A 143,277-nucleotide genomic window follows, 5' to 3' on the forward strand; every position below is an offset into this window, starting at 1 on the left:
CTTTGTAATTATTATGTTGGTAAGACAATTTAATTTATGAAATTAGCAGTTCAGTAATTCTTCTTTATTACAGATGTTTAGACTATTAAGCTTTGCTGCTGTGCCTGGCATAATTTTTCCGATGTTCGATTATAGAAACGAGTTTGAAAATTTTCAAGTAGGTCTTCTATTTGTTATCGCGTATGCTGTTTGGAATTTTGGGTCTACTATAACGCTGATTATTGCATTGAGAGGACTGTATAAGGTAAACTTCTTGAATTGCGCAAAATATGTTTAAAGGTGGTACCTACCCTACGCTGAACCAGCAATATATCTTCAAGGTACTAATCATCGCTGTTTCTACTAGATAGATGTAAAAAAATGGTGGCCGTCGCGTACAATAGTACAATAGTAATTCAAATTGTCATACTTTATATTACAAATTCAAAAAACCACTCATTCTTTTTTGCTGTTTAATTCTAAGCGATTTCTATTCCAGAATGATGCAGGTCTGCTGTTTCCAAATTTGGTTGTGATGCCAATGGAGATCATTCTAACCGTTGTGTCTGGCATCGTTCTTCCTCTTGGCGCAGGGATACCACTCTTTGCTTTGTATTTGTTGGTTTCATGTAAGTATGTAGCATTTTGAAAGTATGACTAAGAGTTCTATGTTTCAGTTGTCCACATTTATCATTTCATGTGTGTTTACAGTTTGTATAAAAAATTTAAACGTGAAGAAACTGTTACTCCAGCTAATGCACGGAATTTAATTAATTCTGTGTAGGATCTTCTTCACGAATTCATTTATTTGTGTTTCAGGATTGTTTTGACTAACTCACTTTCATTTTTAATGTAATGAATTTTTTTGTGTTCTAGAGTTATTCTTAAGTTTATGTATACGTTGTCATTCTATCCTGGTATTTAAAGCTAATCGTTATGTATAAATTGTACATTATTATGTTGTGTATGTTACAAACATTGCGACCGATGTATAGTTGTTGTTTCACTTCACTTCATCATGACATTTGTAGTACTTTTTAAAGTAAATAGTTTTTCACGAAACTGGAAAAATCCAAAATCCCTACCATGATCACACTTTCACACAGAACATGCGGAAGAGTTCGTTCGCTCAACTCATGCAAAGCCGTAATAGTAAAAACTCGACCTCATCGATGATCGCTGTTGGAGGGAAGATTTTTTGCTTGCGCAGACAGGCAGATGAAGAAAAATGAAAATAAGCGCTAACTACTTTAATAGGTTGTTCAAAAATTTCCAATGTTTAAATAAATATCAAGTGAAGTATTTGCCCAATAGGTACGTTGGCTGGAGATCGCTGATGCGGTTGAAAAATGTGTTCGACATAACGGTGTATACTATAACCTGGAACTTAATTAGAAAAGGATAGATATCTATATGGGTTTGAAAGTTTCAAAATATATACCAATGAAAATCTTTGTTCCGGTAGAAAAGGGGGCTATACCTATAAATTTTCATTTTCAAAGAAAGGCAGACCTTTATAAATATTTTTACTTGTTCTAAAGCACTCTTTGTGAATATCGAGGTAGGTGTAGGGTGTACGGCTATAGGATAAAAAATCACATTTCGTTAAAGAAACTACAATACGCGTTGAAGCATCGGAACTAATTTTTTTTCTCCCGTCTGTCTTTTTGGTAAGTTTGAAAGGGTACGAGTAACATCTTTATTCATTCGTTAATTTCGCCGGCGCTGTGGAACGAAATGTTCGGGCCATAGTTTTTTTTGTTAAGATGGTAGAGTAAAGAGTAAAATCTTCATATTACCAATTTCAGCGAGAAATCAGCAATACACTTTGCTTTGGTGTACAGGAACTAAAGTCAATCCAATCTCGGTACGCTTTTTGGCCAGGTGCATTACAATTTCTAACGAATTGGATTTGTTTCCAATTTGTTTTCTGTTGGTATTGATACCAGATCCACGAATAGCAAGCAGTGGGTGGTTGTATTAGTCCATTAGCAGTTTTTCGTTTTTTTTCTCGCCATGTATTTGTGAAAATCAAAATTGGTTGCTCCTTTATTTCTTTGATAAGCGGATATTCCCGATACTTATCTAATCATATTGTAAAAATAGCATAACACTTGCCACTCTTTGTTGCTACTTAGTGGTGGAAATAAAAAGATTATCTTTGTTCTTTAGGTTTAATTTTTGTAATGCTACTTTTGCATTCATGCGAGTTGGGACTTCTGAAATCTTTAAAATGATATTTGCTACATAAGTCGAAAGTTGTATGAACGGAGAATTGTGAAAAATAATATTAGAATGATAAAATTTTAATTCTGCGAAAAGTCTCAGAATATTCGGAAGGTTGTGGGTTCGAATCCCGCTGCCAACTGCTCCGCCTGGTGTTTTGTCAAAGGGTTTTTACATTCCCCTTCGCCTCCGGTATCCCTTGGGGTGTCGGAGGAAACACGTTGGCCTTTTTCCTTTTTTAACCAGCACCTATTTATACTGCAGCTTTTAATTGTGCATTAGCTACTTGCCCCATTTGGAAATAGGTAAGATCATTTTCTGTGTGATTATCGACGCACGGCCTCTTTTGTAGAACAGACTGTATACTTACAATAACAATAAACTGTACCCAATATAGACAACGCGCGACAAAGTCACTTTCGGTCGACGAATATTGATTAAAATTTAATCAATTAGTCCCTTGACCATTGTCTACCTATTGCTAAAAACAGAATTGGAAAATTCGAAACCGCTAGTGAGTTATCGTGTCCACAGACGGACGGGCAGAAAGTACAAAATCATAAACTCGTTTTTGTCGCTCGCCGCCGTATAATTGAATAATTATTAACTGGGAATATTATTTCTCAGTTGAATATTATTTACAATTCTAAAGTTGTTTTTCAGAATCCTCAAATTTAAATTTTTTGCATTTGACGCCGTCGTAGATAAGAAACGGCTTTACATTTAAATTTAAACTACGCGCGTAACGTCATTGTCATGACAGCACAGTTGGCTAAACTGTATTGGTTGCTTCGAGAGACGAACTTCCCTTCCTTATTGTTACATATTTCGCGGTAATGTGTTGACGTTCGTCGTTCTTTGCCATTTTGTGTCAACTGTAGCCGTATAGTTATAAAATTACGTATTCGGGTATTCCTCTTTTCTAGCTGCATATCTCGACACTGAACTCTTCAGAAAAGCGGTAAGACATTTTAATTTAACGTTACATTTTTCAAATTTGAATGACAAGTAGGTTTACTTGTAAAGTGGAAATACCAAACAGACACAAACATAATATTCAAATTTGTAACCCAAGTATAATTATTTCGTGCCGTAAATGAAAGGCCCAGTTTCTAATAATGTTATCAGTTTTTATACTACTCTCTCGCAACTGCAATGCAAGCGGTTCTCTTATGAAACGTGAGATACATCACATTGTGCAAGACGATCGCAAGATGACAATGTAAACAAATCCATTAAAACGAGAAGAAATTAAAAGCTGTAAAAGAATCGCACATTGTAAGTCACAATATTAGAATCCCCAGACCAGGTACCCCTTCACATTTTTTACAAGTGTTCTAGATAGCAAGGGATGTTTTGTGGTTTGTTTTCGTGACATCAATGAAACAATTTTTGCCTGTTTTGTCCTTATCAAACTTTAATGTTTTACCTAGTGCTTTTACAGGGTGAGTTTCTTTTCGAGTTCAATTTCATTTGCTCATATTTGAAGCATAGCTAACTGGAGAGATTTTAGAAAACATCCCTAAGTTATGTGCTTAAACGGTGCGCAAGTGAATTTTTCGCGTAGGTTTAGTGCTGGAATTCACATTAACGTTTTTTTGTAATGAAAATCATAGTTAACTATGAAATATAACGGGCGATCAAAAATGAGTGGCGGTCGAGTCGCCTTTGGAAGTTCAAGTTAAATTTTCCATGTAAACAAACATTCCAAAGGTGACTCGACAGCAATTCCTTTTGATCGCTTACTATAAGTAATGGTTACTATTCCAGCAAAAAAAATCCTTCATTATAAACGGTAATCCGAAATTCAGACCGGAACTCCACAATTCCACCAAAAAATCATTCTCACAAACCCTTTTTATATTCCAAGATTTAAATTAGGAAGTTGATTTGTCATTTGAAATTATATTCATCTACCAAAATTGTTTTTGTCGCGGATAATTCTTGAGCAATCGTCAACATAGCGTTTTGCCACTATAGATGGTTTCCTAACTTCGTGCTGTTAATAGTTAATAAGTCGGTCTCCTCCTTGGCTAGCAAATTGGCGAAAGTGTAAGTGCGTCAAAGGCAGCGCTCTGTATAAAATGTTTGTAGAAAGTGTTGATGGCAATAATAATAATTTTAATAAAACTATAGGCAATTGCACTGAAAAATTACTATAAACGCATTTGTAACCTTCGTGATTGGATATGTATTTGGTATTTTCGGTAGAATTTCAATTATCTGTATCAAGTGTTGGACTCGGATGGCTCTTCAATGACACCTGCTCCACCATAAGTCGTTTTTTGTGACAAACACTAGATTCGCTCCCACAGTTGGTACGTCTTTTAGTACTTCTGAATGTTCGTAGCGTGTCCGAATCCGTTGGAGCACCGAGCACAAAACGAATACGCAATAACGCGTTCGTGCTCGTTCTGTCAAAAGTAAACGAGCATTATTACATTACACGTTCGGTTCGGATAATGTATATACCTACGCAGCTTTACACAAGTTATACAACTATTAATTGTAATATTTTGCTGGAAAATGTATTATCTACAGTCAATATTTACAGCTTTATTTTAGAACATGTACCTATATTTTGTTTTCTTTTATTTTGCAAATAAACCGAAATGGTCTAAATAAAGTGGTTCACTTGGTACGGTCAAGGCCTACTTCTGACGTTTTAAATAGGTTAAGTAAATAGGTAAGTAAACAATGGCAAGTGCGCTTGATTCTGTTGATATGCGGGCGGGATAGAATAACAAAGGAGCGTCTTTGTCTTACATCGGTAAGAAAAGTGAGATAAAAGATATATAATATTCTTTGTCTAAAAATGTACCTCGAAATGTAGGTACCTTGTAAAAAGCTCACCTTTGTTCATGTTATGTATTATTAAAGGTTTGTAACATAGATCACTTCTAAAATCAGTTATTGTGTCTGTCACACACTCATAGAACAGGATGGTCTACTGACGTTGCCTAAATCGTAACCTACTCGAATTTTAAGAATACACAAGTCTACGAAGCACAAGATATAGTAAATAAAATATGTATGTTTTCTTATTTTGTTTCAGTATTACACAATTCTTTAAAAATGGCATTATCTAAGTTTTGTGAGTATTTCGACCTAAAGGAAGGATTTAAGGCCTTTGCGATTATTCTGTTGGTAAGACATTCGACTCAATTAGCAGTTTAGTAATTCTCCTTTATTACAGATGTTAAGACTGTTAAGCTTTATTGCTGTGCCTGGCATATTTTTTTCGATTCTCGTTTCCAGAGAACTTTATTCAGTATGTGTTGGATTTGTTACCGTATATTGCATCTGGAATTTGGGGTCGACTATAACGCTTATATTTGCATTGAGAGGACTCTACAGGGTAAACTTTTATATTGCGCAAAATATGTTTAAGGGTGGTACTTATCTCCTAACCCTAAATCAGCAAACCTTATATAAGTGACCCGTTCTTTCGATGTGGTAGACGTAAAAAATGCTGGCTGTCATGGCAAGTTGTGAAAAATGTTTCCCATGATTCATTTTGCGTCGATGATTTCTGATTACACTTCAGCGATCTTTTATCCAACGAAAACTATTTAAGTACAAAAATAATTCAAATTGCCACATTTTATTTGATAAAATTCATAATACCACATTCTTTTTATTATACCTGAATCACAATCCGTTTTAAACACTCAAATTCGTGCGAAAAAATGCCTGTAAAACACACGTACTTTAAAGGCGGCTCCACACGCAACGGAAAAACCGAAGGAATGCCTCGAGGCGCAAGACCTCAAGGAAAATCTCTATGTGTGTATGGAGAATTCTGTTGAGGTTTTCCTGCGCATCTGACGCCTGGAGGCCGGAAATTTCAATACAAAATCTCATTCGATTTGCCTCTTCTTTTATAGCGCCCCAAGGCCGATCGTATTGTGTGGATGGGTGGGAGGTAGGCCTTGAGGCGATTCCGTTATACCCTATACGTATACCGTGTGTCAACCACCAAACCTGGCCATAGACACATTTAAAATTACACAATTTTTAAGAAGAAATATGAGTCCATATGAAATATATATTTTGTTTAATGTCATATTGACACACAGTGTAGTTTTGTGTGAAAAGAGGTCCGTTGCATCAAGTTTTCATATAGTCATGGCCTGTGCAAAGCAAAAAGAAGAGGAATTTATAGCCAGAAATCGTAATGTGGCATTCAATCTTTCATGAGGTGTAATTGCGGTCCTCATTATGGTGTCCTTTTTGTAAATGATCGACGTGACCAATGATAAGAGCCTTAAATATGTGTCCTCATCCATCCGCAAATAATTGTGCCAATCTTTCGGTTTGAACCTCAGGTATTTTAATAAATTTACATGGAAGTAACATTTCCTTTTCTGTAACCAGTCTTTAGTCCAGAACTTTCGCTTCACTCTTTTTTTATTACTTTCGACAGCTAACAATAATCCAACAACAGGAAGAACGTTATCTGTCGACGTCATTTTTGCGCGAAACTGGCGTGCCTTAAGGCTGGCCTTCGTATATTCCGTAGTGTGTGGAGACCCCCTATAATTTAGGTTCGCCTCAAGGCCCGTCACCCCGAGGCATGCCTTCGGTTTTTCCGTTGCGTGTGGAGCCGCCTTAAAGAAAACGTCAAGTGACATTTCCATGGCAATCGTGAAATTCCGAAAACCCCGCCCACTTAATTTTAAGCATATATTCGAGTATATCAATATGATCTCATTGTATTTCCTATTTTTAAATTGTACTGCAGGTATAATAAAAAAATACTATAAGATACACGTGTATAATTGGTCTTTAAAGCACTTGCAACGTTAAACTCGTTGCGCGTGCTTTAAAGACTTGATTATACACTTGTATCTTAATATACTATTTTTGCAGTTTAATTCTTAACGGTTTTATTCTAGAATGATGCAGGTCAATTGTTCCCAAATATGGTTGTGATGCCAATGGAGATAATTCTAACGACTGTGTTTGGCATCGTACTTCCTCTTCTTGCAGGGGAACCACTCTTCGCTTTGTACTTGTTAGTTTTGTGTAAGTATGTAACATTTTGAAGGCATCACTAAGAGTTCTATATTTCAGTTATTCACATCTATCACTTCATATGTGTTTACAGTTTGTATAAAAAATTTAAACGTGAAGAAACTGTTACTCCAGCTAATGCACAGAATTTAATTAACCCTATATAAGGCTCGTCTCTATCAATTGATATATTTTTGTTTTAGTATTGTTTTGTATAACTTAATGCCATGTTTATAGTTTGACGAATTTCGTTTTGTATTGTAGAGTTATTCTTAAGTTTATGTATACTTTGCCATTCTATTTAGGTATTTAAAGCGAGACTAGGAAATGTGTCCCTTACTTATGCTAACAGTGATACATTATAAAGTTGTAGAACGTAAGAACTATTAATAATCCTATTCCTATTATCGTAATAAGCTTAATTTAACATAAGCTTTTAATATACCTACAGTTCGAATTTTGTAGTACTACCTCGTTTGTAATCTATCCGTTTTTTAACCTAACCTACCAATTACAATAAAAGAATGAAAATAATTAAAACATAAAGGGTACGCCAACATCTTTTACAGAAAGTTGGATTTTTGAAATACTAACATATTTATTTCGCAATCGAGACTAGTAGTCGTTTTTAAAAAAAGTTTTTGACGAAAGTAGAAAAATTCAAAATCCCTATCATGGTCATACAAATCTTGCGAAAGTGTTAGTTCACCTAACTCGAGCAAAGCCGTAATAATAAAAACTATAGGGCGTCGATAGATCCATCTGTTTGAGGGAGAAGTTTTACCTTGCACAGACAGACAAATGAAAAAAAATGAACTACTTTAATAGGTTGTGCAAAAAACAGGTTAGGTAATGCAGAGAAAGGTCGAAACGCTCTAAATAGATGTTCAAGGTGTCAATCTTATGTTTTATGTAACAAAGCGAATTCGAATTCTCACAAAAGGGCATCAAATTGTGGTGTGTTTATGTTTATTAAATGTGTCTAATTTCATGGTTTTTGTTGAGCACAGGGTATCAAACTGACTAAAACTGTATGAATGCCTATAAAACGTTACCCCTAAGTGTGGTGTCACACTATGCGTTTTTACCGCTCCCGCTAAAACGGATGCGTTTGACAGGATGATTATATCACACGTTATTAAATGGTATCAGTCACATATATGCGTTTTCGCCGCACAACCGGATGCAACCGCATCCTGCTGCCGCAGCGCAGGATGACATGACAACCACAATGACATGAAAGCACGTGGTTGTCATCCAATTTGTCATCAGTTGTCACACTGAGCGTTGCAACCTGGTGTTTTCTTGTGTTTACAATGTTTGATGTCAGCTTATTCATCGAGTGCGTGCATGCAAAAACTGCACTGTGGGAGAAACAATGTAAAGAGTATGGAGATAAAAACTGTAGGGAGAAAGCATGGGTAGAAATTGGAGAAACAGTGTATAAGAATTGGATGGAGCTTGATTCAATGGAGAGAGATGAGAAAGGTAGGTCATAACGAATTTTTCTGTTTACTTTCAGTATTATTTTATTTTAAAATAATAAAAAAATTTGTAATTACAAAAAGGCAAAAAATGTGGAATTTAGTACATGTAACTTCTTTGGAAATGTACTGCTCCAGCTCCCATAAAATACTGTGCAAAGTAGTCTCTAACATCCAACCCTCGGTTACGTTGGCCTTCTCCCAAATTACGCACATCGTCAAACGGATGGCTTTCAGTATCTGCATAGCTGTTACCATCTCTCTTACGAACAAAATTGTGGAGGATGCAACAAGCTTGCACTATTTTATCCACGAAACTAGGTTGCACAAGAATGGGAGTATGAAAAATCCTCCACTTGTTTGCCAGAACTCCAAAGGCGCACTCCACATTGCGTCTGCACCTTGATAGTCTGTAATTGAACACTCTTTTTGTAGCATTCATGTTGCGGGATGGATACGGTTTCAAGAGGTTCGTATGAAGTTTGAATGCCTCATCCCCAACCATTACGAAGGGTTGGGGAATTTCCTCGGGCTGGGTGTTCGGTAAACAACGAGGCGGTGGCAGATTCAAACTGCCAGAGTACAGTTTCTTGCCTAATGGACTGTCCCGAAATACAGTCGAGTCTCCTTCTTTTCCGTATGCACCAACATCAATTGCGACAAAACGGAGATTTGCATCTACAACTGCCATTAGCACAATAGAAAAGAACTTCTTATAATTGAAGAAATTTGATCCTCCTCTTCGGGGATTCATGCATCTTATTAGTAGAGTGCTCGTTGCAAAGAAAGTCGTCTAGAAATGACTTCCGTGGGGGTTTTGGTGTCACAAGCTGAAATTCACAAAAAATGAAAGGTCATCATATACTGATTCTAAATGTCAAGGCCGTCCAAAATCGGTCCATGCATTAGGGCACAAAACGCGAAAAACGAGTTAAGCACATGTACGGAAAGACGAAAAAATAACGAATTTTTTGGTATATAAATCAAAATTTTCTTTGTACAGTGAAAGCAATAATAAATTATCAAACGTTTCCAATTACATTGGGTCTTACGGAAGAATTAAACTTCAAACGCGATTATCTCAGTTCGATATCCCTAAAAATTTGACAAATTTTGAGCAACTTTTGCGTTTACATCGTATTATTTAATAAACGGAAGCCTATATCAAAAAGTTTTACTCTTAAAAAAAGTTTCGCTCATCGTTTATCTTTACATTGCACTGAGAATTATAATTTTATGTGCAATAGTAACCAAAATATGTAATTAAAAGTAAAACAACGAACTTTTTACTCACTTACAAACGAAGCGCTTTCGCTCCGGTGAATACAATCCATCTCTACATTTCCCGTAGCTCCATTTCGCTCTTACTCATAGGTACGTTCTCGACACGGGTCGGGTATACCAAAGCTTTGCCAATATAATTGATACAGATAATATTATTAATTACATAAATCAATGAATGTGAAACTCAAAAAGAGACCAAACCATAATTTTAAGAAACATAAAAAAAATTGTAGATACAGAACATCGCCTTATACTTACAACCCCAGGTAACTTTTTAAATGTGTCATACTAAATGATATGCACTTAATAACAAAACAATAATACCCTAAACTAACACGTAGCAGTAATGTGATTTCTTTTCCTAGGTAAGTGCATTAAAAGAATGACAAATAGAAAAAAATTTGATTCCATTTATTTACAACCTTTTCGTCAACTGAGCATTCAGAATCGCCGTGCTCTTAGATGTGATGTCAGTAGAATTTTGCACGATCTTTGGACCATGCTGGGGCATAACTTACCCTTTATACATTCAGTGAGAATTTAGAACAGTTAAATTGTTAGGAATTGGCCGCAATGTGATGAAAATGGGCAAAAGTTCGCTTTTTCTACTAATATAAGTACTATTCATTGTGGGGGGCAATTTTGGACAGGGTGCCATATTTTGATTTAAAAACACACCCTTAAACAGTGAGTATTCTGTTGGTGGCAACTTTTGCCCATTTTCATCACATTGCGGCCAATTCCTAACAATTTAACTGTTCTAAATTCTCACTGAATGTATAAAGGGAAAGTTATGCCCCAGCATGGTCCAAAGATCGTGCAAAATTCTACTGACATCACATCTAAGAGCACGGCGATTCTGAATGCTCAGTTGACGAAAAGGTTGTAAATAAATGGAATCAAATTTTTTCTATTTGTCATTCTTTTAATGCACTTACCTAGGAAAAGAAATCACATTACTGCTACGTGTTAGTTTAGGGTATTATTGTTTTGTTATTAAGTGCATATCATTTAGTATGACACATTTAAAAAGTTCCTGGGGTTGTAAGTATAAGGCGATGTTCTGTATCTACAATTTTTTTTATGTTTCTTAAAATTATGGTTTGGTCTCTTTTTGAGTTTCACATTCATTGATTTATGTAATTAATAATTATCTGTATCAATTATATTGGCAAAGCTTTGGTATACCCGTGTCGAGAACGTACCTATGAGTAAGAGCGAAATGGAGCTACGGGAAATGTAGAGATGGATTGTATTCACCGGAGCGAAAGCGCTTCGTTTGTAAGTGAGTAAAAAGTTCGTTGTTTTACTTTTAATTACATATTTTGGTTACTATTGCACATAAAATTATAATTCTGCAATGTAAAGATAAACGATAAGCGAAACTTTTTTTAAGAGTAAAACTTTTTGATATAGGCTTCCGTTTATTAAATAATACGATGTAAACGCAAAAGTTGCTCAAAATTTGTCAAATTTTTAGGGATATCGAACTGAGATAATCGCGTTTGAAGTTTAATTCTTCCGTAAAACCCAATGTAATTGGAAACGTTTGATAATTTATTATTACTTTCACTGTACAAAGAAAATTTTGATTTATATACAAAAAAATTCGTTATTTTTTCTTCTTTCCGTACATGTGCTTAACTCGTTTTTTGCGTTTTGTGACCTAATGCATGGTCCGATTTTGGACGGCCTTGACATTTAGAATCAGTATATGATGACCTTTCATTTTTTGTGAATTTCAGCTTGTGACACCAAAACCCCCACGGAAGTCATAATTTCTGCCACGGAGCACTCTACTATATATGCTTTCCATCTATCGTGCCTACACAGTTAGGAAAGTTTGTTTTTAAATAAAATTGATCTGCGATGCCCAACCACACCTCTTCAGTGGGTTCCGGCATTTCTTGCTCTTTCAAAGTACTCCAAATCGCTTCACAGGTTTCTCGGATTATTGTTCCAATTGTAGATCTTGCAATTTGGAATTCGTACCCAAGGCTTGAGAAGGTCATTCCAGTAGACAAATACCTGCAAACAAGAATTTTAATAATATTTAAAATTATTTAAGTGAAAATCTCAAAAATTAAATACTGTGTAGTAGAACTCGGACGCATGAACCTTAGTACAATATTAATACTCGTATATGTATATAATTTACAAATTTATTGTCTTCCGTTGTTACAGTAAAGGAAATGAAGAATAAATGGCGACATGTTAGAGATAATTACTATAAGTTTATGAACCAAGGCAAGAGTGGTGATGCTGCTCCCAATAAGAAAAAAAAATACATATATGCGGACTCTCTCACGTTTCTGCAAATCACAATGAAGAAACGAAACACGTCCGGAAATATCCCTAAAAACCTTGGAGCTGAAGAGAATGAGGAAGATGAAGAAGGTGTAAATACGGAGGACAGCCAAGAACCGGATGAGGTGGAAGATGCAGCAGGTGTTGCTAACGAAATCCGACGTCCAAAAGCTACTTCAATTAGGGAACGACAACGTAGAGTACACAACCTTACGCCTTTTCAAAATCAGCTACTAAAGAGATTAGATAATAGCTGCAGCAAACACATAGAAGATGATGCAGACAAGTCATTTTTAATGTCTCTTCTTCCTGATTACAAACAGTTGAACGCTGAAGAGAAATTAGATTTTAAATTTATGACTCTACAGTTTTTTCGAGACCTTCAACAAATGAAAAATAATTCAACTCCGCTTGCTTCAATGAATGCTACTTATCAGTTCTCAAAACATTTTCTTGACCATTCACAATATCATCTACCGCCTCAAGTTGCCCAAACTTTTAATCAATCAACTCATACTCAACCACGTCCATCATTTGTTCATACTCCTCTCATATCCCCACAGAACTCTCAACAGTCAAGTGAGTCATGTATGTCTCACAGATCAATGTACGAGTTGTAATATGACTATGTGTATGTACTTATTAAAATAAATATATAATTGATGTACTTACCTAAGTGTTACCGTTAATCTTTCTTCTGGACTTATAGCGTTCCTAAAGTTTGTATTCTTTTTGGTGATTTGTGGTCGCAATACCCCAAGTAGTTCGTCGAATGAATTTTTGGACATTCGGTAATATACAAAAAATTTTTTCTTGTTCGTTCGAATTTTTTCATAAAACTTCGCAAACCTATTATTAGATTCTCGCCCTGAATTAAAAGGATCAATCCAATATTGACGATATATCTGCTTTCGCAATAACCCCTCCGCCTCAAGCGCACAAACCATCTCTAACAATTGAGACATGACACTATACAGACTGCCAAAATATAGATAGCAAAAACGCATCCCGTTAGACCGGAATAGTGTGACAAGTAGATCTCATCCTGTCAAACCGCATCCGTTTTAGCGGGAGCGGTAAAAACGCATAGTGTGACACCACACTAAGGAATGGTACTATACAGGTGGGATAACTGCAGTTTACGGCGCTTCATTGTAAGCAGTCTTGAAACGTTTTCTGAAGTTCCACTTAACACTTTAAAGTGTCAGAGAGCTTTCAACTTGGTGAAATAAGATGCCCCCAAACAATTTAAATCCTTTATAAATTTTCTAATTACTTTTTTATTATCTACTTCATGTTTTTTCGAAACTTTGTAACGCAGGAATAACTTGTGAACGCTCATCTGTGCAACTGCAAATGACACGTTGTGTTATGAAACGCCTCTTAACGAAATGATACCCCTAACACTCAGTAGTTACGGATTGTTACAATACTGATGGTTGACTGTGTTATTCTTCTATCCTTTTCTTTTTCAGCGTCGTGATTAAGTATTTTCCGAACATTACCTTAATTATTACGTTTTATTTTTCACTTTACTGTAATTCAATGGTAACTCCTTGGATACGGGATACGTAAACAAGTCCATAACAACCAGGGCGTAATGAGAGGGCGTAATGAATTCATTACGCCCTCAAAATAGGTTAATTATATTCGTTCAATTTTTTTTATTAAGTCAAACTAAATACTTGTAATACAAAAGAAAGCACAATTACCCGCCAATATGAAAATTACAATTTTCAAACTTTCCCGAAAATGTAATATTTTTGTTAGAAAGGCCAGGGACGTTTATATTTTTATCTGATATGGATGACGACAGTTCCAAGTGATCATCTGAATATAATGTAACATTATTCGCGGTTTCGCCTCCAGATGAACCCACCGCGCTTGCAATAATGCTAGATATCCGATTTTTGGAAATTAGGCTATCTTCTACGTAACTCTGCGCAACCGTGTTACTCTTCCACTTGCCGTGCATTTTCAGGGTTTCAAAACTTGCTCCTGCTTCAACCAAAAGAGTGGCTGACGTTCGTCTCAAGCAGTGACCGGTAAATTGATGAGGGTTATCTAACTTTAAGTATTTGGCAATTATATTTAGGACACTTCCTATGGTGTTTTTTTCCGACAGGTTGCACTATGCAACAACCTTTCCTATATGTGAGGAAAAATCGGCGTTCTTTCGTATGCTTTGGTCTTAGTGCTAGGTATTGTCGAACTAACTTAAGAGCATTTATTTCTTCTTCCTCCACGATTGTAAAACCTTTAGACGTACCTGTTTTAATCTCTGGCACGTTTACAATTACAACAGATCCTTTATCGGTGATATCGTCAATACACATTTTGACCATTTCATCCCTTCGTAATCCACCAAAAACACCCATCACCAAAACTACTTTATGCAAAAGCTAAATATCGTTAGGGGCACGTTTGATAAACTCAAAAACTTGATCTCCTGTTAAAACCTGTGATTTTTTTGGTTTATATCCCTTCGATTTGACTTTTAAAAAGTAAATTAGTTGATTATAATTTGAAATGTCAGTTTTCTTTTTAACTATGAAAGTTGATTTCAAAAGAGAGTATTTGGTCCATAGCGACGTAGGAGTGTATTTCTCAGACTAAAACAAAATGTATTATCAATAATTTTGCACATTTAGGTAGGTATATGTAAAACTTACCAGTTCCTGAAAGTACGACAATAGCACGGTCTCATTTATAGTAAATATTTTATGTTTTGATTGCCAAGCTGTAAATGTTTCGAATTCTTTTTCGTACTTCTCCTTTGATTTAAGGGGTAGCAAAGTTTCTGTTGCCTTTTGCGCATTTTCTTGAACAAATTTTGGTAGCGTATTCATCTTTATTGCAATTGGAAAGCAAACTTGACGTTTCTAAGTAAACAGTTTATTTTGTTTCATAGACTACCATATTATTGTATTGGTATTTACGGAAAGAACGCGTTTGCCTCAGCAAAAGCAAGTAACTAATTCTGGATTGTTTTTTAAGAATAAAGTGAAAAATAAAATCTTGTATGCACCACGGCGACGTTACCAGATGATTACGCCCATCGTTCTCCGGGCGTAATCATCCTAGTAACGCCCTTGGTGCATAAATAGCTATTACTTCCAACTAGCTCAGGTACTTAAATAAATGGGTTAATAATAGGGGATAATTTAGTTAATTTCGTTTTTACAGGTATTTCGTTAATGTCAACAACTTGTAATCAAAATTTAAACCAAAAACTTTGGTCGTTGGTGGTAGTTCGTGAAATTTAATAAAGGCGCATCACTCTGATTGCTTCTTCGGAATTTTCCACACCGCGGTATACTTGGGAAACGATGATTCTCTCACGCTTAACGACAAGTTTATTGGGCACTATAATACGACTTCGAACACTCACTTTACTCCACACTTTTTACTGTTATATTACTACCCTAAAACTAACAATGGGCTTAAGGCGCATTCAATTTATTTCGCACCGTTAAAAATGAGGCGCTATGTGTATTCTATCCTGTCTCAAAGCGAATCCAACCTCATGTGCTAATCATACACTTATACATTATATACAGCTAATTACAGGGCCAGGCTAAAAAGCATTATGTGTATAATTGAAAATATTTACTTCACGGTGATTCTTTGTAAATTTTCTCTCTTATATAAGATTATCTTATTAATTTATTATTATAAGATATTTTAATATAATTAGAGAAAAAATTTAAAATAGAAACACTGCCCTAGTCATTGGCAGTACCTATAATAAGTTTGAAAAAAAAATCAGCTTCATTCATCCAACTGTAACCTAGTTATATCCGTAGAAAGTTCGTAAAAAGAAACCTACTAAAAATTGTTTTTACGGAGTTATCAAATGCAATTTTTTTAAGAGCTTTTTTTTCATTTGGTGTATAACTTATTTTTTCAAAAAACAACCACTGGTACCGCAAGAAGGTTAAAATTTTGATCACTCTTGTTCAGTGGATTTCGAGCTCCCCTACACCTGGGGCCTGTAACACAAGCCGTACAAGTCCTACAATTGTTAGAAAATATTTTTTGTAGTTACAGTTACACTTACAGGCAGATTACTTGTAACTTGTGTCCCTGGTAGTGGCTAAAAGGCGTGAGGCGCCTATGGAATCGATTACCATTGTTGTACTTTTTGACAATACTGTCTTGAATCGATCGAATTGAAAATTCCGGTACATTTATTCATAACCCTTATTTAAAATAAATTCGAATAGTTTTTCCAAATGGTGGGAGGGCTGCAAGATTTGTTTTGTTTGTTTATTTATTTAAAAAATAAAAAATGAAATCAGTTCTTCTGTCAACTTGGAAGCGAACCTAATGAATTCAGATGACTGGACCTTGTATCAATTCCCAGGATCGCTCGGTAAATTACCTACCTGAAACGAGGTCAACAACACATACCCCAATATTCAAAAATTAGTAGTTGAATCACCCAAGGCTCATCCTATCTTTTTGTATCCTGTTAAGAAAGTATAGCTTTTGTTTACTTTTAGGTGCTATTTATAGTTATTTAAGGTATCAGGGCGTTATGAACTAAATAACGCCCCAGGTCAACAGTGTAGAACCCGAGGGCCTTCGGCCCGAGGGTTAACGTTGACCGTGGGCGTTGTGTTCATAACGCCCGTGGTGCCTTCAACGTTTTATGTCATACTTGATGATTTTCAAGAATTAGCGGTGCCCGATGATTAAAAGAGAAGATAATGAGAATCATCAAAATTAAGTTATCCATGGTCGTAACCGAGGTCGTAACTATGGAGATAGATATATTTGTCAAAGTCAAACATTCTAAAAACTGTCTGAAAAATGGCAGACGAAGCGTCTCATTTACTGGCACACGTTCTTGCGCGAGCCGCAAAAGCGAATGAAGCCGTGCCACAAAAATCGAAATCCTCTTATGAAAAAGAGTAGTAGGTACGCTATTTTTGCAAAATGGATGGTGAGTACCTAATTCTGTGGAGACAATAAACGAAACCGTTATATTGGGTTACTTCCAAGAGTCGGTAGTTTAAGTCTATGGTTTAAGTAATTTTATTAGTCATTAAACGGAGAGGTAATTTACACTCAGAGTCATTTTCTCCCAATTCGCTTTGGACGAAATGGTCAATGCTATACCTAAAGAGTTAATGGTAATGAAGAAGATTAAGAGTTTCGAAAAATTTGTGCATCTAAAAGGGTATTTAAAACAAGTTCAGGAAAGCTATCGTCCAAAAAAATCAAAAATCCTTACTTGCGAACAGATAGTCGCCTTCCTTACAGAAGCACCTGATCCGCAGTATCTGATCTACAAAGAGGAAAGAAAATGTATGGGTCTGGGCCAAGCTGGTGCGGTGTTCTCTGGACAGTCCCAGAATTGTTCTTTTTTACTTCAAAATAACAGTAGGATAATGCGACATCAACACAGTTCGTTTTATTCAGTTGTTGAAAATAAAAAGTGTGTACAGATTCATTATTCCATATTTATAGGATTTACAGAAATAACGCCCTTGGGCGTTATAGAAATAACGCCCGTTGCTACGCATAATTGGGGTTGTCATGGTGGAGTGCATTATTTGTCATTTAATGTATCTTGATTTAGGATTATTATAACTGAATAATAATCAAGTATGACATAAAAAAACAAAAAATCGTGTATTTAAACAATAGTGTAAATATAAAAAATAATTGATCCGAATTATAAACGTAATGTTATCGAACTGCGCATTCAAATAGTGTTGCAGTTTCATAATAAGGACACATCAAACAGTTTTAAATGGAATTGCCTCTACTTCGTGTAGTCCTTTCTCTTGTGCCTTAATGCTTTTATAAAAACTGATGGTACAGATGAACGCATATCCATGAGTACCTGTAACCGAAATTTTAATAAAACACGTCACGACCTACATTAAAGCCTTACCGCAAGAAATAAGAGCTTGAAAAATGTACCATGGTGTTTGTAGTGCACTCATTAAAATTCCAGACACTACTAGGAGAACGAATTCTAGGATAAGCAAAAACATGTAGGGGTACACTAACATTGACCGTCTCTGTAAAATGTTGCAATTTTTCCCAAAGGTTTGGTCACATAATCAAATACCTCTGCTATTCCTTTTAAGGCGACTACTAAAATTAGGACAGACCAAACCAACCATCCAAATATGGCTCCCAATATTGTACTCATCACTGCGCTGAGTACTTTTTCGCGTCCCGTGTCAGCAATAGTATCTGGTATCCAATACAAGCCACACATTATTCCTAATCTAAGAATCTGAAAAAAGAGGAAAAATATATGTAAAAAAGCGTTTTTAATCTCATTGTTAATGTAAACTCATAACAAATCTATTCCGTTTTGTTTGGCATTTACCCGTGTAGGGGCGGGGAAGAATAACCCTACTGCAGAGACACTGCATGTCGTAAGAGGCGACTAACCAACAGTGGGTCAACTGTTACCTAGGTTGTTGGTCAGGGGTGACTAAGAAGGAGATGATACTGATAGTGACTATTTTCTTATTAGTCGATTTTGATTTATTCGGTGAGGAGACGACTCATCTACAGGTCACAGCTATGGAACCGTGTTGTTGCCGTATATAAGCTGTTTTGATTTCACTTTTTTTTTAGGTATAAAAGCAATGTTTTCATTTTAGGTCCGAATGGAAAGATTTGTTGGTTCCAGGGGCACATGATGCACTAAACATAAGCTACTTAAGCAGATTGCAAAACTTCTTTAGGAGTCGAAACGTTATTTGTCCAATGGTTCGGGGCCCGGTATCTCTCAATCATCTTAAATATTGGCTTTAGTGAACCGTTTGTTCTTATGAATCTTTTCTTCTTCAAAAAGTGGTTGATTCCCTAGTTGTTTGTAGAGGTAGGTGGTATTAAATTAAGTCCAAGGAGTTTCCGCGTAAATAACATGAAATCAGCAGCTTCGTTATGCATCGATTCCGTATCAGATCTCCATTCGGTTATTACGCAGGTTTGGAGGATATAGATGGAGTTGTTAAAAGAGTTCTGTGTCAAAAGTCGGCTCCGTGACGTACCAGCATAGGATTTGGAAAGGTGGGGAATATCAGTACTAACATTGATTATATTCATGGTGTGTATAATCAATGGTACTAATAAGTACAATGTTTTTTTCTTTTTCTTCTACCAGGAGATATCTAAGTGGTATAAGAAATGCGTACATAAGTATAATACCTAAACTACGTAAAAAGAGAGGTATTTATCTTACCAACTGAATAACTGTCCAACTGTAAACTCCATATTTTAAACTCCAACAAAAGAAACATTTCTGTACTATCATTTTGTTGATAACTATCTAGTGCCTGACACAAGAATCTAAAAAAAACAACAATGGAACAAAATAATTACAGGTAGGTACCATACAAGGTAGAGAAATGTCATATTACATTATAAACTTGTACATAGTGAAAACCCCCAATAAAGTTTGCTGTATAAATGAAGTTTTTGATACTTGTAATATTAGAGTAGTAGGTTGAGAAGGTACCTAAATTTGAAAGTTATTTTGAAGTGACGTCTTAATGAGAAACAATTAAAAAATTGTTTAACCAACTCACCTGTTTACTAATCGTCGTCTCAATCGCATCGTGATTGTTGTGTAATTGTAACAACCACAGCACTTTCTTCTCGATCTTGATCTTTCTCCGGGGATTTCATTTTAGCATTATCCAACATGGAACTTCCTTTTTCCCAGCTGACAAGGGATTATGTATATGGAAATGCTTGGTTCAACTAGAGTTTGCTCCATATTTGATAGACAAAGTGATTATGGCGCTAAAGACACTTTGCAATTTCATACGCCATATTTAGGTGGCTGAATATGAATGCCAGAATATGAATATAATTATAGTCCAGTCAAATTAGTTCCAAAAGTAGTCTAAACTGTATGTTGTTATTCAGTCCAGCTCAACGAAACCAAGCGTATATTCTATGTAAAAAACATACGCTGAATCCGAAAATAATAGTCCCCCTGGCCGTAACCTCCTGTTATAAACAAAAAAACGAAGGAAAAGTGGGAAAATGTCGTTTTTGTTTGCATTTGACTTCAACTACCTTGACTACTGCTCTAAGGGAAAAAATGAAGAGAAATGAATTTGTTTAGAATCGAATTTTCTAAAATGATCAAAGTCCTCGTGTGAGATCGAAGGGACTTCAGCGCATTTTTGTGTGGCAGATCAGTGTTTTATTAGCCAATATTGACTCCACCATCAATAAGATCTTGCCGAAAGCTACCACGTTCACTTTGTCGGTACCATTTTCTCACTTACCGTGCACTCGCAATTCGCGTTTGAAGTTTTGACTCCACCAACATTAAAATCTTTTGGGGGTTACCATATTCCCTTTGTCGACACCCACTTCTGATCACCCGCAACAATTCGGATTTGAAGTTTCGACTCCACCATCAGTAAGATCTCGTCGGGGGTTACCACATTCCCTTTGTCGATACACAGTTCCGACGTCCCGTTCATTCGTAATTCACATTTTGGTAGATTTCGCTAAAATCCCGGCATAAAATCGTATTCAACTTTTGGGTACTTCACATAGCTCGACCTTCTATTAGTGACACGAGAAAGAGAGACCGCGATTCGCGCTGTAAGAAACTTTTGGGCGCCCAAAGTCGACTACCCCTCGAAGCGCGCCGCGCAAAAGATGGTTTATTTCGCCCCTAGGAAAAAAAAACGCAGGAGTTGTGCGCGTTGACAAGATCTTCCCGACGACACCAATTTGAAAACAATCGGAGAAAAACTGTAGAAGAAGATAGATAAAAACTGAAAAATCTCCAGGTTAGTATAATACGCTCGGGGATGGCGTCCAGATGTCGTCGACTCCAAATCTTGTAGCCCCATCCCTAACGTTCTTAATTACACGGCCCCGATAGTTACATGTACACTCCTTGTCTTTTTACAAGCGTTTTTCTACGGGCGCGCATTTACTGCCAGCCAGCCAGCCAGCCAAAGTGAGATTAAAAGCTACTTTTTACAAAAAAAATTTTTTGCAAAAATGCGCTAATAAGATGGAGTTGGCAAGGAACGTTCATTTTCAAATCTTATTGTTTTTTATGGAAAAATGTAGAAAAGTAATCCCGAAAATTAACAATTGGTTATTACTAAGTCAAATTCATTCCATCTTTTTGAAAATCCGTATTCGATCACTTCTTTTGATATCAAAACAATATTACAAACATGATCACCGTAGGTTGTAGTCATCGAGTAATTCAATAAACAAATTTTAAAAATGATGCTTTGTTTTTCAAACTAGATGACCCCCAGAGCGTCCTCAATTTTTTTTTAGGTGGTGGTACTCTAAAATGCTCCTTTCCAAAAATTGTCCGGATGATTCTTGCAAATCGACGGACTTTTTTTCAAAATCCGTAGAATTTTCTGTTATCAAATGGAATGTAATTTTACTAAAAGGGACGCATAAATATTTTTATCAGGTCCAAGGGCTGTTACGCATAACACAGCAAGATCTTTGTTATTTTTTAATATTTTCAAAAGGTGAAATGCACGTGGAAGAAATAAGAAGGTTTGTTTTGTATATATTCGAGTTATTATATAGTCATTCTTATCTTTGCAGACGATTACCTAATTTTGGACACAAAAAATTGAATCTAAATTAACCACTTTCTATGAATCCATTGCTGCCTGAACTGATTGATTCCAGAAGAACTCCGCAATTAGACATTGAAGAGGTATATTTACCATAAAATCGAAAAAGAGAAGAAACGGGAAGCTTCCTCAAGAACACCTTGTTTTTATGTATTATTTATTTTTGTGCATTATTTTCCTACACTTAGAATGTTAATAACTAAATAATGCACGCGTATTAAAATGTAACACCTAAATTTTGGTTCTGTTCACTTTATTAATTGCCAACAGATACTACTAATTTTACCAAATTTAAATAGGTTATAGTTTAAAAGATAACCTCAACATAGTTGGGATCGCTTAGCGTATCTCAAATTTTATTAAAGTCGGAAGAATAGTTTAGAAGTTTACTTACACATGTTATACGTAGGTACACTAAATTGTATATACTTATTAATTGCGTAGCAACTAATACAAATTATAAAAGGAAATGAATAAGACCTAACATTTAAATAATAAAACAATGACTGTTCACCTTCGTTTGTTAATTGATTACAAAAACCACAACATTTATAAACTGGCATTTATTTGGGTAATACCTTAGTGTAAAATACCTATCTTAGATTAAATGTAACAAAATTGTTGACGATAACCAATTAAACATTTTTAGGCGAAACGTCTTCCATTTGCACTTTGCTTTTGTGATCACGCTTAATAAGTCTATATAAACTTATAAACCATATGAGGGTGAACATATTGATGACTGAAAAAAAGTTAATTAAAAAAAATTAGGCAGTATGAATAGAATCTTACTCAGTATACAGAAAAATTCAATAATATGCCAAGTTGTGCTGCTTATGGATAAAACCACCGAAAGAAGCAGTATTAGTCCAATTTCTAAAATCAGCACAACGATATAGGGGTAAAATAGCATATGGCGTTTCTGAAAAAAAACTATCAAATGGAGGCGTTCAAGTAGGAATGGTACCTCGACAATTCCTTTCAGAGCGACTATCAAAAATAGTGAAGCTATGATTTCCCACCCAAATACGCTTCCAAACAAAGCAGCTAACAATTCAGGCCATTTATCATAATAAGTGAGGGCCGGCGAGAAATGGGCAGCAAATGCGATTATGAATCTAAACAGCTGAAACAAATGGAAATTTGAATAGGTCGTGATGTATCTATCTTGTCATTAGGACGATATATCTCAACAATGCACATATGTATGTACAAAATTGTCTGATAGTTATAATAAAGAAGTAGGTATATACAAATATATACATAGGTATACCTTTGTGGTTTAATTTATAGGTATAATTATGTTAAACAAAATGGAGCGGTTCAGGGATTGCAACTAAATTGTTTCGTTTGGGATCGTGCCCCCAGAAGAAACGAGCTTTAAAAATACTTTTTTGTATTCTTACATCAAACAGATAAAAAATTGCGTTTATCATTATTCTATTATTTCGCAAATTCCTAATCAAAGATGATTTTGACGAAATTTGGTGTGGGATTTTTGAATATGAAAATAAAAAAAATCCATATTTACTGTTTAGGCAAGCAAAGCAAGCTGTCAATCATTTCAGTCGAATTCTTTTTGGAATTTTTCATTTTGTATTTTTTATTTTCTGACAACAAATTTCGCCGAGATTGTTACGATGGTAGCGATTTTACGGATCCAAAATCTAGCTCCATTTTGCTATGATCGCCGAGAAAAAAAGGAAGATTTCTTTAACAATGCATTCAGACAAGAGACAACCCATTATGTGACTATTGAGTTAAACCTTGCATTGTGCATTTATCTAAACATTAAGAGCTCTTACCAAAGTAATAATCCCCCAAGTGTAAACGCCATATTTTAAACTACAACAACAGCAACACTTGTTTAAAAACATTTTATTGGAGAAATTCGTGTACTTGTAGATTCTGAAAAGATACCTATTGAGATAACCCATTGTCTATAATATTCGCGTACACACTGAGAAGATACCCAAATTTCGCAGTTTTTCGAGACGTCAATAACTTCTTCTGGATGCCTATGCCAAATGTTTCTGCAAGCGATTGGTAAAAACGCAATTCTTTATTTAACAACGGCAGATAAACTATTATCGACTAAAGAATAGGTGACTAATAATGACCGACTGAAGTTTCAGTTTCGGCGAGTTTCGGTCAAATTTGCTGGTTTCGATATCATTCGAGACCTTTTCCCGTATCTATACCTATAGGTACAATATTACAAAATGCTTTACGTATAAAAAAGTGTTTACTGATCGAAAACCAATTTCCTTGATCCAAATTTTGGCAGGTCATTCTTTAGCCTACCACATTGGCAATCTAATGACTCCTGTCATCACTGACACATTGATATTAATGAAACATTCTTATGATAATGCTACATTAAAAAGTAAAACGTAATACAACATCGCCAGTAAAGTGATACTACCTGAATCGGAAATTAATGTACTCGGCCCCAAAGGGACCTCGTACTTAAATATTTCCTAACTTATATGTAAATAACCGAAGCAAATAGTTTCAAAATCTATTGCCACAAGACCTTGCTAGAAGTGCAAGTAGGTACAAGAAATATCTTGCAGTGAGTGTTTCTTGTCTTGTCTTGCAAAGGTTCTCCTTGTCTTGTCTTGCTATGCCATGCAAGAAGAAAAATCACTTCTTGTCTGGCGCAAGACAAGACAAAAAGCAAGAATTCTTGCTTCTCGTGAAAATCACTATTCAACATTATGGAGCTTATGCTCAAAAATCATGGGGGGTGGAAATCATCTTCAGTGGCCGAAGAGGCTATTTAGAACAATCTCTTATGAAAAAGGAAAAGATATCCAAAAAGGTTTTTTCTTGCCTGAATTCACAAAACATGGCCCATAAACGCTTATCTCCGCGTATTTCCGCCTCGGTCTTGTACACTTGTGTAGGTACTATTGTATATTTATCCATCCCGGATTTAGGCTGTGTTCGAATTGTTGATAATACAATTAGTTTTCTAATAATGGAATCTAATCAAGATATTTTTTAAAATTTGATTATTTTAAATTTACATTTGAATGATATTGTTAAGAACATTAAGTAATTCCGACTCATTTTTTGGATTTTAGACCGTTAGAGATCGAAAAGACGTTCCATGTTCATGCATCAAATAATTAATTTTCTTCAAAAATATACATTAAGGTAATTGATTTTGTATTTTTGTTGTGTGTACAGACACTGAAAAAAGTGGTTTGTTTGTAAAATGCGAATTGTGTTGTTTCGCAAAACACCAATCGAGAACCACCCAAATAAACCAGAATTAACACAAAATAACAAAAATTAATACAAAACCTTCCCTAGAAATATCCTAAAATAACTCACTAAGTGTCGTAGGAGTGCGAAATTGGTCGCAAATGCCTTGATTTAAAAAACCCTCCCGGTGATGGTGCGTAACTACCCAATTTGGAGTTAATTATTAACAACAATTAATTTAGGATTACAATTAACTGTTAGATCTACACTTTTTTAATTTATAGTAGGGTGGAACTCTATTTTGAAAGTTATCTAGTTCTGGAACATTTTTTTCGAACACAAAATAATTATACCTTTATATTTCGACTAGGTGTGATTTGTGAATTCCGATTTCCTTACTGTATTACCGAATAACCTTTAACTAAGTGATTAACAAACAGTATTGGAAAGCAACAAATTATATTATGCTGAAAGTAGCGTTACAAAGGTAGGTATATTATAAAAACCATTTTGTAACATTGATGTTAGCTGTATTTCATACAGCATTAATTGGAACCGCTTCGACTTGTCGGCTTTTCTGCTCTTGTTTAATTACACGGTATAAACTTATAACGCAGAGAGCTGTGTAACCATTCACCACTGCAAAAAACGTGAGAACTAAAAAAACATACAAATAACAACCTTACCCAGAACAAACAAAAATTCAAACATATGCAGCGGTGACATCTTTATGGATAGGTACACCAACATTCCTAGTACTATCACAATTTCTGCAATAAGCACAACTATGTAGGGGTAGATTAGTATATGCCGCTTCTGTAAGTCAAGTCCATTACAATGGCTAAGCGGCTATGGTGGAGTCTTTTTACCTCCACAATTCCTTTCAAAGCGACAATCAAAACTAAAATTGTTCCTATTAACAATCCGATTGCAGAGCCCGCTACAAAAACTACGTCTGCTGTGACAGTCTCCCCACGGCCAGTTTCAACTGCGGTCTTTAGTAAGAAATATAGAATGGATACGAGCACGAATCTAAGGATCTAAAATAAATACAAAATGTGTACCTACAACTTTGATCAATGTAAATTCCGTTGTATGTATAACTAAACTGCACATTTTAATCATTTAACTTTTTTTTAGAAGTATACCAGCGAACTCTATGGACCAATCTAAATGAATTAATATCCAGAAAATTATTATAACAGGCATACGATCATTAAAACCTGCTAAAGCATGTAGAAAGAAGAGTTGTAGAAGCAGTAACCCTTCAAATGTGGAAAAATTCAATTAAACATAAGTACATGATTGATTGTAAGATCTTTAAAAGAGACTCGATATAGCAAACGTTGCTCCTTTAGGCGAATGTAATAGTAGTAACAATTTTAGTTATTGGGAAGAAATGGGCATCTGTATTAAAATTATGCACCTTTAATAAACAAAACATGGAAAATTGTTTCATTTCCCTGACTTAGATCAGTTTTTGTTCTAGGTAACCTACGAACTTCAAAAAAGTGTCGTTTGATTGGCGGAGATGACAGTAATGCCATCATATACATTAATGGTCTGTATGTAACGGAATTTATATTGAACAAGGTAGTAAGGTATTAATCACAAGTGCGCTTGTACTCAAGGTACTTTCTGCCACTGAGTCGAGGTATCAGTCTTAACGTTATACGGCTATATCGGATTTTTGAGGTATAGGGTGTATTGATAAATTCAAGATCAGCAAATCAAAGAATTGAAATCGTTCACTAGTTCGTGTATTGTCGTGCGTATTACAGTCGTAAACAAAATGTAACAATGCATGTTATTTGATTCATTTAAAAGCTTACCAACTGAATTATAGACCAAGTGTAAACGCCATATTTTAAGCTACAGCAGAAGCAACATTTGCGTACGATCATTTTCTTAGAGATTCTGGCGCACTCACAGGTTCTGAAAAGCATTGTGTCCATTGAAAGCGAACTTCGATGGTTATGATGAGATTAAACTGAGAAGATACCTAAATTCCATATTTTCACTACTAAAACTCAAGATTACGACAACCTAATTTCACAGTCAGACCTGTCGATCTATTCAGGGTAAGCAAAACGTCCCGAAACCCTCGAGTCTACAAATCAATCTTGTGTGTACTGTACTGTAAAAAAAAATGAATTTATTGACAATTTCTTATTACATACTTTCGGTTTAACAGCAAAATGCATCTGCTATTTTTTTTATGGAACGTCTTGTATATTTTTTTTTATTTTTAACTGGGATTTAGGAATAACGAGACGGCATTTTCGATAATTTGTTAAAAGATTCATCATTTTTGTATTCGAGTATTTTAATTTTTGCCTGAATATATGTGACATTACGATCTATCCGATCGCATATTGAAACTTCCGGTTTAACCGGAAATCGACGCAACTTTTCTTTTTTAAATGTACCTAATGTGTATGTTTTTTTAAGATCTTTGAAAAGAGCAATCAATTTGCTGTACGACAACATAAAATATGCATGATATACAAGAAAATGGAGAAATTCCTGATTTAATATTTAGAAAATTTATGAAATCTAGCATGCCGTGTGCCCGGTGCCTGTTGCACGAGATATCCTATCGTTCAAAAGTAAATCTACAAAACGATAAACAAGTTATTGTAGGTCTTTTTTGTGTGATATAGCGGGTCTAAGGATTGAACCTTGCGAACAACCACTATTTGACTTCTTAGTATCACAGTTTTATTTCTTGAATTCATATCATACGAATCAAATGCTGCTTTAATGTTTATATAATGTATGGTATAGGCATTGTCAAAGCACACTTTTTTACTAGAACTTTCAATATAATTTAACAAATTCATTATTGGATCTTTAGTACTTCAAATTCCTAAAGCCAAGTCCCAAAATTGCGTAACATGAATGGTCAGTCTGCCTCAGTTTCATCACCACTTTTTTTTAATGTTACTATTTCTATTTATTTCCATTTTTTGGAGACCATGCATTGTACAGTGTGAGCAACAATGATTGAAGCGTGCGTCATCACCGCTTGTTCCTATTAATATCAAAACTACCTTCTTTGTATGGAGTTGTATACGAAAATGACGTTCAGCGCTGTCACAGTGACGTGCGTCTATTCGTATTTCGTATCTTGTATCAAATCAGCATATGCTATGAGCGGCACATTGCCAATTTAGCTGAAGCGGCACGCTTCAATCTTTGTTGCTCACTCTGTATAAAATTGATTGCTTTATATAATGTGAGTTTTTATTATTTATTTAATTATTAATTTTGTTGTTTTTTACTGCGATTGACTGTACATTATGCATGACTGCTGTAATTTGCATGATGCTTTCCATTTTTTTAATTTTTTGTAAATCTGTGGTATCATAAAAGTATTTTTCAGGTATTTAATGTTCTACCGCCATCCATCGCGCTTGCCATCCATAATCTAGTCATTTTTTATCCCACACTGTGCAGGGTAGTACAATAAAGGTTGTCCTTTTTTGTGACTAAAGAATCGCATTTGAAATTTTTTAAAAATATATCACCGAAAAACTGAAAATGTCAACTTTCGTTTTCATATTATCTATACCTTAAACGGTCGGAAATGAACGATTTCCGTTAGCACCTGAGCACTTCTTGACGAAGAATATGAATCTGATATCACAATTTCGATAACACTAGAAGATGTAGAAGAATTTATTAAAAAAGAGTGAAAACAAGGTCGGCATTCATTATAATGATAATTAAGTAATAACAAAAATTCATGTATGAGTCGTGGAAGTGTAGGTTTTTCTGCATAAAGAGACTTATCGGCATCTTTCAATTTAAATATTGTAAACACTTCTATATGCGAATACTGATTAGGTTGGTTCCTGTAAAATTCGCCTCCCCTCCCCTTCCCAAATGTTTTCTCGTGAGTCGGGGGACTGGTAGTCCTCGAGAAGTTTCAAGAAAAGCCGTTCCCAAGGAAAATTCGCCTTTCGCCTAGGGCGACTTGTCTTAGGATCGAGTTTTTCTGGACGTTAATTGTCCTTGCGGTTGAGGGTCATGACACGGGCAGCAAATGCTCAATATTTCTACAGGGACTGTTTGTGTTATTAGATACGACCGAACCGCCAAAGTTTAATAGAATGCTCCAACTATTATTATAGCAGTTTATGTAAACACTGAAAATCTCCGAAATACCACTTGAGTACCTTCTTAACATGGCAGATCAGTCGATTTCAGACGAAGCCATACAAGAATAGCTGGATAGTACGAATCTAATGTTGAAAACCCGAAAGTTCTACGATGTGTCGATCAAACGAATGGCCATATGTACCAATAGAGGGGCTGAAAGTGCTGAATTGATGAATTGATGAATGGTGCTACTAAAAGTCGCTTAAAATGATTCTATATCATCTGTGTCTACGAAGATATCACCATTCTTCGTTAAAACTACGCGCACTAGTTATCTACGAATGAATGGCGAATCTGTTTTTATAGGGTAATCTCTATGGTACCTATACGAAAACAATGGAACATTTTTATTAGTACCTAATCTAAATTTTGATTTCCAATCTGTGCGGAAGTTATTTTACAATACTATCAACAGTGTTAATAATAATAGTTTTAGTCATTGTTGCTGTTGCTAACCTTCAATTCTTTCCATTATTTTCGTTATCTGGGACATTACGTCCGTTGTGATAAACATATCAGATTTGTTTTTTTTTCAATAATTAATGCTCGTGGCGTGTAGAATTAAACAAACCAAAAGGGAATTGGCGCCACTAAAATATTGAATAACAAAACATTTTCTTGAATGGCTACACTGCTTAAATCTTGAAGATATCGATATGATTATGTATTCTCTGTTACAAATCTACCAAACCTCAGGGAATAGGGAAATACGCAATGTGTGGTCAACAAATCACTAACTTTACACACAGAATTTTGATGGATAGGTATCTATGCAAAATACTGTTGTCTAATAATAGTACTTCAAATTGTCTACCTACTTGCCATCCAGATTCAAAGTTCAAAACCAAAACGAGCAAGCGAACGAGGAGAAACCAGGCATAAACCAGCAAAAAGTTATGGGAGGAATCAATCCGAGTGGGCCGCTTGTCGCGAAATAAAACCAGTCATTTTCCCAATCCAGAAATAAAAATTATATGGTCATTGAATTATATGGTTAACATCTAGGTTAGCATTTTGTTTATTTAAAAAGTGCTGAGTAAATTTACAACTACTGAAGTGAAAGTGATACTCGAACAGGGGCTTAGCACATCTAGCAACTTAAAGTAAATGCTCGAAATGACGACCTTCCTGTTAGGTATCATACCAGGTATCATAATTACAACGCGGACTCGATGCTTTTCATTGAAAATTGTGTAGTTTCAGCTATCCAGAGCTATCATTTGTTTAGGTGGGGGGGGGGGGGGGGGGGGGATTAAAAAATATAATATTTTGAAAAGGTTAATCAAGATTTATTTTTCCGATAAAGAACATAAAATAGTTATGTGAAACTGAAAGAGGTCTTAGCCTGTGTTTCAATTAAAAACTTAATCGCTGGGGCCATTTAGTTTTTTTTTAAATAAACACGAAAAACGGTCAAATTTTGAGGAAAAAGATTAGAGCAGCACCATAGTTAAGGTTAAGGATATACTAAGTTACATATAAAATCAGAAACCTTTAATTACTTTCCAATTCTTCAATAAAATATGGGGTGTTGCATTAGGAACGTACGTTTGATAAGCCACTGGAATACAGTACGCCCTTATAATTTAATAATTTATTTATATTGAAATATTTTTTCCCCTAATTATTATACAGCAAAGTTGTAAATCAATTTTTTGTAGATTGAAAAATTCTGCGTCTATTCATATACTGATTGTACCCGTTTGTAATTTTTTGTTGTGGGAAATCGGAGAAATTAAGGAAATTATAAATTATAATTATAATTTTGTTTCAATAATTTCACGGCATGATTTTACTCTTGCCGCGAAATTATTGAAACGAAAATTCGATTTTTACGCAAATACTAAATTCTAATGTACGAGTATTTATTTTTTCCGCTTTCTCGAATTCAAAAATAATAAATTTGGACATGAGCAGACGCAGAATTTTCCAAGCTACAAGAAACCCATTTACCACTTTGCTCTAAATTAATTAGGGGAGAAAATATTTCGATATAAAAAAGTAGCCTTGAAATCCATATGGTTCGTAAACCTTTTCTACACCCTGCATAACATTTGCCGTTGCGCACCCTGTCTGTACGTCATAAAGCAAAGTTAAACGAAAAAGACAAAATAATCGAGTCATTAGAGAGGAGACAAAATGTAGTATAGTAATACAAAGGGTTGGGATGGTGAAAATGAAAAAGAAAGGAGGTACAAACTTAACAAAGGGCAAAGTAATAGCAAATAAGATGGGAGTGTATCGACCCCAATATACCTACAAGTGGACTTGGGATATACAGAAACGAGACTGCATGGATACTATTAAAATTAACACACATCTGTACATAGTGTATGTACATCCTGTATAGTTTAATAAAGCTAATTAACTACTTATGATAATTTGTACATGTTTGTTTACATTTTGGCGACCGACACCGATATCAAAATATTTCTAAATTTAAGTGGATATCCAGAATGACTAAGTTTGAGAAAACATGATAACAATACGCACCATTTAAGTGGTTTTGATGCTAAAAGAGGCCAGTTTTCTATAAATAAAATGCGTGTGAATATGTAAAAACATCAATCCACGCTCTAGCTCCTCTTTTTTGTTAGGTCAAGCGTCAAGCCTTTAATATTAATTCATTCAACAAATTTAGGTACCTTCTTCAGCATGTAATCAACATTCTCTATAGTTTTACGTACCTGGTGCTGAAAACTTAAAAGGTCTGCAGTTCCACGTGAAGCTTGTCAACACGGAAGTTTTTTTGTTTGAACTCAATTTTAAAGTAATTCCTGAAGGGCGCACAAAGCCGCACAGTAACCACTCCAACGCTTCGAGTTACTGCGATTACTATTTAAGTATTTACTAATCGCGATACGAGTTTATGTGGCGCCTCAAAATGGAGGGGATACGGTACGGTATTATGTCACTTTCTCTATATACGGTTTTCGCTATAAATAGCGTTGCACGTCATCAACAGAAGAAAATGGCATGCCAATTTAAATCAAGATTTGGCGGATTTATATTCATTATTATTTAGTTACTTTTTGGGAGAATAAGTTGGCAGATTCGGAATTTTACGCAAATACTAAATTCTAATGTACGAGTATTTATTTTTTCCGCTTTCCCGAATTCAAAAATAATAAATTTGGACATGAGCAGACGCAGAAATTTCCAAGCTACAAGAAACCCATTTACCACTTTGCTCTAAATTAATTAGGGGAGAAAATATTTCGATATAAAAAAGTAGCCTTGAAATCCATATGGTGCGTAAACCTTTTCTACACCCTGCATAACATTTGCCGTTGCGCACCCTGTCTGTACGTCATAAAGCAAAGTTAAACGAAAAAGACAAAATAATCGAGTCATTAGAGAGGAGACAAAATGTAGTATAGTAATACAAAGGGTTGGGATGGTGAAAATGAAAAAGAAAGGAGGTACAAACTTACAAAGGGCAACGTAATAGCAAATAAGATGGGAGTGTATCGACCCCAATATACCTACAAGTGGACTTGGGATATACAGAAACGAGACTGCATGGATACTATTAAAATTAACACACATCTGTACATAGTGTACATCCTGTATAGTTTAATAAAGCTAATTAACTACTTATGATAATTTGTACATGTTTGTTTCCATTTTGGCGACCGACACCGATATCAAAATATTTCTAAATTTAAGTGGATATCCAGAATGACTAAGTTTGAGAAAACATGATAACAACACGCACCATTTAAGTGGTTTTGATGCTAAAAGAGGCCAGTTTTCTATAAATAAAATGCGTGTGAATATGTAAAAACATCAATCCACGCTCTAGCTCCTCTTTTTTGTTAGGTCAAGCGTCAAGCCTTTAATTTCTTTCATTCATTCAACAAATTTAGGTACCTTCTTCAGCATGTAATCAACATTCTCTATAGTTTTACGTACCTGGTGCTGAAAACTTAAAAGGTCTGCAGTTCCACGTGAAGCTTGTCAACACGGAAGTTTTTTTTTGTTTGAACTCAATTTTAAAGTAATTCCTGAAAGGCGCACATCGCCGCACAGTAACCACTCCAACGCTTCGAGTTACTGCGATTACTATTTAAGTATTTACTAATCGCGACACGAGTTTATGTGGCGCCTCAAAATGGAGGGGATACGGTACGGTATTATGTCACTTTCTCTATATACGGTTTTCGCTATAAATAGCATTGCACGTCATCAACAGAAGAAAATGGCATGCCAATTTAAATCAAGATTTGGCGGATTTATATTCATTATTATTTAGTTACTTTTTGGGAGAATAAGTTGGCAGATTCGGAATTTTTTTTACAATGTTGTCAAACGTTATTTGTAATATTTGTTGACATTTGACACTTTTGTTCGGTTTTTGCGTGTGAAAGTTTTCGGATATTCTTGTGGTTGTTGTCAGGGGCGGACTGGCCCGGGGGGGCGGATGGCGATTGCCACCTGGCCTGTAGATCATAATGGCCCGTTGGAAATTTATAAGTATGTGCTGTATTTAGTTTCTTGCACTATTAATAAATTATTAACACGTTTCTCTAGTTGGGGTTGATGTTAGGTTGTTAAAAAATTCTGTTTTAATTGAAGTGTTTTACAATGAATTTATCATTTTTTGTCGTAGCATGAATGTGCTGAAATACAATGATAGGCGACGCACCTCGTGTGGATTGTATATTTTGTTACTTTTAATTATCAGCTGCAATTAAAAAAAAACCGTATGGTAATTGATTTTCGAGAAAGGAGTAGGTACTTTAAAATGTTTTTGTGGTGCACCTCAGAGCTAACCTCTTTCACGGTAATCACTGGCACGTCAGGCGAAGGTTCTAAAATCAGTGAAGAGGAAAGTGACGGATGATACTGTTTAATTAGTTTTAAATACACACTGCTTTGTCATTAGTAGTACTTAGGTAAATTTTGTTATTTTGGGTTGTAATTATTGTACTAAATTTCTTTCTCCAGTTTTCAAACGTAGCTGCATTAAAAAAATGACAAAATAGAACAAGTTTAAATTTCCCGCCAAACACTATTGACACAGACTGTACTTCTAAAATACAGCGACACCAAACAATCGCCTTCTTGACGGACTTGTTTGCTTGGCTTGACTGTACACTATACTATTACTATGTTACTGTTTTTTTATAAATGTGTCGTTTCTCTTCAGTTTTTTAGGCCATTTGCTTCATTTTCATTTGATTTGCCCACCCGTCTTTACCGTAGGAGTACTGGAGTAGGACGTGCTACATTCGAATTTTTATACTGTGAGGAAGTAAGCCTCACTTTTACGAGCCCGTACTGCTCTTAGAAACGTCTCCGAGGTGCCTGAAAAAGGGACAGAAATAGAAAATTGGACTACTGCTTCAGTGTTCAAAATATTGAATTTGGCCGTTTTACGATAAAGAATTATTTATTTATTTAACAATTAAAGCAAGTGATGAAACTGTAGTCTGTCGCACTCACGCGGGGCACTTTAAGACTACTTTTTACACGTTCTTAATGGGATAGAAAACAGAAAATCCAAATGGGCTTTCACGTGAACTTGTAAAACAGGAACTTGAAATAGGGCTGTCCTAATTCATATAAGGGGTTTGAAATTTCCCTTAGTTTATTCAAAACTTCTTGAGATTTCTTAACTAAGATTATATAAAATAAATTGAATTATTGTTTGCCATCGACTAGCACAAATCTTTCCAAAAATGTTTACTTCTTTTAGGTGAATTCTTAAAGCATAACCTCTCCTGCGACCTATAATGTCACTACAAAATTCTTTGATTTTTTGGGGTTTGTCAAATAAATAAACACTGAATGGGCAATTGAGCATGTAACGTTCCCTCCTTATAATTCCCTTTTTGATTGCCCTGTATATCACGCAACGATAAAATTTCCCAAACCTTTTATGAATCATGTGCCTCTGGTCATTCTAATATTTACTTGTCCGTAAATTTGTACTATTTTTATGATGATTCTGAATTGAGAATAGCCAATAGGGCCCCAGATTACTCACTTCAGTCGTATTTAATACTATCATACCACTATCTAGTAAGATGTTTAGATTTCGTGCTGCTATCGTCTACTTCGAAGTGATTGCTGAGCGATTAAATTAAAAAAAAATAACGCCAAATTCCAGGATATAAAGGGTGTATATTGAAAATCTTAAGACAACACATTTAAAAGTGTTGTCGTCGCATTACATCCTTCACTTACGAACTTTCCAACCAAAACAGAATACAAATATACATACATGCGTCCAATGAACCTACCCCTAAACCTAACTAAATTTGCTTTCCACAAACTGTTGAATAATTAAACTACACCATATGAGCAGTATCCGGGTATTCAGCTTTTTCCCCCAGATACTCCTGTAGCAACTGCCTGATGTAGGTACCAACTTACTTACTTAACACAACAAATCATACTTCCAACCACTAGTAGGTAATTACCTATCGTTAACGTCAATAAAATATGGCAGCATTCTCAAAAGTTCTTCCTGTTAACTTTGCTTTTCCGTATTATACTGGACAAACTTTTTCTAAAAACTTACAGTACAAAAAAATAAACTTTTAAGTACCTTAAAGTGGTTTTTCCACCGCTTCTCCTTTTCGGTCGTAGGTAAAAGATACAGCTATGACCAAATGACACTGACAGTTCCATTGAAAATGTATCAAGAAGATGTCCACAGGAATTTTGCGTTGAACCAAGGCCTACGATACTTGTAGGCCTCGGTTGAACTGATGCTAATAAATGTGCAACACGAAAATCAAACCATTGTTTAAATGTTGGTGTTTTTACCCTGAAGGACTCTCGCTCGCGGTCTTTAAACGTTTTATTTATTTGTTCTCAGGAAGTAACGTACGAGTATATGACTTCGACAATTTTGCAAATGTCCCCTTTAAGTTCGCTTTTTACTAATGACTTTTGCGTCAAACTGTTTTATGCTACATTCCTTGAGGTAAATTCGCGTTCACCGCAAAAACGAAACTTTCTCGCTAAGAAAGTCCGAGTTCTACCAGGGGTTCGCTTTCGATCGCGGCTTCTGTGATATTCTCTTTCTCCTATTTCAAACTATCCCCCTACCACCTTTTTTCCATACACGCGTTCAAAATGCCTAATCAGATTTAAATCCTTAGAGCTGAAATCGCCACTATTGGTTAAATCAAAAATATCCGCGACCGTGATAGAAAAAATTAAACCATTAACACCCATCTGATTGTAATGGTCTGTCCATAATCTACAATTTATTATTGGGTTTACTGTATCTGGGGTTAAGCTTAGGCACAGCACCATATTGCAGAGTTGCAAAAGTAACTAAAAAAAGGTAATCTGAAACTAAATCCAGACATTGGGGCGACCAGCAGTGATTAAAACAAAGACTGTTAAGTACTATATTTTGTCAACCATTTTTGTTGCCTTTTGTTTACCTTATTTATAAGTTTATTAATACCCCATCTCTCATTCTCATTGTAGAAAACTAAATTAGGAACATTTTGGGACCTCTTCAAGCTGAATGATTGTTAAGATTTTCATTACCTATGCTTGGTTATAAATGTATCTAAAGTTAAAATTGTCAAGAATTCTGAAAGTAGAACGACCTAGGTCAAATTCTAGTCCTGATCTGATTGCAATAGGGTTGGCACTCTTGTTCAGAATATACATTCATACTGACTGCCTTGTGTCTAGCTTGGGTTGTGAACAGGTCCGGCGATCAAGGGCTCCAGGTTTGAACTTTTTCGGAACTTCCTTTTAGTAAGGTATGTAGGTAAGAAATATGAACGATTCTGCAATTTGCCGGAAGTGCGACTTTCCAAATTGTTGTCCTTATAAATTACCACATCTATACCTACGGGACTTCACCTGCCCTTGTCTCTCGCCGTCCTGGTTGTGAGAGTGATCTTCCTATTATGATCTTCTTTTTTCCTTGTAAATCCCCCGTGTAGGGTCGGGAGGATAATAAGAATAACCCTACCGCAGAGACACTGCGTGTCGTAAGAGGCGACTGATCAACAGACTATGAGCGCATTTGCATAATTTTTCTTACAAAGTTACAAACTTGTGTACACTGTACAACTTTTTGAGTTTAGCGCTGCACTACTGATGCGGTAATGTTGTTATAATTATAAATCATAACTACCGTACCGATTTTTATCAATAATAATAGTTCTATTTCTGTTAAATCAATTAAAATCTAAAAGAACGTTACGGGGAATTAGGTGTATCAGGGAGGCTGTTGTAAAGATCTGTTCATACTTACCTGATCATATCTTACATTTGTAGGAATTGCACTTACTCGACTAAGGAATGAAAGGGTTAGAATGTTCTTTCTCTACGGATGTTTGACGTTTGTTTTTTGAAAGTATTCCATAAATCAGAACCGTTTGTGAAATCTTTCAAAAATTTGAAAGGATTGAGGATTACGAATTACCTACTTAAGGGACAGGTACTCAAAATGGTGACCTTAAAACAGGGAGAGCTGTATGCATGTGTTTCTTTGTTCTTTTTAAAAGTTTTAAAAATTGTCGGGATTTTAGAAGTAAAATTGCTGCTAAACGAGGTTTAGTAACATTGATGATGCGAGTGAATTATAGACACACGTATTTTGTTCTACGGTTATTTATTCGTTCAACATTAATATTAGAATTATTTGATCTTAATCTGCACCTTTCATTTAAAACAAAAAGAGCAAACAACATTAAATTCGAAACACTAATTAAAGCCAGTACTTATTGATATCCTTAAATTAATACAATATCCTAATTTAATAAATCATGTACATTGAAGCTAATTAATTAGCAATTTAGGCATATGATGCTAATTTCTTTGGTACCACTGGCAATTAACGTTCAACAATGACCACTTTTAATATAGATATAAAAGTAAAAAAAATATATATAAATATTTACTAACGTGTAATAAATTAACAGTAATATTACTGAGGCTTTCTGAGCCGCCATTATTTATAAAGCGTCTTTATACAATACATAAAGTTGTATCTTTACAAACTGAGATTTGTGCTTCCTGCAGTATTCTCAACCGCGGTCCTAAAGGAACGCCCATCTTCTGTAATCTTTCTTCACTCAAATATGGCAATTCAACCATACCAACTCGTTCGTTCTCAAAGACGTTGGCATATTTCTACAAAGCGAATTTGTTTACGTGGGAACAAGGCAAAGGCAACCTACCTCGTATCCTAGCTTTCTAAGGAAGAGTCTTAACAATGGCGGCTCATCTCCAAAAAACTTAGTCAGTTTTTTGACACGTGTGGGGTTAGTGAGGTTGGGGAGATCCTTGGAACCGTTGGCCGCACGCGTCGCCGACTGGGATCTTACGTTTAGCATATTCGTTTGTGTTCGCAAGGCGGAAATCTCTCCTCGTATTGTCTCCATTTCCTGAATCATCAGGTGCTGCGTTCTCATTTCTGAAGACAGATGGGCAACGGACCGAGCCAAGGTCACTACGTGTGATTCAAGCCGTTGGAAGCGCTTATTAATTCCGCGTATATCTTTCACCTTCTTCCTGTCTTCGTTGGCCCGTCGTTTGTCTCGTATTGGCCTACTACTCACAGAGCTGGAAGGCAAAGAGGACATGCTGCCGTAACGTCTCTTACTAAACCTAGGGTCCGACGGCTGGTACCGCCCCATGTGCTTCTTCACTCCCAAAATTTTTAACACCTCAGAATACATCCCTTCGAGACTTTCCAGTTGTTTGCGTATGGCTCTGGCGTCCGTCGTGCTAATATCGCCCTCCGAATCACTCTGGTTGTCGAGCATCGATTCCAAATCTAAAGATCGGGTTGTAGTCGACGCAATATCAGTGTTATCAAACCCAAAAGCTAAAAAAACGATTAGTTCTAGATTTGGTCAGCCTAAATCTCACCTTGCTTTGCTCTAAAAGCCGCATTGTGATCTATCTTCTTATTTCGTTGTTTCTGTGGTGTCGCATTCGACCAACGACCCGTTCCCACCGCGTGCCCTTTGTGTAACTTATTGTACGTTTCATGACCATAATCCGGCTTACTTCCATACGGAAGGCTGTTGGCATTAATTAAAACTAGGTTATTCAAGTTGAGATTGATTACCTGCTATGTTTCTTAAACTTGGCGGAATTTCGTGGTGTTAAATTCGGCGAGGATTGTTCACCGGGTGATAGAGGTGGTAACGGTGGGGTCATCGATGATATACTTTCGCTTAAGGTCGAATTTGAGATGCCTACGCTATTTCCTTGTAAGGAGAGCTCGTGCAATTTTGGTTCAAGGATGGTACGCAGCTCGTTTTCGACAACGTCCACCCATTCAGAATCTTGACCTAATGAAAGATTGCTTTAGCACAAGAAAATTAACAAAGTGATAATTACTTGAGTGGTAGAGGTCCTTGAAGTTGGTTTTGTTACGATGTAACTCGGGGGATTCTTGTATTCCTTTGGTGCCGGGTCGCCTCCCACTACTGTAAGCGGCGCTTCCTCGCCCAGAATCGGCATTTGATGAACTTTGGCCTGGTTTATCGTAATCGGAACTCGCCCCTGATTCTCCCGTCATTTTCTTGTCGGTTTTGGGTTTAATGGGTTTTTGGCCGATGTTGTAGACGCCTTCTATTCTGCCAATCTCGCCTTCGAGTCGCTTTCTGGGCGAACCCATCAGAGCATCTGAAATTTTCGAATCGTTATATCCACTACTTTCTTGCGTGTCAGTTGTGTTTGGTCCCGTGCTGGTATCGGGGATTTGTAGGTCGGATCCTTCCTTTTCTTGTCTGTCAGTGGTGCGCTTTAGGAAACCACCGTCGTCGCTGTCTTTTTCATTCTCATTAGCGGCGCCTATAGTTTCAATTAGATTCCCGTGCGAGCCTCTTCGTGCGTGAGCTGATACTAGGTGCGGGTAAGGGTGATTGGTGGTGGTCTCGGCTGTAACTTCGTCATCACACGCGAGTTGTGGCTGGGATGCAGTCCTACGGGTCTCAAAGCTTCTTTGCCTCAGATTATCCCTTTCCAATTGTTGCGCGCTTCTTTTTTCCACATTCGGCCGGCGATCATCAAGAAACCTCTCGTTCTGCATTTCACGCTCGTCCAACTGGGAGTGGTGCATTAAAATATAATTCTGTTCCGAACCTTGCGACATGCCGTAACGTTGCATAGGCCGTTGAGCTGCGGAACCGTACGGACTTTGGTAATAAATTTGTTCAGGAGTGCACGGGGCTAAAATTTCTTGAGATCTTGCTTGGGTGAGCTGATGATTGGGGTAGAAATTTTGTCCTTGACCTTTCAGCTGTTGTGCCAGCTGGTACTGTTGAGCAGTTTGACGCGATTGCGGGGCTGGCTGTGAGAGTAGGTGCTGTTGCATCATCTGTTGATTGTAATGGTGTTGTTGTTGCATGTTTAAATTTGGCTCCGTTCTTGGTTTACCATAAATACCCTGATCACCGACTGTCTTTTTAAAATTGTTAGTGAGTTCGTCCGAATATTCGTCACCCAGGCGGTCTATGCTTCTTGCACTTTTTCTCAGTTCATCTGTAACATTATTTAAGCCAGGTTCGTCCATTTTCTCATCTGAGTTTTCCTTTCCGCTCCGAAACCGATTGGAGATCAAGTCTTTGATTGTATGATAAGTCTTGGTTACTGACTTAGAACTCTTGGGTGTCTCTTTTTGATTGTTGTCTTTTGCAGTTTCTATAGATATTGCTACATTGGGAGAATTCGTTTGATTGTCATCACTTTGTGGGTATTGGCGTGGAGCAGGCGAAGGTCTAACTTCTCCGCCTTGCCACGTAGAACGGGGAACCGCGCCAGTATTTTGGCCATTGTAAAAATCTGACACGGACAGGTATGGTGATCTGTATAGACCCGTCTGGTCTACACCATTGTGCAAATTATTTTGTTGGGTCTGATGGATATGCGCTGGATGAATCTAAACAACAAAAAATAGTACAAATTATTACGACCTAACAATTGCCATCAATGCCAAGGCGAAAGAATACGTTCGCAGTTTCTAAATTAGTTCTAAGTATTCATAGAAGAGGTACGACCGTTTGTTTAGGAAGGTGTGGTTTATGCATTACTTGCAAATACGGTATTGCAAAAGATCGATCGTTACAAGGCGGGAGATGAGTTAAACATTTTAATAACTCTGCTTTCATATCGATTATCATTAACCTATTTATGAGAAATCGTTCTAGGTCGAAACGATATTTATTGGTATCGGCTTCAAATGTCTTTTGTGTGCTATATGGGGCCTTTAATAATGAAATAAAAGTGCAAAGTGGTCACATTGGGTACCTACTGGATTTCTCAAAAAATGTCTAAATTTCATTCTAAATAAAACAATACCTAGGGGAACACCAAACGTTCATCCAAGCTTATCCGCACATTTAACAGTTCGTAAAGCTTGAAGGTGATTAACCGGATATGAATAATCAGAGGAGCGTGTGCCATTAGTTCACAAAAAATATGCAAGTTAGACTTACAGATTCGGAGCTTAAGGCGAATTCGACCATTTCGTACACAAACAACAATCACCTGGCAACCAACAACGTAAACGCGCGTAACAATAGTGAGGACGTCTACATTTCCTGAGGGTACTACCGTCTTCATAGAATATAAACAATTCCCGCCGATAATATCTTTGAGTGAAAATATAGTTGCACAGCCAATAAAATGGCATTAAAAATGTTGAAGGAAATAAAGAAGACAGGTATACTTATTTGCACGACACGCTATCACCGTAGCTACTTAAGATGCGGCATGTACTTACAAAATATGAACGTATTGTCCATTTTAAGCGTTAAGGTTATTTTATTTTTACATTCTTATGCACACGTAATAGGAATTTCTAGGTACCGAATAAACATTTTGTAATTTTTTTAGTTTATTTATACGGGAATACCGTTCGTTGTACTTGGCAACTAATTACGTTGTAGTTCATTGTTCTTCACCTGTAACAATTTGCATAACGAAGTGATGCTAATAGTTTATGAATGTATTGTTTCTGAAATAATCAAAAATCTTTCCCTTGCTCAAGATCTTAATTGCAGGTCAATTCAACTCAAGTTCATTGCTGCTGATTATGTCTCTGACAAAAGTGTAGGTACGTTTGATACAATATGAAATATGGTCCCGTTATCCCGTATGTTGTTACAGTTACAAATTCGCTGGATTAAACACGGATCTTTCAAGACGTCCTAATAGTTCCACCTAATCAAGGAATTGGACGACCAATTGGACGATAAGGGCGAATGGCTATAGGGAATTCGTACCAGTAATGTACCTACCTAATTTTGGATGAAATAGATAGCGAGCCCTACAAAAAGCTTGACACGTATTTCCCTAACCGCGAAATAATTCACACATTCGACCCTCTCTTCACAAATCATTTTTTTTCGTTCGCAGAGTTATGCGCATCTAATGGAAAATACATTTTTGTACTCATTGAATGGAAAGATAATGTTTCCAAGCATCCTGGATGCACGGGAAAACGACTTTCCCGCATCGCGGTGTTTTTTAGTTTCCGCTGGAGAGAAGGGGTTATGTGCGTTCTTCGGTTGGTAGTACTTATTGAAGTCAACGAGCGTCATGTCATGGTTAACTGTCATCTGCTGTAAAATCAATTAAACCGTTGGTTGAGGGTATTTAGTGCGATTAATCGGAAACAGACGTACACTAAGTTTTACGTAAATATATAAACAAGAACTTATAACGCAATCAAATTATTTTTCAGAATTGGAACTCAAGAAAAAGTAAAATTTATTGTTAAAACGTCTTAAAATGTGACCAGTGATATTCTGCAACTATTCGCATATGCAGTTTAAGAAAGCACATATTAACACACACAAAGCTTCCAAGGATTTTAAATGTAACGAGTGTATTTACGCAACTCAAGATATTCAGTGCAAACGATGCAATTCCGTGACCAGTAGTAGCACTCATTGCAAAGGCAAAATATGTATTAACCAAAGATGTGGAAGTTTTAAATGTGACCAGTGCATTATTAAAAGTGGGTAGTTACAAAATTATGTTACCAACCAAACATATGATTGTGTTACCAACTCATGATTAAAAAAAAGCTAATTTACAAAACTTTATTAATTTTGACCTTTTTTTACGCAATTCGTTACAAAAAATATTGTACCTAACTCTTTCGGAAAGAATTTTCCCGCATTCGCACTAAATGCAGCACTCCCTACGGTCGTGCTGCAAACAAAGTGCTCATGCGGGAAAATTAACTTACCGAACTTGTTAGGTAAATAACTATTTCAAATGCCCCCCTTCCCGAACCTATTTTGGTTGCCACAATCCGTGCACGCTATGATAATCAATTTAATAGACTAATGGTTCTGACACAACTCTTTACAGTCACAACTGAAACAAATCCAGACGTTAATCCATACCTTCATATTAAAATCGTTCTGCATGAAATGCACAAAGTATCAGAAATCGCCTTCAATAAACAGTTATCGTGATGTTCAATGAACTTAATTTATACAAAGGTATTAATTAAATAATTACTCTAACGTAACACTACGTTCGGGAATGGTGAAATTACATTACAGTAAATTGTGGAACTGTTAACCTGATAGCGCCATAAACAGCTTTAAATTGCATATTGGAATATTTATTTATTCTGTTGACACAGTAACGGCTATTAGCCATCGTAAACCATCACTTAATTTATCATGCTTGTTATGTGCGGACTGCAACCCTTACCTGATCAGGATTCAAAACCTGGGACTGCAGTGTCATTTGTCTTTGAGCTTGTGTCCAGGCGGCCATTTGTTTGGGAGGTATGTCAGGTGCGATGGCAGACTTTGATCTTTTTTTGTACTCTTGTAGTATTGGAATTTTGGAGTTTTTATCCGCACTGGATAAAATCACCTCTCGTTCAATCTGTAATGACGTAAAGGCTTAGTCATAGCAGTAAAATATACAAAGAGCAAGTATTTTCGACAGTAATTTGACACTTATCATTAGAACCAGAGAAGTACTAAGGGCCACACAGAAAGGCGCTTGTTGCAGGTACACAGGGCGTTCAGTTACCAGCTGAGCTAATCATTATATGGGAGACTATAATAGAATTCTGCGAAGTAATGGGTCAGTTTCAGCTAAATTATTTTCTATTTTGTCTCATTGCAGTTATAATGGATTTGGGTCACGCTTCGTTATTTTAAATTGTTTTATTCATTTTGATTAATAATCCTTATAGTGTCTTACAGTGAAAAAGTCAATTGAAAGACTAGTATAGGTACTTGAATCCATGTCTTGTGTATTATTACTAAAAGTTATTAGAAAAATAATTTACATTATAGTGTTTTTATTCAATGGTTGAAGTCTAATTTCTTACACTTCAAAATAATTTAATCATATAAATTAAGAATGAGTTAAGTGATAGATGACAGTGAAATTACGAAAGCTTTTTAAATCTTGCAATATTTGAAGCAAATATAGAGAATTCGGTTGAATAACTAACGAAAATTAAGATCTTCCTTATTTTTTAGTCCACATTGCCAATTCGCGTATTCCGATCTCCACCTGCAAAATTGCATCGTAATCGAAATCGGTCCATTCATTTTCGAGATATCGTGGTAACGGACAGACGAACGGCCATCGCAAAATTATGAACTCGCTAGAAGCGCGTTAACAAAATAGATTATTCTCAGGATTTGCTCAGCTTAGGATTTGGTGATAAATTTCGGTTTCTAGAATGCGAAAAATTTTTTAACAGGAAGCCCCTTTTTGTGTCTTCACCTGTCACCTGTGCTGACAAGGATCGTTTGTAATTAAATCTGTATGTAACGTTATTGTTTCGGGTTCAAATACGGTTCTTTAAAGTAACTAGCACAGAAAAAATAGAGATAGATAGATGAACTATTCCACAACCAAATGATTACGTATAGGTATCAATACACAGAACATATACTACTTCCTGAAGCTTCCGCCTCTCCTTCATATGCGAAACCGGCATTTCGGAATCGCAAATACATAAAAGAAAGAAAAGTTGCCTCATTCAAGTAATGGTATCATTATAGCACATTTTAACATGATAGTAAAGCAGTCTTTTAAAACCTTTTGCTGGTTTCATTATAAGTTCCTACAACTTTTGGTAACGCACAAAGGTAATCTCTCGAAACTCTGCCAGTCAATTTTCCCAAACTCTTCGCCACCTCTTCGTTCTGTAAAATTCCTTCGTAAAATTATTACCTTATTGCAAACTACGCAATGCCGACATTAAAAAAGACGAATATCACTTATTTTAAAAATGTTTCCAAATTCCACGTCCTGAATAGAAAACTAATTTGTTTTCTCAATTATGTACGACTCCATTTTTACTTAAAGTTTAGAGGTTCTTTAATCCAAAGAATATCATTTAAATATATTAAAAATAAAGGTGAGTGTACACTTGAGACTCATACAGCAATGCACAAAAGAAACAATGAAGTTACAATACCGCAGTGAGGGCGTGGAAGAATGCGAAACGTACACGCATAAAGTAAGAAAAAGAAACCCATTATTATTACAACTTAAAAACCGTTCATTCTTCTCGTACTATGCGTCTGAATTTAACACGCAGGTGAGGTAATGGTTAAATAATTGTCAAAAAATTGAGTTAAGTGAATGTTTTAAGCGCGGTAGAAGCGGCTTGATGCACTTGCGAGAATCCCGTCGGTGGACATATCTGATTAATTAAGGCCATTTGTAAAATGTAAATTGGGTACTAATTTCGGTTTTACACCTACCCGTGCAGTAACATTATGTGACAACATATGTTGTACCACCGACGCGAACAATAAATTAATTTTATTTCAAACGGCAATTAATTACTTACCGGGAATTTGCTTGAATGCGTTTGTAATCCCTGCGAGTTGCTTAAATTTCCAGACGATTCCAAACCGGTAGCTCCTGGAATACTTGGCTCGTTGAACAGGGGGTACGGTGGCATTCTGTAGGGCGGAGGTGGTGCACTACTGGAGTTTTGCTGTGGTAGAGGTTTAGGTGGCGGCACAGGTTTATAAGGCCCATACCCATCAACCTCAACTGAAACAAAATAAAAAACCTCCGTAAATAATTGTTGTTAATTAGTTATTCTCTCAAAATACCTTTGTAATTATAGTCACACTCACCTAACGTTTCGCACGTAAAGGGTAATTTACAATTTCCAACTAAAGATTTATCAGGAGTTGAAATCGGCGGTATTAAGGAATTTTGAGATCTTCTTAAACGTTCGCCATGCTTTACCTGTCGAACGGTACGACACGAAGCCATTACATGGCGGCATTCTTTGAAGAGTCCGTTTCAAATGTTTATTTTGGCAGGTGCCGTTTTAATTGTCGGTCATCCATCTGTCATTAGGTGAGAATTTTTTGGAATTATGCAATATTTAGGATTACAGATACCATCTTTTAATTTTTGAACGACTTGTGCAAATCTCTGTGCACATGCATTCGTGCCATCACAATCGATTGGAATGCGTCAACCAATGCCAAATAGAAACAATTAACTATTAAATTGCTACCAGAAAAAAGGATGATAAAAAATACACTTGCTAATAAAAAGTAGTTTCGAAAATAGACGGTTTTACTCAAAATACGATAAAAAGCAAGAATTGAAAAATTTGCTCTTGAAGCATTATTATCATTGATTTGAGGAATGATAAAGATATTAGAGCAGACAGGAAAGGTTCAGACTGGGCTACATATATCATGATTCGAATAACTATTAGGACAACTAGAATTACCATACACAGTTTTAAAAGTTCAATAAACTACACCTAATTAATACGTAATCCGTAATGGAATGCAAATTAATTGATTTTTAATAAACAACGCATCAGATTACTGTCGCAACATCTTAATCTTTAATGAGAAAGTTCCGATTTAAATTTCTAATTAGGTTATATTGACCGTTAGTTGATTAGAACCGATTGTCAGTCATCCGCAAAGGTAACAATATACCATATGAATTATAGCTTCCCACCGAGATCATTAAACAACAATTGATAACGATACTAACAGCGCGTTTCACTTCCTCGTCTTCTTACATAATGCACATTAGAAGTACGGTTAGTTTATTAATTTTTGTAATTATCATTAAGGAATTATTCCGTTTTAAACACCAACTGTGTTTAGGTGGTTTATTCTATGTGGATGAATAGGACTTTTTCTTACTTATTTATAAAGGAAGTTAATTAACATTAATATTCTACTACTAGTTCTACGCATAGCGTCTCTAAATAGGTCAGGTATAAGATTCAAGTAGCACTCCCCTGGGTCTTTTATGATGCTTTCTGCTTTTTTCTGTTTTAGTGTTAATGCTTCGCCTCGTAGCAGTGGTCGTATGAGTATCTTGTTACCTACTTAAAGAGAATTTTTATCCGAATTCCGACTGTAGTATGCACAAATGTTTCCCAAAGGACCCCGTAGACACGATAAATCGGGTGTATATTCCAGAAATGCAAGGAGTAGGAAAATTAGGAATGGTAAAATAGATTTTCCAGAGGTACAAAAGAAATGAAAGACATTTTTGAAGTAGGCGTAGAAGAGCGCGAAGTGATAATAAATGATTTCCAAATAAATTGAAATGCAATGAAATGAAGATCATTTCGAAAAAGAAGGAACTGAGGGAATATTATAAAAATGATGGAATAGAAACCCAATGAAAAGGATGAAGAAATTAATTCCAGTAGGAAAATTTAGGAAATGAACGGAATTTCTAAATAATGAAACGATAATCATACATGAGTAGGACGAAGAGACATATGAACATATTATGGACATGTTTAAAACAGCATGGTGAAAGGTCTAAATTTTGTTGGTTTGGAAGTTTGAAACATGATTTCTTCTTGTATAAAACTACTTTGAATGCATTATATATATAGTTCGATAGTCATGGTGTCAAATGGATCATTAATTAATCTTTCATTATTATAGACGGCAGGGCAGAACAGAGGAAGTGGAGATTTGAGTTTCAATTGAGTTGTGAAAGAGATGCTTATTAAGCTGGAGAGTAGATGAATAAACTAGAAGAGAAAATTGACAAAAAATTTGAAGAGTTGTTTTCAACATCGCCTAGGTATGGTCAAAGTGTAAATTGTATTGCTTTAGTTTCTATCGGTTAAATTATGGCGAATACTTTCCAGTGTAGAAATCAGGAGGTTTCCATTTGAAAAGGTTAAATTTTCTCATTCTTAAGTGAGCACCGTGTATAAGTTTTTGAAATCAATAGAATGAATGGGATCCAGTTTGTCGTTGGATATTCTGCATCTATAATTGTTTATAAACCATATCTACTGATTAAACATGCACCACTGGAGAAGAATAGCAAGTGAGCCTTCGGCGGTGGTAAAAAAACAAAGCCTATGTTATCATATATGTACTTAGTTCTAATTTGATTCTGTATTTTTTGTGCCCACCACACAGTATAAGTCAAGCTGAGTAGGACCTCTCTGGAGGATAGCCAGGGAGACGTGTGCGACGGTGGTAAAAATCAAGGTATATTTTTCTCATTATTGTAATTTTTTTTGTGCTTTTTCTCCTGCAATTCTCATTTCAGATGTGACATTTATCCTCACAGAGTCAATCAAAACTTGGCAGAACGCCTCTGGTGAAGGATAGTTCTCATTGCTTTAATTCGATTATGTAATTTTTGTACTTTTTCTCCTGGAAGAATTGTAGTTTTCTTTTTCATTTCAGACTGGACGTTTAGACGCATTGCGGAAATCAAGACTTTGTGAACGTCACTGGAGAAGAATCCACGGGGACTTCAACTTGTTTCGGCGGTCGTAAGAAACAAAACATGTTTTTCCCATTGTTCTACGTATTTGTTTGTGCTTTCTTTCCTGCAATAATTGTAATTCTTTTGTCATTTCAGATACGACATTTTCGAGAGTTTTGCGGTATTCTTAACCTTTTCTCAGTTATAGTCAGTTTTTGTTAGAAATTGATGTATACACAAATATGTCATCAATTCAGTCCCAATTTCAACGCCGAAGTAATAAATAGTTGGCGCTGTTATAAACCAATTCATTTCAAGACTGTTATAAATATATTGTTAATTAGTTGTAGATAAATAAACCGCGTAATTGAATTTACGTTTCAGTATTAAATTTTTTATTACGACTATAGCCTCAATCCCTTTCTTTCCTAACCCAATTAAATTTGTGAGCCGTTATGATAAACCCGACTCTTAGCGTCGGTTTTTCTTGTCTCACTTAAATTTACTGATAGGTAACCTCCTGTGTGAACACATTTTTTGACAAATTCCGAAGCACGAAGTACTAGATTTAAGATTTTTAAATTTTGTAAATTGTTTATTTAAATTTATATATTTAATTGTAAAACGCGAAACTTCGTCTTAAAATGTAGGCACATCTGGTCGTTTGCGATGAGGGGTTTTTATCGGACCATATTTAATTAACGCACGTGTTCTTATCTCCGTTACGAGATAAGGTAATTCGAAGAATTTCGTGTTATTTTTGGCGTAAGTAGGGGCGCGTTCTTTTGAAGCTGGCGTCATCAAGTCCGTTGAGATTGACGAGTTATTTGAAATTAAGGAAGGAGTTTATTTGATGGTGGTGTTTCTCTAAATATTGGGGTCAACGTAAAAACTGTCAATTATCGCGACGGTAAAAAGAGCGTGTATTTATGTTTACGCTAATTTCTCGGTCAGTTTACCCCATTTGTTTAATTGAAGACGCAGTTCGCCACTTTCGAAATAAAGTGTGTAGAAGTTAAGCAATCTTCATAAATGATTGAAGTTATCGTCAAGATAAGTAGTAAAAGTTTGTGGAAAGTTTTAAAAACGATTTGTCCGTATTCATAAAAGATTAGCTCGAATGTGAGTAAATAATACATAAAGCAGTTGTCTGCTTAGTGAAAGTTAAAAGTTTCTACCGTCCGACCGGCCACCGATTCTTTATTGTTGTTAAACGCGCCTGAATATCGAAAATCTTGTACAGCCAGAATATTCGGAAGAGAGCATGGTGGGTGTACAGACAAAACGTGAAAACGTGATGTAGAAACTGGGAATGTTTATTTTATAATACAGATCTGTTGTTTATTTTCGTTACTGTCAGCGCAATTTACGTAAAGCCGCTCTTACTTTTTAACAAAAATGTAGCATCATTACAAAAGCACATTCGCCACCTCTTAATCCGTGGCACTCTGAAAATCAATAGCTGAAGATTTGTCAAGTTTTAAGCCTATTTTTGAAGTAATTTCGAATTCTTCTCGCGCAAAGTGAAAGTGGATGGGCCTAATTTTTTGTTTCTCTAACCTTTGATATCGAGCATTTAACCCCCCCAAATCTATTTGATGTTTGTGCTTTAAAAGAAGAGCAAAGCACTTTAACGTATTTATTTCAAGCCACAGCTACTGCCGTGCAGCGAAATTTAAGATTAACGTAACGTGTATTTTTCAAAATTAGATCCTTTTTATGCTGCAGGAGTGGGTAATTGTTTTCGTTCCAGTTAATAAATGCTTTGTAACTTTCTTTAAGAAAACCTAATTTGTATCTATCCCTTAAAATTTTATATTAACCCGGAAAAAGCTGATTAAATACAAGGTTCATGTTTAAATAAGTAAAACTGGGTGGTTATTATTTTATTTTTCGAGTAAAGTCGACTGTATAGGTGTTTCAGATGATTTGTTCGTACTTAATTATTATAATAGCATAATTTGGGACGAGGAGGAGGGGGTAAATGAAATTCTAAAGACGCCTCGTTTAATTTCATTATACAAAATGGTATAATTTCCACTGCTTTTTTTTACTAAGAAATTTGTTCGTTGTTCCTCATTGTGCCATTTATTATGACAAAAGCATAAAGTAGGTAAACCAAAAATCATTACTCCGTGAATTATTAGGGAAAACATTGCATAGAGATTTTAAGAAGAAGTCTTAAGGAGAAGATTATTAGAAGACTCTGTGAATATTCTAGGAAGATTTTCCCAGACTTTATTTAATAATGCACAAATAAACCGTAAACATTTCAGCCCCATAAGAAAATTGAGTTAAGTTAGCAGTGCGTACAAAAGAATAATGAACAGACGAGAGAATTTTTCTATGCAGGTATACCACCAATGTTAACAAAATTCTTACCTCAGGATGATAGACACCTGTTCTGGGGGTAAAAAAGGAGGGAATTATAAACATGATATGGATTAATTCTGCAATCTTGAAAAAAAATCCATTTAAAATGATTCTAAGGGGGTGTGAGAGTTCAAATGGGATTCAAACGAGATTATAAGAAAATTGTAAGTAGGAGATTTATATAAGATTAGCTTAATATAATGATTGTAATGATGCACCAAAAACTCTGACACCCGCAGGAGTTTCCACGTTTACGCGATGATTACAGACCAACCTTCAGAAGATTCTAAAATCCTAAGATAATTCTAAGAAGACGTTAGCGCTCTGAGAACATTCTACGATTCAGACAAGATTCCAATACCAATTGTAAGAATGTTCGCCGACGATTATAAGGATTGTAATCGCTTTGAGGATTCTAAAGTTTCAATGATACTAGATTGAAAGTAGATTCTAAGAAGATTAAGAGATAATCCTAAAAGTTTTAATGATTTTATAGAGGTTCAAGTTTCTACATGTAGAAATACATGCAGAGAGCGCTTATTAGGTATGTTTTTTATATCTAGACTAAAACATGTGTAACATAAATTTAATTACTTGATTTATTTATTTGCAATGAATTACTAATGATTGATTTATAACAGATAATTAATATTTATCACTCGCTTGTAGTGAAATTTATAACACGTAAATGTATCACACACGATCGCGAAATCACGATGAACTTCGATTAAACGCACTTCAATTCGCTAATATAGCAACAAACGGAAAGTTTCTAGAAAGAAAATACGTAATATTCTCGAACAAGAAATAATGCTTTCATTCCTGATCGCCGGTGGCTAGCTTTTATCAACTTGCTGGTGCCCCGATGTCTAGGCTACTACCTACCTACACAAGTTCCGAAAAAATCTGAAGATGATTTACAGCACAATAAAAAAGATTTATTCGGATTTGTGGAGACAACATGTAAAAATTTAATAGGTAATGTCCCACCTAGCGTAAACTTTGCAAATTCACATAAACCTTCAAAATTTTTGCAAAACTTAAAAGCTGAACTATGCGTCTAAAATTTAACACAAAATATAGCATGTTTTGGTCTAGTATGATAGACGCTGAATACATGTAAAATTAGAAACGTAAAACTAGAAATTTGATCGTCTCAAACGGAGGTTCTCAGAAGATTCTAACCTAGTAGGAAAAGTTATTTGAGATTTTGAAGAAATTGACATAATACATTCTTTGTGCCTCATATGTGACCTTATGGCACCTCGTGCTGCCAGACGGAAGCAGTCAATCGCAAAATTATTCTTCATGAGCCTTTGGGTACAGTTCAGCATAATAGGTAAGCTTTTCCGTACGTGGTATTGCAGAGACTCTTTAAATCTTCTATGCTGTTATTTCACAGAATTTCTCGCTTCACAAACTACGAACATAGAATGGAAGGGATAGAAAAATCACTGCATGGCGGAAGTATGAAAAAGCTTGATCAGTATATCAGCTTGGAGGGGCTTTTAAGTCCAGAGTGTGTAATAGACATGATATCGAGTATAGGTCCATATCTTTTTAAATCATCCAAGGATCCTGTCTTTTTAAATCCTTATGATTTCACACTCATTTTCCAGTTTTTCACTAAACACCACACGTATTACATAATATAAAGTTAATGTTCTGATTAAATTTATTTAATGGGACTGCAATTAATATTGTGCTTAAACATTAAAATAACCAATCAAAGATTTGTTAAACGAATAAATGTGTATTTTACGACAATAATTTTATGCCTTGCTTCCTGAACTCCACAGCATTCTAGATATCAAGATCTAAACGGCATTCTTCTCCTAACTCGAGACGATTTTTTGGAGTTAATTGTTATTACAAGCTGAAAAACCTCCACATCCTGAACATATAAAATTTGAATCTAATGAGCACGCGATCACTTACTACGCATTAACATAAAGAAATTAAAAGTATAAGAGTGGAAAGAAATCGTTATTTTATGCTTGACGTTACTCATTCCGTGTACGATTGCGGAACCATGCTTGAAATATTAAGACGATATGGTATATTGCACAAAATCAGTCATAAATTAAAATTGGATTCTCAGATCTTAGGGGACTGTCTCATAGGCTAATTTTCGTATGGCTATAGTACCCTTCTCATATCCTTCGCACCGTTGTTGCAATTAATCATGGTCCACCACCGGCACTTTAACTTTAGTTCACGCACCGTCAAAAAACACACGAAATCCCACAGTAACGATTAAAACAATGTTATCTCATTTACAAGAAAAATCGTACTAAACAAGCGCCAGCAGTACCTTGCTGAAGATTAATTTTTTTTTCGAAGAAGGGGAAGATTATATCTGTATTAACATAAAAAGCGGAAAGCACGTTGTTACTTATGTGAATTAAGAACGTTATTGTTGCGGAGTTTAACTATGCTAACTAACGCAATGTACCATTGTTATTAGTTCCATTTGAGAATTAGCATTCGTAATATTTTCTATTTATATTTCATCATTTACAAACATTTTAGCGAACGTTCTAATTAAAAACACATTTCTCATAATATACCTCAACTCAAATTCCCACACATGTATTGCATCTATTTCAATTTTTCCCCTTTGTTTTTCAATAATGGATAATTTCCAGTACAGTTACTGTTGAAACTACGATTGATGAACGAGGCATTGTTGTTGTAGTCCGTTCTATCTACGTCGATAATAATTGGTGCTCAAAATTGGAACTATGTCTACCGGGCGTAAATGCAACCAGACCGTAGAATTAATTGGCGTAATTTAATAATAACCCACTACCTGCGCGAGCCTTCACGTTTCGAAGAAACTTAAGCATATCTGACAATGGAATGAAATAACGTATTACTCATTCTAAAGAAAACTGGAACACACTACCAGTCAATAATGTCAGTTCATATTTTATTAATTTGTACAGGATTCATAATTACGTGTCATACCACAATATTCAATCAGATTAGTATTAATACAAAGAAAGAAAATCCATCTGCTCCAAAAAAAATATTATTGGGCCAGTAATTGGGACTTGGTTGGAGTTCCAATTCCCGCAATTTCACTGTTTATATTTAATTCCTCAGTTCAAGTACATAATGGAATTTTAACAATTATGTGATATTCATTACGACTACTTTCTGTTTCGTGAAATTCGTGAAAACGCGGCCTTGTAAAATCTAAGACTACGACATCATAGTTTTCATGCACGGAGAAAAATGTATGTTAAAGGTAATTAAAAATATAATAATAGCTATCAAAAAATATAATACGTATAGGGATAGCTATGAAGAATTATCAAATTTATCATATACATATTGTTGCAAGTGTATAGCTAGTTTTACTATATATTGTTTTAACTCATACAAAAAAACTGTATGTAACGGCAACCATCTCATATGCACGCTTTTGTAATAAGGGAGTAGTTGAATTAACATCTCCGCTTTGTATTAATAAGTAACTTAGATTATTGCAACTAATATACACACCCTGCTGTTTGAAATTATGGATTCTACAGGCCACATTCTATAAGAAAATTTTTCTTCCGGGTCGATCTGAGACAATTTTTTTTTGTCCGAAAAAAAAGGCAGTGTATAACCTTCCTTTTTTACCAAAAATTGACTGCACCAAAATTTCTCGGGAAAACACTTTTTCTTATTAATTTTGGTGCGTAGAATCCAAAACAAATCGTACTTTTTCGATCAGACTTCTCAATCAAAAGTTATAGACTAGAACCAATTTCGAAAGAAAATTCAAAGGGCTGTAACTTTTGAACTAGTAGCCCAATCTTGGAACTGTTTGAAATAATGGATTCTACAGGCCACATTCTATAAGAAAATTTTTTTTCCGGGTCGATCTGAGACAATTTTTTTTTCGGGGCTCAAAAAAAGNCAAAATTTCTCGGGAAAACACTTTTTCTTATTAATTTTGGTGCGTAGAATCCAAAACAATTCGTACTTTTTCGATCAGACTTCTCAATCAAAAGTTATAGACTAGAAAGCAATTTCGAAAGAAAATTGAAAGGGCTGTAACTTTTGAACTAGTAGCCCAATCTTGGAGCTGTTTGAAATTATGGATTCTAGAGGCCACATTCTATAAGAAAATTTTTTTCCGGTCGATCTGAGACAAATTTTTTTTGGAGCCTCAAAAAAAGGCAGTGTACAACCTTCCTTTTTTACCAAAAATCGACTACACCAAAATTTCTCGGGAAAACACTTTTTCTTATTAATTTTTGTGCGTAGAATCCAAAACAATTCGTACTTTTTCGATCAGACTTCTCAATCAAAAGTTATAGACTAGAAACCAATTTCGAAAGAAAATTCTAAGGGCTGTAACTTTTGAACTAGTAGCCCAATCTTGGAACTGTTTGAAATTATGGATTCTACAGGCCACATTCTATAAGAAAATTTTTTTTCCCGGTCGATCTGAGACAATTTTTTTTTCGGGGCTCAAAAAAAGGCAGTGTATAACCTTCCTTTTTTACCAAAAATCGATTACACCAAAATTTCTCGGGAAAACACTTTTTCTTATTAATTTTGGTGCGTAGAATCCAAAACAATTCGTACTTTTTCGATCAGACTTCTCAATCAAAAGTTATAGACTAGAAACCAATTTCGAAAGAAAATTCAAAGGGCTGTAACTTTTGAACTAGTAGCCCAATCTTGGAACTGTTTGAAATTATGGATTCTACAGGCCACATTCTACAGGATGTCTCTAAAAGGTCTGTACAACGCGCTACCAGGGGTTCTTGGTATCAAAATAGGACGATTTAACCCTACTTACCTCTATCCAAAAGTGCTTCGGTAAGGCGCTATCTATCGCCAAAGATTCAAAAAACAAATCGTTATTTTTATTTTATCGGAAAATGGTTTTGCCGATTAAAATGAAAGTCGGGATGTGAATGTCTAATGTAAAAAGGGTCTTTGTGATATCATCGTTTTGATTGTAGTTGCTATGTAGGTGGTAAAATACTGACCATCCACATCTGAAGAGGTCTAAAACTTTTTAACTACTATTTTGACGGTTCTGAATTTTTAGACACTGATAGACAGTTTACTTGCAAGCATTTGTGTCTCTTGATGAATATCGCTATCTGTGATGGTTTACGAAAAAAAAAAAATTTAGGCATAATGAATGGCATGCACCATACATGCGATCGCGAATTTCAACCGGATTTGCTAGAACCGAATACGTTCATTTGGCGTAAACGTAGTCACTTTCTTACAGCTTATGCCTCATCAGTCTCTGTAGCCGCTCCACGATACACCACAACATAACCTCGTTTGTTGTTTGTATCTTTAGAAAGTCGGGAGATAACAAAAACTTTAATTTGGTAGGTAATTTGTTGTATTTACATAAGTTGGTCTCTTATATCGCGGTGAATTGTAGAACCATCTGAAAAATGGTTTTGTGATACTATTTAACTAAAAAAAACAGGGCAGTAATAAATTATAGATTCTCAAGCAAAAGGCGGGAAAAAGTGAACAAGCTCCTCCACCTCCATGTCTCAAAAAAGTATTACGTGAGTTAATTCAATGCATTAATGTCGTTTACTACCTTCAATTCAATTTTCAAGTTCTTTCTTTGCTCCAACCCAAAAGAATTCGGATAAAAGTGGTACAAAACCACAAAACAACGAAGGCGGGTATGTAATTTTGTAAGTCTAGATGAAATGTCTCCCTTTTATAAGCTCATAAACCGTACGACCATTTTCACACCAAATAAAAATTTTCAACATGCACTTTTAAATTTTTATGTGTCGCGGAATAGAAACAATCCGAGTCGAACAAAAGTCCTCACGGATCAGACACTTCGAAAGAAAACAATCGCAGCTTACGAACTAATGCATCTCGTAGATCTGGTTTCATTAATCGAACAATTTGAACCGTATTGCAAATGTGTAATGTTTATAGCAAAACTGGTGCTCACCGGCAGCAGAGGTTTAAAGCCGGAAATTGCCAAAATTATGCAAGAGAGGCGCGAAAAGCAGTCTTTGTCATCTGACAATTTTTTTGTCTGAAAAAAAAGGCCTTCCTTTTTTACCAAAATGATTGAATAATAGCTTCTCGTAATGATTGCAATATAATTTTTACTGTATGATTTTAACAATCCATTTTTCTCCGTGTGATATCGACGTTCCAAAAATGGAATGTCATTGCAGGAATAATCCTCCAGAAGACCCTCTTAGAAACTGTTAGCGACTCTTAAAACCCCTAAAGACTTTTAAAGACACTTAAATTCACTTTGAGTCTCAAGGTTCGTAGGACCTTCATGATTCGGGTATTAAACGTTATAGGCTTATTAAGCACCTTCTTAATGTCTGATAGAGGCTCTAAAGGCCTCCAGGAGACTGTGGAAACAATTAGACGAGAGAAAAAACTAATGATTACTCATAACGATTTCTAAGGGCTTTTAGGACTCATAAACTCACGTGAGATTTGTTGGCGATTCTTGAAACCTCTTGAAGACTTTGAAAAACTAAAAGCGTCTAGAAGTAGGTACCTTGGAGACACTTTGACGGCCCTTAAAACATTTGAAGGCTTTAGAAGAGTTTTGAATACTGTTAAACCATAATAGGTGTATGTACCTATCTCCGTAAAATCCCGTAGAATGTTCTTAGAGGCTCTTGGAGACTATAGTAAATTCTTGAAGAGCCTCACTTCTAAAGATCACGAACATTAAATATAGGTACCAAATGCACAAGTTCACAAGCACGAAACATTATTTAAACATATGAAATACGTGCATTAATAAAAAGTAGTCGAGGTGGTTTGGACTACTTTATGACCATAAGTAAATTCAATATTTGTAACATTTCTTTTCAAATAATATACTAATCAGCACCAAAATGTCAAGGTATGTCAATTATTTTTAATTAAGCGGTATACACCCGTAGCGTACAACCCAATCTGTGTAATAAATAAAGTCTAGTAAAGGAACAGTATAGCTGATCATTAATTTTAATTTATATTTTTATAGTTGTTAGGCAACATTTTCGGTGTATAATTTACTTTGTATCACGCTATGTAATTAGGTCACTTCTAACTACCACAACAAAATAAAATATCTCAAATGTATATTTGTATGTTATCGCATTCAGTTAAGGGTGTCATCGAAAATCAAACTCCACTCTCTTCAGAAGATTGCGACATCGGTTATTTCCAATTTTTAAATGAAAATCCTAATTCTACTAGATATAATAATTGAAAGAAAATGCAACGGTTTGTTAAATCCTATAGTCGGTGATCTCCAAAATAACAGAGACACTTAATTATAAATATCGAACATAACACTGAAATTCTCGTAAGTTGCTACTATCTTTAAAATTCGAATACATCTTGAATTTTTAAAATCAAAAGTGTGGGTAAGAAAATTGGCTCTGAATGTTTACGATGGAATTATATGGGTTTATATACCAGGTGAGGCAGAGAAACTTGCTTATATGCAACGCCAACATTTCCCTACATTTTTGTATGACTCAGCCTGGCGACATCTAATAATTCAAAACCTTTACCGCGTTGGCTTCAAAGGAAATATTCGACACTTGATCTAAAAATTTTTAAGAATTCGGGTCAAAATGGCACCCTGTCAAACCCAATGACTCAAGAAAATCCTTTCAAGAGAATGTTCGCCTGATATACATAAGAAGTTTTGTATTGGGCTTGTATGAAAAGCTCCAATGATTGTCTAATGGTCACTCATTGGAGCTTTTCATACAAGCCCAATACAAAGCTTACTATGCGAATCAGGCGAGCATTCTCTTGAAAGGAGAAGAGAGTACTTGACCGTAGGCTATTTTTTGGAGAAAATCGTTCGTGGCCCTAAAACCTCGCAAACAGAGTTTCGGGATCATTTTGATTTTTTAAGTAACATTATATGGTTGCTGAATCGATAGTTCAATTGAGGTCATTGCAAAATAAGTTTTTCATCAAATTTGTCTTCCTGGAACATAAAGTTGACGTGTTTGAGAGGTATTCGGAAACCACTACTTTAACTGTCTGAAAATAACTATGATTGCTTTTCAACGAACCACCCTGTGCAAGGAATCTATATAGAAGTAAAAATTCACATTTTTGTGCGGTTTCTTTATGGCTTTGTATTGTGGTCCGTCCGTTTGCCGCTTTGATCAAGTTTGTACACATACACGTTCATTACAGTTCAATAAAGATGATTTAAAAAATATATCCACATTTCAAATTGTATGACTTTCGTTGAGAATGTTATTCTTTTTCATAAACCCTCCTTCGTCTCCAGTCACTTTGAAATTTTCAAATAAGCCAATAATAGCACATGAACGTGTACCTACTTATATCGAGACTATTGAGGTTGTAGTCGCAAGATGCGCACCAATTACTTAGCCCACTTTCTCGCCTTTTGTTGCACGATCTTTCATTGCCCAAATTTAATTGAGTGGAACTACCAAGTTGAAGCACGTAAGTGTTATGTCATCGTCTACATGACTTTTGCTAGAAACCGCTACTTTAACAAAGAACGTGCAAATCTTGACTGATATATAAATCTAGACAAACTGGGTGGCATGTTTCTGTTATTACCTACCTACTAGTACAGAACTGTTGGTACTACATCACGATCTCTACGCTTTATCCGTTTACAATCAGATAATCGAAAACAGTCTGGTAGCAAAATTGAGCTGTACGTATATTTGCAGAAATAAAGTTGAATTTATGCAAATGACACTTCTTCGGTCGAGTTCGCTAATACTTGCTCTGTGTTTATGAAGAAATAAAGAAATGAAATGTAAATTACACATACAGCGACATACCACAACTGGTTCTATCCGTACCTAATTGCTTAAACTTGTAGTCTACGTATTGAAGATATTTTTATTCGAATAATGAATGGTTTAAAATGACAGACGTGCATTTCTCGTACCAGAACAGAAATTACCCAAAACAATTATATTTTGCCTTCTTTGTACTGTCCTAACTTGTGGAATATTAATAAATTCTAATATGCTTCGAGGCACTTTATCTGCTGTCTATAGGTAACTGTACCTCCCACTATCAGATTTATGGTGCCTTGCTTGCGTTTTTATGCTTTATTTGTAACTATCCAAAATTGGAAAATTAAATGTACGTGGTTATGCAAATTTGAAGCAAAGGTCAACCTTGTGCACCACATTAACTCGATATTTATATTATTTTGCTCCCTGGAAGGTTTGCCATTTTATAATGAAGTGCTCTCATATGGAGGTAGGTAGAGCATGAAGAATAAATGTATAAATATAATTTAAATTAGACATATTTTATTTAATTTTACTTTCGGTTTATTCAAATTGGTGCCGTGGCAAGGCTGTCCTTATTAGTTCTCCAGTGGGTGGTAGTACTGCCAAATATAAACCAAGTCTTCCTTTAGGAAAGTCCACAGTATATTTGTCCAACGATCGCACTTCAAATTTTTTTACCAAAATACTGTGTAACTACCGAAACTACTTAAAATTTCAACAAGGGCCTGTAGAAACCGCTCCTCGTACTATACAGGACGTGGCCTAATGATAGTAATAAACTATGGGACAAAAATGGTTGGTCAGGGAATAAGGGGCACATTGGGCCACTAAGAAAAATGTTCTCCTTTTCTCTTAAGGATTTCTGAACCATAGTTTATTAATCAAACAATCATTAAGTTTTTATGCGCAATTAGGTACCTCCTCAAAGCAACAATATTCAAAGTAATTAGGCTCCCTTCAGAGGTTTTGTCATTTAAAAGTACCTACACATAGAGAAAAACAATAGGCACACGTAAATCCCTATCTCCCCAGAATCGTCAATTTTTCTGAAAATCTGAAGGCATCTCCTTTAAACAGGAATGGTGGTCATAAAGCACCGTTCTTGATTAAGTTTGTGTTAGATTCATTGTGTCCTATTGTACGGTACTTTTAAACGAGTGGAATCATGAAAGTCATTAAATTTAAAACAAATTCTTTAGAAGCAAAACATTGATTATTCGCATAAAACAACTACCTTGCCTCTTATCTGTTCCAATTTGGATTTCCCGCTATGGTAAAAGCTAATTTGCTATTCTTCAAATAATTTCGGTACATAAACAAAATTGTAAAGACTTGACAGCCGTCTCTTTCGCATTTCTCCGTTTGCTAAGTATAGTTTATTACACATTAAGGTTAGCCTGCTCTCGAACAAGTCAAGGGATTCAAAAAATGACTCACATGCATTGGGCTAACGTTTTGATTCCCCAAATGATTTTCAAAAATTGACCTACCAGGTACGCTACTTTTAGTAATCAGAAGCCTAATTGCTCAATCGCTGCTATAAAAATTCAAGACATAAGGTTGGTCGTGAAGCGTTTGTGAATCACTTGAAATAAAGAGTAAAAATATGAAGTTGGGTACCTAACCCAATGAGAACGAAAGTAACAAGTTAAAAAAGTATTCGTAAACGATTTACAAAAAGCGAATTTCCACATTAACGGTCTTTGTTCGAAAAAATTAGCTACTTTATGGCACGTGATTTCAATGTGTTTTTTTATAAGAATAAGTTAAAGTTTGGCCCACGAATAAAAATTTGAATTTGAACATGCGCAATTTATTTTTTATATATGCGGTCAATTTAGATCTATAAGTACGACCTTCCGTTAAAATTTTCGAAAAATTCGTCTATAAATAAACAAGTTGTAAATCAGAATATGCATGACGAAAACGCATTTTTGGTAATACAGATCACTATTTTATTAGCAAAGTTTAAAATGATCGATCTCACGAGTAATCTCAAAATAGACTAGAACCTGCACATTTACCCTATAGCAGATATTTTGTGAGATCTTATCCGGACAGCCAGCCGGCAGGCTAGCCAGCCAGACGGCCAGCGATGACGAATATAATAGCGTTTTTTTTTTTCAAAAATGCGCTAAACAGTTGACTCTGCGCGATACCACCGTGACTCTGCGTAACCGCGATCTATTCTTTGACGTGTGTTTTCCATTCTTTTTGTTAAGAAGCATTTTAGCGTATAGAATTTATATGAGCACAATAAATCAAAAATTGTAGAATCATAGTACATGAAATTGATTTTTTAGTAATAAACGCAGAAAAATTCTCAATTGATTGTACATGGTGTTAATGTGTTTTTTGTACTAAAATTGCCGTATCGTGTTTTCCATTTGCCTTTATGATGTCTCGTGTGGTGTGTTTATGAATTCGTTTAACTGCATTTGATTCGATTACCTCATTTTTATCGTACAATTTGAGATGTTTTATTTTGCGTTTTGTTGCCGTAGATTATTTATTTGAAGTTTGTGCGCGCTATGCCAGGGTTTTTGTCCCGAAGAAGGTTTTCTCCTGGTATTGCCTTGTTGTATGCGTAATATATTTATTTGTTCTCGTCTTTTCTTATATTACGCGCAAAATTAATCATTTTATTCAATTCCCCAACACATAAAAGAACCGATTTCACAACGTAGGAGTTCGTACCCTCCATATTGGGCCTACTGCTACTCGGTCTTGGAAATCCGCCACTGCCCAAGTGAACCGGAGCACTAAACTCGTGCACATTTATAATATTTTGGGTTATATTGATAGTGGAATTCGTGAAATTTTACTACAAATTCTCATTGATTTTTTGATTTGAATAAAAGTTTAAGTTTAACTCCAGAATTCCTGCATTTGGAGTACAATGTTTGGGAGTAAAGGTGATCGGCCTATAGACGCAAAATTGCTACACTTGTGCCAACACTTGTGGTGGCTCCCTCGATGGTGGCATAAATTTGCAAAAGCACATTATTACTAGAACAAGTGAAAATATTTCTCTGTATGCATATTTTTTGGTTTAAATGCAATAATGTCGGTTTGAACCTAAAACAAATTTTCACTTTTTTAATTTGAGGCCACTTTCGATGGCAGATTCGAGATAAAGTATGAGAAATATTCTCACATAATTTAACAGAAACTGAGAGAATGGAGAAATGTAATCAACTAAGTGAAACGCGAGTATCCTTCATCACCCAAGATGAGAAAGACACATTTCATCCTATTATTCATACTATATTTCATTTCACAAAATTAATTATTAACATTCATTTTAAATTTTGAGCGCCCAAAACAAGTTACATAATACTTTGTAAGAAGTCATCAAGAACGAATAATTTAACCTGGAAATTATGGTCGATAACTGAAACGCGTTGCTAAAGGGTCGTTACATCCAAAATTTGTAGCATACTCCTTAAGGTAAACAACATTTTATTCTAATAAACCAGAAACGAACTTGTTCGATGGTCTTATGTAAAAAATGGAACAGCACTGGTCGGTTTTTTATAATCGAATTGTTAAAATAGTGGACGCTTATTTACGATATACAACAAATCCGTCGTACTATCCTTAACTCGTGACAACTCCCGAGAATTTTAAACAGATGTCATCTGTGTATACTGGATTATAAAATTAAGCTGTACCCAAAACCCAAATCGAAATCAGTGTAATCCCAAAATGTTATCGCAATAAATATTTTGTAATGGGTCTGTCGTTTAAATAACGAGTTTCAATCTGCAAAAGCATCGCTACCGTAATTTAAAGAATGTAGTGTCATTAGATGGCAGGTTTTTCAATTTTTATGGCATTTCAGGTTTTACCGTAATCCCTTTTTTTCCTTTTTAATTGAACGTTGTCATTTCGTATAGTTCGATATGGACAGCGCGCATGTAGCCGTATTATTAAGTTTTAACAAGCCAAATGGCTACCTCCATATGTAATTAGATATGGAAATTTATGATGGTTTTTAGTAAATAAATCATAATGAAACGTGGAAGAATATTATTGTTCGAAGGCAGTATTTCATTGGTCACTTAAATATAATTTATGATCTAGAAGAAGCCTGCGTCGATATGATCGATTTACGACCCTTACCCTTGTCCTTTTACAATTTTGACATCTATTTCCTTGACTAGTTTTTGCCTCGGTGCACAGCATGTTACGGAAGGAGGCGTTAAAAGATTGAAGTTTTGAGATTACTAAGCACCGACCGAGATACTGGATTATATTGTTCGGTGTCGCTTTTTTAATGACCTCATACATTGTTTGTCATAAAGCTTGTAATTGAAGAGTAAGTAGATACTTATTTTGGAAATCGAGGGTTTTTAAATAACCTTTAATCGCCCCAGCATTTTCTAAATGGAATTTAAGCACCACACAAAACTGCAAACATTTTTTCATTGAACCTAATCTTCAATAATAAGGTGCAATCCCACTCGGTCTGTAACACCCTGTGTATAATTAATATGTTCTTTTTTCTATTTTATTAGATATGAAAGTTTTGCATTTTGTATCGATCGGCCATTTCCGCCCGTGTAGGGTCGGGAAAGAATAACCCTACCGCAGAGAGTACTGCGTGTCGTAAGAGGCGACTAAACAACTGCACAAATTTAACTGTTGACGATGGGTTAATAGACAGTGTATGATTTTTCAGGACGTACTTTACGTATTATAGCTTTTACTTGACGTGCTAGGGGTTGAAAGGATAAAACTAGGTCAGGAACCGTTCTTTTAACCGACCTGTTATTAGATTTTTAGCTGACGTTGACACTCGCAAAGCTTAACCGCCGGTGCGATTTAGTTTCTCTAAAAAAAATCCGAAAACTCACATATAATAACAGCGAAGTACTTTCCAAATCATTAATTGAATATGATGAGGGGTTCCATCAGTTTGATACAGCACGCTCCTGGTGATCAAAAATATTTTAGGAACATGGCGACGGTAATTGTGTACAATTTTGCTCTAAGACTTGTTTTTTAAATTTTATTTTACGCTGTTTAGTTTGGAAGTCTCACGGGCACCGCTGTGTTATAATGCTACTGGACCGCACACGGAATGTGGAGTTATTAAAAAAAATCCCTCGTCTTTTGTATATTCCAGTAGTTTGGCCAAAGGACACAAAGTTACAATTTTTTAAACAGGCTCTGGCGGAGCTTTTAACGGTTTGAAAGTAAGTTAATGTACTCAAATTGTGAGTTGTTTAAAATAGTGGTCGTATTTTATGCAAGTTGGAAACGAAAAGCTCTCAAAAAATCAACATGGAAGCGGTCAATAAGATTCATGTTTCGAGTTTCGAGACCTTCCTCCTAACTAAAATAATTTGCGTTTACATTTTATTGTATGCACACATTTATGTGGCAGTTTACCAAACTTGTTCTTGGTTTGAGAATGAATGGAATAGCACGCTGAAAATCTTTCTAGATTTTCCTGTCGGATTTTATACTCTACCCACTACGGCGGAGCAGTTTATGCTGCAATGTAAAAACGATCGACCTACAAGGTTCAGGATTCGAATACCAGCTTCAACAATCGCGATCAGGAAGTCACGCTTTCATTCTAATCCATTAAATCGCCATCTCGGACTTTGATTTATCGTTACCACCACATGTGCATAAATATTCGCAAAAGATATTTGCAAAAATGTATCATTTTGTTTATAAGTCTCAAAAACCTTGCTGGGATGAACGTGTTCCCTTCTTAGGCTAGTAGAAGTAGTCCATCCGCTGGTGTTTGTGTCGCGAGCTTGCTAAGACATAAATTTAACAAAAGTCGTTTTGCCAGTTAGTCATTTTTTTTCGCCACGGTAAAATTGCGATGCTAGGATTGCCTCAAAACAAACATACGTCAGTCTAATCTAATTCAAGTGCAGTACTTTCAGTCAGAAATTAACTTGCCCGTGCAATGTCTTTACTTCTTTGGAGTTGCACACAGTTTTTGAACACTTTTCACACGTTCCTAGCCTTAGTTCAGTTTTAAAAGTTACAGGTTAGTACCGTGATCTTAATACACATCAGCAGTGGGTGTGGGCCGTATAAATGTAAATATTTTCGTAATTTTTCAACATGTAATTATGAGTTAGGTTTCAAATTACACCACGGTAATGTTATCACTAATCTTACATACAAATGTGGTGTTAATCATGTTGTAAGTACGATTTCTTGTAACTTTTCACACGCGATCACAGTTCGAGTCTATTTGTTAAATTTATTACTCTTCGTGTAAAAGGTTAACCTCAAGTCTTTGGATATGATGTAATGATACTCGGAGAAGCAGCTTTTTTGGGAGCTTCGGGCGTGTACATAAATTTGGAGTAGGTCTCGATCTCGATCAAGTTAATTGCATACAAATTGCATTCGTTTTTAACTTTGATCTAATCGTTTTATTTAGGAGAGCAAAAGGATCGTTGGGTGGGGAGATAAGGATTTCGCTCACGACAATAATTTGCATGTGGCTAATTTCAAACGAGCAAAGTCGGAGTGTTTTATGTATTCGCGTTTGAATAGTGAAAATGTTTGTCACTTTGAGAACATAGTCTTTAAATTGGTCCACGAAATATTTCCAAACATTTGTCTTGGAATTATCAGTATTATCTTCAGTGGCGTACGTAGAAATTTATTCTGGGGGGGGGGGGGGGGGGAATTAAAACAAGTTCGTGGCACATACAGTCACCCACTGCGAAGGGGGGGGGGAAGAAATAGAAATTGGGTTGCAGGTTGCTGATGCTGGTAGTCACTTATCTATTTATTATTGTACAGGCGAAAAAGATTCGTTTAGAACGGTATTTTATTTCTTACTGCTGACAGGCCCCTTTATTGCTTTGTTTTTCATTAGTCAACGAAAACTTTGAATAATAGGTATATTATGGGCAAAAAACAACAAGGGCGTAACTTTTGATCTAGTAGTCCGATCTGGAACTGTTGGGAATTATGGATTCTACAGGCCACATTCTATAAGAAATTATTTTTTTTCCGGTCGATCTGAGACAATTTTTTTTTTTTCTGGGCAAAAAAAAGGCAGTTATAACCTTCCTTTTTTACAAAAAATCGACTGCACCAAAATTTCTCGGGAGAAAACTTTTTCTTATTAATTTTGGGGCGTAGAATCCAAAACAATTCGTACTTTTCGATCGGACTTCTCAATCAAAAGTTATGGGCAAAAAATTTAAAATTCTTATTTTCGTCATTTCGTGAAAGGCAGGACGCAGGTACCTCACCTCAGTAGCAGTACTAAGTACCTGATACCTAATTTGTTTTTTTGGGCATCAATGTAGCGAATTGCCGATCGATGCGAATAGCCAATCGTTGACTGCCAACACTGATCGCTCACTGAATAGTGAATACTGAATACTACAGAATATTTAGATTTTAGTGACTTTAACTTTAACCAAACCAAAATTGCTCTCTATATATACCTATATATTATTGCCTTTATTTTAAAGTGGGCGGAGCGGATAGCGGAGGATTACCTAAATACCTAATAGCTACGATGATAACTCATTCTTCTGGGGGGGGGGGGATATATCACCTTCATCCCCCCCGGTAAATAAGCCACTATCTTAACTTCCCTTTTCGATTTTGTCAATTTGTTACAAGTCAACACATCCTTAAACTTGGATGCGTAAATTGATCTTGACGAAAGTTCGTACCTCGAGAGAGTTGCACACAAAACAAGTTCAAAATTTGAGAAAAAAATTTAAAATTTCGCTAATTTAAAACGTTGTTCTCTTTCCTCACTTCTACCCATCCTTCCTTAATATATTAATGTGGTGTCGAACTGGAAACTAAACACCTGTGATTATTTAGGCGAAAAAATATCTACTTATCTGGAAACTAATTAGCTTTACGCAGCGATAATCGACTCTTATCGCACTGACCAGAGATATGCTTTTACAATGACAACACACAATTATTTCTAAATGACCCAAACTTTTTAACACGTACTTTAAATTTACTTTTAGAAATCAAAATAAACAAAGCGATTATTTAAACAAAATCAAACATCAAACAATTCTGATACAAAACCACATTGACCTCGAATTCGAATTTTATTTGTGCCCAATCTAAATTAGCGACTACATTTAATCTTTAAAAATTGAAATTACATCATACAGGGTGAATCATTATCGTTATTATAGGCGCTGTTTTCCCTATCTGCTCAATTACAATTATTCAACCCCAACCGTTTTTAAATTTCGGATTCTTTTAAGAAAATGGTCTCGTTTTGAGATAATTAGTGGAAGCTACCACTAGCAAACTATTTTTTTCGGGAATCCTGAAGCGCCCAGAAAATGCTATCTCAGGTTTAGAGCAGGAAAGAGGCGTGACAAATAAATGTGGGAAAAAGGAAATGTGTTACAAAAAAAAATATTTAAAGGGAAGGCGAAATGGAAGTGCTTATGAACGAAACTTGAAAGCTCGAAGGAGAAGTCAAGAAGGTGTAAACGCTGTCGAACGAGCCAAAAAGGCGCCAAAAGTGTAAAAGCACCGTGAAGGAAGGTGGACGATAAGGAAGAAACGCAAAACAAGCATAAAAAAGCCAACGCGAAGGAAGAAGTTGCTTTGTCCTTAATGAGATGAATCAGTCGTGAAAGGCGACTCGCATGAGGCTAGGAGGTATGAGAAAATCGTTGACATTTCGAAGGATGATAGTTCCAAGTTAGCTATCAGATTTTTGCTGATTAATTTTCATTAGCACGTTACTGTTCTTGCAGGACTTTAATTCCCTGTTTCTCACTAGAACGGGTCATGATAAAATAACTTTTAAGCTTCAAGAATACCAACGTGCTAATGAAAATTAAGTAATCGAAAATCAGCAAAAATTTAATAGCGGACAGATTTCATTAGGAACTATTTACGACTGTTGACATTTTTTCTGTAAAAACGCACTAGGAAAAGAGATACGAATTTTTTGGGATGCACAGTAGGTATATGCTTATGCAACTAGCGACTAGCATCTTCACCCGATTTCAATTAGATATTCATTTGTTTATCTCATAGTAAAATTGTTAATCATATGCAAATGGGTAGCATCAATTTAAATACTTCTTCTATGTTTATTTAATTTTTTTCATAGGATCTACGACAGCAATTAAGGAAAACACAGATACTTTTTTAATATCCAATTCAATGCCGTATAATACTACAATGTAATACCTATGTCCCCAATGACAGATAAAATAATATTAAAAAGTGACAAAATCGGTATATATGCGACAGATCTGGTATTGATATACAGCAGGCATATCAAAGAGAAAGTAAAAGTGAATAATTGTCGATAAAAAACCGTCCGAAATATTAAACAAATTACATGTGGAAAGCTTTTTAATGATTTCAATAGAATTTTATTTCCACTTGTTATTGTATGGATTTTATGGTTTACCATATGGTGTTGCAGACGCGAATTAATAATAACTAAAAAGGTGCCTACATTCAAGATGTCATTTTTACTTTATTATTATTTTTTTATTGCTGCTACAACAATGGCACATAAAGTCAATTGTAAATGTTTGTAGAAAAAAACAATCTTTCGCAAGCCAAATTGCTCCAATCATTAAAATGAGATAATTTAAAAACGCGAGAAAACGGAACCGATCTTTAAAAAAAATTGTGCTAGTACACCGCCTTTACCTGTCTTGGTGTCACGTTTTAATGTGTGGTTGATCTACAGTGTCCGAATATAATTCAATTATTTTTCAATATTGCCTCTCCAAACTTAAAATAAATGACTATTCATCATTAAACACCTTGCCGCGAGCAACTTTCGACTGCCTAATTAAAATCAACTCAATCAGTTTTAAAATTGATTAGAATATTAATCTAGTTAATTTTCACGCATATTTATCGGTCGGGTTTTTTTTAAATACTGTGCAGAGATGCGTAAACGCACGCATATTAGTTCCATTTAATTACGAAATCGGCGTGTTTTAATCGTACAGAATAAATATAGACATTCCCTTTCCACGGCAAAGATGTGCCGATGAATTTTTCACGGCACCTCGAAGGAATGTAAAACACGAAATGAATCAACCGTTACCAAACGGCATGTGAGAGCAAAAAATGTCATCCAAAAAGGAAGAAATTAGATAAGAAAATTTACGTTACTTTGTGGTGTAGATTCTTTATAGTTGTCGATCAATTAAGGACATGTCGATTGCATAATGGTCCTTTGATGGATATTTAAATCGTGGTTGACTGCTGTAGCACCATAACGGAGCAATCTCTGTTACTGATAGACCAGCATTTTATACCCAGCGTGTAGTAATTTGTATCTTAAGAAACATATGTTTTTTCTCACGGGATCAATTTCAAAATTTAGGATGTGTTGCATTTCTTTTATATACACGGTAGTGTGTAACTAAGGAAAATATTAAAATTAAGATTTGTGAAAATGCAAAAGATTGCTTTTTGTGTTATTTACCGAAATGTTTGAATTTTGGTAAACTGTTTTCGTCGAAGGATACCCCATTTAATAATGACAACTTGTCGCCTCTTTATTTAACATGGAATGGAATTTATCATAGATGAGGGATCTATATTGACCATTGACTAAAGCCTAATTTTAATTGTACCTCAAATAGTTTTATAGTGTAGGTTTTAAAACGTTTTACAAATTACTAAATAAGATCATAATTAGTGACTCCTAATACATTTAATTTTCAAAAGATTTACGAAATTTGATATCTGGAGGTTAGTGAAAATGACAAGTTGTGGTTCTAGTCGGGAAATGGCTAGAGTTTTGTGAAATTTACCTACTATGCATAGCCTTTGAGTGGTTATAAGCAAAACTGTTTCCCGCGTCGCTATAAAGTGGGGGGTGCAATTCAATCGAGGGATGACATGTATAAATATTGGTGAAAAGGAAAACCATGAGATTTGGACGAAACCCATAAAATCTTGATGAAATTCATGACATTTCATTGGTTGCTGTTCAATTTTAAATTTGTCAGCGGCATTAAACCCACAAACTACAACCATTTATTTGTCCTATAATTTATTCTATGCAATGAGCTGGGTAAAGCCCTCTTGAAAAGGGGTTAAAGCCGAACACTTTGTTGTGATAAAAGGGCTTGCAAGCCCCAAGCACTTGTATGTAATGATAGAGCTTGTAATTACCATAAACTTTCTAAATTAATTGAAAATATAAAGCACCAAGCCCTTGGAAAGTGCTTGAAGCCATGTAAAGTGCTGGAGCGTTTAGAAAGTGCTTGAAGTCATGTGAAATGATTGCAGTCATTAAACGTGCTTGAAGCCCAATAATTTAAAATATAAAGCACCAGCCCTTGGAAAGTGCTTGAAGTTCTTTCAAATAACTGGAAAAACTATACACGCTAGAATCAGAACTTCCACAGTTTATTAAACTGGAGGAATTAAGTAGTTTTTTTGCACAAATTTTATTTGTACACATTTGCGTTTAAATCGATTAAACAAAAAGCAATTTGTTATCGGTACAGATCGGTACAGCACTCCTCTATCGGTGATGTGGGTTATTATGGATCACTATGCAAAAAAATTTCGTGTACAACACGTGTTGAAAGTGTCTTTTTTCCATGAATTTGCTTGATTAACTCGGGCTTCGCCCTCATTAATCAACCTGCAAATTCATGAAAAAAAGTATCACTTTCAAAACTAGTTCTACAAATAACTATTAGTTTCTCTTGTACTTGTAATCAGTTCTTGACAAATTTCCAAAATTTAAACAAATTATCAATATTTACAATGCTGCTGAAATTGTTTTTGGAGTTTTTTATTTTCATCTTCTTCAATAGAGAATATAATTTTCTTATAGTATCAAAAAGTGGAGATAACAAAGAAAATGGCATCAAATAGAACACTACATTTTTTGGCTATTCCCAAATTACAGCGAATTAATTTAGTGTTTAATAGATATATCAATGAATCATTAGAAGCTCACAAGCGCCAGTCAAGAGGAGCATGAGTGCACATAAGAACTACACCTTCCACAATAATTCCACAGAAATATAAAAAATGTTTACGAGTAGATGAAAACAAAAAAGAGCTGCTTACTTCTTGGCAGAACAGCTAATAAGCGAGCATTTTGAAGGAATTATTCCGATTATTATATTTGCCTTACCCAAACAGTTTTTATTTTTGTCTTACATGTATACTTTTTGGGAAAGACAAATACAATAATTGGAATAATCTACATCCCAAACAATGATGGATCCACCAATACAATTTTGAACGAAAAACAATAGGCTGTACACTTGAAGAAGGATCAATGTCATCCTCAGCAGAGTTAGCTTTTGTTAGGGAAGAAGGTTGAAGTAGTTTACCGATTCAACTCAACAAAACTTCACTAGATACCATTAAATTCGGTCACATTTTGTACATACAAGACATCTGAGATTTCAGTTTTATTCTCCAGTGCATTCCAGTATCAAAAAACCTGGAAAAACTCACGGGTAGAATACACGCAAATTATGGCTTAGGAATAAAACTATGCCGCAATCTTACTTATTGAAAAAAAATACGAGTGTGATTGGAGAAGCTCCTTACAACATTTCGAAAAAAAGGGCGAGTCTCGGGAATGATACAGTAGAGGAAAGTTATACTGTTTTGTGAAAAAATCGGTGCTTTTAAAATGCAATGGGGATTTCAAGCGAAGGCGATTATTTTCAATTGCTCGACAGGCGCTTGTGGTTTGTCACATATTAGACAGCTGCTTATATTCCCAAGTAAAAGATCCAAATAGTAAATAGTATTTTCCCAGTTTCTACACCAATATCGTAGTTAAAATTGATAACCAATTTTTGCAACACAAGCCATTTTTGAGTACCGCAACTTTTAGACATCAAAAATATGGGGTTCCAAAGTGCGGAATCGATTTTATTGTTATTCGAATACTGCAACATTCCGCTTTTGTCATTTGCATAAAGGAATTTTCATTTCACATATCATACATACGTATTAAATTTAGAGAGCTTTGGCACCAGAAGTAGGTATGCAACAAAAATAAATAAAAATAAATAAAAATGAAAGAGGGAAGTTCTGTTACAGCACGTACTCATATTTTTGCTTTAATTCCTACAGTAAATATAAGCCAAAATGTTCAATTAAATACAAGTGTTCCCTACGAGTACACTATACATATCATTCGAGATATCATTCTTTCACAATCGTTAAAACCTAATAATCCGATATTGACGCCGACTACTCGTATCCTCTAAAAGTGATAGTGAATGTGGAAAGAATAATGAGGAAGTGTCACTATCGCCTGAGGAATGTGTCCAAATCTGAATTTAAATGACTTTTTTTTCCTGCATACGAATTTGAATAATAACTGAGATTTGTTTACCATGTGAACAATTCACACACAAGGAAAAGTAAGGATCCACAAATTTAACTGTTTAGACGCTGTAAGTAATATATGTAAACCAGTTTCCAACTACTGAACTGATCGAAAACGAAGTGGACGATTAAAAGTGAAACTTCCTGCAGCAATGAAAAAGGCAGGATACGCATCTAAAGCATGTTTTACTTGCAGTTCGTTACACTTTTCCATGGTTTCATAATTTGTTATGGTTTATTTGAGTGTAGTTAACTGTTTTGCATACAGGGAATGTTTAATTAAGAGCGAAAGACGTAACGGATTTGGCTACCTACAATTTGTTCGCACATAGTTTCTTTGTTCACAGTTCACATGGGTTCACATGAGATCTTCCTGTGCATTTCCGCCCGGATTTTAAGCAAAATGGTTCAACTAAACTGAATTTCCCCATCGATTTCACTGCGCCAATTGGAAATATGGGCGCGCATATCTTAACATCGCACTTAACTCTTAGACTTACCGGATGTTTGTATAAAGTTTTGATCCAGTTTTTTAAGCGTTCAAACTCCTTGGGTAGAGAACTAACATTTATGTAACTTTGTAACCACACGAGCACATTATAACTTCGAATTTATCTCGTCAAAAGCGCACTTCGTTAAAAACCCAACCGTTTCTTTTACACCTGGCGTTTACCAACAGGTAGGAGAGTTAAAACACCGGCTTCATGTTACGTATAATGCACACGAAGAATAATCGTATAATTTCGTTTTATATCGTACCGACTCTCACTTCAGAATTCCTCACCAAAAGATGTAGGATTGTCCATCAACATAAACCCATACATCAAGTGGTGGAATTACAAAGAGGGTCATCGAAATTACGTTGGAAATGCCTCGTCCAGTTGACACAATAGCAGGAGTCCCAGGGACCGAAACTCGCGTGTGGAGCACGGCACCACAATAAATTTATTAGCCTCGAGAATGTAACAATGCAACAGTCGTGTGTATCATAATTATAGTGTGAGAATGTTTTACCTTGAGGCTTAGCCACGCTGGGAATAGGTGAAAAAATGACAACTCCCCTTGGTGGGAGCGGCGGGACATCGTCGTGGTGCGATATTTCTTCATGTGATGATTGGTTGACAATGAGCATTTTCTGAAAGAGAGAAAAAACGCCTGTTAATTATACATTTCAGGTTCGTCCTTATAGTTGATTCAAACTGGACGATTATTCTATAAGTTCCGTTCGCTTGTGTTTAGTCAAATCCAAAGTGAAGCCCTCCAAGTCAAAATAGGGAACTGTTCTAGAAAAAAACTCGCCCTTAATTTTAGGTTAAATTTCTAAACTGCAAGTGCAATGTAAACTACTTGTCGTCACTTGTCACTGCCTGAGAATCTAATACATTAAGCGTGTAATTTTGTGATTTATAATACTTCTGCAATTAGTTCCGCCTAGTTTATCTAGATTCATAAGTGGCTGTGAAAATTAAGAATGCTCTCTGATTCAAATTCCGATCAGAATGTATTTGTAAAAGATATAATAGTAAATGTCAGTTTTAATAGGTAGGTAAACTCAAAAAATCGGGCAAACTAGTTATGGGCAACTATTAACTTCTTAAAGCTATATAAAAAAAATGTTATAATAACTGCAATTTACGATTCAAAAGCAACTTGTGATGTGATTGGTTGATCATGACAACAGAATGTTATTAAAAAATGACTTTTAGCTACAATGATGTATTTAGACTGGCTCATGAAAATTTCACCTTTTGACCTTACAAATCAAATTTAATTAAGAAAATTCATTTCCCCGTCGATGTGAGACAAACTTTCTTGATCACCATTGCTTTTGGCTATAAATATTGATGTAGTAATTAGATACGGACGTATTGATTCCATTGGTCAAACTCCCAATCATTCCATAATAAATCTGTTTGGTATTGATTTTGAAAGCAATGCTGTACACTCCGCGCCAAAATGGTTTTTCGACTATACATGCAATGTAGGTAATTCCCAGTAAGAAAGGAACATAACATGGACGTTTCGTAACGTCACAACAGAGTGGTTTTATAAACATTAAGTTGGTACATTGCTGTAACATTTAAACAACATTTTGATAGCTACATTTACATCGTGTACACTATAGTGACGTTTAACGCATGTTAATAGTATAACATCACTCTTTAAACGTGAATGTAACGAGTTCTTGTTATCATCTTCTTAACGTTTAGTAGATGGCGTTAGTGTGACATAATTTGTTGTAACGTTGTAATTGTGACTGTTAATTGAACGTTAAAATGTGATGTCCCTGTCCAGTAACAAAGGAACGTAACATGGACGTTTTGTAACGTCACAACAGAGGGGTTTATAAACATTAAGTTGGTACATTGCCGTAACATTTAACCAATGTTTTGATAGCTACATTTAATTCGTGTACACTATAGTGACTTTTAACGCATGTTAGTAGTATAACATCACTCTTTAAACGTGAATGTAACGAGTTCTTGTTATTCATCTTCTTAACGTTTAGTAGATGGCGTTCGTTTGACATAATTTTTTGTGGCGTTTTAATTGTGACTGATAATTGAACGTTAAAATGTGATGTTCCTGCCATACGCTTTTGTTTTTCGTCTTTGCCGTTGTTTAAACGTGACTCAATACACATAGGAGCAACGTTTTAATTGTAATAATCAAGAAACGTGGTACGTTTAACAACCAATAAACGTGTTTGTCATGATCATCATAGTCAAGTGCGGAGGCAGAAACAGATGGAATTGGTTTCCATGCGTATGCAATAACATTTTCCTATATTTAAACATTTAAAAATGTAAGGGAGAGTATCAACAAAAATATATCTAGAAGTAAAATAAATAACGTTGAAGTAATGTGTCTGTGATGCCAACTGCAAACGTTACATACACGTTAACATTTAAACGTTACAAAACTAACGTCCCTGACGCGGACATAAGGCATTGCGGTAACATCCTCTACACGTTATTGCAACTAAAGAGCTAACATCACACATCACTATGTGATGTTGCAGTAACGCATTTGCAATAGATTTTTTCTTACTGGGTTGTGTCGTGAAAAATTTTACTTTTGTTGATCCTACATCAGGACCATCCTATTAAGAAAACTTCTTTCTCAGTCCCATCTGAGACCAAAACTGTCTGAATTGAACTTTACTTTCGCGTAATAGTCCAGTCAAATTAGCGCAATTTTGGACAAATAAAAACATTAATCGGTAAAGATCTGAATTTTGGTATACACATTTATTGGGACTTTCTATTGAACATACTAAAAGTCCCTGTCAAAATCTGCTGCGCTCGAGACGCCATCTTGGAAAAACGGTACACTTTTCCACTTTTTTGCCCATGTCTCGGCAACTATTACTGATACGAAGAAATAGTTTACATGAAAAATATAGTTTACTAAATTCCCTATAAAAAAGAGTATTTACATTTTTTTGTATCTCCAATACTTTAGCTGTAATCTCACGTTGAATGTGTCAGAACGCGTTTAGGCCCCGTATCGTAGTTATAGGAAGGAGACCGTCTTGTTTATGACTACACCGAAAGCTGTAAAAGTACCAAAACATGAACAGAATCGTCTTGCGATAAAGCATTCTAGCAATGACATAATGTTTCATGATACGACATCATGTTTTTTTTTCAAAAAGGTAAGCGAAAATGAGTAAATTTGTTGGACCCACGGAATGATTTCTGAAGCTGGAGAACGCCGTTCTCTGCATATAACGTGCCTGAGAGAGAGAGAGAGATATTTAAACCGACATCGTTATCAGACCTGCAGAAAATACGCATACAAGGGTCAGCCGAATCTAACCACTGTTACACCCTACGGCTGCAGCGGCGCAGCAACACACGTTTCGTATTAATCAGCAAGTCCAGAAATTCCGTGGATGTGAAAAATCTCCCGAACTGTGGAGTTGAAGGAGAGTCCACGATTTCCTTGACCCTGTTCGGTCACTGAAGGCTTCCAGTCCACACTCAGTGCTTAACTGCTCACATTGAAGATGAAAGTTCTAGAGAAAGAGAGAGTTTTATGAGAAACCTTTAAACGTGTCTCATACTAAGCTTGAGTGCGACGACTTCGCATATATAAGAAATACTGGAAGAATTTTCAATAAATGTAATGATTTGTAAAGGTTGTAAAAAAATATCTGCGCGACTGTTTCGAGAGCTCAGGATACTTGATTCCCTATTCGATGTCCGATTATAGCTAAAGTATTGGACATACAACAAAATGTAGATATGCTTTTTTATGGGAAATTTAATAAACTATATTTTTTATCTGAGCTATTTTTCCGTATCAATAATCGTTGCCGATATATAGGCAAGAAACTGAACAAGTGCTCCTTTCTTCCAAGATGGTGCCTCGAGCGCAACAGATTTTGACGGGGACTTTTAGTATGTTCAATGGGGAACACTAATGAACATGTATACCAAAATTCAGGTCTTTACCGATTAATGTTTTTATTTTTTCTTATTTGACTGGACTATAAGTAAGCTAATACAGAAAAAAAACTGACTTTGAAAATAGTGGGAGAGCTGGTCCAATACTTCTTCAATAATACCCGAACACAGAATTGCATCAGACCTGGGTGGGAAGTATTGGGGCTAAATCAACCCTTATATTTTTAAAGATACGAATTTTTTTTGAGAATATCCTTGAGGCATTTCACAAAATTTAATATTTAAAAAGTGAAAAAATAAACAACCCAGATTGTTTAGTAGAAATTTATGTACACGAGGCAAGCTGAAATGTGGATAGGATATTATTTATAATTAATATATAAAACAAAGTCGTGTATGTTACACCACTTACAACTTAAGAACAGCTGGACCGATTTTCACGACCTTTGATTGGTTGGATTCGTCTCCGAGCACTGACTTTCTCTGTCCGTGTGTTCCCTCCTCTGTTTATCTAGATTAGGGTGTCTTAGGCCCGGTTTATCAGTCGCGAGTTAAAGCAAATTTTTTGGTTTACTTAAAACTTTCAACCAAAAGGTTTCTCGGTGCCAGATTATCAGTACCCAAGATTAAAAATAACCAGAAACTTAACCATGGTGGGGAAGGGGTTAATGGTACAGTTTTACAGGTTTTGGTCCATATCCCGAAAAATTGTCTACAACTTTGTTTTTATTCTTTTTTTCCCAAACATCGCATCGTTTTCCAGCTAAGGGCTCTTGAAAGTGAGCAATTTTCCGAAAACTCTTGTTTTTTGCTACCGAATTCAATAAGAACGAATTAACTATATTGAAAACTGTAGTAGTTAAGGCCTCGGACGGACGGGCGGACGGCCAAAGTGGCTAGAATAGCACCTTTCAGCATGAGTTGGAAAATGCGTTAAAAATAGTTCCTTGGCTATACATTTTAATGTGGTTATTTGATCGGGACAAATTTAAATTTTGTGCAGTCTAAATACAAGGTGCTTCGTTATAGAGATATGATTTTTTTAACGAACTAAGCACACGCCTTATCCAAGAGTGCTTATTATTTTTATTGCTCAAGTCAATCAATAAATAAACGGGCCAATTAAAAATAATTGTAAAAATTACAATTTTTGAGGAATTTGGCACAATTGAGAAGGCAAAAAATGGAAATAAACAGCGACGGCGTTAGGTATTTAACTATCAAAACGTGTAAAATTCATTAGTTGTATCCATTATTCATTCTTCTGATATTCGTATTTGTTCGGCATGTACCCGTGTAGGGGCGGGAAAGAATAACCCTACTGCAGAGACACTGCATGTCGTAAGAGGCGACTAATCAACGGTGGGTTGATTATTTTCACGAGATACATTTGTTTAGTGAGAGCCATGAAGTGTTTCAAAACTTTCAAGTTCGGCGTTTTATTTTTCGTAACGTGGTTGCGATGTTGGCCCTTTCTTCTTCGCTTTCTCAAAATCTCATGATGTGTGGTGGATGAGCCCCCGATCTCTTTTGCCGTGGTTGGTTGTAACTTAGGTCCAAGATATAAAATTAGAGTTGAATATACTCACGGCTCATATTCAATATACATTCATCCTTGACGGACGGGCAGAGTCATCATTTGCTTTTCGTTTTTAGGGGAATTTCTTTCGAAGAATTCAATATAAGCCGGATTAAAAGTCGTGTTTCCAAGTACGAGCCGAGTGTCAAAAATTTCCCTACTAAACATCGTATGTGATTTTTCGTATCTGGTTAGTCTAGATGCGCCCTTTGAAATTAAGTGTAAAATATTGTTAAGATGGTGCATTTTTTGTGTTTTAACGTATGAATACTGCGAGACTAATAATGTACTTAGGGTTTGCTGTTTTTAACCAGATATGTCCTTTGAAATAATCGTTAAATATTGTTGAGAGGAGGTGAATTTTTGTGTATTGTAAACCCATAATACATAGCGGTTCCAGTACATAGGGTTACAATTTTTTTTCATCGAGATGGGGTGATTTTTCCAATCAAAATTCCGAATCAAATTGATTCTTTTATCATTGAATCGACGAGAATTTTCCCTCTTAGGTTTAACTGTTACAGCGAGTCAGTCAGGGTGGAGATTGATCGTTAAGTTTGGACCAAAAACTTTCACGATATTTTATTTATGTATTTTTTTTTGTTTCTAATAGATTTTTAATTTCGGCAGGAACGTAACATGTAAAAATAACACGTAAAAAAACCTTAATATTTTCCAAAGATTGAAAACAGGCGCCCCGATTATCCTTATACTATTGGTGGGGCCAAAAGAAGCGCCACAACTGAATACTGAACGATCCTAGAGATCTTCATGCATTCTTAATTTTTACAACCATATGTAGGGATGTGTACCAATTATCAAAGCGATCGGGACGTTTCTAAACAAAGTTATGGTGCACACCACGAACAGACAGACAGACAGCAATACAAAATTATGAACGATCTAGTGTTTTATGGGTCATGACCTGTACGAGCTTCGTGTAGGTGTATTCTTTTTTTTATGCAAGTTAAGATTCAAGTATTCGATTTGTTAGTGTCAATAGTTGTAAAAAGAAAATTATAATGATTATTTCTACGTTCCGTACCTGTGGCGTAACTTCATTGTTTAAAGGCTCTTGCTGGATGTTAATATTCTTTGTCTGCATTCTTCGTTGCTCACCTGCAATAAAGCGTTTCAAACATTATTGAAAAGTTATAAACTTTCAGTATAATTTATTCTATGTCCCATCAGCGGTATGTGTGTATAAATATTAATGCTTTGTCTCACCATCTCCAAATGTGACTTTGCAAGCGACTATCAAGTTCAGATCAATTTAAATTAATATCTAGGTACGACATTTGCAGAAGTCTCCCAGCATGGTAAATGTGGTGATTGTTCAGCTTACAAGCGATGCAAAAAGGGCAAGAAGTATCTGAATCTGAATGCATCTCGTTAATAAATCATATCAAGAGTACATTGTCAATTGACAGGGTATTAGTTTTGAACTCAGTTCACTGAATGTCCTTCATGAGAGATTAATAAGTCGTCGACAACGAACGTGTCTTGATACACAACATGGTTGATTCGTAGTTGTTAAAAAAACCCTTGTTGTAATGATGGACGGTTTTGCAATGTTATTCCGATAGGTATTCATGCAGCTCATTAAGGAGTGTTGCATTTATTGTATTTACCTTAAGCATTCCACATTTTACTGCCGTTTTTTGTACGTACATACGAATTTGCAAGTCATTGACTTATGAAATCAAAGTGACCCAATTTGGTGCGCAAATAATTAATAGTTCAATTTATTACGATAAAACGGAATCATTTTTGCAAACTATTTCTACCAATTTCAATCGCATGCTGCATTACCTTAGTTAATTGCAGTTACTTAAAAGTATTAAGTTGCTTTCGCCTTTAATTAAAATACATTTTATAAAAGCTGCAAATTTCAGCTGCCTGTAGGCACTTCCGGTATGACAGAGAATTACAAAATTTGCTCATTTCCATTTTGCGTAGTTATTTATAAATTACGTTGAACGTTTGTCTTATAAACAGGTAAATTCCCAAGCAAATCCGTTGCGGTTTACAAAATAACTTCTGCTCAGTGTGTAACGCGATTAATGTTAATGTTTATGATACTTGATACCAATATAATTTGCATTTATGTGATATTTCACTAAATTTTGATGAGAATCGCGGGACATTATAATTAATCATAATATTTTATCGCCACATTAAGAGAAGTTTTTCTGCAATTTTCCGCTAAGAAATTCACTAATTCTAATAGCATGAATATACGATCAAGAACTACGGTTAAGATTTACCAAAATGTTTTCAGTTTGTCAACCGACATATATATTTTCCATGACAACCCTATTCTTGATTTAATTTCCATTTTTAGTTGAACCACACTCCACAGATCTGTGGTTGAACTAAGAACGCTACTGATGTATAAAAAAAGAAATTTATTGTAAATTTTGAGAGAGAACCTGAGAAGAAAAGGTGAGGAGAACTTGAAATAAATTTGAGAGGAACTTAAGAAGAAAGTAATAGGGAATCTTGCAATGAAACTGCGAGAAACTTGAGAGGAATATGACGGTGCTTTGAAAAGGATTTCATAGGAACTTAACAATTGTAGGGGAAGCGGGGGAAAATTGAAAGACACGTGAGGGCAACCTAGAAGCTTAGAGAAAAACAACTGGTGAGCGGTTTATGAGCAAACGAAGGGAAGCTTGACGGGAGTATTCAGGGAATTTGAGAACTTGTCAACAATTTGAGCAGAACTCAAAGAAAAATTTAGCATGTGGGGCAAAAGGAACAATGAATTTGAGGAAAATTTAATGGGAACGTAAAAGTAATTTAAAAAAAGGTTCAGGAAAGTGTCAGAGACAATTGAGAGATACCTTTAAGAACTTTTAAGAAATTAATTGAAGCTTGAGGGGAGCATGAAGCGACTTTGAAACTTCGTAAGGATTTAAGGGAATTTATGAATAACACGAAGTTCTAATCTGGAAAATTTGAGCGCAGGTACGTACCAAATACCACAAAGGCTGTTACTTATAATATGATATATGAAAAGTTTAAAAAAGATAAAGGTAATCCTGCGCAGTATCGCGGGATGCTACACCGAATTTTTTCTAAAAGACAGAATGACTTCCAATTTATGGAATACGATAACGAAGACTTAAGGTTGTCGCCTTTCAGATCGAAACCACATTCTATTTTCATCACAAATCTGTATTATTATCTTCATCTGTGTCCTTCTGATACTGTTCAGACCTTTTTCAACAACTGCTTGACGCCTCCTTCTCGTTTCCTCAACTTTCCTTCTTTTCCGCATTCCTTTTTTATGTCTACTTACCATACGACTCCTTTAGATATCCTAATAGGGGATTCTGGGATTTACTCGAGCGCGTCAGATTAAAGTAAGATGGGTTGACTACGTGATAAAAAGTGTGCATTTCAATCATCTGACCATTTAAGCGTGACGTGAGGGGGTGGGAACGTCACAAATTTCAAAAAAAATATTACCAAGGCAAGGGGTCACTGCATTGAATTTTTGTAGATCAACCCTTATATTTATAAAGATATCATTTTATCGTTTATGGTATTCTAATTAAGGTTTTAATAAAAGGAATTGTTTTCTACCAACTACCGCCCGACGTTATGGGTCTAAACTAAACTAAACTTGACTTGGGCGTATGAATCTCGCCCAGGGCCTTAGTAACGTTACATAGCCTAAGACATGAATTTGATGCATTTTTGTTGACCATATGTGTCTTGATGAAAACATCTCCAAATCGTTATTCTTGCACCGAGATCGTTGGGAAAATGACTAAGAGCATTATCTCAATACCCATCAAGACATGATTTTGATATGGATCGCAGGTGCAATGTTAAAATAAATGCTCGTAAAAAAAGTGATTGTAATACTGAGGATCCTTTGATATTCCGTTGTATCGGTTTATTTGAAATACGCGTCATTCGTGACAGTAAATATTAGTAGACATTAATTACATGTATTCCAAATAATTACCACCCATTTTTCGTCGAGCCCGATTCACACGATTAAAAAACAAATTCCACTACAAAGGGAAAATGCAATATATCGGAGAATTTTTCTAAGGCCCTCGTTCTTCTTGCATTATATATCGTAGATGTTGAATGCATGCCAGGCGGCCTTTAAATGTTTATGTGTAAAGAGCCCTGTCCCCATTAATCATCTACCAAGAAGGTAAACATCGATAAATTATAAATATAGCATGATACTACCTTATAATCCAACCATTTATTTCGGTTTAAAAAATGCGCTTTATCTACACAAGAGTAGTGCACAATTTATACTTGTTTCTTGTTGCTTTCTTTACTGTTCGCTGGTAAGCCATTGAATAATAAATCTGAATAGATTGAATAATAAATCTGAATAGAAGGTCAGTGAGATAGGAGAAAAGGTGGCCAGTATTCTTTATCTAGAATGTGCTGGTATCGTACGGCAAGTAACAAAACGTGATTAAAGGAAACTCTTCAACATTTTTTAATTCATACAATATAGCCGAGATACTCACTTCAAAATGAGTAGAGAGGTGAGAGAGAATGTTTTGACTACGGTGACATCATGCCATTGATAAACTTACGCACGTCGGTAACTGGATACCTTTGATACAACGATCGTCTAAATATAGTTTTCAGATGAATATCCGACTTAATTTTTTAACAAGTTATAAGTTCTTAATTCAATAATAATAACAGCGTTGTTGCAGAACGTAAAAAGTCAATTATTGGATACAAGAAAATTAGACAACAATATGCTATGATAATATGATAAAGGGTCCGTTCACTTAGCCAAAAATGAACTAATTTTTTTTACGTATTGTGCCTCAATAATCATTTGTGCTCAATAGTGCATTTATTCGTATTGCAGTTGTTATAATTATTATCTTTTTATTAAAATGATGTCGTGCAGCGCGGGCGAGGCGTACCGTGCCTTTTATGTTATTTTCGGGCCGTCTGTCGGTGTCGTTCTACTTTTTTAACATTGAATAACTTGCTGTACCTCCATTTTGATATGGAATTCGGGATCCTTATCCATAAAAACATATAAATCGATGTACGACAAGTTAATATTGAAAAAATATAAAAACCAACCCCTTAAAAACACCACCCCAATCCGCCAAAACGCCCCCAAAAATATTTTTAACTAAAAATTTAAATTCAGAAGGCTTAAAAACCCTAAAATCGATGTGTTATATGCCCATATTTTTTAAAACTTTAATTTTTGTATTTTTTTGGTCGCCATCTTGAATTTCTCAAAATGCTCAAGGGTGTCAAGGTGGCATTCTCCTTACGAACAAAAAACCGTCAAAAAACCTTCACCGTACCTCACTTCCAGGTTAAGCCAAAAATCCCAGTTTGGCATCCAGACTATTAGGGAAGCGATTGAAGAATGAAAGGACACGTCACGGAGAACGGCAGCGACCGCGCGGTACAGCAATAGTGCTGTCGCTTGTTTACTTACATGTTTTCTATAATATTAATAATTATGTTTGTGTGCGAATTAATATAGTTTGCGTTGAGCAGATTGTTGCTGCCCTTTCTTCCAGTAAGACAACACAAAAGTAACTGGTGATTGCTGAGAAAAAAATTAAAGAACTCCAAATTTCACCACTTCTTTGGGAGTGGCTCCCAAACGAAACACGTTTGACCCTCGGTTTATTTGAAAAAAAGTGCTTATCTTGAACCCCTCGGCCCTCTACCACCCAATTTTCACCCTGTATAACCAACTTTAAATGACATCCTTACCTTTCCATGTCTGTATATATTAGAAGTTTTAGTTTTTGTTAAGATGAATTCAGATATTTTCAATTTTCTGAACGTTAATCATCAATACAACACAAGGTATGGTCATAAGCTGCAGTATGAAAGACATAATCTGAAAAAGTATAAACAAGTATAAATTGTGCACAACTCTTGTACAGATAAAGCGCATTTTTTAACCGAAATAGCTTTTGTTTTGACATCACTAATTGATATATTTCTTGCAGACGTCTCAATCGCCCTTTGTGAGTACCACGAACTTATAAATTAAGATGGACTGTTAATGCTGAATTGACAAATGACACCTACATGGGGGCCGCCATGATGTGCACTCACATGGCGCGAAATTCAAATCAACTAATAAACAATTCCCTAGAAAATAACTAGAATGTGCACATCATGGCGGCGCCCATGCTAGGGCCATTTGTACCTCTATGCAACTGTTTGATCAGCGGTCCATCTTAATTTATAAGTTCGTGTGAGTACCCTCTTCCGACAATCCGATCTTGAGGTATAAGGGAATATACCTGATCACGATAAGAGGTTGAGGAGGAGGGCTATGGTTGGTAGAAATTAATTCCTTTCGTTGAGACTCTTTTCATTAGAGTATCATGATGAAGGATAAAACCAGTTCCACCCCCCCCCACCCTCTGATCTCGAAAATGAGTCGCCCGGAAAAGCTATAGTTTGTACAAATCAGTTCCTTTGATGAGACCTAAGCGTTCACTTGGCCCCAGGCTTAGCCCCCATTTGATTTTTCCTCTTATCTCCGAAACCAAAAAGGCACAAACGATGAGTATGAAAGCACGATTAAACACAATCGAAGTACTACGCAATACCGTCGATGAACTATCAAAAAGTTTAATTTTTGGGAGGGCTAAGCGTTCACTTAGCCCCCATTTGATTTTTTCGATTATCTCCAAAACCAAAAAAGCACAAACGGTGCGCATAAATGCACAATTGAGGCACAATACATAAAAAAAATTGGTTCATTTTTGGGCTAATGGGGGGCTAAGTGAACGGACCCTATGATAAATGTATGTTCTCTTGATTTATTTTTTGACGGTAAAAAACATTCCATTGAATGCGATTGACGACTGCGTCTCTTGCTATGGAAATTCATAATAGCTTTGAAATTTCTTATTCGATCCGTAAACTCGAGAACTTAAGCCGTTTTCTGCATACGACTAGGAAAGCGCTTCAATAGAAATTATATGGGTCGAAATGTCGAATAGCGTGTCTAGGTGTGGGACTTAGTATAACATTTGGAGTAAATTGGATTCTATACCGTGTTGTTAGGTGCCGATGTAAAGATAAAGGACACATCTATGCCTCTATTGTAACAGATTTTGCATAAATAATTGTAAAAGTACTTGATATTTATGGTATTTTCAGGTGCCGTAATTATTAATATTTAAAAAATATCAAAAATATGTTACAAGAGAGACGTAGAAAAAGGTTTAGAAGCAAACGTGCCGGCATGGCGTTTTCGAGTCTTCGTTTCGTAAAAGTGCAATACAATTGCTTTCATGAAGCCGATTTAAAAAACCTTTCATTTCACATCATAATAGATTATATTGCACTTCTCTCATTTGTTGTTGTTGTTTAAAGTAGTACTTAATTCCAAATTTTGTCTCAAAAACATGTTATTTGTGCATTTATATATGGAAACAGCAATTAAACAATATCTGTAAATGCTCGCACAACTGAGACTGACAGTATATTGCATATTCTGAAATATCCCAAAACACTGTCTATAGGTACAATAATAGTAAAGTTTAATTTCGATCTTAAAGTCTACATAAGGTAAGATCGTTGGAATCAAGATTTACTTGTAAGTTGATAACTTTGACGTCATTTCCTAAGAGGTGTGCAAATAATAACATGTATTACGTAAGCATAAGTTTGTAAATACAGAGATAATATTGCAATACGATCTTCACCTGCTGTTATAACTCCCACGCAGTCTACGAGATAAGTACGCGAAAGTAGCGTCATCTAAAGAAATCTAATCACTTTGATTCAGTTGAGTAGTTGGTATAAAACCTCGATTAAAATTTAGTTACTTTTAATAAGCGGAGTTTGTCCCAGAGGGCAACCTACGGAGAAACTCCGTTAAAGTGGACCCTTCAAAAAGCATTGCGTTGTCTTTCTATTCAGATTTATTATTCAATGGTTATAGTTATTACTTTATTATAGTTATTGCGATGTTAGTAGGACACTGAGCGTAGTCCCTATAATTTTCGAAATGTCTTCACCGCTATGGTTATGTAACTTAAGGTGTTTGAATTATTACCTATTACGTGAAAATAATAGCGTGTCGAAAGCTATAAGTTGATCAACCTCATTTATAAATTATCAACGAATGAAGGGAAATTTGAGGAAATACATTCAGGAATTAAGGAGACTTACACAGATCGTGTACACATACACTATTAGAAATTCCGGATTATCTGAAAACGAAGTTCTGCAACTTTCGGGGCGTAATTTTTACCGCACCGAGTTTGCAAAAAAATTTCAAAATTGCAAAAAGGGCACACTGGTAACCGGGGGTGCGAAAAAAAATTCTGATTTCAACGAAATTTGGTATCTAGGGGTTTTTGAACATGAAAAAAGTTATTCTCATTTGAAAATTGGTCCTTCGCGTTTTGTTTGACTCGGGGGAACAGAAAAAAGTCAGATGGAGACAGTTCTGGCGAATATAGAGGCTGAGGTAACAATCGAATGTTTTTTGAAGTCAAACACTGCACCACACTGAAGACACGATGACAATGCGCATGTCCTAGATTGGCGATAACCGAAATCGAAAGGTGAATTTTAATCTCAAGGGATTGAATGAAATTTTAATCCTTACTGTACTTAAACTACCTAGAGAGAAAGGAAATAGCCGTTTGGATCCAGTAAGGGTAAATTTTTCTACCTTTCTAGTATGGTGGAAAATCGAGTCATTAAGACCTTTCTAAGGGTTTTCTCTCAGCAGTCCTCCTTCTGTCTACCTACAGCAGTAAAAAACGTATGCAACTAAATTCATTTACGTGTATGTTTAAACAATATGTAGTAAACAGTTCAGCGTTTAATTACATAAGTTGCATACAAACCAGAATGGAATTTACATACTTCGCATTAACATATTCTTTCATAATTTGGCATCATGCTGTTCGTTGATTAAATACGGTGAACAGTTATGAGGGAGAGAATGCTCTACAATAACATAACTTTCCGGTCAAATTCGGCTTGATTGCGCCGTTATGTTGAATTAGAAACTGCATGCGCTGTTAGTTTACATTTTCGCTATTCAAACTCTTTTTCAATTTTGATGATATGGAGATGAGTTTCCAACAATCAAAGGCTATGTGATGGGGGACGCATAAGGAACTTGTTGGGGGCGAAATTGGTTTTCAGTTATGTATCAGTGTAACGAACCGAAATTCGCTAATGCAGTAATTTAGTTCCTCACTTTACTTTCCTCTTTTTACATTTACGCGTTCCAAGAAAATATTATATTACCATTTTTAAACATTGATCCACATCGAAGTACGTGCTGCCATCGTCGTCGTGGCGCACGAAACCTCGGATAGAATTTCATATTTGTACGTATGCTACCGTTTCAAACCTCAAGATGGAGATGGATACCTAACGGACTCTTGGCGAAAATAAAAATGAAGATAGGCACCGATTCCATTTACACATAATAAAAAACCGATTTGTATCCATTTCGAAAATTTGATTCGCCACCATTCGAAGCGAATTTTTCCACAGGCACTTCTTGTATTCGAAATGAAATTATGGATATAACGCGTCGCGGGAGAGGTGAAATATAAGATTAGATACATCACGGTCTCCCTATAAATCTTGTATTCGCGTGTTTAGTATTCCGTACATCTTTGCATCCCCATACATATTTCAAATTTGCGCCGATACGTTATAGGATTATCGGTTACCGACGAAAGCTCCCGCTCATATTTAAAACAAATGTAATAAAACGTGTCGGTGAGTGTGGTGTGCGATCTCCTGGTTTTTTCGATAGAGAATGTCTCGCACGCCGAAAATTCGACTATTTATGGGCACGCGAGGAGAATATACGGCATAAGTTTTTATTTCAATTAGCAACGGGCGTTTAGTTGGTTGCTGATGCTCTTTCAGTCCCAATAGGTACCTTATACCAATACGATTGTGCTAAATTGGACAGGGGTCGTTTATTGATCGATTTCTCTGTACAGAATCTAATACAAGTGTAAAAAGTCTGTTTTATTGCAACAGTGGCTGGTTTAGAACGCGAGCGAACAAATTTATGTCGCCATTACTTTTTCTGAAAGTGCAAACTAAAACTCGTGAAAAAATATAAAGCATGAGAAATAAGTGGTGATTCGGATGGACTACTAAATACTCCTCTTGAGGGTGCGCACAGGGTTAAGACAGAGTGCTGAAAAGTTTGGGCTGTCATTATTGTCGAATAAAGAAACTTGAGGCAAATTATGCAGTAAACAAAGTTTTCTCCGCTGAACAAGAAGAACAACTGAAAGATTACTTTATAATGGCAAGTGTAAGATGCACTACGGTCTGGCAAAATTGCAAGCCAGACAACTTAATTATAAACTCTCGCGGTAGCTAACAATGAAAAGCATCCCTAATCATGGGGAGAAAATAAGGCAGCTGGTGAACATTGGCTGAAGTTTCCGGAGACAGTGGCCCGAGTTCGCCATTAGAAAGCCAGAAGCCAAATTATTTTTACTCTTTAAATTATTTATTGATTAATAATATTATTCGTATAGATTCTCATTTTTCGGGCCTAGATCTCAAAATCAAAAACTTTGATTGCGAACCAAAATTAAATTTTGATCTAAATTGGAACAACAAAATTTTGCATGTACCTAAAATATCGGTACACATTGGAATTTTCCGAAATTGATAAAGAAATGTCAATAAGCGTGGCTTACAGACAATTCTTTTCATACTGAAACTGACTATCTTTTGAGACATAATCAAGTTTGTAAGATATTACACTAACAAATAGCAAACAATTTTAAATTAATAAACGAATTAGATCATATTATAAATATATTCCGGAATCAATACTAGAAAACAATTTATGCCTCTTGTATTGGGACCGAACAATTTTAACTGACAGAGAAATTCAACATAATAAACCTGATATTGTTATTGTCAATAAAATTGAAAAACGAATTGTCATCATAGATGTTGCTGTTCCACTATCTAAGAATGTAATATCCACTGAAAAGGAAAAAACTAAAAAGTATGAATCTTTAGCAATTGAAATACTGGTGTAGTATCGTGCAATTTTAAAAAACACCTCATACAATTAAATTTAAATCCTAAATTATTTACTTTAATACAAACTGTTTTACTACTACTAGAAACGTGTCACATTGTACGTTTCAGTTTCTTCAGATGCATTGGTCTTTCTCTTAGTTTAGAGTTTTCTTAAGGGCCTCGATTGAAGTACCGTTTGCATGGATATCTGCATGCAGTTCGTATGCAGATTTCACAGAGTCGTTTTTGTTTTTGGAAAACTGGTAGAAAAATACACGATGAACATATTTCCAATACTTCATTCTCATTGAACATACGCCCTGCATTGAAAAGTAAAGTCGCCAACGATGCCATTTCAGAACGCGAGTTGCTGGGCGAAATTTAACAACGGCGTTGCATCCCTTGGTTAATGAAGAGTGTGGCTACTTTTCCGTGCAGAATATTGTGTCCGAGGTCCTTATTATATCCATGTAGAGGCGGGTTCTAAGAATAACCCTATCGCTGAGGTCATGTCACGCGTGTCGTAAAAGACGACTAATCAACTGCAGCTCGGAGCAAACTGTAAGGTTAAGCCGGGCGACAGGGGTGAGAGTGTGGACGGATTGCGATTCGATAAAGTTTGAAATTTAGGCTGGAAGAAATCTGTACAGAAAAAATCTTTCAAGATATCAATCGATCAAGATATAGGGTTTTTTAGCCCAAAAATTACATATTTTATATTTTACATTAAATTTGGTAGAAATTGGTTTATTACAATACCTTTTAAGACAAATTTGAACATAATACCTCAAAAATGTTTCATATCCAACAAATTGTATTTTGAAAATTGCATGGCTTTACAATACAGCAGCGCCTAGAAATTTTATTCCAAAACTTGCCACATACAAATTACGTAGGTCCGCACGCAATATCGGGTGATTAGTTAGAATTTCCACTCCCTTACTAATCAAGATTAAGAAAAATGCTCAAACACGTGAGAGACATAATTTAATCTAATTGTCACAGTACCTATTTCAAACCTTTAAGTGTGGTGGTCTTCCACGAAACATTTAAATGGCACGTGGAATCGTCTGACATGTCACTTCTCCACCCAGAACTAACTTTAGTCAAAGAGTATTTTTAGTCCTGATTTCAATGGCTTTAATTCATGGGATCATTGCGTCAAATTTCTTCAAATTACTAAAATTCAGTAGAGTTCCCGAATTGAAACAATTTGTTTCATAGGGTTTAATGTAATTGTTAAAAATGCATACTGACCACCACCGTATAGCGAGTGTATAGACCTTCCATTGTATCTTCGCGGTTCCCTTGTTATTTCGTGCAAAATTCCGTCTAAATACACCGAAAACATTGAAAATGGTGTGGAAATGTAAGATCGATAACTGATTTAATACCTATATATGGCAACTTGGCAAACAGCTTCAATCGGGAAAATGGAGAAAGCTACAAACGCACCGTAATCAGTCAATTGAAACACTCTCCATCCGCCACACAGTCTCCCGGAATGTGCTGTACGGGCCAGACTTTTGAGCGAGTTTCATAACTGTCAGCGAAATTTACAGGAAATCTAGAAACGCTTAGGATTTGTACAAAGAATCCAAATGTTGTTGAAAAGTGACGTTATGTGTTAATTATCTCGTTGCCCTGTATGCATATAATCAACTGAATTAAAAAATGCCATCTGTGACTGTTAAATTACATTCCAGGTATTCATTATCAATTAAATTTAGTCCATTATATTTCGAATCCGTTAGCAAGTAATTTATCAGAATGCACTGGATCAATTATTCATTAAATCTCTTTCAAAATTCATGAATTTGAAGCAAATAATCATCCCATGTCATGCATGAGCAGATGCCAATTTGAACAGACGGGTATTGAATCTGAAATCCAATAAAACGTTTATCAATGCATGATAGATGAGGTCGCCCAGGGTATCAGGGTCTCCGAACTCCAAGGACCCAGCGTATCTACTGTGAACGGGGTAAACAGGTAGTTTTGGTGTATAATGGATACTAAGTATTTCACCTGGATTTCGACGGCTGCGCCCGTGGTTCCAGCATGTCGACTGAAGATGGGCAAAGTGTGTCAACGCAAGTAGCGTCCCAAATGAGTAGCTTTCCTTTCTTCCAGGAAATCATCAAGGTGCTTTCAACCACCCGCTCGGTAGTCTTCTCGTAGATGTTTTTACTTTGAGGTGGATCCAGATTCCAGATGACGGCTATGATGGGGGTGTTTTTCCTTGAGCAGCAACAGTGTGGCGGCATCTTCCTTCGCAAGGCTATCCTCAGAGGAAAATAGGCGAATTGCCCCTCTGATGTCACCATACGATCCTTTCGACTCGACTCGTCTAGTTAGGGAATTGCCAGAGTGCTTCTTGATAGAACTAGAACCGGATTTCGTGCCTATTGTTGATTCCACGTTATGTTTGACAGCGGAAATTAGAGACTTTCCCGAAATGCAAAGGAGGCGAAAGTGAGTAGACTCTCCGCGGCTGTTTCGTCATTCTCTCTTATCATGTCTTCGAATATGTTTGAAAGATTGTGAGTGGCTGTACGATTCTCGCTGCTAGTGGTTCCAGTCAAAGAACGGTCAATTTCGGATGGCAGTTGAGATGGAGAAACTTGAGCGCAGCGGGGACTTGATCAGGGCGAATCGTTTCATCCTTGTTTGTTAATGTCGACTGCGATTAGTGCTACGCATGCTCTGTGGAACAATTCGCAAAGATTGCGATTGTAGATGCCACAAGAGCACAATGACATTTCTTGCAGGTTGCTTTTGCGGAGGTATCCCTCCGGGAATTTTGAAAATATTTTAGGGATTGCTTAGAATTTGTCCAGTTCGTTCTTTAGATATTTTCAGATGTCTTTTCGATATGATTAGAGGTTAAAACATATTTTAGATAATTTCTGGTGTACGTTTAGAGTGGTTATATAGACAATCTTCAGTAATGATCTAGTAATCCACACCCAAACAGCTCTACTTAAGTCACTGGATCTTGCTGGTAGACATGACGATTTCCACTTGACTATGTATCAGGGTTACAAAAAAAAATCAACCAACTAACATTTTTCTGTAGGCAGCTCTTAGATTATTACTGTCAGATTAAAAAGTATGCGCGGACGAACTTGAAACGTAACCGAAAAATTACCATTGGGCCAATTTTAATGAACTGGGTAACAAAGTAAAGCCTGGTTAATTTTACGTTATTATTATTATTCTTGCATTACTGGCATTATACCGCAGACACCAGTACACGTTGAATATCCGCGCAACCTTACGTTTTGGAAAAAAACGATATGCTACAAAAAGGGCTCTAGCGCCTATAAAAATCAAATTTGTGTAATGTCTTTTTTTGCGTATTAGGAACTGTTCAATGTAAAAAATACTAAAATTTGGTTGAGTATTTATATTTTATACGAGATGCTAAATTGACATTTTAATCGGTTTTTTTTGGAGTGCTAATATAATATACCACTAAATGCAAGGGGGTGCAATTAATAATAGTTACTTACTGATCATGTCATATAATCGCGCCACTGACGCCAGTCTTGGTATAGGCCTATTTACCGGCTCTTAACTATCGAAACAAACTAGTCAATTATACGAGGGTCAGTTCGAAAGGTCCATATAGCATGAAATCCGTTACTAAAATTAAGAAATATTGACCTGTTACTACCCTTAATCCTTAATTGGGTGTACCTATCTGGCTGTAGGGCTTTTTTCCTTTGTTTTCCCTACATAAACATGTAAATGTCACGAAACGAGAACAAAAGGAACAGGAAATACAAAAAGAACAGAGGATTTCGATTATCCAGGAAATGAAAACGTTACTCTAAAGTTTTGCGATCGTCATACAAGAATTAGATCTTTCTGTTCCCCTTAGATCCATACAATAAAAGACTTCCTTACAAAAACACAATATTGTTCCATTATGCGAATTTCACCGAGCGTCAATCTGAAAAAATGGAACACGCGCTCACAAATTAAAAAAAAGATGCTCGATCCCTGACAAAAGCATAAGGTTTGCGCAGCTAGCGTTGTTCAATGAACACAATAGAGAAATTTTTATAACCCAAATGTGTCGTTTACTGTGGATATTTTCGCTTCATAAACGCATTTCTTTACTTATCTTCGCTTATATGAGCACTACTCACTTGACAATGATGGGAAGCTTACGATGTAAGCTTGTCTCATTAGTTAAATGGATATTACCGGAGTCCGCTGATCCACATCAAGGGACGTAAACCGAAAACGTGCCTCGATTACAATGTACGAATATTATTCGATTCACGGAGCGAAACAATAAATCAGAAATTAAAATCGCCATAACCGCAGAAACGTATTATGTTCTTGTTATAAAAAATGGAATCTGTCGAAGTGGATTCCTTTTCGAGATTGAGATACGTGGCACACATACTGCAAAGATAATTGAGTGGACATGCGAAATGAATATCGACCCAAAAAGGGCTTCCCATTTATATTTATTTAGTGGTAGAAATGAGATTTTGAATACGATCGGGTTTTGGTAAAAATTAACTATATCTGCCAAAGATGCATTTTGCCCTTCGCTAATAAAAAAAAAACGCCATGTATTGATCATTTACAAAAGCAAACAGGTGGTGTTCAGTAGCATCATATGGTCCGATAGACAAATACACAGCTGAATGGAGTCACGAGTTATATTTTTTACTTGAGCAGTTTTTGATTTTCCTAATCCTGGTATTTTTATGTAAAATGTGATTGCTGTGTTTATTAGGACTAATTTATTTGATGTTATTTTATAAATTTTATTGGAAGTTACAGCAATATCATAATAGTAATCGTTTCTACAACAAACTGTTGGTAACATAAGATTTACTTTTGCTTGAATCCGCGGATTTGACGTTATTTTCACAAATAGCGTACAGAATAAGTTAGCTGACATTTTTACTTTTCTCAACGAAACGAATGGTTCGACGTTAAATTGAAGCGCTTTTAATATGCAAGGTGCGACTTCTAAAAAACTTCCTTAAGATTTAACATCCTGGAATATTTTTCTCTTTTGCATGAATTTATTACCCCCAGTAATTTATCTGTGGATTCGCAAATAATAACGGAAATTATTCCGAATATTTCCAATCTCTCAGACGAAATTAAAGGATACTTTCTGAAATCGGTTACGCTGGTATAGCGGGACTCAAAGAAACCGTTATTCGAAATGTCCTCAGATCAAGCTCTTCTAGACAAAAAAGTGGCGCAGACTCTTCTGATAAATTAGAAAATTCGCAGTAAGTTTGAAAGTATTATTATTATTCAAAAAACAAAAATAAAAGGGGACGATTTTAATTAGTTCAGACCTTTAAATAATTAAATGTTTGATAAATAAGCAGATAAAGTTGAATTACAAATCGGTCATGATTTTAATAATGAAGAATAAGGGATGAATCAGGACATGGACTAGGGAAGAAAATTATATGACGATTGCAATTGTTTAAGAAAAGCGCATTAAATCTGTGGTTCTAAATAGAAAGTCGGCAACACATCATACACCCATAAGAGCAATGTTAACTTATTTCCCAAAAAAAAAAATTTATTTGAAATGTTGAAGAAACGGACAAAACGTCTTTTTGGTGTATACATGTGTCTGAATGTTACAATAGAACGTTTTTTTAAAAACGAAGCATGTGTTAATAGATATGATTTTTTGAGTGGCGATTTCGAATTTTCAATATAATCAATCACAGATATCATTATTATTAAATAATCTTCTATTATAACACAGTACGTGCAGTGTATAAAAGTTTAAACCACCGCGCACGTTGTAGAATTATAAACTAGTGCCAAAATATTGGGAAAAACGGAAGAAATCGATGGAAATGTTTCATGTCAATAAGGTTGAAAATCCACTGCAACACAATATAGGTATCTCTTTTCTTTCTAATGATCCGCGGCAGGTATAAATTGCCCGAGGACTTGGGGTAATTAGTGGATAATTTAAACCACTAACAAAATAAATTTACCTTGTATATACCCGAGGCTATTTGTACTACATTTATGCAGAACCTTTGAATGTCTGCGGGGAAGCGGAATGGACCGGAACGAATGTTATTCCGGGTTCCGGTTGGTAAAAAATATTACATATAGTTTCGTGTCGTGGAAAAATTTTGTACGCCGTTCCCGTTCATGAAGCGACCGTGTGGTCAGATCCTCCCCCCGAAAAAAAAATTGCACATAATCCTACATAATGGAAATTATTCCCTAACTTCCAATCGAATCGAAATGTAACAAATCGAATCGGAATGTTTAGTCAAATCGGAATTGTTTGCCTAATAATTCCGATTTTACTAAACATTCCGATTCGATTTGTTACATTTCGATTCCTTTAGAGTTAGGGAATAACCCTCATTGTTGGTTTATTTTTTCTTAGTGTGGTAAATATCACATCTGGAAAGGATTATACGTTCTCCAGATCGTACCAGCACACGGAACCCAGCAGAATTCGCTTTGTCTCTACACAAAGGGAAACAATAGATTCCACAAAGCGGAACTCTGTAACTGATTTTTTAATGTTTTGGAGCTTTCTCTTTAACCTTTGAAAGGCAGTAAATAATGTTTATTCTTCCAAAATTTTAAATTTGGAATATTTTTCCTCCAAAGCGTAACCATTATGTTTACTATGCCCCCCCCCCCCTTCCTAAACCTCCTGGGGATGGGCTGATGCTCGCGTTCCGGTTCTCGAAAATTTCCATTCCGAGCACTCCAGGGAATCGTTATTCGCGGTACCCCATTATTGTCATCGCCAATGCAATTTTATAAATATGGGACAAGTGACGCAATTATTTTATTGAAAACATACGGTTTGGTGTTTCACCATTGTAAAACATATGTCACTAATGGTACTTTTATTTGAAAGATAAATTTTAATACAATTTTACATATAAACTTAAATATTAGGTAAATAAAAAACGAACAAGCAGGTTTGCATTTCCGAAAAAGTATTTAATTTACCATGTGTACCGTCCTAATGTCCATATTACGACATCGCCTTGAATCCACTAATTCTGGCAATAATGACTGCATGTAAAATTCTTGCAGCTTTTTTTCCATATGTTGTGTCCAAAAGATGTCATCCCTATAAGAATGTAAGTGCATGAGTATTTCGCTAGACATATTTTGTAGGTAACATACCTTCTTATTTCCTCAACATGGATTCCCGCTGTTGTATAAACTATAAAATAACAGTTGCTTCTCTTGGTGATGTGCATAATGCCTTGGAGTTGATAGTAATAATTATGACTCCTTTTTAGCATAATTCTATTGTTTTCCTCATCTAAAACACAATAGTCAATTAATTTTAACATACATGCCTCAACAGGATCGTGGTCGCCACTTTTCAAGGAACTCTTAATTTCAACTATACTGTCTTCCCCAACTAAACCGTCAGGAGAACAAGCCAAATACGGTTTTTCTTCATCGACGATGAGACCGCATCTGGTTACCTTTACTTGATATAGGCGTTCAAATCTAAAACAAAAAGAAATAATTACAAATAAAAGACGCGGAAAGGGGGCGAGTGATTGTGATAAACATACTTACGTTTTCTAGATCTGTTGTTGTACCGATGTAGTTGGGCGTCTAGGAAGATTTGTGTGTAATGTCCTGGTGGTCTTCCACATAGCTGCTTATGTAAAACGCCTAATAAATTACGTTGTTTGCAATTGTAGGATATGGCCGCCAGTTCACACCTTAATTGGTAGGAATTTTTGAGTGAAAAGTTTATTCTATTACCTCCTACAAGTTTAGCTATGATGGAATTATAAGTTTCCGCAGGATTATTGTCTGTATCATACAGTAAACTAGAGGCGTGATCCGCAAGTCGTTGTATAATGGTATTAACCATCCACCTAGGATCCCGTTTTGGGTATATATATCAACTAAATCATCCTAAAAATAAGAAAACACCTTTAGTATGGAATTAATAAATAGCAAATCAGAAACATTACCTTATTCTCATCTGAACCTTTGCAAAAGTAATCTTTGCAATGTACATGGCGGCCAAAGATATGGTAGGGACTATTCAATATATCCTTCTTTAAATTGTCAATCTTGTCATCAAGTGCATTATTTTCGGATTTCCTGTATGCGATAGCCCGTATAACTGCATTGCGGAAGCGACCTAGCATTGATGGATTTGACACATACTCTCTGTGAGGTTTTGAGTATTTGGTGTCTTTACTCAAATCGCTGAGTTTATTTATGAAGTTTCGAAGTAAATGATTGCGACATTCAATTTTTTTATGTAAAACGATGGACCGTATGGTGCGATTTCAACTAAATGTTTGTAAACGCTACTGTCGCCATCCCCAATTAGTTTTCCATATATAAGATTGTGGCGCGTTATGGAATTTTTAAAACCTTCACCTACAATGGCTGATTCCATGGCTCTAGACGTCTTAGACCAGTTTCGAAAACAATCATGGTCTTCTTCTTTACGCCCTCTAGCACATAAGAAGCAGTACTTATTTTTGACACCCATATGCAAAATTTTCTTTGTTTTGGCTCCAATGATAGATGCCTATAACAATGATTGGGTTATGCTTTGAATAGATAACGTATTCTTATAAACTTACCACTCCTGAAAGGGCAGAATAATTTTTACGATAAGATCGCTTTGCCCATGCACCGTCAGCTATAACGCCAATGACTGGTATACCATCTTTCATTTCATCGGCAAGCTCAGCTTCTTCTTTTGCAGCGACAGTCATCAATTGTTGATTTAATGCATGTACAGAAGGGTATATGGCATTGTGATTTTTTAAATAGGTCACGTTTGACATTTGCGGTATATCCATGGCTGCAAGCAGCTCTGCTAATTGACTGTATCCAATTCCAATAGATAAGGACCCAATAATACCAGCTTGATTTGTGGAATGAAATGTTGCACTACCACCGCAACTTCTTACGGAATCTATTTTCCCACACACTTTACATTTAAACGTAAATATGCTTTCTAAGCCTTCAATTTTTTCCGATTGGATGTCCATGTCGAAGAAAGAGCAACCAAAGCCATCATGTCGTAGAGCTCTAAGAGATGCCAAAAAATGACCAATCTCTACAATTCGGCGACCAGATAAAAATAAGGTATCTTTTTGCTCGCAATGAGGTTCTGTTTCTAGATCACTTTCATAAAATGACATTTCCGAACCGTGTTCGTCTTCATCATTGGTTCCACTGCCTGCTTCATGATTGACGTCTGATAAATGTTCTTCACATTGAACCATGCAATTAGGTTTGTCATCTTCTTCTATACTACTAACAACATTCATTGCCATTTTGGTTAACTTCCTGAAACAACACAAACCGTATAAGTATAGGTATACGTAGCATGTAAGATAAAATTAGAACATGTTCAATTATTTAAAAAAACTAACATAAAAAATTTGTACTTACGCTTCTCGGGCTTTCTGCAATATCACCTTTCTGCTCCGTTTCTTGGTGGTGAAACTTTTTCTTGCTTTAGGCATTTTACCACAATACACACTTTAGTACGTTTGATATAACGCAAAAGTAAGTAAACAATATTTGAAAATCGCTAGGGAAGTTCTTTTATATGAAGTAGAGACGTAATTATATCATTATTATGCAATTAGTTTTTGAGATGCTCATTATTTTGTGTACAATATATCTATTTTTGATAATGTTTTTCAATATCGTAATGAGTAATTATAGGTGATTACAGGTGAAATCATAAGTTACATTATCGATAATAAATTATTTTATGTTTCCTATGTAATGACATTATTTACACAATTATTGCAAAATCTCCTAGAATTTGAAAATAAACATAATTACAACAAATGCAGGTATAGCGTTAAATATTTATAGAATTTTCCTGAATTGACAGTGATTATGTAAATTAGGTAAATATAATAAACCCTCATTAACTCAACAATGAGAAGGTACCTGTGACCTTCTTGCTGCAATTGGTAATGTGTGTTGCATAGCCTTAAATACAGTAAGGCGCAATCTTAAATTTTTGCAAGTGTTTAGAGGCGCCTTAACTGACGNAATATTTTTGCATATTCAATGCAAATAATGATGTTACCTATACGTATGTACATGTATTGAAAATGATTTACGCTCGCTATTTTTATTTAAACCATGTGTAACGTAATTTACATATTCGATGAACGTAATTTTAATACGTATACAACCCGCCGTCGCGCGTAACGCCATCTACTTCAGACCCATTGCACTATTATCTGTCATTTTGAATTCAAAATTTGAAAAAGTTAATTGCAATTAATTTTAATTAAAAAACTGTATGGTAAGTTTTTTATTTCAATACAAAATATAACAATATTAATTGTGTATACAATAAAATGACTGAAACTGATAGCGACATGGATTGCACTCCGCCAGAGATTATAGAAACGGCAGAACATGCTACCTCAAGATTTGCTCCCTACAAAGTCGCGAGAGGTGAGAAGTAAGAAGTAAGAACGAATAGGTCATAAGTTAACCTAAAAACTAGAGTGGCATGACACGTGAGGATAAGAAAGCAGAAGTTCTTATACTATAGTAGTGAAACTGTGACTGAATCTAAATTCGAATATAATTTGAAGTAAAGGGGGTTGGAGAAAAAATTTTATGTTTTATTCGTACAAAAAATGCGTTTTCGGGACTCGGAAGGTTGCCGGACTCCGCTAACGCGTCGTCCAGCAACTATCTTCCTCGTCCCGAAAACTGACATTTTTTGTACTAATGAAACAAATAACTATTCATTGTAATGCCCCGTAACGTAACGTATTGTAGAGCGCAGTTTACCACTGGCAGCAATTATGCTACATCCAGCGTGCGTGCTATGTATAACGTGAAGTATATCCTACCCGTGACACCACTCCGCGACACGGACAGCGTTCGCTGATTTAAATTTTCCTATCAAATTCGTGCTCTGTCCTGTTCATAAGAAATGAGGCGAACACACTGTAGGCGTGTTTAATTACTAAACGGAATTTTTTTCTGTATAAATCCTAACGTCATTATCTACCTATTTACTGTATGAAATTCTTCTTTAAAGTTTATGTTGTGCTCGTAGCTCATTTAAGTAAATTATAATGAAGTAAATATAGCGTAGAAACTGCATTACTTTATACATGTATTTCCTTAGTTTACCAATTGGTAAAACAATCTTTCGGTTATTTCTAACAGGTTGTTTTTATCGCAATCTTTTACTAACAAGGTGGACATTATTATTTGACCGTAAAAGTCACGAACAGAGCCACTGTTACTTTCATTTCAAAACGAAGGACATTTCGCGGCACTTCCGGAGTATGGATAGCTGTCGGTGTTCAAACTGGCGGTTTTTTTAATGCACAAATGGGAAAGGAAATTAAATAAAAACTCATAAATTTGTGCGTAAGAAAAGACGAAAACATATTAAATATATTACGCACACCAGGCGATATCAGGAAACCTTCTTCGGGACATAAACCCTGGCATAGCCCACACAAATACACGAACTTAAATAACAAAGACAACAAAAGCAAAAGAAAATTCACAAAACATTTCAAATTGTGTAACAATAAAACCAGGTTTGAAGATTCTAAGGAACGTCAAATTTTTTTCAAAAACATCAACGTGCATTATTCCCTCTGCTTGTTGAACAAACTTTCGCCTAATTTGATCGCCGATCGTACTACAACCTCTTTGCCGAAAACGTGTTCCTTTCGGTTCCCTTCGTGAATTTTAAAACACCTCAGGTGCCAATTTTGTTGACCTCAAATCTTGAAGGTGATATCGGAATAAACCAGAACGTAGTGTAAGTGTAACCAATGTTTTTTCTTTGTTGCTATGTTTAGGTTTGTTTGACATTTACCCGTGTAGGGGCGGGAAAGAATAACCCTGCTGCAGAGATACTGCATGTCGTAAAAGGCGACTAATCAACAGTGGAGTGGTCCACCATGGATGTTTAGTAAGTAGGGCGATTTAGAGTAGGTCTGAAAAGTCTAAAATGGTGGTAGGTTAGGCGAGTGGTCGTCTATAATTCTTCGGTACTCCACCTGGCACCTAGTAAGCTTCATTTATACCACCCATATAGCTTAACATACTAACAATTAAGTACCCTCTTAATCTAGATTTTTTTGGCTTGGCAGTATTATTAGCGAAAAATTGATCTCGTATTGTTTTAAATTATGGATTCAATTATAACATCAAATCGAAACAAATCAATCTAGCTTCGGCTTTCCTGAACCGATACGTAGTCGTACACGTGCCTGCAAAAATAATTGAATCCGATATTTGAGAGGCATCAGAGGAGCTTGTTATATTTCTATTTATAGCTACTTTCTTTTCGCCCTTACATCAAATTTGTGTATAGATTCATTACCTTTACATACCTGCTTAATTAATTAATTGTGTGTGCTTATTGTTGTTTTGAATACGATATTAATGAGCTTTCTACTTACAATGACTCATTGTATGAATTCAATGAATGGGAAATTTTCCAGACAATGCGATAAATCGCAAAGGGCTATATTTTCAAGTGAACTATTTAATTCCATTACAATTTTGTCACATTACTATTCAGTCTACACCGCCTGATACTTTATGTAAAATTAAACCAAGTTCTTAATAACTCTGAAATTCTTCTTCTTATATCTACTTCCTGTTGATAAGTACCTACGCAGGATATCGAAAAGGTAACGGTTTGTGAGTACCTAGGAGCAGATAAATTCGGGATCATTTATTACATCCTGGCATCTGACAATAGCTGTAACAGTTTTTAATGAGCCGAAATACGTATTGGAAAAAAAGTATCGCCGGACGTTTACTGGCAATAAAAATTTCATGATATGAAACGGATTCCCTGTTTTGTTTCGTTTCATATTAAACCTGTTTTACGATTAATTTATTTTAGGATGTCAATAAACTGACGGAAATAAATATTGTGCCGAGATATAAGTTTACGAGTCCAAAATTCTGTATCTACTAATTTGTGCCCTAAGTTTATCATAACTAATAAATGCCATATAAATCTTCCATCAAAATTGGGGATTATGCTTGCTATTCACGAACATAAAAATTATCCTGCGTTATTAAGGAAGTAACCCAGATTTTTATATTTTCCTTGTAAACGTAGAGTTTCTCTAGTAAAAATGTTTGGTATACTAAAACAATCTGAATCAAACATAAAGGAGCAAAACATGTTTTCTCACAAAACTGTCCCCATTAACAAGTGAAACGGTTCTGATAAGTCTAAAGGTCCTCCATATCAGTGTGCTTTAGGAAGATTTTGTATTTGGAAACTTTTTTTTATATATTTACGCCTATAGGTAAAGTGATAATATGTGTATAATATGTTCTATTACCAAATCTTAACGATAGTTAAAAAGATTCTAATCAACTCTGTGTTAAATCTTGAGAAAATGCCTGCCTCCACGGATATTCAAGATTTTCTTCTACAAATACAAGATAAGCATTTTTTTATGGTCGTCAGATTATCTAATATTTCATGTTTTTCAGAATCTAGTGAAATAAGAACACGATCAATGTATCTATATACGTCCGTTACTTTTTCTGTTCTCAAAGGCACAGCAAAGTCAGTATCAATAATCCGCTGCTTAATAAATAAATATATAATTAATAAATTTTATTTGTAAACACCCTGTATTATGTGTAGTAAAATTCTTCCGTTAGATGTCTCCTGTTGTTGTCCCCATCCTTTGAAATTAAACCTCTTCATAATCCCCTACTTGTTTCTTGTCCCTATAAAAGCTAGATTTTGTAATTCACCAATCAACTTTTCACAGATCACTTACCGACTAGAGACCAAGACTTGTTCTGATTATTCTATCACAACTAATATTAATTGATCATTCCATTTATTCCTGACCAAACTCAAAATTACTTTTCGGTTTGTTTTCCATCAACCAGAGAGCTTTCCGTTTCGTTCTATATTAATTTTCATCCAACCTGTTAATTTTGTATTTAGTTTGGATAATTTTACCTAGTTTTCTTGGAATCCTTCCACGAAACCAGAGGTTATGCCTAGGGTTATGCAATGTCAGTTTCCTGAAAAATCATCTGTTTGAATATGCCAAATGGGGACATGCCAAATGGAGACAAGCCAAGGGACAACGGGCAATGGGGCAGCGATGGGAGCAAATGCACCCTCATTCGCCACGATACCTGGAGGGCGAGGTTTCCAAGAAATACCTTCACTACCATAGTCACACGCACCCAGACTTCCGTAGACCGCAAATGAGATTTGATCGGCTCGGTTCGTGTGTTCTGGATAAGTTTCATAAAATTTTCCAGAACACACGAACCGAGTTGGGTGAGGAACGTTCCAACAAATGCTGGAATTTTAAAAAGACGTGAGTTTCCCAGTTCTGGGACGACATCCAATTGAAGAAATACGCGAAAAACAATTTTTTCGATGTAATTGTTCACCAAGAAATGAAGGCAACCACCATTTTGTTTACGACGTGTTTAGTGCACACAATTGGAAGCATGTCTTTTTGTTTGATTTTATTTTGCTAATCGTTAACATTTTCCCAGTGGTCCCACTGAGGAAGGACAGCAAAGTGCGTCCGAAATATTTGGATTACCAAATAAAAATACTAAACGAAGTCTGACTTTTGAGCCTACTAACCTTACAAACCTTCACTTCAACACCACCTAAGGCCGAAAGAAAAACCTTTTAATCGATATTATTATCAGTTAACAATCGTCGAACTATCGGTAACGTACCGGGTTTGAGATATAAGATAATCCAAGACCGAATTTACATTGTGTAAGTGTGATTGGGTGATCATTAGGATTTACAACCCTAACGATACAACAACTCTTATAGAATATCTTTGAAATTACCCTAGAAACTGTGGGGGTGTTCAGAGACCTTGCCATGAGAAAGTCACTTGACGCATCGCGAGTGGCACTGGGTATCCCCTAAATGCGAGAAAATTTAATGGGTTGGCCACTTCGAAGGTTTAGCTAAAGACATTTCCCCATCCAAAATAGTTTTCTTAGAGCTAAAATTCGTTTTGATAGACGTAGGTAATCCTAACTTTATGATGCGTAGGTATTTAACACAAATTCCAATTTTATATAGAAGACAGTGTATTAAATAAAATGTACACACTTCAAAGCATTATTTCGCTTTGATTGAGTTCTTCCCTTACAAGGAGACTTCAAGTGTAGAAATTACAAATAAGTATACCTCATTAACTACAAACTGCTGGATTAAATTCAATTTACGCTACCATTTCCATTCATATAATGGCCGGTTTATGGCACAATCAATACATTATACGGTGGAGCGTTACATCACATTGTCGTTACGCATAATTGAGAAATTCTGTTTACACGTTGAGACCTTTTAAGTGTAATTTATAGGGATGCCATGTCGTATTGAACCAAAAATGGTCATACCTTGAACATCGTGAAGTCGAGCGATGGCGTTCAGGTGAAGCGGTTACTTACACTTTGTGGTTCTAATTTCAAGATCAATAACAGTATAAATTCATTCGACCATTACATCCACGAAATGTTACATTCCGTAGAGCAGCAGCCCATAGCAATTCAGCTGTCCACAAGTGGATTAAAAGCAAAAACCAATCGTTTACTTAATTAATTTCACATTAAAAGTTCGATCGTTTTTAATCGCCATAAAGCTGCTGTATAGGCGTTTATTAGGTATTTAAGGTGGGCAATAAAGAGTTTGTTTTTCCATTTAAACTTTGCGCTTACGCGCACCTTTCCTTTAGTTGAGTGTTTAATATTCATCTTTGACCGTGAAGCTTAAAGAGTTTCCCTACTTTGAAGCTTAATTACATCGTCTTGATTTTTAAGTTTGCTTCCATTTGCTTATTAATGCGAAGATTTGTACGCACTTAAAACTTTAAAGTGTGCACGCATTTACGCTATAAAACACGCACCAAAATTTTCGTTTATATTATAATTTTAAATTTCAGTTTAGTTTTAGCAAAAACGTCTATTTACTCATGCAGTCATTTGGAACAGAAGGACATCATTGGAAGAATTAAAGTATTTGGTACACGATATGCACATTATTGCGGTCGCTATTGTAAGGGGATATATGATTCAGACTTACCCTTTTTCCTGGATATTGTATATTTTTTCTGAGCACGAGGGCTTCATCCTTATTCCTCATTTTTAAATACAATAATTTCAAAAATTGGAGTAACCTGAAGAACCTGAACGTAAGCAGCGAAGTGCAAACCTAAGACGCAGCGCTATAACAGGGAGATAACCAATGCGAAGAAGGATATCAAGAAACAACAACACGGAATATAGACAACACTTATACCATAAGCTTGTCGCTGAAAGGAGAAGCTGAGGAATTGCAAAAGGGAACCGCTCGCCTTCTACAGATCTCTATAGAGTCTAATACATGTTGAATAATTTGAATCCCAAGAATTGAAAGGAAACATTTCAAAAAAGGAAAAACCTGATGGGTGTCAAGAATTCGAAACAACCGACGACGGACTCAAGGCCAAAATAAGATTTTGGAAAAAAAAACGACAGTATAGTTGAAGGCACGGAACAAAAGTATTCAACGAATTCGAAGCAAGTATTGACCCGATGAAACCAGAAAGAATTCGCAGAAAAGGAAGAATCACAAGAATTTAATAATGCTTAGGCATGTAAATATTTTTAGAAATCTGAGAATCGGAAAGACCTTTTGGATAGTAAAAATTTTGAAGTATTTGGAAAATGGCCATAATTCGATGACACGGAAGAAACAATCATAAAAATGTAGCAAACATGAAAATTTCAAGCGTCGGTTGAATTTGAAGGGTCGGAGAGATTTGAAAAATGCGGAAAAACGGAAGAATTTGAATTCGATAAACAAAGAAGAATGTGGTGAACATGAAAAAATTGAATAATCCTAAGTAACTTATGTGACGATACTTATAAGTTTGAAAACCCCGAAGAATTTAAATAAAGTAGAAAATGCAATAAATGATATGAAGAAAATCAAGAATTGGAAGAGGTCTAACTATCGAGAGGTGAAGAATTGGAGAATCACGAAGAACTCGAATTTCAAATATATTGAAAGAGTTGAAGAAGGCGAACATTCTGAAGAAGCTGATGACTTAGTAGTACACATTGTAGAATCCATTTGGGAGAACTAAAGAAACCGGAAAATCGGGGTAATTTGAAGAGATGGAAAAATATGAGTATCCCTTGGACAATAGGTATATGTCTAATTACCGTCACAATATAATATAAAACGAAATCCATGTATCTCTAATACTACACCACGATTAATTATATGAAATTGGAACAGAAATAAACACGGTTTCCTGTTATACATAAATTTGAAAATCATTTCCTTTAAAAAACGGCGAGTTGAAAAAGAAGACAAATTTGGAAATAAAAATGCAAGGCTTGTTGTATGCATCAAAAATAAGAAAGCGAAATGAGATGGGGAAGTTATACGTTCACGTCGCCGAGTTTTCTGTGTCACTTAAGCTAAATTCGGTATTTTATAGTATACAGTAGCTCGTGCCATGATACAAGTTTTAATAATTAACGCACATGTAAAATATGGGTTATAGTTGGCCTACGGAAACGTCATTTAGCAAAAGAAGAGATTGTAGCGAGTTTCGTTGAAAGCTAGTTTGGCGAATACAAAATAACTTACTTCCGTCACATCACTACAGACATAAGTTTTTGAAATGATTTCAACAGAAACTTCCGGTTGTCAGCGTAATTGCAAACCGTTTGCCAGGATCGACTTTAAACGTTAAAAGAACTCGACGTAATTTTGGTATTTAATGAGTATTGTCGCATTATTCCTCTATCGCATTTTCGATTTTCCCATATATCAATGTCGTTCAAGGGTAGGTTAGCACGGAAATGTTCGTTTCCGGAACGAGAATATGGTGGTGGCGTCAATTTTTGTAACTCGATCCTGTGGAAAGTATCGCAAATCCGGAAGTTCGTTTAAATTAGATTCGTTTCGTTCCAAAAAAAAGCCCGGTATTGTTTCTTGTTAGTGGCATTTTCTACAGACTGTATTTTTATGTATAATGCGTTCAAATTGCGGGTTAAAATAAGGGTTAATTTTGCCTTACAACTCGATTACGTAATAACTTTCTGCTAATATTTTAATCAACTTTGAGAGTAGAGATACTGTAGAGTCTCCTAACCAGACCATGATAACAGCACTCATAGAAACGTTCTGATTTGGAAGTGTAATGAAGATGTAAGTGTATGTGATTAAAACTGGCTTCCATCTAATTTCAATAAAAGTCAGTTTTCGGTTGTGTTTCAGCCAATTTGTTTCCGAATAATGATGCCGGATCAATTTACGAACTTTTTTTTTTTGTTACAAATGAAATAAAAAAATATACCTACTCAATTTCAGGTGGTGACTATGCGTGTAGAACCTACGCGATATTTAGATTTTAAAAATGTAAAGTGTTGCTTGAAAATGGTATTTAAACAACCCTCAATTGCACTAAGTTTATGGGTTTTGGATTACAATTCTATCGGAGTAGTTGTATTAAGGACTGTAATGTAAGTGAATTTGTGTAAGTTAGCAGTGCCGAACGCATGCGAAAATACAGTGGTGAATTATTGTGAACATGCAGTAATAATAAGAATAGGTAATTAAATTTATTGTTGTCTAAGGGGGTGATATCGCCCTTTAAAGTTTAAACAAATCACTATCTTCCGCATAAATAAGTCCATTCACTCAGCGGCCGTATATGAGAGTGAAATCGACATAATTAAATTCATACAAAAAAGATCTCGAGTTATAATTCCTTTAAGAAGTCCTAAAAAGATTGGAATTCACTTATGTTAGTTGTTCTCTAAGGGGGTGAAAATCAAATTCTAGATCCATTCAGAAGTTAACGATTGAACGATTGATTTTTACTATCATCTATTCAATGGGATGACCAAAAAAATTGGCAATCACTGAACTGCCCTTTAAGGGTGTAAAATTCGCCCTTAACACTCTCCCAAAGGGAGGTTTCAAATTCCAGTTCTTTTTAGAAGATATCAATTGATATCTAGAGCAATAAAATCTGGCATTCAATTACCTTTTCGTAAAGGAGGTGGAACTAATCCACGTTTGAAGCTAAACAAATTCACAAATGCCCGCACAAAAAAAAAAGGTTTCAAACTCGCTATTTTTTTTAGAACTCCCCAAAAATATTGGAGTTCACTTAGTAGTTCTCTGAGAGGGTGAAACCTATTCTTGTAGTTTAAAAAATAACTATTAACCACCCATACAAAAATTTGATATTTTAAATCCACCCGTTTAAAAGGGATTCAAATTCAAAATCAATTGAGATGTTAACGATTGATATTTAATATCCCCCAAAGAAATTGTGCATCCACTGCGATCTAAGTGGGATTTGACCCACTTCAGGTCTACAAATTTCTTCACCCGTATGCCCTTTACCGCCACCAAAGGATTATCATTTGCTTACCAACCGTATAAGGGGATCAAATCCGCGTTGATTGGACTCCGTCCATAAAAAGGTTGATCTTTAGTAGGTACCACCAAAAAATTGGTGTACATTTAGCTCTACTCCTTACGCTAAAAATATATAAACATATTTGACGCCCATATTGAAAGGTTTCAAATCTAAATTAATTTGAAACTTAACTATCGGCCTGTAGTATCCACAAAAAATGGTGTTACTTAGTTGCGACGTAAGTCGGTCAAATCTGCCCATCAAGCTTAAAAACATTAGTTAATATTCGTATTTAGAAGTAACTATTGACTTCTAGTACCATAAAAAAAGATTTGCATTCACTTAACCGCTAGGGGTGTAAAATCTACCGTTAAAGTTAAAAAAAAATATTTAACACCCCCACAAAAGTCTACACATCAAGTGTTTAGCTATTGTAATTTGTGAGATCTCAGCCGGACAGCCCGCCAGCCAGACAGCCAGCTATAACGAATATAATAACGTATTTTTTTTAAAATGAGCTAAAAATGGGAATTTGCTCTTGGAAGTTTATGAATTTTAAAATTAACAGCCACAAATTTTCTAATGTATATTAGGGGTACATTTGGGATCTGTGATTTGCTTATTTATTTTCTTTAAATAGTTTTTACATTTATGAGAACATTTCCCTGATTTCTACTTCATTCCTTAAAAAACTTTTTTAGTGCAGGGCTCATTAATGGAGGTGAATATTTCAAAACCTTTTTGATCAGGCAACTCGGCGCGTTTGAACTGAAAATTAGATCTCGTTTCGGTTAGAAAATTTTTTGCTCGGTGTTATTTCAAATAATTTAAGCAGCAATCGCAGAGAATGACACAGTTCGAGAACCTGTAGTAGGCTTAACGTAAGAAAAAGACAACGTGAAACGTTCTGGTTAAAAATGAAGATTATGTCAAATCTTTAAAAATTAAGCTATTATGCATTATATGGATTCATATATAATGCAAGGAAAGCAAACTACCGAATCGAAATTGGAAAAATTAACAGACCGTCATTCTATATCTGTTCGGAAAACAGGGGATGCGTAGTTTTGGGAGAAATGCAAATCTGAAAACCTTGTGCGTTTAATTTATTCAAGGTAAATTACACATGAATTATATATTAATCTGAGAATCGCAGAAGGAAACATAAATTAGTATTGCTAATAGGGGCACCGTCTGATAGCAATTAACATCGGCATTCAATATCCATCTTCAGCAATACGCTTACAAATTACATTCACGCATACACGTGGGTACCCTTCCCGGAGATAAGTGCGTTACGAAACGTCAAAGGGCATCATGCGAAAATAAAATCAATTTAGTACAATTTTAGGAGAGATCGATTTCCCTCGGGACTTATAAGGAGGAAATAAATAAAGCGATTTCGTTACGAGCAGAAGCGGATTAGCTTTCCGATCTGTTGATGCATTGCTGATAATGTTGCTTATGCTTTCTATTATTATGAAATATGAATTGTTGCCGAGATTTTTGCCATTAGATTAAAAACGATTCAGTAGACGGTGTGTTATTAGAAACTATGTAACGATAAGTTAATGCTGAAACATTTCCTACAAACTAATCGAAGGACCATACGTATGCGGTATTAACACCGTACTAAAACAAAGGTATAATCGAGGTATAATTCTTCTCGGCAAGCCCGTAGGTTAACTATTTCGTAGGTAATCTCTAACATAACCCTCTTATGCCATAAATAACTATTTATGTCTGTTACCAAGGTTTAGAGCTAATTCCTTTAAAGATCAAAAGATCTCTATTTATTATAATTCATGCCCCCATCGCGACTTGCACCAATTTCGTTTGTTAATTCACATTTGCCCTAGAAATTGCTCGTACAAAAATATATATAAGAAATTCATCACTCGGCCGGTCTGAGAGAAGTCATTTTTCGATCACTTTATACATTTTATAGAATTCGTTTTGGGGTAGTGGTTTAGTCGTATTACTTTTCGGGTTCTTGGATTATCGCTGCAAGTCCTAACTTATACATCAAGTCCTTTTTCCGAAATCGTCATGAAACCTTTATTTTGACGCCTACTTTATGTCAGCAAATTTTGGTTTCCGTGAAAGTGGCAGTAACAATTTTTAGCTGACCACTTTTCCTACCTTCTGCCCCTTCGCCAGATTTCTGTCAAAACTGACACATTAATATTAATAAAGAGTTCAATACTTTATACTAAAAAAGACAGAAAAATATAATACAAAACTCGTCAATAAAAGACATTACTTGACTCAGAAATTAATAAATGTGTTGTAAGCCTAATCGGACTCTGCCTTCAGGTAACTCCAGCCGGCTGGCCAAAGATCGAAGGACCCCGACACTAGTGCATATAACCCTAAGCGGAATAGAATATTGCCCCTCTGGTTCCCAAATAAGGTCTATCGACCGGATGCATGAACGCAAGATACCAGTGCTGTATCAGGAAGCATAACGCCCGCAGGGTTTTAACCCTACAAGGATTAACGACACCAGTTACTCAGGTGAGTAAGACCGCAAAATAAAACTACCTAGTAAATTAACAGGTCTGAGGAATAAAAATGAAATAAAAGGAAAGCTCTCTGGGAATGAAAGCAAAACGGAACTAACGTAAAAGGAATTATGGGATTCTAATCTGGGATGAAATGCTTGGGTATGGAATGTGGTGCTGGTTTCTAGTGATAAGAGTCTTCTATTCGGTAAGAGGTGCAGGAATTCAGTCGCCGAATATGCTTGATCCCCGAAGTCTTTAACACTTCACATCACACTTTTATAGGGACAAGGAGAAGCACGTGGAGAAATAAGAAGGGATTTAATTTCAAAGGATGGGGGCGACATCTAACGGAGGAATTACACATAATACAGGATGTTTACAAATAAAATTTTGACGCCAGTAATGTGCCATTCTCCTGATTTATGTAAATATCTATTGTCCTATCTCTTGATTAGCATTTGTTCGACTGCATTTTTGCTGCTACTTTACCATTGCGTCATTTTTAATTAAGTTCTAAGTTCAAAGATGAAAAAAATTGACGTGTTGAGAGTATTTTGGAATTTACGATGGAATTTACTACCGATATCCTTCGGTGGAGTTTACACAGTTTACGAAGAGCTGGCAAATATTTAATTTCGTTTTATACTGTTATCTACCCACTTCCTAAATATGGTAACGAGTAGTTAATTTGGTAAATATGTTATAGATTTTTTAAAAAATTTGTAGTGATTGCCACCTTTCATATTCCACGGGAAGTCCACTGCTTTCAAAATAGCTATCGATTTGTTGAACTGAACAGGATTGCTATTCTCAAAGGAAAAATTGCTTTCATTTTTACGATCTCTTATATTATAATAGGACGAGAAGGTATTAATAAAATGACGAGATTAGATATAGAAAATTACAAGTTTATGTATACTAAGGATACCGTTTATACAACAGTGTCGTTCTCGTTAACTCACAACTGTCCATAATAGAAAATAGTAGGCCTATTAATAATGCATGGAAAACGATTATAAACAAATTTACGTTTAAAGTGGAAATGTGGTGAAATTTATTGCTGCGTTGGAATTAGATCAATTAACTATTACGATACGTAATTTATTGATCCAGCGTGTGAACTAATTAGATGGCCAATTTATTTCACGACAGGTTATAGGACCGTAATGAAGCAGTTTAGCGCGCTGTTAATGAAAGAAATGACACGGAAATGTCTACGCTAGATTATGATATATACTTAAGTTTATTATAACCATTACTTTTTATTCAATGTTTTGAAAACGTATCATTAGTGTTGGGTAGATGGGAAAAACATCAAGCAAGAAATTAACTACAATAGCTGATATTAAATTGCTTATTTATAAGTCGAATTAAGTTATTTATCTGGACCGCTTAAAATAAATTGTTATTCGAAAGAAGATTAGCAAATCCTTTTATTGTCGAGCCGCTGTGGGTTATTCAGAATTTTTTACTAATATTTTAAAATATAAATTCAGCTAACCATAGTCATGGTTTTTCTTGAATCTTTGACATTTGTTCGGATCTTGAGTTTGAGGGACCTGAGGCGACATATCCTATTAGCACCTTGATTCTTGGAATCGTTTTCGATCACAGGACACTTAATGACTTCAGAAATTATAGGGAATGTTTCAGGTTCCTTGGGAACCTTGGGAATATTATGAATTTAGTGTTCAGGAAAGGATTTTTCAAGTTTGCACAATCTGAGAAATTTAGCAATTTTATAGGGGACTTCGAAATTTTAGGAATCTTATAAATCTGAGATCCTTAGAATTGTTAGAAATTTTGTTTAAGCTAGCCCTACTGGGGAATATGATTGTATCTATCCATTGATCTTTCGAATCTTAGGGAATACAGCGGAGGCGTAGCGTAGCTTGTTGGGGTCCAGGGACCAGGACGCAGTCAAAGTTTGCTGCCTTACAGCGTAAGAGTTGGTGAACATTGTGAGTTCTCTATCTTTATTACAAAAAGAGTTCAAACTCCTTATTTGTCTTTAGCAGACTATTCGGCGCAAGATATTCGTGCAATGAGATTTTAGGTCTACTGCTGTCTGCTATACACTTCCGAAAAAAAACGCAAAGTTTATATCTAGGAAATGGTTGTAGTAATAGAATTTCCACCCTTGTTGTGCAGTGTTGTTAAAGTGTCCTTTATTTAAAATTCGTGTATCACCCGATCAGCCATTATAATTTGTTATTTCTGTTAGAATAAATTTTTGTAATCTCCTTTTATAAATGAATTATGTCCCAAAATGCTTTAGAACTGTTGGGGGATGTCCAGAATCCTAGTAAAAATTACAACGCTGCACAAGAAAGTCTTGTATTTTTTACTGGAAAAGTAAAAACGAAAAAATCCTTTACTTTACTTTACCTCCTCACAAGTGTGAGGCAGCTACGGGATTTGGCATCCTCACACTTCTATCTCTTCTCATAGCTGACGAAATTTGTTTCTTGAAAGCGCTTCGCGTCGAATGAAGAAGTGGAGAGAAACTCTCACTTTCGGAAGGGAATAGGTACTTATGGAAAAACGCTGGATCAAGCGTGTTGTAGTCAAGGGAGATTAGTACTTGGAATATAAAGGAAGCGCCCTTTTTTATTACAAGGTTTACCACAGGACTCAATTACGGAAAGTTTAAGAACTATTGAGAGGCTGTCCAAAACTTTATTCTCTGAAGTGTGAAAAGTAAAAATCCCTCAGTTACCTTATTATAAGTCACCAGTAAAAGCAGTTAGAGACACTTTTTAAAACGAAGTGTTGTTAGAGTGTTTTATACATTTTTTTTTGGAAAGTTAATACTTCTCCAGATATTCGCGACCGAAAGTTTTTAACTAGGTATAGTTAATCGCAAAAACTGGTTAATCGCAAAAAAAACTCAAAAAGTATGCATTTTATTTAAAAAAACTGTGGAGAACAAAATCGCAGCTTTTAAAAAAACAGAGCAAATGCTTTTTTAATAATGGCTGTATGACAAATACTAACCGAGTGGCTTGTTAAAGGTTAGCTCTTGTTCGTTAAACGCTAAATTAGAGAGTTTCACAGTCAAATAACGGAAAAACTATGCATTTTTCGAGAAAAGCTTGTAGAATATTTTTTACAGTATTTGAAAAAACCTTTCTTTAAGAAAAAAAAAACTTTAGCATAAAAATTAAGCGAGTTACGATGAAAATAAGGTAGATCCGTACTTTTTCAGTGAAAAAATCAGCGCAAGTAACCCCCTAATTACCACCCTAATTAAAATTAGTCCTTCCCCTTTTCCAGTTTTCTCTAATTACGTATTATTAATACATTCTAGAAGTGTGACCAGTTTAGAAGACTTAATTTTGAAATAATTGAAGCTAAAAGTGAAAAACGAATTTCTGCAATTTTGTGAAAAACGCCCTTCTCTCCAAAATAACTACAAAACAACTGGATATATATCCATTCCATACATACACTATGTCATGTATACACAGGGCGATTCAAAAAGAATATCACGACTTTGAAAATCTGAATTTTAATTAAAGAAACAAAATAGAACCATGGGTTATATCAAAATGAAGAGTATTAAAGTGAGTTTTTTCCACTAGAGAATAGGTTCACTATGAGCCCACTCGAGGAGATATCGATACGATACGTGTGCGGATGGCTGAAACTTTTCCCTTTGCACAAATACACAAACACTCCTTCTCTATGAACTGTTTAGTATTTATATCAACGTCTATGATACACCATCTACTCAACAACTGTCGAGATTGTTAACTTTTCGAGGGTAAATACACCACGATAAAGGTTGATTTTTAAGGGTTGAAATATTCGGAAATAATGTTCCAAAGCGTATAACAATCATTACTCAACTGATCTGAACCAAAGTTTACTCACATTAAGCTTTAATAGGAAGTTTTATGGGTTTTGACAAAAAGGGGTAGTTTTCACCCTTAAAAAATGAAGATCGCCCATCGGCATAATATAGATTTTGCAGTGGAGGGTAAATTGAACTTAATCCCCAATTTTCATGCAAATCGATGCATTTTGAAAAAATTGCCAGTTTTATCTCGTATTTTAAGTTTCGTTTCCTGGATTAATAGTAAAGAATGTTTGCTTTGAAACGAAAATTGCAATTTTTGTGACAAAACCAAGCTACATATAGGGATTCGCAAAGGCACGAGAACCTTTTCGTAATACCAATTAAAACACCCCTCCATTTTTTGATTCCGGATATAGCCCATTTAGACAGGGAGAAATCGAGGGAGAAATATCAAACAGTTTTTTTGTAAACCGTGGAAAGTTCTATGCATGACTCAGGGTAAAATCTCAATAGCAAAACTGTTAGTGACGAGGGGTTGGTCGCGAGGGAAATTCTTGTCCCTCAAATAGGACATTTCGAAGACATAGCTGGGAAATATGTAGGAAATGGACGAAATAACTAACTATTAATGTCTTTGCAGGAAAAAAGACGCACGTAATGGGGGTCGCGTGAAGTTGGCTCTCCATATTTTCACACATTGATTTTTTTATAACTTAATCGAGAGAAACTCTTTCTAAGGTTTACGAGCAACTTTATGAGGCATTTAATTAATGATTGAAAAAGATTAATTTTTTTACTACTGGTATTCAAAATAATGCAGGAAATGCCTTGATTGAATTAACAAGACCATTGAGTAGCATTAGAAAGTGTAGTTCAATACATTTAATTGCAGGTGATTTAAGCGGATGTCTTCATACATAGTCGCAACTGCAAAAATTGTGATCAACATCCTTTTGACGTTAATACATCCTTCTACATGTACCGGATATTTAAATTGCGAAATGGTGATCTGTTTCAGTACAAAATTTATGCATTTCTTCCTTCCTCGGGTCTTAGAACTAATGAAGGTTGAAGTAGGGCTATAATTTACCTGACGTTGTGGGCTCGGCGTTAATGGAATTTAGCATTTTTAAAGCCCACTTCTTAATCAAACTAATTAACGGCAACAGTAAAATAAAACTACCTGGGAATGTGTAACAATAAAATGAAGGTTAATTACAGCGTTCTAGTGGTGTAATCCACTTTAATACGCGGGAGTAACGTTTTACTGAAAATGACTTTTGGAATGCGTTAGTTTTTCCTTTGAAGTGATCCGATGATTACCTCCTACACGCACATCTGAGCCGGGCGTGTTGTTTTTTCGTGTAGCGTAAACTTTCCCACAGTGCAGTGGTGAGACAAGGGTCTACTGATCCGTTTTTTGTTTATGCTGCTGCGGTGATTGGACAGACAAATTTCTCACGTTTGATTTTATGGAAAGTCAAGCGGCATTGTGCTGATAATTTAATAAGCAATTAGAATGTGTAGACTTCATCCCGTTAACCGTATTCAAACTACATACATAAACATTCTTTTACCAAATTGATCGCTGTGTTATATTAAAATGAACAAAACGAGCTTTAGGCACGCGTGAGAGTGAGAACCCCCCAAACTCAAAAAAACGTACGCTTTCAGCAATGAAAAACATCATAGTGAACTCACCAATTTAATCGATAATATCCAATTAGTATTCCCATGGTTTGCAACTAAATACACACGAATTGCCTACATCCTAAATCGAAAATGTGCAATATAGGAAATGAAAATGTGAAACTCGCGTACTCGATTAGTCTTTTAAAAATGTGCGTAACTCAATCTCCGCTTTATAGCTACCGGCGAAGAACTAATGGTAGCACTACCAGCAGCATTCAAACGACCGTATTCTCAAGGTAGCATCCGAGCCCCCCAGAAACGCCCCCATAATGTCTGACCCTAAAGGAAGAAGAAACGGTTAGTTTACGACTAGGTAACCAAAAGCGTTAATTTCAAATTTACACCGGAAACCGTTCGGTACTTATATGTAATTAAAGTGGAGCGAGAGTAAAGAAAGAATAGGGCGCGGGTACGACTTTCTGATAAATCACACGCAGATGACAATCATGATGCCAGATAAATGTCTTTCCAACTTGGCTATTCTACGCTCAAACTAATTGGTTTTGATGGGAATACTAATTATTTTCAAATTACGTGCCAGTCCTCGTCTAGCATGGGTGGTATTATTAAAATTTCTGAGTGTACCCGATCTAACACAACATTCTTTTACACGTTATTCACACGTGGTGTGGTAAAGAAGTAGAAAGGCCGTAACTTTAATAAATGGTAAACAGAGATAAGGTTGTCATATGGGGATGATTTATGCTTGAAGTGTTTGATCGTATTCGTGCTACATTTTCTTAAAATTTACAACTTTGATTCATCCCTTGCAAACTGTCTCACAAATAAACCATACATTATTAAAGAAAGGGGCAACGTACCTATTTGTATGAGGGATTACTTTCCATGGTATGAATTGTGCATTTGCCTCCTTTGATTTGATATGCAGTTTAATTCAATATTCGCCCCTAATACACGAGCCTCATAAAAGGAATGCAATTATAGGTATTTGATTGTAAGTCAGGTAGCAATGGAACAATCATTTATTCATTTAAAAATTGATGGAAGGTCTGTGATGTGTCATCGCTATTATGTGCTTTTTTGTGGCAGGTACGTAAAGGCGGTATGGCACTTTGCATTTTCATTATCATTTCTTGTATCAAAAAGTATACAAGGACTTATAATGTATTGACTTTCTGTTTCTTCAGCGCCTTTACTTTTTTCCGTTTCTTGGAATTATTCTGTTTCGTCAGATTCTTCAGAATCCTCAGATCCTTTATTAACAAGCTTCTAGCGAACTCATAATTTTGCGGTATCTGTCCGTCTGTCTGTCCGTTAGTACTATACCTCGAAATCGAATGGAGCGATTACGAAGAAATTTTAGAGGTGGATTATTTATCAAATTTGTGTATCAGAGTTCTTGAATTGGAAATGTTAGCCGTATATAATACGTAATGTCAAGCCATAGCCATACCCTCGTTTGCTATACCTATTCGTTTAATTTATTTTCATTATATTCTTATTTTTATTCAAATTTTTTTGATCCTTTACACTCTTTCTGATTCTTCTCATCCTTTTGTTTCTTTGGACTTTTCATATTCTTTGGGTTCTTAAGATTCTTTAAAATTTGTTCTTCGAGATTTTTCCTTGCCTTGAAGGATTTAAATTTTCAAGTTATTCAGATTCTTCCATTTATGCGAATGTTTCAGGTCAATTCTCCATTCTTCAGATTCTTAATATTTTCTTTGAATTATTCTTAAGCTTTTTGTGGTTCTCCGGAAATTTGGAATACTCCAGATGCATCAGATTACGATTTCTTACAATCCATGTCCCATGAGGTACTTTTTCTTTGATTTCTCCACTTTTTATTGGACTGTTTGGATTCATGCTTTTATTAGTATTCTTTAAACCTTTGTATATCTTCGAATACTTCAATCAATCAAGCAAACTTTATGGAGGCCAATTGGCAAAAACTTTTTAAACTTAAATCATTACAAAATAAAACCTTTAATTTATGTTTTTTTCTTTTTCTAGGATCATCTTCATCCACTTCTCTGTTCTTCCCCCCTCTTCCAGTACTTTACTCCTGCTACCCCTTTCCCTTTTCCATTTCTTTGCATTCCCATAGCATGCGCTACGTCGTTTTCTTCCTCTCTACAGATTTAAATCTTCTTCCTTCTTCTCTTCTTCACTTCTCCGTTCCTCTCTCCTCATTTCATCAGAACTTCGCCATTAACTTCATATTTTTTCTTCACGTTTTGTTGCTGTACTGGCACATCAATGTCTCTTTTTGTCAGCTGATCCTCCACACTTTTCCCTATTTTTCTCTTCCTTTCGCCCTTTCGTATCCATTTCTTTCGTAGTATTTTTTCTTTGCACTTGCCACATTCCTTTTGTGTTTCTCCTTGGTAATAAACATTCTTTTACTATTTCACTCCTTTCCTCGAATCTTCGTCTTCTCTCTCCACAAATTTAACTTGATTTTATATAAGTAACGGGTATCCATACCTTTTAACATTCGGAATGTTTATGGTTTCGTATAGGTATGTGGTATATCGGTACAAAGTTACTTTCAAGCAGAAAAGACAGCGGTGTCGCATTGTGCCGTACTCGACCGTGAAGGAAAAGTCGCGGATACTATCGACACGGTACTGCTCAATTGTTTAATTCCAACCTAAAATTTTCGCACATCTCCTTTGAGAACCTGTTACGAGCATGGATTGCAAAACATGCGGCTAATACTGCTTCTTTAACCTCATCTTGAACCTATAGAAATGTGTCTTTAATTTACCGCGCCGAACTTTATTGGGGAACATTTCTATATACCTCACTCCGTTTTTTCATCATTTCTCTGTATCTTGAAATGAACGGCACTAGGAAAACGTTCTCCCACGATATTTCCATTATGGGAACCTCCCATACGACACAATTTTTTGTAACTATGATACTTGAAATAAATTATAAATTCATTTGAGGATTGGGAATAGAGTAAAAAAGATGTAGTAAAGTATATGGATGATCAAACAGAATTGAGAAAATTTAGGTAAAACTAAAAAATTTGGTTATAAACCGAAATCGATTTATACGCAAATCCTCCAATACAAGAAACGATTAATTGAGATAATAAGTTTACTTTACAGTACGCAATTTTCAGTACTGAAGGGAGGATCAGTCCTGCTATCGTGTGGCAGATTATTCAGAAAAATTTTGTCTGCGCAAATTAGTTGCCAAAACTCATTTGAGTAAGCCTACGTTGAGTAAAACCCAATTACGCTACATACACTTTTTAATTAACTGCGGAAAACCTCGAAAAAAAATGTAATTTATTAGTCGGCAAACTTAGTTCTACGGCCAATTATTAGCTAAAAGCTGCTTCAGAAACGAATCCAGGTGGAATAAAAGCGAAATATAGTTTCCATACGGAACTCCGCAGGCTATAAACCCTTTTGACTTTCACGATCTGGTCGGGTTTGTGCAATTTGGACACAATGCACTATTCAGTTCAGATTACGCCACGTTAACTCGACCAATGGATTTGCATCTATCGGGAAATCCAGATTCTCGGTGCTAAAGACGTGCAGTCAACTCAAACATAAATTCCATGCGCTTTGTAGGTATTGCAAAGTTCGCCATCTATAGAGCTTTACTATTTAATGTACTAACGTTAAGGGCCTTCTAGACGTTGTTACTTTTACGTCAAGGAGAGTAGTATACATTTTACTTACGTTTCGTAGACGAACTTTGCAAGCGCGTAGATAAACGACTAGAAACGTTTATACATAATTGAGGTACAGGGAACAAATTGCAACTATTTAGGGCTAAGTGCGGACATCATACCTTTTTTCCTATATATTCGTTGCCGAGTAGTTTAATTTTATGTATTTATAGGGGACATTAAATTTTAAGTTTACAAATTAACAAATTCATTTTATTTACTTAAATAAAAGTGAACAAACCACAAATTAGTAACGGTTTAAGACTCGGACTCCAACCTCACCGGTTGTGAGTACGAATTCCACAGCTTTCCAGTTTTTAGTTTGTTTAGCACGCATTTCCTTATTTACAAACTTTTCACATGAGCCATCGCTAATCTAAATCAATTAAATTTTACTTTCATAAAGTCCCCTTATCAATCATCAGTTAAATAATTCGCGTATAGTCGCAATACTTCCTTTACCCACCTGTTTCTTAACTTTTACGTCTTAAATTACAAAAAACCATTAAAACCGACCAAATTTTTACAGCAAAAGTACAACTAAAGTTACGCTACTTATGCGGATTCTTTAGCGGCCGAGGAAGGCATTCCCTTATTGTCGACATTGTTGCAACATAAAGGGAATACCCCCCTGATTTACATAGCACTATAAACACCTGCAAAACCATGTTTGTGAATATGAGGTCACCCCCCTTGATAAAATTTGAGGATTTGATGATTCTTAGCAATTCTCATCCGAACTTTGGATTCATTATTTTTATATTCAAAGGTCCAACTTCGGCAAAATCAGAATTTTTGGTCAGAGCAGAAAATATATTTTTAGGTAAATACCAAAGTAACTCCGCCGTTGCCTGTCCCAAGCCAGGATGAGAAAGGAGGAGGGTGAAGAGTAACATCTTCATTTAAAAAAACCTGGGATCAGCAGGCCCGGCTGATAGTACCCAGTAAGTTTAGTTCACACTTCGAACTAACTCTACGCTCCTTATGGCCGTTTGCACCAACATATTTAAGCGGAGCTTAGCTTAAGTGTAGCTTAAAATCGAGCTTAAAATCCATGGCAACCATTGTCTCATTAATCGTTGCCATGGATGTTAAGCTACGCTTAAGCTAAGCTCCACTTAACTTTGTCGGTGCAAACGGCCATTAATCAATTAGTTAAATACTCGTTTTCCTTCTACTACACCTTTTCCTCCTTTTTTGGAGAAAATTTTTATAATACGGAACATTTTCGCATAATTTCCTCAAGTATCGGTTTTCAGTCTAAAAATACACATTTGTTATTATGTAGTGTACTTGTAATTGTTTCGGATTGTGTTTTGAACTTATTTACGCACACTTCCGTTACTGTTAGACAAAGGTTATAATTTATATACTCACTACGGTAACGGTAGCTTTTGGATTCAATTTAGATTAGATCACTCCCTCAGTTGAATTTCAGTGCGAAGGAACAACCTCTATGCTTCTATGCTTTCGTGAATATAACGATTCTAATTTGTGCAATTAAAAAACAAAATTATTACACGTGACATTAAGAAGGGACCGAGGAATGATAATTTAACCAACTGATTCCAATTTGTTTAGTCGAACTTGTTAACTCCAAACAGTTGTATTAACGAAAATGGTGATTTGCTCGTAATTTTTAAAATACAAGGATACACCAGAAAAGACAGAACCCCGAGAAATTTTGCATCATTTGAAAATTCGAAGAGTTTTCATGTTACCGTCAGCAAGATTGCAATGTGCACGATTCGTCACCTATCTTTCCTAATTTATTGTCACTGAAGGAGAACGAAGATAATGATACTTATTCCAATCTCCATTACTTTCAACGCTGTCGACTCGGAAAGAGGTCGGTTGGTATCATTAATAGCAAACCTTCAATTATAATTTCACTCCACTCCCTATTATAATTTAGCTACTCTTTATAATTTTCTTCCACGGCAAGGATTAGCACATGTAAAAATGACAAAAGGAAATATGTATGCGCACCTCTAACCTGGGAGCCTTCATTCGGGCGCCAGGCTGGGCTTAATATTAAAATCCCACATAATAATTTAAACCAGAAAATTACAAGAAACAAGTAGAGAAACGAATGAAAGTTTTAAAAGAGAGAACGGGCAGGACTAGAAGAATAAAACCCGAGAATTCCAGCAAGATCAACATGTCAAAATGATAAACAGACCACTCTCATCTGTCAACCATATAAATTTCAATAATTCTCTTGATTCGACTGATTTTAGTGGATTACCACACAAAGCCATTTGAACATGAATCTGGTGCGTGGTATTACCTTCTGCAAATTTAGGAATCCTTTTAGACAAATGAATCGCCGCGTATTTAAGGATTGATTCAGAGATTTGCAAACTTCATGTGTGCGTTTGTGGAACATTTGTTGATCGGTTGGTACATCATAGTCTATGTTCCAAAAGTTATGGCAGTTTCTCTCGACGTAGCGCAATAAATGATTTTTGTGTTTGCCGACATTCCTTCGGGTCTATACTGGAACCTTGAGGATTATTTTGAAATTATGGTAAACGACCAGATAGTATTACAATCATCCCTTGGAAGAAAGGTCGTTCTTTGGTATGGGATGTCACCTGTGTGGATACTGTTGCCACAACACATAAGAAATCGTTGTTTACAAGGCGCTACCGCCGAGGGTTTGAAAAATTCAAAATACCTACAGCGAAATTAAAGAGAGCTACGAATTTTGATCTTTTGTCGTGCCAAGATTTGGAACATGAGGTTCAGATGACAAATTATTAATTAAACAACTGGGAGCTGCAGCATCATATCAGCATTGCTTTAAAACTTCGTCTTCTACAACCGAAAATAATGACTTCTAGAACTTCAGATGCACTCTGAACTTTCAAATTTCATAAATAATGATACATCAACATACGCAGTTATACTTGACCAATAGTTTCATGTCATGTTTTCTTGTTAGCAGCACAAATGTTCATATCAGTAACTCCTAGGGAAAATTAAAATTACACAATTACAATGGAGAATGACATATATAGTAATCACTAAAAACACGCGAAATTACGAGTCGAATACGCCATCGATAACCATTAAAGAGATATGACAGTTACTCAAGGGTCTAATTTACTATTACTCTCTTTATTTGGTGGCAAAAGGAACCCACTTTTACTCCCACAAGTGCAGAAAGTCATTTTCGAAGGTAGATGAATCAATAAATCTGCGTCAAAACGTACGCACACCACGCATAAAGTAGACGTCCGCAATCCTGTCGATAGAAAAGTGTGCCGTACAAACGATAATTTCTGCAACTGAGTGAAATTGTCCCAAGAATAATTAAATGCATTAGTACAGATTACGGGAAATTACAATAAATAACCCGTTCGGTTTACGTTCATTCTCCATTACATCTACCTACGTCCAATTTAGATGACCCAGATAAAGAGGAAATACCGAAACTTAATGGTACAGGATAAAACGGTTGCAATAACAGAACCTCCGACATCAACCTGCTTTTGTATGGAAATGATGCGTAAATTATAACTATTCCGCATAATATTTCAATGCGAAATCGACATTTTTGTTTGGTAATGAACACCCGCCTGGGAATTGCTAACAATGACAGCGATTTACATTTTTATAAAGAAATTGGCGCAAGCCTAATTTACTTGCTGAGTGGATTCGAAAATGGATCGGTAGGATTCATTGGCATGAAAGTTCTACTGAATACAAGAGCGGGAATTATTTCAGTATGCATAGCACTATATGAAGTTATAGTGTAATCTAGTCTGGCAATTAACTGAAAAAGAAATGTTAACAGTGGGGTTCTTTCTTTAATTTCTGCACTTCTGTAAAGTGTAAGGTATGAGACATGAAAGGAAAGGAAGTGAAACCACGGTTAACCCTTAGGGTCATATTTATGTGCACATGTTGTCATCATTTTGGTCAAATCGCTGAAGACGAATTTGACTGGAGTAAGTAATTTTTTCGGACAACTGTTTTTTAACATTGTAAGGTAACAATGTGGATGTCACTTTATTTAGCGGGTAACGCTGGCTTAAAATTAACTACATTGGCGATCGCTAGATGTCACATCTATCAATAACAAAGCATTGCGTGGAATAACTTCCACTTCCCGTTCTTATCAATAGTCATTTTTGTATCTGCTTCACAAGACACTTCGTCCTGTGACTGGTTGACCTGAGAAACGTTCTATTTCCAGACCTGTTCAAAACCTCAAAGCTTAAAACCGTTCAACCGCTTTCATCCCGTATCCGCGTCAAACTACCTTCTCCTGCATCATACCTACAACGTCACCGTCCATTCCAATTCATCAAACCCGTTACAGACGAATAGTCAAAAACTGGAAGTTTGAGATGATGTGGTGATTTCATCCATATAAAAAAGACACGGCGTTGATTTGATTTGAATTTGATCACATACAGTGTGTTTAAAATTGAGTCGGCACTATAGCTAACTTTCTTAGTTGCATAGTTAGAAAGAATGTTAAGCTACCATTTTTTCTACTAAATCCTAATCTTTAATTAAAAACCAAACATCGGATTTTTCAGATAATAACAAAAATGTGACTTTTTTATATGAAACACTCTGTATATTATTACACCATATGACAGCTTATTACATTCTCTACAAAAATTCTTAATGCACCATGCCCAAAATACTTCAAATAACCAATATCTTTCGATTATTTTCATTTCGATCTAGTTATCCAATTATCCATGGAATTGATAAATATATACAATAATAGTATTTACAACAATAACTGGAACTAAGACTTATTATAATAGGTTGTTACCAAAACAAGAATAACATGTGAAATAAATAATACCAAAAAGCAAAAATAACTTACAAGTTGGAATAGATACCTACCTACGGTAAAGAATTTAGAAAAGTTTAACTTTATGACTTTGGAATGTTCTATTCCAGATTTCATTTTTCGCAAAATAAGAACCTCTCATTCTAATGACAAAAGCAAAAGTCATATTCCCAATCGTACAAACTACACACGTACATAACACACTAAAAGCGCATTCAGTCAGTTACTCAAACTAAGGATACATTCAACAAAACAACGGAACGTTATCAATCCCGCTTTTGGCCATTCCCATGAGTATTATAAACTTGGCTACAGGGGTAGATTAAAATTCTCCTACGCCTTTGACTGTTAATCTTATAAATAGCCCTTTTGCATTTCGTAATCTGAACAAGAGCAGTGCGCCGTCTTCATTTGAATGAATACTTTTCAATTATTTGTTTGGGTCTGACATAAATTTGCTAGATGTTGATTATTCAATAAAAGCCAATTTGCTGCAACTTGCGCCATATTATGGGGTGCTATACATGGTTCTGTGTCACACGCCACATGAAGTTTTTTTCATTCATTTAAAGGCGATTAGTAGCAACTACTAATTGAACATGTTTACAATGATGTTAATTAAAATAACTGTTGTACCATTTTATTCTCTTGATGCAATACCCAAATGCGACAAACCATTATTAACAAACATCCGATGTAGTTAAATCACGAAAAACAAAAAAATCATTTAACAGTTCTTTTATTGCAATTCACTGGTACAAATTAAACGAATTTGTGCAGTAAATATGTGCCGTAATGCAGTCAGTTCACAGTAACATAAAATAGAAGCATTAAGTATGCGAAAGTTATTGATTCGTTGAGCTCCGCTGAATTCCATTGTTAAATCCGAAGGTGCAATCACGCTGTTGCATGGATGTAACCTCATACTGACTGTTTAATTTGGCTCATGTTGGTGATATGTCTGAACCTCAGACATAAATTTGTACTTACGTTTTGCACATGCATTAAATCGATCGTTCCTAATCTAACGCCATAATTTTTCTCTCCCAACCAAGCAAAACAGATCATACGACGCATAATAATAATTTTCTCTGCGGGGAATTATGTGTTTACCTAAATGTTGTTGGCGCTTTGCAAATATTTCCTTGTACGTGCGTATTTCACGTTTCACAAATGTAGAAATTTCCTTTTAATAAACGTTGGTAAATTATTTTGGTATTTACATTACGTTGTGAACTACTTCCCCACATCGAACGGCTTGTTTCTTTTGTTTAAATATTTAAAAACGGTGGGAACTAACCTGTAGAGATTTCATATTCCTTTTAGTCTGTGAAAATCGCCCAGGGCGACGCCAAGATGAATTTTAATGGCATTTAAAACACCCGCTTACAATAATTTCGTATTATTAAATTAAATGCAGTCACGAACTGAAAAGAGTTTGTTATACCTACGCCAATTTACCGTCTAGGAATTTCGCTAATTGTAGTATTTTTGGTGTTAACTTCCTCTTCGGTTTGGAATTTCGATCATTTTTTTAATTTCTTTGGTAGGCAACCCTACGTAGCTGTACTGATGAATGGCCATTTTATGTATCGCCCCATCGATCTCTGTTCGCATGTTAATTATGATGTTAATCACGTCCTTTTTCTTCTCCAATGTCTTTGCAATGAATAAGACTAGGACATCTGCACTAGTTGATTGTAAGCAACTTTTAGGGTTGCACTACCTGCAGCAAAGTAACAGGAAGTAGAGATTTCCTGGAGGATTTCTATACATTAAATGTCGTGAGAACCTCTTTTGCATGCCATAGTTTGAATGCCACACCTGTCTTATACGACAATTATAAGCTGTTAGGTTTTATTACATGTATGCAAGTTTGTAATTGCAGTAGTTGGCATCTGAACCAAATGGAGAGAATTAACCGATTTAAAATCTCATTTAGATGCAAAACAGTGTAAGTACTCGTGTATCGCCTTTATCGTAAACATAAATTTACCACAAGTTGTAGTTCGATAGGATTTCAAGCAAAAGTCGGTTTCTATTTTTCTTGTCCTCCGTACTCCAACTGGTTTTTATTGATTTTCGATTGACATGCACCAAAAGACTCAGTTTTCACCTACAACCTTTAATGCTGTTTCGTTCTCACCTACTGTCACTTTTATTTAGCAGGATGGGAAAATAATAATAATAATAAATGCCTTTATTGCCCAATAACTCAATGACTATCGAAACAAACATCAGCTTACTGCATAATTGTGGGCAACAGGTGCAAGTTCAGGGACTGGCCCTTAATTACGAAACGAATATTCCATTTGAGTTTTTTCGTGATGGTCTTTATTTGTATTGTGATAGGTGGAATATTTTCAATCGAAAGTGCTTTATCCGTGTGTTCTAGTTGTGACAAAAATCTTGTGACATGCCCGTTAAACTCTGGCACCACAATTGGAAAACGTGTCACGCAAATATTCAAAATTACAAGTTACGTTATTCACAACTCCTATTAAATTCACTGTACACTTGGAATTTCCTCAATGAAGAATGATCGATTAGCAATCGAATCATAAAACATCTTTCCACAAATTAACAAATTGATGTTTCTAGCAAAAATTCGCACGTATAGGGCCATAGTACAAGTAAAACATATAATGAAACTCTTACCTTGTAATAAAGTTAGATGTTGGCGCCAAGAAATGAGCTGAGTTCGCGCATCCAAAACCTTAAATTAGTCAAAAGCCCGCAGGTCTTAGTATATAATTAGTTGAATAATGCCTGAGGGGCCTCGTTCTACTCGTAATCTGCTTCTATACCAGGTGCGTTACTTAATTGATCAGCCGCTTCATATCCAACCGAGATGGAAAAGATACTGAATAGGTACTGAAGTACACAAATTACTTGTAATCGCCTATAACCTTGAAGAGGCAAAACAGTATTAGCTAAGACACTAAAGAGTTATGGAAGTTGTTCCTTTATTGAGGATCGAATCTTGATAGTAAATCTTCTTCATGACTCGTTTACCCATTTTACAGCAACATGGCAACTCATTATAAGCTAGTGGAATATGTCAAAGGTCGACACTCGCAGGTATTTGATGCAAGGTTACGTAAATTCGTATGTGGAACAAGGAGAGTATGTAATGTAACTTATCCGGAATTTACACCGGTACTGAAAATTAAAATTGAGACCGGAGCTAAAAATGGGAACTAAAACTTGAACTAAAATTAAAACCCTAAAAGAAATCAAAGGTAACCCTCCTTCGTTGGTGACATAATATGTACATAGCTCTTCTCGCAAACTCCATTTTAAGCACATCCTTATCCATAACAAAGGAAGAAATTTGCACTCTAATAGAGTTGTTGTAATAAATCTAACTCTTGTAAGATGTATTGACGAGAGAAAAAGTTGACTGTATTTTCGTAAGAATTGACAATTTTCTTCATTTTTACTGACTGCCGAGTTTTCATTACTCAATGAGAATTCCAAAAATTAAAAAATACTTGAACAGGGTTACCATATTAGTAGGGCAAAGCACCCGTAGTATCGATTTTATTACCCAACATGTTTTCTTCGCAAAACGAAATTAATACAGGGTTAGGAGATGGAAAACTTCCTCCCAAATCTCCGAGAATAGATTAACTCAGCAGGTAAGTAGAGGTAAATAATTTAGATTTTATGTTTTAATTCAGTATATATTTCAGTTGTAGGAGTTTGCTGGAGAAGTCCATGTTATTGATTTTATTGATGTATTGCTCCATATGGAAATTATTTATGATATATAAGCAGGTAAGTAGAGGTAAATAATTTAGATCTAGATCTAATCTAAATTATTTACCTCTACTTACCTGCTTATATATCATAAATAATTTCCATATGGAGCAATACATCAATAAAAAAAAAAAAAAGATTAACTCAGTTTTAGCTGGATCGAGGAGGAGGGGTTGTCAGTTCAAAAAGGAAAGAACGCTCCTAAAAGGAAAAAAACTGGGAGAAGACATCCAAACGCCAGATCCTAAATGCATACATATGAAAGCTATGAATAAATTGATAGCACCTGATTTATTATTTAAACCCAGGCAACCAAGACTGGAGCGAGTCTCAGATTTCATTAAAGGTTTACCGGCCACTCCCAAAGAGGAGACCAACGCAACACCTAAGCTTTCACCAAATATGTAGAAAGAAAATAAAGAAATAAGACATTCGAAACCCAAAGTGAGGAAACTTGAAGTATGGTGGACAACTGTACGGACTTCAAGGCAGCATGGACTACCGCATGCAAGGTGTGGCCCGAAGGGGCGACAAGAAATGTGATAATTGAGAAAAACAGTGGCTCGAAAACGAAGTAATTTTATATGGTAAGAGGGAAGGGGAGGAAAAAGACGATAGAATAAACATGGGAAGACGACACCCTGAATTAAAGATAGGATCGATAAGCTACAAACACATAGGGGCGACATGATAAAGGCGGAAACCATAATTGTAGAAGGAGTAGACGAGGAAATTGAAGGCAAGGAAGAGGAATTAAGGACCCACGGATATCGAAAAAACGCGTAATAAATACAAGACGGTTGAAGAGACCACCAAAAGGGTATCAGCAGTTTTGATCAAGCTTTCTTTGCGGTTTTTTAGATTCCATTAACGAGCAAGGGAAAATAGATTTAATCTCTGTAGCCTCACCATAATGTGGGAATAACACATTGATATTGATAGTTTAACAAAAGTCCGTTGAGAGAATCATAAAACTTAAATAGTGGAAACCGTTTTCTTTGCTATTTTTTCTTCTAATTTTATCAAATATGTGGTGGTTGATTTTGGATGGTAGATCATCGGAGATCTATGGTTCAGCATTATATAAGCAAATTTAGGTAGTGCATTTGGTCGTTTTCACAACGAATTATATTTGCGGATTTAATTTTTAACCGGAAATAATTATTCAAGTTGACAGCTAAAAAATATTATTTATCCTATGGGCAGCGTCCAATATTGCTCAATTCCACGACTGAAAACAAGCGATTACTACAGTTTTAAATTAAGAAAATAATGCCTTACTAAGTCCACAATATTGTGCGCACCGGAAGCGCGACATATTGTTATAGGTAACTCTGTTGGTACCGCACACTGGGCTGTATTCTGCTGTCACGCCGCAAGTTTGTATGCATCTTCGAAAAGCGGGCGGAGCGGTTGTTGTAAACGGAAATTGAGTCGTCGAGCTGATAATCGGAGGTTCCCTCATTGGAGCACCCCCACCGTCGTTGGGATTTGGTCTCCTGTTTTGCTGAACTGGTGGGTTTCTAACGGGAGGAATGTTACCTATGTTTTGTCCGCTATTTTGCTGGATTGGTGGGTTGCTTGGAGGGAAAGCAGCATTGCTACTTAAGTTTGGGACTCTGTTTTGCTGGTTTGATACGATGGTAATTCCGGGAGGCAGTTTTTGAAGTGGTGGAGATGAGACGCGAGTGTTGACATTTGCATTGGGATTTGTCGGTTGCGGAACCTGAAGAGTTGGTGCGGAAGATTGGAAGGAGGTGGCCGGAGGGCGCGAATTTTCACGTTGGTTTGTATTATACAATCCGATTTCTGATGAAAAGTAGTCGTCCTCGTCGTCGTAATGCTGTGAGTGCGCCGTATTAAAATGCACTGCTGCAGCAATACCTGCCAAACAACAATCGAATTACAAACTGCATCATTCGCCTTTTTTAGTTACAAAATTGAGTATACCGGTCTACTCCTGGTTGACAATGACTTACGACGTTGGATCATATTAAAAGTAAAAAAATTAACACTTACACAGAAATGAATAAAGCAACATTTTAATCACTGACTGTTACTTAACTTTCCAACAATGAACTGAGAAAATGTAGCACAATTATCACCAAACGTTAATTAGTTTCTAATTGCTGGGCCATGTATGACAAATAACTTATAGTTACCTACTTAAGTCACTTTTTGGAATAGATTGACGAATGTAATAAATGCATCTGCCACCCGACGATGTTTTATTTTAGTGTCTGGTTGATATAGTTCGGAAGCCAAACGTATGCCTTAGGGAGAATTTAGTGAAAAAAATTAGACTGTAAATTGTAGCATAGTTGCTAAGAAATTCTTTGAGCTTCCCCTTTGCTTCTCTAGTCCGAAAGCAATTTTTAGCGCATTTTTGAAAAAAATACGCTATTATATTCGTTATGGCTGGCTGGCCGGCTGTCCGGGTGAGATCTCAGCAAGTACAATAGCTAGAGACATCAAATTTTCACTAAAAGCTTTCTCATGTAGCGTAGATGTTCAGGCTCTAGTCTATTTTGAGTTAGATTACTTGTGAGATCGATAATTTAAGAAAATAATTTCGATATGGTTTTCGGAGGTGCTATACTTTTACCGTTAGATAGCGCTACCAGTATAAAAACTTAATTTTATTACCAAAAATGTGCTTTAATCATGCATATGCTGATTTACAACTTGTTTTTGTAGGCGTCCTCTACAAATGGGTGCGTGAAAAATGCAAAGTGCGCTAATGAATTAGTGGTCAAATGGTTAAATTTATACACGAAATCGATTATTCGTTTCCAACACAGAATTGGGGTTCGGGTGTTCTGAATAATTAACCGAAGAGTAATTTGCATTGTTACCAACTACCTTCCATGCCTTAATCTAGTATAAGCTACACACTACACACTGGCATATAAGCAGAGGCAGCTTGATAAACAATACAACCAAATGTTGCGCGTTTTAAAAACACCTGGGTGCCTGAAATCGTGTTAGGCTTTTTGGAACGTAGACAATGGTTTCGAGGTTTTTGACACTTGTTTAGGCGAGTACCTACTAAGCATTTTCTACATTACATGCATCACCTTTACAAATATACCCGACGATTGAACCGACCGCAAGGTCTCCCGACTCTTCACTCTTTTGGGGCAGACTTTATGGGCTTTTATGATTCCCGGTAAACGGTAAATCCGGGGCGAGTTTATACTAACCCTTTTCGTTGACTGAGTCCTTAAGTTTTCCACTTACAGAATACAATGACCTCTGGAGTTACTTCAGCCTACGTCTGTTTCTTACAGAACCCAAATTTTAAGGCACTATTTCGCCTTACTGTCAGCCGTAGTAAACATTTTGCCACCAAATTAAATGCATATTAGTGAAGTGATAAAATTAAAATATAAGTAGAAATATAAGAGAAGCAATGAAAATGATCCTTTCAGCTCAGTTTAATATAATTTACCAGCAGCTTACGTGCTTGGGAAACTTAATTACAATTACAAATACTTGACAGCCGAACGCATAATTTCACAAGGGCTAAATTTTAAGTAGTAGATTATAATTAGGTACAAAGAATTGTTTAAGTACTTTACTTATAAACAAAAGCGATATTAAACTAAGTATGTCAATTATTCGATATAAATAAAAAGATATTACCTTTGCAGTATTACTATGATGATGAAATTAGGCCCGAGAGGTGCTGTAGAAAATTGCAGGGTAAACGGTCGTTACATTTTGGTCGCGTAATTGAGTTGTCTAATTTAAAAGTCATCTAATTTTCGCATAATTAGTTATTGGGGTTATTTCGACATTTACACTATTTAATTACATCCCATTCTCTACTATTCTACCACATTTTGGATAATGCGTATAAGAGTTCAATGTTGCGGAGGCCCCTTTACGAGGAGGCACTCCACAGGCCTCGAGGATGCTCTCGTTTTATGAACATTTCTATTTTAGGGTCATTTTACGCGGCTTGCAAAATGACATAAAGTCATAAAATGAATTGTACTGCAATGGCAATATTGAAATCTCCCCTACCTATATATTGGCTGATGTCGCATTCATAATTAGGTGTCAGTGACGTCGTCTATATTTTCCATTAATTAATCAAGTGTTTTGAAAATAGTGCGCAAGGAGAGTTATTAAAATCTATGACAAACTATGCACACGTATAATTGATGTGTGTACTGATTAACTACACCAACAGGTATGCAAATTGCAAATCTCATATTATATCTCGGAAGATCTTTGAATATACCTAGTTATAATCAAAGGTGAAGATTATACGCAGGAAGGTGCGGGTCTGCTGCAATGAGATCAGATATATGCATTGTACAAGGTTTCTCCTACGTATTATTATTTGCGTATTTTCGTGGGTTTACACATTTCACCTGAGAATACACATCTTTTACTAGAAGTATAAATAAAATATCTCCTAAAATTGTTGCTATTTTTCTATATCTATACCTAATAAAGATTCTAGAAAATTGCAACATTCCTGTGTCTACCTCTGTTAGCAAACTACAATAGCGAAAGACCTAAAAACTGATTACTGCCCGTATAGCATTACTAAGTCGTAATACCTTTTGTTATCGACCAATTATGAGTACTTTATGGTTTATTGTTTACTGTTCATTGTTCGGAATTATTTCCCAAGCACGTGATAATGTAACTTTTGTCACTTTAAACATATTTTAGACGAATTTCTTTGTTTAGACAATAGTCAACAAATTACTCAAACAGTAACAAAAAACAAACAATAATAAAAGTCCAGTAAAGCGATAGGTCACGACGATCACAATATTGGGGGTTGTCTCAGATGCATTACCTTTACTTAGCAAATCAAGAGAAGATAGGAGTTACTGTCCACTTTTCCATTCAATGATGGATTTTACCTAAAAGCATGGAGGCAACTATTCATTATGTGAACGTTTAGTTCATAAGCTACAGCACTAAGGGTCCCAAAATGTACGTATCTTCTTTAATTTTGTCTTATAAATCGTCAATCATTCAGTTTTCAGTTATTCTTATTCCTTTTCTGCTTTTTGTAAAAAAATTTCCAAAATTCCTACCCAAAAATGGTGCACACCTGAACGTAGGTGAAAACAAAATGGCGATATCCACGAAATTAGTTTACGTTGCACATTTCGATTACCTTTCAATACAACAGATTTTTTAAATATTGATTTTAATGCATCAGTAATGCATCAGAGCTCGTTGTGGACGGACGTGTTGCGGGCCGGTCAAATATCTATTATTGCACCAACGTGATAGCGCGTATCGTATTCAAGTCTAACTCGATAGCCGTTAGTTACAAAAACTTAAATTTGTTCAACCTTAAAATGAGTACCAAATGTGTAATCTGTGATAAAAATGTTTCGTTGGCAACAAAAGGGAAAATACATTGCAATGATTGTGATGGCATTTTCCACGGAGATTGTCTAAATCTAACACAGGAAGATATAGATCACCTAATCGGTGAAAAAGCAATATGGAGGTGTGGTGATTGCCAAACAATACGTAGGAAAAGCTTGTGTGTGGATACTTCTTCTAAGATGGCAGGATCTGAGGAAATTTTAAGTTATCTGCGAGAAATGAGAGAAGAGTCGAAAACACAAATGGAGAAGCTGGAAAGTGATCTAGGAAAATCAGTCGAAGGATGCCACGAGCAAATCGCAGAGCTACTCAAAATTACCGAGGAGCAATCGAAACTCTTAAGGGAGTATGATAAAAAATTTGAAGTGTTGCGGCAGGAAAACGTTAACCTGAAGGAAAAAGTAAAATCCCAAGAAGAGAAAATCGACGAATTGGAACAGTATTCGAGAGTGAACTGTGTGGAAATAAATGGTATACCAGAATCCAAAAATGAGGACGTGTTAAATATCGTTAAAAGCGTCGGGACTGCTCTAGAGATAAATGTGAGTGATGGAGATGTTGATGCATGTCATCGTTTGGGAACAAAACAAGAAGGAAGAATCCGAGGGATCATCGTGAAGTTCGTTAGGAGAGCAACAAAAGAAGAGTTCCTGAGAAAAAGGAAGATAAAACGAAACTTAAACACCAGCGACATTGGAAGTACAAATTACCCAGCCGATGTTGTCTACATAAATGAAAGTTTGAGCCCAGTGCGAAGAAAAGTGCTTGCTGCCGCAAGATCTGTCAAGCGTGACCATGGCTATAAGTTCGTTTGGGTGAAAAACGGAAAAATCTTCTTACGCAAAAATGAAGGCGACAAGGTCATCGTTCTTACAAACCTGGAGCAAGTAGCAATGTTAAATGGCAAGTAACGTTTTAAAATTAGTATACAATTTTTGTTTTATGTAAAATGGTAGTCTTAGAAAGCAATACTTTTAATTTATATGAGAATGATGTAATTATAGTACAGCAAAATATTAGAAGTATAAGAAAAAATTTTGATGAGTTTATCTTAAAATTACAGAATTTAATTACGTTACCTCACGTTATTATATTAACCGAAATATGGGTAAAATCCCACGAACTAAGTATGTACACCATCCCAAAATTTTCAATGTATGCAAACTGTAATCAAAATTATAGAGCAGGTGGTGTTATTATCTATGTAACCGACGAGTTAGAGAATCGTGTTATGGTAAGCCCCGAAATGAAAACAGCAGATAAAGTACATGTGCAAATAAGTATATCTGAAAGCATTTGTTTAGATGTGATAGGCATGTATAGATTACAAGCGTTTCATGAAGAATGTTTTGTGGATGAACTATGTAATATATTGACAGTAATTAAAAACAAAAATCTTGTGTTGAGTGGAGATATCAATATAGACTTATTAAAAAAATCGAGTAATGTAGATAACTATTTAATTAACATGTCAAACTTTGGGTTAGAGTCTCTCATACACGTTCCAACTAGAATAAATTCGAGTTCCAATACGTTAATTGACCATCTTTTTGTTAGGTGTAACGGAAAACTTATCATATGTAGTAGTATGGTAATTGATTCCCAAATTACTGATCATTGTATGACAGCCCTTTGTATAAAATGTGAACGAAATAAAAATATTAAAATGAGCAATGAAAATAATGGTAAGTTAAAATTAGATTTATGTAAGCTAAAAAAATTACTCAAAAACACAAAATGGGATGCAGTTTATGCAGCACATACTGTTACACAAGCATATCAAATTTTTTTTCAAACACTTAAACAAAATATTGCCAACTGTCGGCAGTCAAAAATTAATCAAAAACGGCAGCCATCAAAATTAAAACCCTGGATGAATAAAACAATATTAAAAAAGGTAAAAGAAAAAAATGCATTGTACAAAAAATGTAAGCAACAGCCGAACAATGAGCAACAACAACAAGCTTATAGAAAAATAAAAAATGAACTTGTTACTGATATAAAACTGACAAAAAACCACTATTACAAGCATAAATTTACAGAAAGTAACGACCCGAGAAAACAGTGGGCTACTGTAAAAGAAATCTTAGGAGAGGATAGCAAGAAAGGTACGGAAATATTTCTTAAAGATAGTCAAAATGTTAGGATAACTTGCCAAAAGGCGGTAGCTGATGTTTTTAATCGGTTCTTTGTCACAGTAGCCGATAGTCTTAGAAACACCGTATCCAAAGACCAAATTGACATAAGAATCTCCAATTTTAGTCATGTTTATGAAATCAATTTCAAAAAACAGTGTATCCTACACTCAATCTTTTTATACCCTGCAACGAAAGAAGAAATACGGGCATTGATAAATTCGTTATCAACACGTAAATCTCCAGGATTTGATGACATTTCACCGCAGCTAATAAAGAACATCAGTGATCATATATTAGATGTAATAGTCTACTTAATAAATTTTAGTTTCACTGTTGGAGAATTTCCAGAGGACTTGAAAAGAGGAATTGTTATCCCTCTTTATAAGAAAGGAGACAAAGAAAATACAGATAATTATAGGCCTATCACGCTCCTATCAGTATTTTCAAAACTATTTGAAAAGGCAATGAAAAATCGTTTACTGAAATTTCTAAATAGTTTCGATTATTTTAGCAAACAGCAATTTGGATTTAAAAAAAACTCGAACACTGAAGATGCACTCCTAAATTTCATTGAGGAAATATATAATGGACTAAACAAAGGCGAGTATTGTTCAGGATTATTTATAGATATAATGAAGGCCTTTGACACAGTTGATTATACACTTCTACTAAATCGATTATGGAATGCTGGAATCAGAGGGGTTGCTTATAAATGGTTCCGTACGTTCTTAATTGGTCGATCACAACAAACGAGAGTTTGTGGGAAGCTCAGTGAAACAGAATATGTAAAAACCGGAATACCACAAGGTTCAGTTTTATCAGGACCCCTATTCCTTATTTACGTAAATGAGCTATGCAACGGCTGTTTCAGAGGACAATTGTCTGCTTTCGCGGACGATACAGCACTTGTTTACAGATCAGGTACCACTGAGAATCTTAAACTAAGTATGGAACACGACCTGCTTCTCCTAAGACTCTGGTTTACCAACAACTACATGGTACTGAGTCCCAAAACCAAATATATGACTTTTTATTTAAGAAGACGTTTCAGTTTGGAGTCACCATTAAAATATCATGAAGTAAATTGCACTACGAACTGTAGATGTCTAGAAATAGAGATGGTAGACCAAATGAAATACTTGGGGATTGTGGTGGATTCGAAACTCAGCTGGAAACCACATATAGCACAAGTAAAAAACAAATTACTCCAGTACATGAGAATATGTTATTTATTAAAGGATTTATGTTCTCCTGCTTTCCTTAAAACAGTATACTATGCGTTTGCCAACTCAAAATTAGAGTATGGGCTATCAGTGTGGGGAGGAACTTACTCTACGACAATTAAACCACTAATTACGATACAAAAGTGTTACATCAGGATAATCTGCAATATGGGAAGAAGAGAGCATACAACTCCCCTGTTTAAAAAAACTTAAAATTTTGCCAGTAGGAAGCTTATATATATACAAAGTGTTAAAAATATTTTATAACAGAAGTACCAAAGAACGTGCTGATATCCGGAAAAAAAATGGTACGACAAGATACAAATCAAATGTAAACGTCCCTCGACCAAGCATTAATCACTTCAGAAAATTTTACACCTACTTAGCACCAAAGTTTTACAACTGTTTACCTTTACATATCAAGGAAATAAAAACAAAAACTATTTTCTTAAGAACCATAAAAAAATACTTATTTAACTTGGATACTACCGACTTTTTTTACACAATAATTGAGTAATAATTTTCTTCTAATCAACTATAATATAAATTAAACCCATTATATCAAGTAACAATTGCGGCGTCTTATAATTTTGTAATTAAAATCACACACACTAGTTAAAGAGAAAATATTGACCGGTCCGTCCCCTTACCCTGAAATAGTGAGCATGAAAAAGTATATGTGTAAAACCCAAACAGGCTAGTAGCCTCGGGTTTAATTTTAGTTTCTCTATTATCTTAGATCTTGTGTGCAAATACGCAAATACTTCGGTAGGAGTAGTTTACTGTAAAACTAAAGATAATAAAGAAAAGATTCATTCATTCATTCATTTTTGAATTGGTTTCCATTGATTTTATACATACATAGTTTTTTATATTGCCAGCTATCCTATCCTATCGGACAAATTCCTGTAAAATGGAAAATATGTCCGATCGGTTTCCAACTTTTTGTGTGTGCCCTATATAGTTAGTTATATCCGTAACAAAAAATGCTACCCGTACAATATGTACGTTTTTTACAGAACATATAAAAAAATAAAGTTGATAATAATTTCTCCGAAAGGAAAAGGTGCATTGAAAATCTCTTAACCCTGTCTTCAAGAACTCAAATAGTGGCAATGAGAAAGTGTTATTGTTGTATCTGTTCAAATAACATCGGAAAAAAAACTAATTCGGCAAAGTTTGGTTTTTCTGCCATATCTTCGGAAATAATCGAAATCTTCGGGTTTTCTTTAAAGCGCAACGTTTCCTTAATTTGACCATCTTAGTAGTGTCTTCTATGGTTTCCTTGATTCCCATGATAGACGTCTCTATCTTGGACATAGTGTACTAATTTCATGATGAAATAGGTATGTTTTGCCTTATTTTGGCATGGTGTCATAATTAATTCCTTTTAATTTAAACGTGACATCGCCTTTTATCAACTTTCTCTCCCTCTGCGCCGAAGCTGCTCAAAAAGCGAAGGTAAGGTGTACCATAATCATTACGTGAGAGATAATGAAGGCGTTTACTTTCTTTATTTGTAAGTACCGTCTACTTAATTAGTTTCCCACCGAGGATGTTGACATCTTTTGTTCTAGTGATCATCGTTTACTTATGCATTAACGTACAATCAAGACAAATTGGTTTTGGGTACTACAATTTGGGTTATTGGAATAAAAACAACTGGCAGCAATTGCAGACCACAGCCCCTAGTGGCACAACGACAACCACCGCCACTCCAGCCTTTCGAAGATGCGTTTCAGATTGCCTAAGTCGCGTAACAAAGCAATACGATCCGATATGTGCAAGCAATGGCCAGTCGTTCGATAATGTAAGATCGTTCAGATGCGCGCGAAGCTGCGGTCTAAGTAAGTTGGATCAAAGTTATTAACTTTACATTATATGTTTTTTCAAGGAGCACGGTATGAATCACCTGGTACATGTGGGCCGGCTCTTAGTAAATAATTATGGAAGCACATACAATTAACGTAAAATGTGAGAGTTAGATTTAAATGCACGTGGCAAGTCCAGAAGTGGATCGTCTACACTAAATCTTGAGCAAAAGTGTTGTGTTGAAAGGCAGAGTGGCCGTTGTTCAAAAATTCTGTTGAGATAAAAGGGAGTAAAGAAGACACAATCACTTGATTTGAGAAAATTTGACATGTGTTTGATTTTTTAATTTTTATTTTCGTTTTGTCTAATTTTTATTCCCATTGTACAGTTTCTGACTTATTTAATGTCCCTCGAATGCCTCATACCTGCCACATAGGCAACCAACATTCCATTTACTTAATTAATTCGTTTGACTTCGGTTTTTAAGTGGAATAGAAGGGATGCCGTTAGTTGTAATTTATCCGCACACCTTTTTGCCAAAGCGGGCAGCAAAATCTTCGATTTACCTGCTAGGAAACTTACGCACATGTAACCTCGCTTCATGGCATATTTATTAATATTGGCGCGTCTAAAATTAGAAACGGCGATTCATTTGACAAATACCTATTAAAAAAAGAATCTTGTTGCAATATGCGACAATAATAACCCACCCATCGTCTTTTAATTCAATTCGTCCAAGTACAATTTTTGAATTAATTAATCAAAATTGTAATGTCTAATTGTTCAAAAATCCTACTTTTAATTTTTATAGGGCGAACTTATACAGCTATCTGCGTCTCAAAGTAGTCGGGATAAGATAACTAGATTAATAACATATTTAGCCAATTCAACCTTGGGTCTTTCTTTTCAGGATTGCTTGAAAACAGGTTTATTTATTACTTACTATGTAATTAACGGTTACCTACTCATGTTATAATTGAAAGCCGTATAGGTATTGTAAGATTATATGAATGCGGGTGGAAAAATTTTCGATTTATTCGAAAGTCTGTAACCTTTTCATGGCACATTTATTTCAATTGGCACATCTAAAATTGGGAAGGGTAATTTACTTCCACTTCATTAAAAAATAAATTTTTTTCAGTTCAATTTTTCGAGCGTTAATGTTAAATTAATTAACTAATTCTTAAATTCACAAAGTTGCTTAAAAATAATACTTTTTACTTATACTGCGAACATAACTAGTGTCCTTCCTTGGAAAATAAACTTTTAAACTCATACTTTGTAAGGTGTACCTAATCTATCTAACGAAACACGATGGATTAATTCGAATTAATGATTTGTGATCTAACCTTCATCAACTTGCAATCAAGATATAATTAACTAATAAAAGAAAAAGAACTGGTGGAGAAAGTCCTAATGGCAATATGCAATTCATGAATCATATCTTCATATTGGTTTCATCGGGAGGGACCTTATCAAAGTTGTTACCTGAATTCCACCAAAACTCCAACTGAGGATTACAGACCTGACCCCGCATGTTAAAACAATTTCCGAAATTTGATTATTTTCCATGAACCGTAAAGGCAGTCAAATTTTTATCGATTTTGCAAAACCTAAGTAATTAGATTTTCATGGAAACCAAAACAAGTCTTTCCATCTTTCCAATTAGTAGGGATTTCAATTTTGTTAGGTTAATCAGATAGAGAAAGCGATTTATAGGAACCCAGAAGAAAAATGAGGTAAATAATTGATAATGACTTTTTCGATCAGGGAATACATAATTTGTAAGGTGCCAACATATTATTTTATACTTACTAAAATACCTTTTTTCCAATATTCCATAGTAGTGACGATTTACGAAACTAGCAAAATAGAATATAACTGGCTTGGTTACCATTTCGGCCGACTTGATAATAAGACTACCTATATAGATTAAATTTAAAAAAATATGTTTAATTACATCGATGAGACATCATTACGAATTCTTTTATAAGGTAGAAACTTCAAAATATTGGATAGAACGTTGTATGGCATACGTGAGTAAAGGCTCTAAAATAATCTACTGATACAATAAAATACTAAAAATCAGAGTTTATTCATTTTACATAAGATCGCTTAATTATTCCCCCAACATTTAAAAACAATTCATATATGTAGTAGGTAATCTTACAAACCTTACGGCTTTTAATTTTAAAATGAGTAGGTAACTGTTAATTACTAAGTAATAAATAAACCTGTTTTGACGCAACCCTGCAAGGAATGTTACCGAAATTGAATTGGTTAAATAAGTAATTAATGTTCTTATCTTATCCCAACTGCTTTGAGACGTAAGGAGCTGAATAAATCCGCCATATGAAAATAAAAGTGTTTTTTTTTATTAACTATGCATTACAACTCTGGCAAATTAAAATCTGTAACTTAGGAGAATTAAATTAAAAGACGACGGACGGTTTATTGTATTGACATATTGGAACAAGAGTTATTTTTTGTCAAATGAATCACCTTTCCTAATTTTAGACGCGTCAATTTTAATAAATATGCCATGAAGCGAGCGAGGTTACATGTGCGTAAGTTCCCTAGCAGGTAGATCGAAGATTTTTCT

At 35.5% G+C, this 143,277-nt stretch overlaps 10 protein-coding genes and 1 long non-coding RNA gene across 23 annotated transcripts in view; 6 read left to right on the forward strand and 5 right to left on the reverse strand.

Annotated features, from left to right (window-relative positions):
• The first annotated feature begins 6 nt into the window (after positions 1 to 6).
• On the forward strand, positions 7 to 1,202 carry LOC116169705. The gene is made up of 4 exons (XM_031485856.1): positions 7 to 19; positions 74 to 244; positions 479 to 608; positions 657 to 1,202. The coding sequence occupies exons 1-4, from the start codon at positions 14 to 16 to the stop codon at positions 761 to 763; spliced, it is 414 nt and encodes a 137-aa protein (XP_031341716.1). The 5' UTR covers positions 7 to 13; the 3' UTR covers positions 764 to 1,202.
• A 1,812-nt stretch (positions 1,203 to 3,014) lies between these two features.
• LOC116169668 lies at positions 3,015 to 7,596 on the forward strand. 2 transcript variants are annotated; one of them, XM_031485816.1, is made up of 5 exons: positions 3,015 to 3,166; positions 5,261 to 5,352; positions 5,402 to 5,563; positions 7,104 to 7,233; positions 7,282 to 7,596. In XM_031485816.1, exons 2-5 carry the CDS (start codon positions 5,281 to 5,283, stop codon positions 7,386 to 7,388), a joined length of 471 nt encoding a protein of 156 aa, XP_031341676.1. In that variant the 5' UTR covers positions 3,015 to 3,166; positions 5,261 to 5,280; the 3' UTR covers positions 7,389 to 7,596. The 2 variants fall into 2 exon arrangements, with proteins under 2 accessions (XP_031341676.1, XP_031341677.1); XM_031485817.1 differs by lacking the exon at positions 3,015 to 3,166 and adding an exon at positions 4,857 to 4,891.
• Positions 7,597 to 8,559: 963 nt separating this feature from the next.
• On the forward strand, positions 8,560 to 12,926 carry LOC116168905. The gene is made up of 2 exons (XM_031484913.1): positions 8,560 to 8,709; positions 12,174 to 12,926. Exons 1-2 carry the CDS (start codon positions 8,676 to 8,678, stop codon positions 12,914 to 12,916), a joined length of 777 nt encoding a protein of 258 aa, XP_031340773.1. The 5' UTR covers positions 8,560 to 8,675; the 3' UTR covers positions 12,917 to 12,926.
• Positions 8,670 to 12,044, reverse strand: LOC116168904 (protein ALP1-like). Its single transcript, XM_031484912.1, has 2 exons — positions 11,793 to 12,044; positions 8,670 to 9,466 (listed from the first exon to the last, which is right to left on the reverse strand). Exons 1-2 carry the CDS (start codon positions 11,999 to 12,001, stop codon positions 8,806 to 8,808), a joined length of 870 nt encoding a protein of 289 aa, XP_031340772.1. The 5' UTR covers positions 12,002 to 12,044; the 3' UTR covers positions 8,670 to 8,805.
• A 4,984-nt stretch (positions 12,927 to 17,910) lies between the features above and the next one.
• Positions 17,911 to 33,388, reverse strand: LOC116168500. Of its 8 annotated transcripts, none has more exons than XM_031484380.1 (5): positions 33,203 to 33,375; positions 19,513 to 19,619; positions 18,382 to 18,552; positions 18,202 to 18,331; positions 17,911 to 18,150 (listed from the first exon to the last, which is right to left on the reverse strand). In XM_031484380.1, exons 2-5 carry the CDS (start codon positions 19,582 to 19,584, stop codon positions 18,044 to 18,046), a joined length of 480 nt encoding a protein of 159 aa, XP_031340240.1. In that variant the 5' UTR covers positions 19,585 to 19,619; positions 33,203 to 33,375; the 3' UTR covers positions 17,911 to 18,043. The 8 variants fall into 8 exon arrangements, 7 of the variants coding, with proteins under 7 accessions (XP_031340240.1, XP_031340239.1, XP_031340245.1 ...); XM_031484379.1 differs by lacking the exon at positions 33,203 to 33,375 and adding an exon at positions 31,975 to 32,137; XM_031484385.1 differs by lacking the exons at positions 17,911 to 18,150; positions 18,202 to 18,331; positions 18,382 to 18,552; positions 19,513 to 19,619 and adding exons at positions 22,458 to 22,652; positions 22,703 to 22,832; positions 22,878 to 23,036; positions 23,716 to 23,818 and having other exon boundaries at positions 33,203 to 33,388.
• Positions 33,389 to 37,868: 4,480 nt separating this feature from the next.
• Positions 37,869 to 118,048, reverse strand: LOC116167798. 5 transcript variants are annotated; one of them, XM_031483326.1, is made up of 10 exons: positions 117,909 to 118,048; positions 80,474 to 80,547; positions 74,452 to 74,572; positions 46,074 to 46,282; positions 43,958 to 44,137; positions 39,623 to 41,165; positions 39,348 to 39,573; positions 39,146 to 39,300; positions 38,452 to 39,101; positions 37,869 to 38,404 (listed from the first exon to the last, which is right to left on the reverse strand). In XM_031483326.1, the coding sequence occupies exons 2-10, from the start codon at positions 80,531 to 80,533 to the stop codon at positions 38,240 to 38,242; spliced, it is 3,309 nt and encodes a 1,102-aa protein (XP_031339186.1). In that variant the 5' UTR covers positions 80,534 to 80,547; positions 117,909 to 118,048; the 3' UTR covers positions 37,869 to 38,239. The 5 variants fall into 5 exon arrangements, with proteins under 5 accessions (XP_031339186.1, XP_031339187.1, XP_031339188.1 ...); XM_031483327.1 differs by lacking the exons at positions 74,452 to 74,572; positions 80,474 to 80,547; positions 117,909 to 118,048 and adding exons at positions 46,369 to 46,587; positions 53,480 to 53,627; XM_031483328.1 differs by lacking the exons at positions 74,452 to 74,572; positions 80,474 to 80,547; positions 117,909 to 118,048 and adding an exon at positions 46,369 to 46,635.
• LOC116167801 lies at positions 56,841 to 56,997 on the forward strand. The gene is made up of 2 exons (XR_004144648.1): positions 56,841 to 56,874; positions 56,929 to 56,997. It is a non-coding gene; the product is annotated as an uncharacterized LOC116167801 (long non-coding RNA).
• On the reverse strand, positions 98,338 to 100,185 carry LOC116167800. Its single transcript, XM_031483331.1, has 4 exons — positions 99,889 to 100,185; positions 99,069 to 99,783; positions 98,442 to 99,013; positions 98,338 to 98,382 (listed from the first exon to the last, which is right to left on the reverse strand). Exons 1-3 carry the CDS (start codon positions 99,960 to 99,962, stop codon positions 98,693 to 98,695), a joined length of 1,110 nt encoding a protein of 369 aa, XP_031339191.1. The 5' UTR covers positions 99,963 to 100,185; the 3' UTR covers positions 98,338 to 98,382; positions 98,442 to 98,692.
• A 13,179-nt stretch (positions 118,049 to 131,227) lies between the features above and the next one.
• On the reverse strand, positions 131,228 to 132,312 carry LOC116169231 (lysine-rich arabinogalactan protein 19-like). Its single transcript, XM_031485264.1, has 3 exons — positions 132,155 to 132,312; positions 131,417 to 132,019; positions 131,228 to 131,366 (listed from the first exon to the last, which is right to left on the reverse strand). The coding sequence occupies exons 1-3, from the start codon at positions 132,174 to 132,176 to the stop codon at positions 131,332 to 131,334; spliced, it is 660 nt and encodes a 219-aa protein (XP_031341124.1). The 5' UTR covers positions 132,177 to 132,312; the 3' UTR covers positions 131,228 to 131,331.
• A 3,037-nt stretch (positions 132,313 to 135,349) lies between these two features.
• On the forward strand, positions 135,350 to 137,172 carry LOC116167585. The gene has a single exon (XM_031482979.1). It carries the CDS (start codon positions 135,469 to 135,471, stop codon positions 136,411 to 136,413), a length of 945 nt encoding a protein of 314 aa, XP_031338839.1. The 5' UTR covers positions 135,350 to 135,468; the 3' UTR covers positions 136,414 to 137,172.
• Positions 137,173 to 139,071: 1,899 nt separating this feature from the next.
• The window catches only part of LOC116167586, a 22,965-nt gene continuing 18,759 nt past the window's right edge, over positions 139,072 to 143,277 (forward strand). The window contains exons 1-2 of the mRNA XM_031482980.1: positions 139,072 to 140,710; positions 140,758 to 140,764. Of these exons, the coding sequence (XP_031338840.1) occupies positions 140,419 to 140,710; positions 140,758 to 140,764 (299 nt within the window). The 5' untranslated portion in view covers positions 139,072 to 140,418. The remainder of the gene's footprint in view (positions 140,711 to 140,757; positions 140,765 to 143,277) is intronic.

The sequence above is a fragment of the Photinus pyralis genome, unplaced genomic scaffold (assembly GCF_008802855.1).
Source record: "Photinus pyralis isolate 1611_PpyrPB1 unplaced genomic scaffold, Ppyr1.3 Ppyr1.4_LG4, whole genome shotgun sequence".
NCBI lineage: Eukaryota > Metazoa > Arthropoda > Insecta > Coleoptera > Lampyridae > Photinus > Photinus pyralis.

What these genes read in the sequence shown, in the direction of transcription:
- LOC116169705 (XM_031485856.1), top strand. An exon ending in CATTGAGAGGACTGTATAAG is followed by an intron (nt 245 to 478) that starts GTAAACTTCTTG and finishes TTTCTATTCCAG; the next exon opens with AATGATGCAGGTCTGCTGTT. An exon ending in TTTGTATTTGTTGGTTTCAT is followed by an intron (nt 609 to 656) that starts GTAAGTATGTAG and finishes TCTATGTTTCAG; the next exon opens with TTGTCCACATTTATCATTTC.
- LOC116169668 (XM_031485816.1), top strand. Translation starts at nt 5,281, where the DNA reads ATGGCATTATCTAAGTTTTGTGAGTATTTCGACCTAAAGGAAGGATTT. An exon ending in CATTGAGAGGACTCTACAGG is followed by an intron (nt 5,564 to 7,103) that starts GTAAACTTTTAT and finishes GTTTTATTCTAG; the next exon opens with AATGATGCAGGTCAATTGTT. An exon ending in TTTGTACTTGTTAGTTTTGT is followed by an intron (nt 7,234 to 7,281) that starts GTAAGTATGTAA and finishes TCTATATTTCAG; the next exon opens with TTATTCACATCTATCACTTC.
- LOC116168905 (XM_031484913.1), top strand. Translation starts at nt 8,676, where the DNA reads ATGGAGCTTGATTCAATGGAGAGAGATGAGAAAG. An exon ending in AATGGAGAGAGATGAGAAAG is followed by an intron (nt 8,710 to 12,173) that starts GTAGGTCATAAC and finishes CCGTTGTTACAG; the next exon opens with TAAAGGAAATGAAGAATAAA.
- LOC116168904 (XM_031484912.1), bottom strand. Translation starts at nt 12,001, where the DNA reads ATGACCTTCTCAAGCCTTGGGTACGAATTCCAAATTGCAAGATCTACA. An exon ending in ACGATAGATGGAAAGCATAT is followed by an intron (nt 9,467 to 11,792) that starts ATAGTAGAGTGC and finishes CACTCTACTAAT; the next exon opens with AAGATGCATGAATCCCCGAA.
- LOC116168500 (XM_031484378.1), bottom strand. Translation starts at nt 27,069, where the DNA reads ATGCTTTTCAGAACCTGTGAGTGCGCCAGAATCTCTAAGAAAATGATC. An exon ending in CTTGGTCTATAATTCAGTTG is followed by an intron (nt 26,164 to 26,955) that starts GTAAGCTTTTAA and finishes TATTTATTTTAG; the next exon opens with ATCCTTAGATTCGTGCTCGT. An exon ending in TGAATTTTTGTTTGTTCTGG is followed by an intron (nt 25,763 to 25,809) that starts GTAAGGTTGTTA and finishes CGTTTTTTGCAG; the next exon opens with TGGTGAATGGTTACACAGCT.
- LOC116167798 (XM_031483326.1), bottom strand. Translation starts at nt 80,533, where the DNA reads ATGCAGACAAAGAATATTAACATCCAGCAAGAGCCTTTAAACAATGAA. An exon ending in ACAATGAAGTTACGCCACAG is followed by an intron (nt 74,573 to 80,473) that starts GTACGGAACGTA and finishes TCTCTCTTTCAG; the next exon opens with AAAATGCTCATTGTCAACCA. An exon ending in GGCTTTTAGAGCAAAGCAAG is followed by an intron (nt 39,102 to 39,145) that starts GTGAGATTTAGG and finishes TCGTTTTTTTAG; the next exon opens with CTTTTGGGTTTGATAACACT.
- LOC116167800 (XM_031483331.1), bottom strand. Translation starts at nt 99,962, where the DNA reads ATGCCTAAAGCAAGAAAAAGTTTCACCACCAAGAAACGGAGCAGAAAG. An exon ending in TTGCAGAAAGCCCGAGAAGC is followed by an intron (nt 99,784 to 99,888) that starts GTAAGTACAAAT and finishes GTGTTGTTTCAG; the next exon opens with GAAGTTAACCAAAATGGCAA. An exon ending in ATTCTGCCCTTTCAGGAGTG is followed by an intron (nt 99,014 to 99,068) that starts GTAAGTTTATAA and finishes TCATTGTTATAG; the next exon opens with GCATCTATCATTGGAGCCAA.
- LOC116169231 (XM_031485264.1), bottom strand. Translation starts at nt 132,176, where the DNA reads ATGTTGCTTTATTCATTTCTGT. An exon ending in GTTGCTTTATTCATTTCTGT is followed by an intron (nt 132,020 to 132,154) that starts GTAAGTGTTAAT and finishes GTTGTTTGGCAG; the next exon opens with GTATTGCTGCAGCAGTGCAT. An exon ending in CGCACAATATTGTGGACTTA is followed by an intron (nt 131,367 to 131,416) that starts GTAAGGCATTAT and finishes GCTTGTTTTCAG; the next exon opens with TCGTGGAATTGAGCAATATT.
- LOC116167585 (XM_031482979.1), top strand. Translation starts at nt 135,469, where the DNA reads ATGAGTACCAAATGTGTAATCTGTGATAAAAATGTTTCGTTGGCAACA.